The following is a 131602-nucleotide window of genomic DNA, read 5'->3' on the forward strand; positions in this document are numbered from 1 at the left end:
TATTTTTGATGTTAATTTTATTGTAGAATAATCTGGAATAATCATATAATACATGTATACATAATTACATGCATATAATTTGGGAATAGTGATTTGTTTAATTTTATCCCACAGGATTGAAAACAAAAACTTATATTTGGGAAGTTCAAAATAATTTTTATCTAGTTTATGTCATATTATGTATAAGTTTTTAGTTTGTGAAAACTGTCATTATAGATAGCAGTGCGTGAAGGGTTTAAAGTGTGCGTGAAGTAACAATGTATTTTAAATGGAATTTACTTTTTCTCACACTTTCAATGGGTTTTTTGGCACACTTTCATATAATCAAGTAGGTATCCTTAACTTTCGCGTTGTCATGACTTACCTTACAACAAAATTTTTGACAGTTTTGTGGTTTGAAAGTGGTTAGGATTTTTAAATGTCAAAGTTCTAAAAATTGTAGAATAGAAATGAATTACGAGATGTATAGCACTCGCTCCGTTGTCGCTCGTGCTCTAAATATCGCGTGCGTTCGCAAAAAGCATACTTCACGAACTGTTTCATAAATAACTATTTTGCAATAAGATTTTTTTACATCTAGTTTTGGTAACATTTTAGAAAAAGTCACGCTTCGCCACTGGATCTTAATGAAAGTTTTTCAGGGTAAAATATGAAGGTTAAGGGCCGGTTGTTCGAACGCTAATCAACAATGATCATTATTAAATATTTAATTACTGTCACCAAAACTGTCAATGTCAACTTTGTTTGGGTTGCTGAAAACATAATTAATTACAATTATGAGATTTATTATTAATTATGTTAATAATTATTGTTATATTAATTGATTATAGTCTCAGAATTGTAATTAATTATGTTTTAACAATTGACATTGACAGTAATTAATTATTTGATAATGATCATTGTTGATTAGCGTTCGAACAACCGGCCCTTAGTGTAGCATAAATGATTGAAAAGCGTAAAATGCGAATACTTGTTTTTCTATGTTTTTTTCGCAATTATTGCTATTTTGCATGAAGGGTGACAATTTTTAAAATTTTTAACCAATCCTATATTGTAGGAAACTTAATTACGCAACTTTTATGTCAGTGCTACTTTTCTCGGAAGTGAATGCTTTGAAAGTTATAATCAAAAAACCAAGAAAAAAATCGAATTTTTCCTTCATTTTTTGACATTTTGATTATTTAAACAATGTTCCGGACCTTTTTGAGCGAGAGGATAACTTAATTATTATTATATGAGTTAATTCCAAGCAATTTCTGCAAAAAAATATGAGTCACCTCTCAACGTCCATCTCAAAACAAATGCGCCCTGGACTACCTCTACAAGTTATTAAAAGCCTTGTCGAAAATGGGACAGGTTGTATATTAGTGCACCCTGTACCGTACTTAAAATGTGGCATCTGAATATTATCTTTGTGCGTCACAATGATGCCATATTTGTTTCTTTATTTCTCGTATAATTTCAATAAATTTTAAAAATATACCTACAAGAATAAAGAACTACTTTATTGGTGTTTCAAAACTCTTTTTAAATGTAACTTTATGTAATGTGATAGTATGAAAAAATTGAGGATATGGCAACGGTGTTACATGTCAAGCTATTAGGTGCACTAATATACAAGCTTTCCGAGAAATGTATAGAGTACAACAAATTCGTCGTCTGTATATTTGTGGATTATGAGAAAACATTTGACAAAGTGAACCACCAGAAAATGCTAGAAGCTTTAAAAGAATGCCGAATAGATCACCGCTACACCACTGTTATCAAAAATATCTATGATAATACTACGGCACGCCTCAGACACCACCAAGATACACACAAGTTCAACATTCATTGAGGAGTACGCCAGGGTGACACCAGTTCACCAAAACTTGGAATACATGTGTAAGCGTGTAAACCTAGACGAAAAGGGCATAAACATAAATGGAGAGCAACTTAGTCACCTCAGGTTCGCGGACGACAGAGTTCTAATAACAGATCGCATTGATCATGCCATCGAAATGTGCGAAAGGCCGAAAGGCTCTACCATGCCTCTACACAAGTGGGTTTAAAGATCAACCACTCAAAAACACAAGTGACGACAAACCTCTTTCTGACTGAGAACATCAACATAGCTGGAACAAGTATAGAACAAACATCAATATTACGCCAGTCAATTGGAGCAAGAATAGGATATTACCTCCGAATTCTATCCTACTGTATGGATTTTAATGAAATTTTGGGAACAGCCTCTACTTATCTCCTAATTCAAAGTCTACCCTATGTCGATGTGCGCTTTTATCTTGGGGCTGATTCCCACCCCTTCTCGGGGGTGGAAAATTTTTTGGTTAAATTAACCACGGAATTGGCTATAGAACCTAATTCTAAGCAAAAACTGTTTATATTTTTTTTGTACACGCAATACTTTTTGAGTTATTCGTGGTTGAAAATTGGCCATTTTCATTGAAACATAACACCTTTTCGAACGGTTTTTTGCGATTACCTTAAAAACTATGCATCTAACTAAAAAAACTGTATATAACATTTTTGTAGCTTATAAAAAAAACAAAGAGACTCGTTTCTTCATAAATCTTCTAGTTATAATAAAAAAAGAGATATGGTAGGTGAAAAGAGTATGTTTTTTTGGTGCATGCTCAAATTGGTGTATTCAACTTGAAATAAGGAGAAACGGTAGATTTTAGTTGTATAATGCTACCAATTCCTTTTGTAGTACTTGAAAAGACATTTAAAATGAGCAATATTAAAGATCGATTACATTCAAACTAAGCGAGATATGCTGCAAAAAAATTGATGACTAATGTATTTTAAGAAAAAATGAGAAGTATGTTTAACCCTTATCCACCAGAATTTAAATAAATCGTTTTCCTTCTACAATACCTTTTATTATAGTGTTATTTCTATGTTCAAAAACCTGAACGAGTTCAAAATGAATGGTTTTTGAAAAAAATAAAATCAAATTATAAAGGGCATTTTTAAATTTTCTTAAAAATCTTCCTTTTTCTCCATGTAACTGTTAAGAGATACAGTAACGAACAATAAAAACAAATTATTTATTTAAAAAACCCTACATTTTTTGTGGTATCTTTATTACGTATCCCTTTAAGAAAATTTTAAAATGCGCTCTATAAGTTAATCTTATTTTTTTCAAAAACCATTCATTTTAAACTAGTACAATTCAAAAATAGAAATAACACTATAATAAAAAGTATTCTAAAAGGAAAACGATGCATTTAAATAATTATAATTTATGAGGGGTTAAATATACTTCTCAGTTCTTCTTAAAATACATTAGTAATCAATTTTTTTGCAGCAGATCTCGCTTAGTTTGAATATGATCAACATTTAACATTTCTCATTTTAAAGTTTTTTTAAGCACTACAAAAGGTATTAGTATCATTATACACCTAAAGTCGACCGTCTCTCTGTTATTTCAAGTTGAATACACCGATTTGACCATGCACCAAAAAAACAAACTCTTTTCACCTACCATATCTCTTTTTGTGTTATAACTAGATTTGTCAAGGAACGACTCCCTTTGTTTTTTTACTTGTCTTGATCTTGTCTTGATTTCAAGACAAGAAGTAATTTTAGATTTCAAGACAAGACAAGAAATTTTACGTAAATACCAAGATTTCTTGTTTCTTGTCAAGAAAACAAGAAATCTTGAAATATCTTGAGTAATAATAAAAACTAGATTTTATTTTAAATAAACTAGAATTTATTCTAGATTTTATTTTAAATAAATTTAGCACATTTTTAAATCGCAATTCATAAGCCATGAATTAAGGCAGATAACACTTCTTATGGAGTTAACGCCTAGCCGATTTCTTGGCTTTGTTATTGTTAAAGTTGCTCTTGAAAATAGCATTTCCGCATGTACAGATGTTGCTGGCGTTCCGAGAAAATCCTTGGCTATTTTCGATAATGACGAGTAGATATTTTCGTGTCTTCTCCACCAATAAAGTACATATTCTAAGAATCTTCTGACCTTAATAACCTGAATCCACGTAATACGGAAATATCTTCGGTGAGATACAATATAGGTAAAGCAAATTATGAACTATTAAAGTCTGAGTTTCGACCACCTTGTCTGGTACAAAGGGGATCTAATATAAATCAACGATATCAACGATGTGGTATCTATCTTGAGAGGCAAATCCTTCTAGGTGAGTATAGAAGACTAAAACAAGAATATAAACAAGAAATAAAAATAACAAAAGCTAAAAGTTGGGAAACCTTCGTATCAAGACACTTAGAATTAGATATGTGGGGAATACCATATAAAATAGTTTCTAAAAAAATTAGATGTCCAACAATGCTTTCTACTTTAAAAAAAGAAGGAACATTTACAGAATACATTTACTTAATGTATTATTACCTCCAGATAAATTAGAAGGAGAAACATTAGAACAAAGAAATATAAGAGAAGAAATGATACAAGAATACCAAATAGAAGAAGAAAGAGAAATAGAGGAATTCACAGAAGAAGAAGTATATGAAAGTATGAGAGAAATGAAAAGAAAAAAGGCACCTGGACCGGATAATATTCATGTTGAAATACTTCAAGCATTGTCGGAACAAATAATTCCAGTACTAACATCATTATATAATGAACAAAGAAGGTTTCCCAATAATTTTAAACAAGCAGAAGTTATAATAATACATAAAGGGGAAGATAAAGATCCTGCCTTACCGAAATCATATAGACCGGTATGTTTATTGAATACAATGGGAAAATTACAAGAAAAATTACTATGTAAAAAATTAAATCAAATAAGAACAGAAATTGGATTACATCCTGGTCAGTATGGTTTTAGGAAAGGTAGATCAACAGAAGATGCAATAAATAAAGTATTTGAAATAGTAAACGAAAGCATAAAAAAGTATATTTTAATGATCTTTATAGACGTGTCTGGGGCTTTTGACAATCTTTGGTGGCCGTCATTCTTTGAAAGACTTCGAAGAATGAGATGTCCAAAGAATCTGTACGGAAGTCTCAGAAACTACTGTCAAGATCGATATGCAAGCCTAAGCTGTCCAACAGGAAAAAAGACAAAACATATCACAAAAGGATGTCCACAGGATCAGTTTGTGGACCTATGTTCTGGGATGTAATGCTAGAGGAACTGTTGAAACAATTGACTATAGATCCTGAAGTGCTTGGAAGCATAGCATATGCAGATGATTTGTTGTTGATCATAGATGCAAACTCAAGAAGAGAATTAGAAAATAAATCAAATGAAGTATTAATAAGAGTAAATGATTGGATGAATAAAGTAAAATTAACAATATCAGATTCAAAAGCAACATATAGTTTAATAAAAGGAAATTTAGAAAGAGATCCAATTATAAAAATTAGAGGGAAAACAATAAAAAGAAAAATGGAAACAAGATATTTAGGTATTATAATAGACGAACAAAAATTATTTACAAAACACATGAATTGTGTCTGTGAAAAGGCAACAAAGATCATGCATAGCATTGCTAGTCTAGCACAGAAGGAATATAGAATTTCGTTCCGACAGATGAGAATATACCTAAGTACAATACTTGCATCAATTGTAGGGTACGGTTCAAGTGTATGGGCACATAGATTAATAAATAAAAAAAATGCAGAAAAATTAAATAGAGCTCAGAGAGGATTTCTTGTAAGAATGACGGGAGCATTTGGAACAACTGCAACACAGGCACTCACAGTTTTAACTGGAGTAATGCCAATGCATTTAGAAACACAAAAAAGAGCATGTAATTATTGGCTAAAAAAAGAAAAATATGAAAAAATAATACAAATAATAGGATTAGATATAAGAAATAAAAGAGAATTAAAAGAAATAATAAATAGAAAAAGACAAAATGAATGGGAAAATTCAACAAAATCTAGACGTTTATACAATTTTATACCAATATTAGAAAACATTCCAAATTATTTTAATCCAAAACCAGGTTTAATACACTTTTTAACAGGACATGGACCGTACCCAACATATTTGGAAAGATTTAACTTAAAAGATGATGCATATTGTGAATGTGGAGAACTAGGTACACCAGAACATATAGTGTTACATTGTGAAAATACTATAGAAAATGAAGAACATAGAGAAATGAGAAGAATATTAGAAAGAATTGAAATAAGAGATATATTACAAAATGAAGAATATTTTGAAATATTAAACAATCTCACACAAATAATATCTAAAAAACAACAAGAAATCTATAATAATAGAAGAAGACAACCAATAATCCAACCCTGATGAAGTTGAGTAAGATAAAGTTTAAATAAATAAAATAAAATATAAATTCAAAAATAGATATTTACAATTATAATAATAATAATTCAATATAAAATAAATAAATAAAAATAATAATTCAATACATAATTCATGAAATTAAAAAAAAAAAACTACCAACTCTCTTCTGAAAATAGAGTCTTTATAACTTAGAAGGGAGTTGATAGTACCAAAAATATTTTAAATTATTTATTTAAAGTTGTTTGTTGAACATAATTAATAGATTATGGCAAATTGTTAATTGTAAAAATAGATTTAATAGTTGAGTAAAAAATGTAAAAATATAAAAAAAAATATCTGTAATCCCATCAGCAAAAAACGACCTGGATTAGTCACTAGAGGCCAGGTCATATGTATAAATAATAAATAAAAAAAATCTTCTGACCTAGGCGCATTTAAGTATTTTTCAATTTCATATTTCCAAGATTTTAAGTTATCAATATCAGCTTTCTTAAATAGGTAAGTAAGTAATATCTAAATCAAATTCGTTATCTTCTCTTTTCAAACTAAGTACTGGCTCTGGTATTGGGTTCTGTAGATCATTCTGGGATTTATTAAAGTAGTTAGCTTTAAATATTTCTTAAAATTTTTGTACTGCCTCTGATTATAGAAGCTTTCCCCAAGTGGAAGAGGAAAATGCCTCTACTTTATGCCGAAAATTCAAAATAAGAACTACAAAGTATATCCAATTAGTTTTAATATAGTGTTTCAGTATTTTATCTCTCGCAGCTTGAATGCAGTAAAATCATCGGTAGCCTCTCTATCAATTTTATTATTAAGTTCATGACACCATATTTCCAGTTTGTCTAAAAGTAAATTTACTCCAAATACCACCAATGGGAGTGGTGTTTTAAAGCTTCTCAGATACTGACAAAATTTACTGATCAGAACCATTCTGTATCTAACATTTTGCAATTGCAGTAAAACCTCTGTTAACCGAAACCTTTTTAACCAAAACGTCGTTTAACTGAAACAGCTATATTATAATTATACTGCCGTGCTAAGCCCAAAGGCGGAAACTGATTTTTTATCGAAAATGAGATTTTTGTATTTTTAGGTAGAATAGGGTATTTATTATATATTTATAAAGTCTTTGGAGTTGTAGAAGCATTATATTTTAAATAAAATTGCAATTTTGTTAGCGGTATCTACACTTTTCAGTTAAAATACTAATTTGGCGGCAAATGTTAAATACTATGGCGTTTTGACGGTATCTGCTACAGTTGCCGTCCATATACCTTAGCATATGGCACTTACTGCTAATCTACTTTCAAGAATGCTACGCCTACATTTTTAGAAACCGCCAAATCGCCTTAGTATTACAAAGTAAATTCGGCCTAACTTTACAAGGTTAAATTATTGTGTTAGTTAAAAGAGTTGTGTTAGTAAAAGAAATAATTAGCGAGGATGCTAAGAACTTTTCGAGATTATTATATCTATTGAAATGTATTTTCATTTTTGTTTATAGTATTTCAAGAATTAACCAATTATGTTGTCCTAAACAATATGAATCTACGCCAAGTGGGTAATTTATATCATGAATTAGGCGGTAAGATATTTTTATATTTAAAAAATATGCCTTTTTTTAATTAGGTTTTAAAAACTTAATAATATATCCACACGCTGTCCACAAACATTTTTAGAAAAAGAGACTTAAAATATTTTGTTTTTTTAGAAAATCAAGTAGAGTCGAGTAAGAGTTGTGAAACACGAGGTGAAACCACTGAAGACAATATTGTAGAAAGAGAAAAATTTATTGTAAAGCAGTTACAAGAGGTGGAAAAAAATTATGTTCAGCCTGTACAGGCGCAAGGTTTGTTTCATACTTAAAGTTTTCTGTATGTTTAAACCCTTTGTTGGTCGTACATGGGATTAGCAGTCCCATTGATTGCATTTTTTTGTTTAAATACAAGCTATTATCATTTGTTTAACTAGACAAAGTCTAGTAGTCTAGTTATGCAATGCTATTATAGATATGAGATTGTAGATTTGGGATACCTTTACTTAATCTTTTGAGAATCGTTTACCTAAGTTTTATACAAAAATGCTGGTTTTCTTCCTTTATAAATTTTCTAAGAATGCGTCAGGTATCTGGATAATGATCCAAAAATTTGTTTGCATATTATAAAAATTTTATATATCCCATAATTAGGTATTTTTCGGTCTAAAAGACAATTTCATCATATTTTAATCATAACATATAACTAGTTTGTACAATACAACTAATAAAATGTTAAAATTTGCCCTAATTGCTGTAAGTAATGGTATTTACCCGAATATAATATTGTGAAATACCCAATAATATAACAATGCATAATAATATTAGAGTAGGTCTCGGCGATCATAAAAATCTTGAAAGCTCTATAACAACCTGTCGTAAAATAGCAAACCTTTGTCGCTAAGAAACCAAATAAAAATAGCTGAGAAAGTCAAAAGTATGGTTTACAATCACATTCACAGTTTTGAAGAATTCTTTAAAACGCTTAACGTCAGCAGGTGTTTAAACATATATAACAATCTGAACGGATTCTGTTTTTTCCTAGTATAAATACAGTTCTGCCCAAATTATTAGACGCACTATAAAAGATTTTATAAAAAATGTTAATTATGAGGTAATACCATTGTAATACTAAATAGGTGTTGTGTATGTACCGGACACAAGGTATGTTGTTCGGTTGTCTATTAAATTGTCTATATTGAATCACAAATAGAACATAACCTAATATTAATGAACCAATATAATATATTATATATATTATAACATATTATGTATTTATTGACTCTGGAAAGAAAACAAATATAACGACAACTAAATATTGTCAATTTGTTGTTGTCATATTGTGGCTCAACAAAATAATAACATTTAATAGTACTTTAATTCTATCAATTTAATAAACTGTAATACACAGAAAAGCTTTTTATTTCATATCAATCACAACTGTAAACCACATACCGCTAATAGGCTTAGTTTTATAGTAAGTTTTGATAAAACGTTTTAGCGGTATCTACCTCTTTTTATATAAAACTTTGTTTTAAAATATAATTAATGGTTCCCTTAATAAACTGGAGCATATATGCATGCATTAAAACTATTAGCTAGTCCATAAATCCCTAACGGGCCAAAATTTTAGCATTCAATTTTGAAATCGATTTTGCCACCATTTTATCAAATGTTAGTTACCGCCTTTGGGCCTAGCACGGCAGTATAGCTCCAAAACATCGGTGTCAAAGGAAAACACAAAAGAAAACAGAAGATTTCTTTAAAAAATCGCTTTAAACATGTTCATTTTTCTTAATTATATTGCTTTATTCTCTATTTACTTAAAGAAAACATTACAAAATCACCTCATAGTATTTTTTGATACCATAATCAAAATCCTTTTCGATATCTAAACTGTTTCGATTTGGTTCAACAATTTTTATGAAAGGGAGTACGGTCCTGACAATGATAATATACATCACGTTGTAAACCGCTGCGATATTTATCAGTTTTTAAATGATAAAAACACAGTTTAAAATTATTTTGTTAGTTCCTCCACATTGTTATAGTGGAAACACCATGTAAACCCCGCAAACCTGACGTGAGTACCAAAAACCACATCTATTATATTTATATTAATAATAATATAACCTATAAAATATTTAAGAAATATAAATAGGACCAGTTTTGGGCCAAGATCCACACCGGTTTTTGAACCGGCGACAGGGCCGGCCTTGCAACGTCTCCAAAATTAATCAAACATGACTTCGAATAACACCATGAACACTACACAAACTACATCTCACATCTCATATTCCAGTGTTGTTAACACGTTTAAACAACCAACAAAAGACGAAGCCATAGTTCTTTCTAGTATTGAAGGAACCAAAGTTCAAGAGTACATCATAGCCGTCGGTTCAATAGTTGGTCCACGTAACGTATCTTTCGCTTCCAGAATAGCCAATAATAGAATTGTATATATCTCTCTTCTAAAAATATGGTTGATTCATTGCTGCATTCCCACAAATACGTCAATATAAAAGAAACTCAAGTAGAAATAAGAAGACTTATCACTCCAGCTCAAAGACTGATAATATCAAACGCTGGTCCTTCTGTTCCAACCACGTTAATTGAACAAGAACTACGTAAAATGGGTATAAGCGCCGTCTCTAAAATGACTTTTCTTAGGGTAGGAATGCCTGAAAGCGAATACAGCCATGTCTTGAGTTTTAGAAGGCAAACATTTATCACACCTTTAGAAAATATGTCCATTCCCGATTCTTTCATGATCTCTCATGATAATACCACTTACAGACTATACCTTTCTATAGAAGGATTCAACTGTTCAAAATGCAAGACTATTGGTCACCAGGAAACAGAATGTCCTGACAATGCTAATACAATCACTTCTAATGCAACCACTTCTAATACAACCAATCTTGACTCAACCAATTCTAATCCACCCACTTCTAATACAACAAATCCTGACCCAACCAATTCTAATCCAACCACTTCTAAAGCTCTTCCAGAAACCTCCCAAAACACACAATATATAACAAATCTACCTTATAACCAAACAGAACAAAAACCTTCTGACAAAGCCTTAATATCCACCTCTAACGATCACCCAGCATCTTCCCAAAATATATTAGATCAGATCCCAGACGTACAGGTCTCTAATAACCAATTAGAATCTACCATAGAAACTGACGACATGTCAAGACCTACAAATAATACAAATGAAACAAACACTTTAAAAATAACAACATCATCAACTTCCAACAAGATCAGCAATCTTACTCCATTAGAAATAACACAACCTAAAATTATTCCAAACGTCACAAAACATCCAAAAAGGCTCATCTCATCGTCTCCAGAAATCAACGAAAATACCGCACAGACCGATTCTCATATCTTCACTTCTCCAGTAACAAGGAAATCAAAGAAAAAAACAAAAACGTCTAAAAGAAATTCTCGAGATGAACTTTTACTTTCCCTAGAGACAATTAAAGACAAAATCGCAAACAGATCACCACCATTTGTCCTTAACTTCGACGAAATATGTGACTTTCTCGAAAACACATTAAACGCAAAACATCCCGAAATAACCTCAAAAAACTATTCGAACGAAACAGCCGAATTAATTCAGATCCTTAATTTTGTTCACGCTTATACCCACAATTCAAAATTAAAAAATAATATAACTCGATTAAAAAAGAAACTAAGCCCCAATAATTTCTCTTCCACAGAAGAGACCGATGAAACACATTCTCAGTCAGAACTCGAAAATGTCTAATCTAACCCCTATATATTCCAGTGGAATATCAATGGGTTCTACACCCATTTAGAACAATTAAAACTTCTAATAAACGAAACATGCCCTAAGATCTTATGTCTTCAAGAAACCCATTTTAAGCAATACAATATTAATCTTCAAAACTACCAATGTTTTCCAAAAAATAGAATAGCACAACAGGCAAGTGGCGGAGTAGCCATCCTTGTAAGAACAGACCTAGAAGCTAAGCCAATCACATTAAGAGTGTCCTCAATTTCAAAAAGAAAGAAGATCCCATAGAATCACAGACGATGACCTCAAGACAATCCTCACCAAAAAAGTTTCATCAGTGTTAACATATTTAAAAGACATCAAATTGTATAATATTAAATTAAATTGTATTATATATTTAATGTAATACTTTGTATTGTCATATCCACTAATAACCCTGCGCGGTTGATGTGGTTTTGTGTTTTAAATAAAAAAAAAAAAAAAAATTTTATGAAATCCTTGACAGCTAAGTTTTGAATATGTGCGAAACATACAAAATGCTTATGTATTTTAAGCATGCAACTACACATCAATAATTTTGAGTTAGTCAGGAAACAAATTAATGCAGATCGGGGACTCCCCCAGTGACAGTGGAAGCTGTGTTAGCACGCAACGCCATAGAAAGGTCGCCGGGGAATCAATGGACCGGGTAATCAAGAAATTTCAAGATCTTAATATTTCTTGAGTCAAAACAAGATATAAGATGTCAAGAAAACGTCAAAACAAGATTTTTAAAAGTTCTTGATTTTTTCTCAAGACAAGACAAGAAGTTGTTGTCAAGACAAGAATTCTTGTCTTGTCGATCCCTTCGCATAACTCAAAAAGTATTGAGTTAAAAAAAATATGAAACAGCTTTTGCTTAGAATTAGGTTCTCTAGCCACTTTCGTGGCTATTTTAACCAAAAAATTTTCCACCCCTGAGAAGGGGTGGGAACCACTCCCAAGATAAAAGCGCACATCCGCATAAGGTAGATTTTGTTTCTTGAGCTATTCCTCACTGACTGTGAAAAAAGCAAATAAATCGATGTAGTAGGATGGAATTCGGAGGCAAATACCCTCATTGACTGCCCTATATACAAATATCTGGGGCACGAAATTCACTTAATAAGTAGTAGTCCAGAAAGCCACTGCGCATCCGCTAGGAAAAATATTCTGATTCGGATTTTTTGCACAATCTTACTCAAAAAGGACTCCTTTTAACAAATTTGCATGTTGCCAGGACCAAAAGGTGGTCAAAAATTTTTTTAAACGTTTTTTTTGTTTTTTTTTCTAAAATTATTATTTTTTGCATGAAAAAAGTTTTTTTTAGGTTTTTTGGATCATTCCAAACAGAAAAGGTCTTTAGTGACTTTTCTCTAAAAATGATAGTTTTGATAGTTCTTTAAAAATGATAGAAAAACTGAAAATTTGAATGTTGCCAAGGTAGGTAGATATTTTTTAAACATCGATTGATGAAATCCCGAAGAGATTTTTGCAATACAATATTCAAAACTCCTTTGTTTTTTAATTGCCAATCAAGCGTGCGCGACACTATTTTCCACCGACAGTATGGTGCAAATGAAAGGAATAAATTCGTTATTTCGTAAACCGGCGACTTTAAGGAAAAATTCCGAAACAGGTCGATTTTTATTTTTAAGTTCTGATATTGTGGCATATATGGTGTACTAGTGACGTCATCCGTCTGGGCGTGATGACGTAATCGATGATTTTTTTAAATGCGAATAGGGGTCGTGTGGTAGCTCATTTGAAAGTTTCTTCAATTCTGTATTTAGTAATGTAAACATTTACATAATTATTTATACAGGGTCTCCTTCTACTTCTTTTTTTGTCAAATAATTTAATTTAATAAAAATATTTTGGACACGCTGTATAAATAATTATGTAAATGTTTATATTACTCAATAGAGAATTGAAGAACCAAAGTAGCAAAAGTCGATATTTGAACTCGTCAAGCATTTGAAATGACTTCAAAACCGGAACTAAAGATTCAAGCTCGACTTTTCAATGCACTTCGATTGATATGTTACATGTCTATTTCTGGGACTATAATAAATATGACACTTCCGGTTAGAACTTTTTCTCCGGAAATGACATAAAAACCGAAAGTATACATTTTTGTTTTCATCTTGCTAAGGCACGTCGAATAATATATCGCTTATACTATTTCTGGGACTTTAAAACGGTACTTCCGGCTGCTACTCTAAAATCTCAAGTCCGAGGTCAAATTTCTCATCTTTAATACCATCCTTGGGTTATAAGCTTTCATTCGTCACCTCATTTGTCATTCTACCTGGTATAATTACGGAGGAGTTGTGTTTACGGATGGACATACAGACGGACGAGGATAATTCAACGTTTTCACAATTTTACAAAATTGGGTGAAAACAAAAATAAACAAAAATTAATGATTCCAGATAAAATATGCAATATTTTTGTCTGTGAGTATATAATCATTTTTAACGACGCCACTCATCATACTCGTAATTGAAAAATACGTGAGGTAGCCCGCAGATTTTCAACACTGATAATACGGGCGATGATAAGAAATTTCGGAGGAGAAAAAGTCAAAGAATATTTCAAAAATGAATAACCATTTTAAATTTTTTTATTTTTCAAATTTCAAAAAATATGTTTTTTTAGGTCATTCTAAACTTCCCTAAAATTTTATTTCTGTGTCTGTGGTCTTTTACTACATTTAGCAATGTAATTGGCCTATAATTATGACATTCCCTTTTATGTCCATTCTTAATATATTAGCTGTATAAAGCCATCTGCCCATTCCTTTGGCAGTTGCTCCTTGGTCCATATTAATTTAGTGAGATCATGAATTCTTCCCCAGAGTTCGGGTCCTCCATATTCTAATATTGCTACCAAAATTCCGCCCGTTCTTGACGCTTTATTGTTTTTTATATTCTTTATTATTTGAAACACTTCTTCATAACTCAGATTTTCAATGTGCTGCTCCACCGTATTGTTTCGTTTTGATCATTTTCATTGTCTGCATTTAGGTTTTTTCCGAAGTGTTCTTTCCATCTCAATATATCTTTTTGCTTCTCTGTTAATAGTTCTCCGTCTTTATCTTTGCATATCGTCAATTTTGGTTTAAATTACTGTGAGCTTCCTTTTATTATTTTATCTGCTTTCGTGTCTGTTGTAATGGTCTAAGATTTCTTGTACTTGTTTTTTTAAAACATCTCTTGTTTTTTCTTCTGCATATTCTAGTCTGTGATATTCAATTTTACAACGTAGAATGAAGTAAACACTTCTATTGTATTTAGGTATATGAACTTATTAAAAATTCTTAAAATTTATCTACAAGGTAGTGGAAATTGTACAAAACGTTTTCTGTCAAACTGACCACCATCAGTGTGAGCGTCCATTTGTAACTAGTCACTTCAATAGGTGTATAAACCTCTAAATTGCATTACTGCTACATTAGGCATTAAAAAGTAGTCGACATTTTATTGTCTAATGTAGCAGTAATGCAATTTAGAGGTTTTTACACCTATTAAAGTGGCTAGTTTCAAATACTTGTACACTGGACGTTCACACTGATGATGGTCAGTTTGACCGAAAACGTTTTGTACAATTTTCACTACATCGTGGATAAATTTTAAGAATTTTTAATAAATTCATATAGGTACCTAAATACAACAGAAGTGTTTCTTCATTCTACGTTGTTTTATCGAGGGTATACAGCCAACTATAGGGTTTATCCTTTGTAAAGGTTTACCTTCTTTTAAAGATTTTTCCATCCATCCAATGGCACTACAGCCCAAATCGAGCCTTGGCCTCCTTCAATAAGCTTCTCCAATCATTTCAATTTACCGCTGTTCTTTTCCATGAACGCGTTCCCAGAAAGTTCCTGGCATCCTCATCGACTTCGTCTTCCCATCTCTTTTTAGGTCTTCCAACAGGTCTTCTTCCCTGCATTCTTGCATTCAGCAATTTTCTGGGGATTCTACTCTCATGCATGCGGACCACGTGCCCTGCCCACCGTAATCTCTGCAGTTTAGTGTGTTGTGCTAGAGTTGGTTCGCTATATTGCTCGTATATTTCTCTATTATACCTAATTCGCCAGTTGTTATTTTCACTTATTGGGCCCAGTATCCTACGTAATACTTTTCTTTAAAGATTTTTATTCTATTTTAATTATAAATTTTCCTGTTATTTCTAGTCTATTTACTATGTTATCTACAATAGATTGTTAGAATACTCCGAAAATATAATTGGTGATTATCAAAATGGATTCAAACCAAGTAGACTAATATAAGTAGAGCCAGTACAGACAATAATATATTCGAAGAACAACACAAGAAAAAGCTTAGGAATACGCCATAGAACTAGGTATATAATATTTATGTACATAAACTTGAAACAAGCTTGTGATAGGGTGAAGAGAGCCAAACTGCTGGAAGACCTTCGTAATCTAGGTTAGGGATGGCGGTTTTTGACAAAACACCGGTTTTCGATTGTACCGGTTTTTTTTGCTTACGGTTTATCCTGGCGGTTATAACCATTCAAAAAACCGGTTTTTGGAAAAACCGGTTTTCGGTTTTTTTAATCCAATAGGTTACAAAGTTACATTTTACAATACACTTTAGTTTGCGATAATCCATTCGACTCGATATCAGTACGATCAAAATTAGTACTATCGAAAGAACATGTATTACTTTTAACACGTTTGTATATTTGTAGAATAGGTACATTTTAACTCATTTATTACTTCCTGTATGAGTGTATCGTTTTGAAAACGTAGCGAAATTCTTGGTGATTTGTATTCGTAATCAGTAATTCGATATTCATAGTCAGAGCATTATTTTTGGTAATCAGAAAAAGTCATTCACCCACTTTCAATGTCAAGAGTTAAGTGTGAAAAATAGATGATGTTTGCGTCTAATTCAACCAGATCACTTCCTATGTAAATATTATGATTACAATTACCTTTTCAAGGAAATATTATAATAAAACTTAATAGTTGTTTCTGGCTGATGCGAGATTGCACTTTCAGTTTGCTTCTGTATTTTATAAAATAAAATAAAATTTGAATTATGGTTCTGTTTGGAATAATTACTTGAGAATAATAATTATGATTGGTATCCGAAATAATACCTAACCTAATCCTAATCACCGTAAAAACCTAATAACCGGTTTTTGCTTTAAAAAGAAAAAACCGGTTATAACCGGGACAAAAAACAACCGGTAAAACCGGTTTTTGCGAAGTAAAAAAATCGGTTTTAGGTTTAAACCGGTAGGTTTTTCCCATCCATAATCTAGGTATACCTAAAAAATATATCAGCCTTATAAAAATGGCGTTGCAGGGTTTTCAATTCAATAGGGCCATTCCAGAACCCAAACCTGCCAAAACCCACAACCAAAGGCTTTGGTGTTGCCAACCGTCGAGTAAGCTTTTTCCGTCAACTTACCTTAAAAATTCCCTCTTTTACAAAAAAAATTCCCTCCATTTTACAAAATCTGAGAAGATATGTTTAATTATGTTCAAATATTTTGATTTTTTTTTAATAGTTTACAATTTGGACTGGAACAAAAATTTCCTTTTGAGTTAACTTTTTCCCTTTATCATCTTTTATGTTGAAAATTCCCGCAAAAAGGGAAATTTGCCTCCGTTTGGCAACACTAACCACCGATGTTGTTATTCCACAATACATCAATAGACTTGGAGCATGCCCTAAACGTATACTGAACTTACCCGGAGGGAGATCGCCTGCGCATTACGTTTTCGGAGGGAAATATTCGACCTTATTGAACGTCCAATTTTGTAATGCGCAGGCGTTCTCCCTCTGGGTGCGTTAGGGGACATTCGGTGTATACAGCGCGAATAGGCCTAATACATATCCCCCGTCTTATTCTGACCATTTCTTACCTGAATGGATCAGGGATATGAAACAACGGTGAAATATCAAAACGAAAACAGGCAGGATTTGTATCTATGCAGTGTTAAGGATGAAGGCGAATAATAAAGTACTAGGACTAAAGAACGTTCTTAATCTCTTTATTTTGTTTGCGGTGCTTCAAAATATCTATTTTGGTAACTCAATATTACTTAAATAGTAGGTATCTAGGTAAGTACATATAAGTATATACATTTTAGTTACTTATACATATGTAGTTTAGTTTAGCTAAATATTATATAATATTTTATATAAATAACTAAAATTCATAAATATGTACTTACTTTTTAAGTAATATTGTAGAATGTAGGTACTACATTCTCATTTGCAATTAAAATATGTAAATATAATAGGTATTTGGTAGAACCAGTAGAACCTAAGATGAGATTAGGTGATGCTGAAAACATACTTCTGATCAATATATCAGTTGATAGCACTTTCTTAGAATCAGTGGCGTAGCTAGCCCCACGGGGGCCCCATATCAAAGTTTGTCGCGGGGCCCTTTTCCCCGAGACAAAAGAAGCAAAAACGCTTGTATAGAATCAAATAGAAATATGCTTTATTGTCACTGAAAATTTTACAATTTTATGGACAAAGATTACAAAAAGTCGGAAAAAAAAACAAAAACAAATACAGTTTACCGAAATTACATAAATCGTCAATATTAGTACAAAATAAAAGATAATGAAATAAAACAAAACACACAAAACACCCAAATCTAGATAATAATAATAAACCTAATAAATTTTAATTAACCAAAGTCGAAAAATAGATTTGAATTTTCGAGACTCATTGTTTGAAAACTGATTCAGCTTTTTCACTCCAAGGATGAATGGGCTTTGCAAATGAGCTTAAACAAAGAAGCTCTGTTGTTATGGTATAACGGTGAGCAACAGGCAAATACACTTCTCCAAGAAATTAACGTATGTATGTACCACCTAAAAATTGGTCATTTTTGATGTCTCGAATTTCCTGAACCTGTTGTATGATTTAAGTGATTTTTTAATGGGTTATAGCCTTATTCTTTAACAATGTCATTGTAATAATAATATTGCTAGACAGATAAATTGTCATTATATACAGGGTGTGCCAATCAAACTGTGATTTTTTCTCTCAAAGTTCGCGTTACCCTGTAGAATATTTTAGCATTTGTAAAATGCTGAAATTAAAATCCGACTACATAATTATAGTCTAGTAGTAAAATAAAATTACACTACATGTAAATCAAAATGTAAATTCGTACCGGTTGGAACAAATTTTTTATCAAAGTTTAGGTGAGAACAAAAGATATTTTCAAGAAAGTATCCAAATCATATAAGGGGATCATTGTTTAAATAATTAAAAAGGGGTCATTTCTGCACCATATTATTTACTTTTTTAACTGCTGAGGTAATTCACGTTTTAATGAAGGTGTTTAGAATATTTTTCTGCAAAGCTGAAGGGTAAGTCTTTCACCTAACACTTACTAAATTCAATTCGACTCCCTATTTATTTAAAGAATTGTATATTAAACTTTAAAAACAAATTTGCAAAAACTAGTATTTGCGATTTTAATAAGCACTATAAAATATTTTGTTTTATAGGAAAATATGCGCTATTTTCCAGTATTAAGCAAAAAAATTGGTCGAAAAATATTTAATAATTTATGAACTATTCAATTTGTTTATTAAATGTCACTATATTTTCAATTGCAAAAACGCGGTTGTTGCCGCGTTTTTTAACCTTATAAAACCCTTTTAACCCTTTTAAAAGATTTTAAACCTGCAAAAGATCTCATTATTTTTATTTTTATGTATATTTTCAATAAATGTATTGATAAATTCAAATTTTAATTAAACTCCCCTCTAAAATGGCATTTAAAAATTGTTCTAATTTGTTTATTACTTCTTTTTTAAATAACGTCGCTGAGGATAAAAAATTCAATATCTCATAAATTGTTAAATATTTTTCGACATTTCGAAATTTTTTTTCTGCTTTATACTGGTAACATGAACTTCTTGTATAAAACAAAATATTTTATGGTGCATATTTTATTTGTGGTAAGTTTTAAATATAGTTATTTAAATAAATAGGGGTCAAATTTAATTTAGTAAATCTTAAGTGAAAGCTTTATTCTTCAACTTTGTAGAAAAAAAAATCGTATAGACCTTCATAAAAGCGTGAATTACTGCAGAGAAATGAAAAAAGTAAATATTGTGCAAAAATGACCCCTTTTTAATTATTTAAACAGTGATCCTCTTGAAGAATACAAAAGATATTTTCAAGAAAGTATCCAAATCATATTATGATTTGGATACTTTCTTGAAAATATCTTTTGTATTCACCTAAACTTTGATAAAAGGCTGTCCAAAATACGTTTGCAATGAATTCTGCAATTCTTTGGTCACGTGATTCGCAGAGGTGACGACAGTTTGGAGAATTTAATTGTTTCTGGAAACGTTCCGGGAGAAGATCAAGAGGACGATCACCAACTAGATGGTCTGACCCCGACCAAATAAAGAATTCAGCTGGAAACTCATTCTGCGAAGCTCTCAGAGCGGCTGAAGATAGAGACCAATGGAGAAACATTGTTAAAAATATTGGGGTAAATCACGATCCCTCAGTAATGGGGAAACACAAGATAGAGAGAGAGAAACTTTGATAAACATTTAGTTCCAACCTGTATTTAGTACGGAATTACATTTTGATTTTTTTATTTTATTAGGCTATTATAGCCAACATTCTGTTGTTTTATTCATTCGCTTTTGGTTCATTCATTCTTATGTTGGATAATAAAAAGGTTAGGTACTTTAACAACTAGCCTTGTTTTCGTCAATACAGAGTGTTTTTAAATAAATATGGCAAACTCCAAGGGGCAATTCTGTATGAAAAAATAATGACAGTTTGCGTTTGCTTTATAAACCTGCTAGTGTGCAAATGCTTCATCTCCGAGATAGGGTTATTAAAATATTTCTTACAATCTGACGATTTATTTATTGTCCTAAAACCGGTTAAAATATGCAAATAAAATTTGGTGTGTTTTAGGAGGTAGTTATTGTGCGTTTTTGATATCCAATTATGAATTTAATATTCATCATTGGCGCACATACGGTTACTATGACCCATGTGTGCGCTAATGGTAAACATGAAATTCTGTAAAAACCCACCAAATTTCATTTGCATATATCAACCGGTTTTAGAGTAATAAATAAATCGTTAGTTTGTAAGAAAAATGTCAACACCCACTATCTCGCACATACGTTTATAAAGCAAACTATCATTATTTTTTCATGCAGAATTAGCCCTTAAAGTTTGCCATACTTATTTAAAAACACCCTGTATCGATGAAAAATAAGGCGAGTTGTTAAAGTATTACCTAACTTTTTTACTATCCAACATAAGCGAATGAATCGAAAAACAGAATGTTAAGAACACATGAGGCTATAGTTGGGTTTTAATTTCAGTATTTTATAAATGCAAGAGTATTCCACAGGGTGTGGTGACTTTGAGAAAAATTACTTTTTGATTGGTACACCACACCCGGTATACAATAACAATTTACCTGTCTAGCAACAATATTAATAAACGATAATGTTCAAAAATATGACTATAACATTTAAAAAAATCACTTAAATCGGAAAACAGGTTTAGGAAATATGAGACATAAAAAATGACCAATTTTTAAGGTGGTACGTTAATTTCTTGGAGAAATGTAGATATACATAAATACAATTATAGATAAAGAACAGATTAAACGAACATACATAATATTGAACAATATATACTGTTTCAAATATTCAAAGATAAAGCGATTACAAAAATTGCAATTCGGCATTCTTCAATAAACATTATACAATAACTCACACACAGCCAACGGAATTGACAATGAGAGATACCTTGAAAACAATAAAGCTCTGTTGTTATGGGGCAGAGAATAGATAATAGGTAAATATGATTTATATAGGTATATATAAAGAATCCACTACACCAAAATGTTGATATCCAAACAACATACACTGTTTCAAAGCGTTTTAATAGTGAAATATTTGTAGAATATTTAGTTTAATCTTTGCAAATGGAATTTTGTTTCGATATGCCGCGATGGGGCCCTTGAATGTCGGGGGCCCCGTATAATTGATACGGCTGATACGGCGGTAGCTACGCCCCTGCTTAGAATATTCTTAAAAATATATATTCTTCCCATACAAAGATGTGCGGTAGTACGTTCTAAGTATATAAATAGAAGGTTTATAGCACTTCCTTGGAATTTTCTAAAAAGTACGTTCTTGGTATAAACTAAAAAGATGTGCGGTAGTACGTTCTATGTATATAAATAGAAGGTTTACATCACGTCCTTGGAATGTTTTAAAAAGTATATTCTTGGTATATACTGAAAAGAAGTGCGGTAGTACATTCTAAGTATATACATAGAACGTTTAAGTACTGTAATGTAGTATCTGCTCTGCACATTCGCAATGTGGATGATTCTCAGCATATACTTTTTCTGAAAAGTATGTTCTATGTATCTTCTAAGAACATGAAATTGTTATGTGGGGTGAGCATAGACATGCTGATCGCCAATATCCTGAACGGATAGGCACCGTAAGAAGAAGATGTACCTAATCGTCATTACAACCTAACTGTGGCTAATCCCATATGAACATAACATATAACTCAAATATGCCACAAGTCAACAGTTTTAGAACCCTGTTTCTCTGAAGGCAAGTATCCACTAGATTGGCACTCCGCGCTCTCTGCAACTGCTACAATCGATACGGTATGCGCTCTTCTACATAATAAACTGCCAACGATTGTGCGCCGAGGCGAAGCGCGCACTGTTGCATGGTCTGGGAGCGCCAACGCATCCACCAGGTGGAGCAGTTGCAGGAACACGGTGCGCCAACATAGTGGATACGTGCCTTGAGATCTTGACGTGAATCTTAATTTTTACTGAAGTCAATGTTTTTTTATTTTTAAGTTTCGTCGAATTTTATTACTTGAATCTTCAAGTTTTTTCGCTTTTCAAATGGTAGGTTTTATGTTTCAAAATATTATAATATAGGGTAGAGGTATAATATTGAATAATTCCATGTTTTTTTCTTATTTATTAAGTGTATCTACATACATACTAAGATGAAATTTTCACATTTTTGAGAATAGCTACTATTCGAACAATTAAATTATTTAAAATAAATTTTATTATTAATCTATAATAGTTTGTAAAATAATCTAAACTTCAAGCAGTATTTATTTCTTTATTCTTTTTAAGTTGAACCAGAATCCGCCTTCGGCAGTTAAATTAAATTGTTTCTTTGAGATCTCGACGGGAATCTTGGTTTTTTCGGAAGGAACTAACTCGAAGTGTTGTAAAAACTTGAACAATACAATTTTGGTTTCGAGCAGAGCAAATCTGGCACCGATGCAGTTTCTGGGACCAACTCCAAAGGGGATGAAGGAGTAAGGCTTGATTTTCGATTTGTTCTCTTCGCTAAATCGCTCTGGATCGTACCGTTCTGGTTCTGGAAAATTTTCGGGATCACGGTGGATAGCATAGATAGGAATCCAGAGAGGTGCACCCACGTCTATATGGACAGGCACTTCACCAGGTCTTTCTGCTGGGATAGTGTATGGTTTGGTACAAACTCTATCTGCCATTGTTCCTTGGGGCCATTTTCTACCAGTTTCTAGAAATAAAGAAAAAATAATTAAGTGTGTATTTTCTACCGTATATTTCATTTTGGTTATTTCGTTTAGAAGTTACATCTTTAATGCCCTCCTCTATGGAGTAGAAAGCTAGTGTAACAGAAGCAATAAAATGGTTATGTTGGGTCTTATACATATGAGTGTTAGTAAATAAGTATGAAAAAGTTTAAGGGATTATTTCATTCATAGGAGATTCTGACCAATAGAAAGCTACATAAATCTAAATTAAATCGATAATTTTTGATAATTTCCCGTCGTCAAGTATATTACGTCAGATGCCCTTCGTTGCTACGAAAAAATACATTCAGTGAAATTAATAGCAATTAATGTTTTAAAAATTATAAAAGTGATGACTTTCAACCGTCAAATTAATATTTATAACAACTGTTTGTTTAATTGTACTAACTTGTACTTACATAAATAAATTACAATAAAATTTTGGTTTTGAACAGTTTTATTCATGAAATAATCGCAACAAATTGCACTAGATCTCTAAAATGAATATAGAATTTTAGAGCTCTTGTGCAATTACTACTGATAATTCTACATGAAAAAATAATGGCAGCTTGCTCTATAAACGTATGTCCGCAAATGCTTTGTTTCCGAGATACGGGGTGTTGAAATTTTTATTTCAAATTGCCAATTCTTTTATTGCCCAATTATTTTTTTATTCCACGTTTAATTTATGAAAAAGAACCTTTCTTGTATTTTTTCCTATGGTGCACCGTTTTTATGCGAAAAAATAAAATATCTTCGAGCGTATTTTTCATTTCTTAATATATTATCAAGAACTCTCCAATATAACAATAGCAAAGTAGAACAATAACAGAAAATATTACTAAAAATATTTTAACTAGGTGCAAAGCTGCAACAAATGTTCAAAATTACCTTCTTTAAAGGTGACAGAACAATTTTATATTCACCATTTAGTCCAGAGAAATAAGATTTTTCTCGTGACACATCCCCCTCCAGGCCGAAACCAAATTTTTTGAGTAGTCTGGACATCTATATTATTAACCTATATGTTTCCTGCAGCCGATTTTGATGATATACATAGTTATAAACAAATGAAGATCAAAAAACGCTAAATTTTCGCTTTTTTCGTCTATTACCAAAAAGTTAAGCACTTTAAACAAATTTGAGTGTAAGAAACTCATAAATCGTATAAAAAACTTCAATATGGCGTTCGCTGAATATGTCCATCCTTATTGGTTGCTTAGAAAATTGCAAAATAAATCATAAATTTTGAGTTTTTAAAAATATTCATAACTTATGTAAAAATTAACTTAGAACCTTCTTATTACACGGAATGCTAATACTTCTTGTACTTAAATTATATTTTAAATTTCAAAGCAATTGGTCAAATAGTTTAAAAGTTATTTAGTTTGCTTATCCCAAATTCATTTTTTTTGCAACACTACAAGTCAGAAAATTATGAGACTACAATCATACTTCGGACAGTTTATGAAAGAAGAACATTTATACTATTACCATTATTAAAAATAAATGACAAAAAATAATTTTAAACAGTGTAAAATTATTTTGAAAAAACATGTCGATTTTTTGCTTACTTATAAACAATTAGAATAACTTTTTAACCGTTACCTGTAGAAAAATTATTTTTTCACATTTAGAAAGACTGAATTTTTATACACATTTAGAAAGAAAAACAACTGTCCTAGGACAATTAGGGACAAAGTTAGCCCCCCCCATTTATTTAAGTCACATGTTTTTGCAAAATAATTTTGCAATATTTATAATTATTTTTTGTAATTTTTTTTTAATTAAATTAATACTGTAAATTTCCTTCTTCCATAAACTATCCAAAGTATTACTGTAGCTTCATCATTTTCTGACTTACAGTGTTGCAAAAAAAATAAATTTGGGATAAACAAATTAAATAACTTTTAAACTATTTGACCAATTTCTTCGAAATTTAGGGTATGAATTAAGCACCATAAGTCTCAGCATTCCGTGTAATAAGAAGGTTCTAAGTTAATTTTTACATAAGTTATAAATATTTATAAAAACTCAAAATTTATTATTTATTTTGCAATTTTCTAAGCAACCAATAAGGATAGACATATTAAGCAAACGCCATATTGAAGTTTTTTATACCGTTTATAAGTTTCTTACTCTCAAATTTGTTTAAAATGACTATTTTCTTAGTAATAGACGAAAAAAGCGAAAATTTACCGTTTTTGATCTTCATTTGTTTATAACTATGTAGGTATATCATCAAAATCGGCTGCAGGAAATATATAGGTTATTATTATAGATGTCCATATTACTCAAAAAATTTGGTTTCGGCCTGGAGGGGGTTATGTCACCAACAGGCTATTTTTTTTCCTTATTTCTCTGAACTAATTGGCCCCCGTAAAGGTAATGGTCTGAATTTGTTAAAGAAAAAAAATAGTGCGCCACTGAGAAACGTCAAATAAAAATAATTTTTGAATTCCTCGTTCAATTTACGACAAAAATTCATTCTTGTTTTTTTTTCATATGCGGCGATGTTTTTATACAAAAAAAATAAAACCTCTTAACGCTACAAATTATTCGAGGTAGATTCCATATAATATGCATAGAAATTTATATCAAATAATTTGTAAGCGTTAAGATGTTTTATTTTTTGTATAAAAACGTCACCGCATATGAAAAAAAGACAAAAACGATTTTTTGTTGTAAATTGAACGAGGAAATCAAAAATGATTTTTAATTTGACATATCTCAGTGGAGTACTATTTTTTTCTTTAAAAAATTCGGGCCATTACACGTGCTCGCGCCAATGGTGAAGATAAAATTACTCTGTCGTCTTTAAAGGAGGTAATTTTGAACATTTGTTGTAGCCTTGTACAGAGTTAAAATCTTTTTAAAAATATTTTCTGTTATTGTTCTAGGTTGGCATTATTATATTGGAGGGTTCTTGATAATGTATTACGAAATGAAAAATATGCGCGAAGATGTTTTATTTTTTTGCATAAAAACGGTGCACCATATGAAAAAAAGACAAAAAAGTTCTTTATCATAAATTAAATATGAAATACAAAAATAATTTTTAATTTGAAATATCTCAGTAGCGTACTATTTTTTTCTTTAAAAAAATTGAGACCATTACCCGTAGGCGCGCTAATGATGAATATAAGATTGTTATTTGTTTACCAAAAAATGCGCAATAACTACTTCTTGAAACCCACCAAATTTAATTTTCATAGCTTAAAAGGTCTTAGAGCAAAAAAAAAATTCGCAGTTTGAAAAAAAAATTTTAACACCCCGTATCTTGGAAACGAAGCATTTGCGGACATACGTTTATAGAGCAAACTGCCATTATTTTTTCATTTAAAATTACCCTTCAAGTTTTTCATACTTATTTACTAACACCCTGTATATGTCCTATCAAAGGTCGATATGCAGTGTCATCCAAGTATGTCTAGTTTATGCTAGGTTTGACCAAAGCCTTTGGGCAAACCTGGAAATAAATTCCATTTTCCCAAAACCTAGAACTTCTAGTTTGTAGTCAAACCTAGATGTTCCTAACTTTTGAATCAAAAGTCGGAAGAAAAATTATATGTTTTGGGTTTTGCCTAGACAATCCTAGAAGCGACTGACAGACTCGATCAAACGTCGATCTGTTGTGTACTTGTAACGTGTTTAAAAAGGTCCACTTATGGTTTAAACAACTTCATCAAGCAATATGACCAAAACGTCGAGAGAAGCTCTGACGTGGTGCCATTATTTTGCACAACAATCTTCGGCCGTATGTCATCAAAGTAGTGAAAGAAAATCTACAACGAAAGAAATGGAGGATATTAGATTTATCAGTCTGCGATTGTCACATATTTGAGCCGTTGAATATGGTGTTAAAAGATACTCGTTTTCAGTTGCACGAAGAAATACAAAATACGATAAAAGAATTCTTCAAGTCGCAGGCACAAGAATTCTTTAAAGAGAGTAAGCTTCAGTTTACAAAGCAATGGAATATGCGCCTTAAATATAGTGGTAATTATTTGCAGATATGTTTACCAATAAATTTTTTCTGGGACAAAGATGCGTTTCAATCGAACAAGCCTCGTAAATGATCAAATACTCACCAGAAAGAACCATATCCATGTACTTCATTTTCATTATGGCTTCGTATGTTACATTACCATTACATTCCTCTAACGTTTCTTCAATTTCTTTTCTTAGTCTCGTTTGAATGTCGGGATTGACCATCAATTCGTAGCAGGTAAATGACAATAGCGAAGCAACGGAATCAAATCCAGCGAAGAAGAAAATCAACGCTTGAGCAGCTATGTCTACCACCGTCATGTTTTTGGCCGCCTTCCTGACTAAACACAAAAGAAAATATTATTTCCGTTTTATAACAACTTTTTTCAGAGTTAAACTTTTTGTAATTCTGTTACATGCTTTCCGGAATTCAAAGATATGATAAAGATATTTCTATAAATTAAAAGTAAAGATGACTCAGATTTGATTATAAAACATGGCCTGGTCCACTATGTGCTTATACATATTTCGAATTTAATTTATTCTCATCAGAGTTTCTGTGTGGAAGCACTGAACTGAAATCAAAGCTTTTTATCTTTTCGGTATAATTATTAAAATAATTACAAAAGATGCAACTAGCACCATCTATGAATCGTAACTCAAATGGGGCAGGAACTAAAATTCGAATTATTTATCCTCTGCGCTTTTTAAGTCAAGGAGACTCATTGAGCCCGCTGCTGTTTAAACTCATCATGGATGAAATTATTTCTGTAGCCTAGTTTCAAAGATGGCCAACTCCATTTTTTTGAAAATTCAAAGGTTGACTGTTTCTTGTGTAAAATAACACGAGGAATCCAAATTTAAAGAGTTTTGGTGTCAAAAATGGCCAGAACAATTATTTTAAAACTGCATTTGAATAGTACCCTTGGTTACAAAATCGGCCGGCTCTGAAATATGTTGGTGACAAAAGAGCCATCTCCACAAAGCACCAATCAGATGGCTTCATTCTGTCACGTGACTTCACCGCCTTAGGTGAAACGGCAGATAGCAGTAAATTGAGCTATTCTGGTGTGTTGTGACTGGTGTTGTTTTATTGTATAGTATTTTAAAGTTTTACTAATTTAAAGTTAAAGAGTCGTTTTTTCGACACATATTCGTAACTAGGTTCAACATTAGCTTTAAAAGTCCTTCGACAGATGTGTGTTCAACCTGTCTTCAGTACAAAGAAAAAATTAAAGTTGAAAAAAATGAGGCAATATTGCAAACGCTTAAAGCAGAGTATACTGTTCACACTACTCGTGCTAAAGGGTTTTTTAACCTTTTGAAAAAAGATGAACCTGATGTTGCTATAATGTCGTACGATATGCAAAAAATATGCCTCTGCCAAAACTCCCAGATCAGAGTGTGTACTATTCAAGACAGTTATACTGCTATAATCTGACGACAGGTCCTGATGGGTGTCCAGGCCAAAACAAGAATAGTATTGTATTAACGATGTGCATTGCTTGGCTGCACAGGACTAAAACTTCAATCACAACAGTGGAGCTTGTGTTTCCTGTTACGGGTCACTCATATATTCCTAGTGATAGAATTTTTGGTGGCATAGAACGAAGTGTAAAGAAAGGAGATACAATTGTGCAGCTTGAAGAGTATCATTCAGAGTTTAGTAAGCATGGGACAGTCAAACTTTTAGGAAAAGACTGGACTAACCAAGATTGGAAGTCAGAAGCTAAAAACTGTGTTAAAGACCCAGCAAATCTTCATTTCAAAATTTCACAAGTCAAAAAGTTAATTTTGACCAAGAAACAAAAGTCAGTAACTGTCAGTGGCGAACAAAACTACAGTTTCCCAATTAATTCAAGTTTGAGCGACACCATCAGTAATATTTTTGGTTACAAAAACGACTATCTCCACATGTTGGTTACAAAAATGACCAACTCCATATTTCAACGTTAAATATCCCTTTAACTACAGTAAAAAGCATAAATATTATTATTCCAAGATGCTCTGGAAATAATTATTAATCAACAAAAAAAACTCAACAGTACCAATTGTGTGGAAGTAGTTTAAACAGTTTTTTGCCTATACTGAAAATTTTGCTAAATGGAGTTGGCCATATTTGAAATTAGGCTACAGATTTATAAAGTCAAAAACCTTAGTATCGGGTACATAATGGGTGAAGATATTATCACTAGAGAGTGAAGATGACCTTGAGAGACTTTTATATTAATTTAATATAACTGCAAAAAAGTTCAACATGATAATATCACTAAATAAAACAAAAAGTATGGTAATCTCTAAATATCCAGTAAGGTGCAAGCTGGAAGTGGACGGCAAAATAGCCAGCAAGAGAGAAGTATCAGCTACTTAAGAGTGCTAATGCACAGTTATGGAGACACAGAAGCGGAAGTTGCCCAACAAGTAAACAAAGCCAACAGAATAGCAGGATATCTTAAACACACTATTTGGTGCAACACACATCTACGGACAGAAACAAAGGCCAAGATCTACAGGACAGTAGTTAGGCCAATTATGACTTACACTGCGGACACAAGACCTCAAGACCACAAGCACAAAAAGACTGATGGAAACGTGTGAAATGAAAATAGTCCGAGATATTACAGGAAAATCATTATGAGATAGACAACGTAGCAGGCACCTCAGGCAAAGCTGTAATATCTTCTTCTTCTTCTTTAAGTACCGTGCCCAAATTTTTAGGCGTGGGTAGCTTCCATAACAATTTGCCGATATCGTTCTCGATCTTGTGCGGCATGTAACAATTGATCTGCTGATAAGCCAGTCCATTGACGAAGGTTTCGGAGCCATGAATATTTCTTTCGACCAATTCCTCTTTTTCCGTCGATCTTTCCATTGAGTATTAACTGCAGCATCCTGTATCTGCTACCTCTCATTATATGCCCCAGATATTGAAGTTTTCTCTTTTTTATCATCTTCATTAAGTCACCTTCGCCTTGACCTACTCTGTTTAAGACTTCTCTGTTTGAAATGCGTTGAACCCAAGATATTCTGAGCATTCTACGATACGACCACATCTCAAAGGCATCTAATTTGTTCATCATGTTAACCTTCATGATCCAGGTTTCACATCCATATAGTAATACAGGATACATATAAAATTTTAGGAACTTGATTCTTAGTTGTAAATTCAGGTGAGAGTTGCTCAGAATAGATCTAAGTTTCATAAATGCTCCTCTTGCAATTTCTATACGAGTTTTAATTTCTTTATCCGGATTTAGTGTCTCGTTTATCCAACATCCTAGGTATTTAAAATGGTTAACTTTTGTTATTGATTCATCACTGACAATTAGTTGCATAGGGCCGACGTCTTGTTTACTAACCACAAGTAACTTTGTCTTTGTTGCATTTATGTTAAGTCCGTTATTGGAGCATTCTCTAGTGACTCGATCAATAAGGAATTGAAGATCTTCGATATTTTCAGCCATGATCGCGGTGTCGTCCGCATATCTGATATTGTTAATAGTTTCTCCCCCGATTCGAACTCCACATTGTCCTTCCAAGGCTTCATTAAAAATTATTTCTGAGTATACGTTAAACAAAGTTGGGGATAAGACACAACCCTGTCTGACACCTCTCTGAATGCAAATTTTGTCTGTTTCTTTGCCGTCTACCAGAATAGAAGCTTCTTGATTCCAATATAGATGTTGTAAAAGTCTCAGATCTTTATCATCTATTCCAATCATTTCTAGATATTCAAACAACCTATCATGTTGAACTCTATCAAACGCCTTCTCAAAATCTATAAAGCAGACGTAAATTGGTTTATGTACTTCCCATGATCGTTGAAGTAATGTTAACATTGAGAACAAAGCTTCCCTTGTTCCCAATCCTTCTCTGAAACCGAATTGTTTGTTTCCCATTGTCTCTTCACATTTCTGCTTGATTCTATTAAGAATTATCTTAAGAAGTAGCTTGAGAGAGTGGCTCATGAGACTAATTAGTCTAAAGTCTTTACATGATGATGTATTAGGTTTTTTTGGGAGTGGAATAAATGTAGACTCCAACCATATCTGTGGCATCATTCCAATCTCGTATATATGGTTATAAATGTTTGTGAGACATTATCGTTATCCAGAAGTTTGAGCCAGTCTGATGGTATTTGGTCAGGGCCTGGAGATTTCCCATTTTTGCTCTGTTTGATGGCTTTCTCTACTTCCGCTTTTAAAATACTAGGACCAGTATTCGTATACTTTGTGGTGTTAAGTGGTGGCCTCGTATCCAGGAAGAGCTCTGTTCTATAGTTAGTCCATTCTTCCTTTTTTTCATCCAAGTCGAGAATTATGTTACCTTTGGAGTTTCTCATAAAGTGAGGAGTTCTTTTTCTCTGAGTGTAGGTAATTTCTTTAAGCTTTTTATGTATATTAAACTCGTCATGTTTTCTTTGTAGTTCTTCCGAGAATAGTCCGAGATATTACAGGAAAATCATTATGAGATAGACAACGTAGCAGACACCTCAGACAAAGCTGTAATATAGAGAATATAAATGACTGGATACTGAAAAGAAAAAAAGAATGCTATAGCCATATAAGCAGAATGGGAGAAGGAAGACTGGTAAAGATAGCACGAGATAAATCACCAAACGGCCAAAGGAGTATAGGAAGGCCAAGGAAGAGATGGAGTGACAACCTGGATATCCGATTATCCGATAAGGAGACATCCGAAGATATAACAGGCGCGAGTCTATTAACCCTGGAGTAGTCGCGCTCACTTCTGTAACGTGAATAGTCGCGTGTTAGATTCTATCTCAAAATACGAATTTAAATACGAATTTACAACAAATTTTTATTTTATAGTATTTTTATTTACTTGTTATGTTAGAAATATTATTTCTACCAATTATTAAAGCTAATTGGCTCTCCCCAAAGCCATAAATTCCACAAAAAGAAGAAGAAGAAGAAGAAGAAAAAATCCTACGCATTACTACATCCTTCCTCAAGGCACTTACGAAATTTTTTCAAAATTGCAAAATTTTTCATCAAGTTATCGCGAAAAAGTACCACTTTTGTGGATATAAAAGGAACTAGTTCGCTAAAGATTATTATCACGGTGAACGACAGGTCGTGAATGCAATAGGGAACTTGCATATAAAAATATTTTTGCATAAAATTGTTAATTAATGTTTAAAAATGTTATATTCAAAATATTACACCTTAACAATGAATAGTGTAAGTACAACAACTGATAATAGTTCCGCACGAAAAATTTCCGTTTCAAACAGCTTCAAAAGAGCGAGCTGGGTTCTGACGTCACCAACCACAGTGTTCTCGTTCGCCCGTTCGGTGAGCTATTGCATTGAATGCATTTTGCCATTGCTAGTTGTGCGTGTCGAATAACTGTCATGTTTGCTTGGTGTTTATATTATTGTATTTAGTGTATAATGTACTTTATCAAAATGGAAAACAAATTTGTGCAATATAAAAACTATATAGTACCGGAATGACAAAGCACAACTGTCGGAACATCCAACATATTGTTTTACTCTACCAGTAGAACCAAAAACGTCGATTGAAGTGGTTAAAGGCATGCAGGCGACATAAAAAGGATATTTCACAAAGTAGCAAAGGTCTTTATGTCTGTGAGGATCATTTCGATGTGAGTATTTATCTAATAATTAGGTACCTAATACTAATAAGACATTTTCTATTTCAAGAAAAAATATTAGGTAATGGTCGTTTCATGAAATGTGCCTACTTAAACTTGTTTATTTGTTGCAGTTGGAACAAGACATGGATAACTATATAAATTCAAGATTATGGGTGGTCCCAAAATTATTAAGTCAGATGTTGTCCCGCACTGATTTGATTGTCATCCAGACAGAAAACAAACTTTTTCTGAGCCCATGGGGGAAGTAGCTCTTAAAAGGGTTAAACGTCAGCTTCTTGAAGATGCCGCTTCCAAATCTAACTCTGTTCTAGAGGACAATGATGACAAGAGACAGTTTGATGCTAGTTTCACAAACTTAGTTCAACCAGGACCTGAATTAAACCAAGCTGCTTTACCTCATTAACTGAATAACGCATCGACACAGACTCACATCAAAATCAGAAGGAAAGGTATTCAGTGTAAGTTTCAAAGGAGTGTTACAGTCGGGTTGTCGCTATTGAAAATACATAATAAGTATGCATGAACTTCACCTATAAAAGACTTGCAAACATTATTTTAAGATACAAAAGTGAATCAGGACGATCTGTATTTGAAGATAATAGTGAATATAATGGTAGTGATAGTGATGACTATTGGTAAAATGAAAGTGATTCTTCTTGTGATGGAGATGCGAAAGAAGAGGAAGCAAAACAATTTAAAATGTTGTCTCTGAAGTGTACAGTGATGAAGTTACAATACAGACCTAAGATTGTATACCTTTCAATTAATAGAAATATATTGTAAAACACAAACAACGCATCTATTTTTAACTCTAAAAAGAACAGGATACACATTGATGTTTCTTGGAGATGATTTCGGCATAAGCGAAAGTAATACTTCGAGAATATTTGCAAAATCTGTTACATTAATTAGTAAATATTTAAGATCTTGTATTTTTAATCCCAGGAGCGTCATTTGACAGGGCTAGGGGAGGGGGACATTTGCCCCACCTGGTCCTGAAAATGACTGAAATTTACAAAAAAAATACATCAATTTTCATCATTACATCATATATAATGTATTGTATATATAATGCTTGCCCCCTCCAATCAAAATTTCAAATGACGCTCCTGTTTAATCCCCAATAAGTTGGTCAAGTTAAATTAAACTTACCCTTGGCATTTCAATTGAAGACGATTAAAATGTACTATACAATTCCCAGGATAGCCTAATCGCTTTCTTTTGGAAAACCCTCGTGAGTAATAGTATCTACTTATGCGTTTCAAGCACTTTAGAAGGTACCAATTTCTAAAGATTTATTAATTTCACTTTGAAACTAAATAAACTGATTGTAAAACTATGCAAGAATACAAATAATATCTGATAATTTCCAATTAAATACGATTAAAATGTTATATACAATTCCCGTAATACTCTAATCGCGTTTAACCGGGCTCGACTCGTAGCCCGGTTGTGGTCCGTGACGTCAGACCAATAGAAGGACGTTCAAGTGCCTTCTAAGAAATTTGAATTTTATAGCATTTTCAAAGCCTCGTAATAAGCGTATGGGTTAAAAATATTTGTTTTTTTTTTACATGCAAGCGTTTTAAGATCATGTTACCTTATGTTTTTAATATTATTTTAATATTTAAAAATGTATACAAGTTCCCTATTATAGATTCCCTTGTTGAGTATTAAAAAGCGCAGAGGATAAATAATTCTAATTTTAGGTCCTGTCCCATTTTGACTTACGATTTCTATAAATTTGTTGAAATTACTGAATAGTCTAGTTTAGAATACTCACTCAGTTCGTTTGATTCTGCTTCAGCTGTCTCTATTTCTCCATTTTGTGATTTTTCTCCGTTCTCGAGGCCACCATTTCTTGCTTGGATTAGAAGATGCAACATATCTGGTCTCACGATGTTTTTTTCTTCTCGGGTTTTCACAGTATCGCCAATAAGATTAATGAAAAACTTTCGGACATATGTAGCGAAGAAACCGATTTTGAAAAACTGAAAAAAAGAGAGGTATATAAAATGTAAATAAAAGGTAATGACGAAGATAAGAGATTATTTGTTGGGATGATGAATTATATAGAAGCCAGTCTTAAAGTCAGTAATATATTTTTCAGTAAAAAAACTCTCATAACAAGAGACAAGAAAGATGTTGGAATCGAATAAGCAATTACGGGAGAATACAAAGGATCCTACAAGCAGGCGTTAACAATGATAAGGATTGGAATGCTTCGTCAAAATTTTCCAGTAGAGCACTAAAGAAGAACCATAAAAGATAATATTCTGAAAAATTTCAATTAAGTAGGGGAGATATGCCTGAGACGGCATACTTTTTTTTAAATGTTTTGTAATCGATAATCGATAGAGTTAGACATGTAATAAAAATCAAAGTCAGTGCTAGGAACATTTACATAAATATAACATTAATTTTTAACAAGGTACATATTATAGTTTTTTTCTGAGAAAATAAATTGTAAAGTATTACATGTGCCATCTCACCCACATACATGTGGGTAAGATGGCATACCCTTGAAATAAAGGCACTAATCTCGACTCATAAGTCACAAATAATTTTTTTTGTAGTCTTGGGTACACCGGCACATTCGGAATATGACCACTTGCCACAAATTTGGCAAGGTTAGTCATTTGGCACATCTTAGTCAGGTTTTTCGAGAACGAGATAATGAAAAGAGGCCATTACAAAAAATGTAAGCAGCATCTTCCTCGTCACTTGTCTCAATATCGACGGAATCGATTTTGTCGGTTCGAATTCCTCTTAAAACGATCCATAACTGTAATGACAAACTTCAATCATATAACAAAATTAATGCAGTGTAAAAACGCATAAGGGTGAGATGGCATACCATGCCATCTTATCCACCTGCTTACTATGCCATCTCAGGCAACATTGCAATCATACCGTTTTTTTAACCTAATTTTTCTTAAGCACATTTTTAAGATATAAATCGATACAGGCGTGATAGGCATAAGGTAAAGGAACATCATAAAATTTAAAAACTTAACTCAGGTGTAAAGACTCGCGAATTATAATGTGATACAAAAAAAGTCAATAAATATTTTGTCCTACTTAATTAACATTCCAAAGGCTACTGCTGTCAAAATAAAACTAACATGCATAAGTTCAACAATGTTGACAAATTTTAACTTGAGGAACTGAAAACTGTCACACTAGGCACCAAATTTGGAATAGTTTACGAAAAACGCGTGATATGCCATCTCAGCCAGTATGCCGTCTCAGGCATACTTCCCCTACAGCTATCAAAAAAGTATAGATACTTTTAAAAGAAACAGCCAAGCCTAAATTCAACAACTTACAATCCCGTACGTCTAACTGCTTTTGTATTTTGCTGATAAATCCAGGGTTGAGTGACTAAAAAACATAATTTAACCACTGCAGTTAGAGCCTTACCATTCTGATAAGTAGTTTGAACAAACCAACTGATCAAATTCTTCTATTCTTATAGTAGCATGATCCCCTTATCTGTGAAGCCTAGATCCGTAAACGATCTAAAATAAGGCGGTTATGTGATTAATGGTCTTTAGAGATTGCAATTGCTGGATACAGCATCCAGCAATCCAGCTGAATCCAGCGCTTTTTTTACATGCTGGATCCAGCAAACCTTGCTGCATCCAGCAGCACGGATCCGCAAACATGTCAAATTCGAAATAAGTTACTTAATGTCTTCATTAGCCTCTATATTCAAAGCCGTGAGTCGGCAACTTGCCATTATATGATGCTAGCAGTAGCTCAGTACGCTGAAAAGTTTCTACAGCCTAAAAGTTTGCATCGATAAAGCGTTGATAGACATTGATTCTGAGATAAATTCTCTGCTGGCGAATGGTAAATAATCAATGAGTTCATCGCCACTTTTTAACCGGTGACACTGGCTGTAAAAGCTTCTTGCAGATGAGAGTTGACTTTGATAACGGCCGACACAACCATGAAATTTGCCTTAGACAAACTAAATAGCCAGGACTCTAGCCTTAGTGCCGATATATCTGAAGAACTACGCAACAGAATCGCGGAACGGTGCCTCTCTGAAATTACAGGTACATTAGAGGACTTACAAAATCCAAAAAAGTATGGCTAAGGACTAAATAATCCTGGTTATTTCCTCATGCCGAAAAATAATGTAATGCGACAAGAGACGAAAAATTTGTTGAGTCGTATAAATAAACAAGTGATTGTGGAACCAGTGCAAGATGACATAATGGAAGAAGATGGGCCAACTAATCCGGAGCCCGTGAATTTTACTGAAACAAGAACTTAACATTGAATTGAAACGAGAAAGAGAAAACTTTTATAACCAAAAAAACTGATTCTCAAAAATATTACGAAAATATTTTGGAAAAGGAAATGGCCATTTATGAGACCGAAGGAGTGAAAGGCGATCATTTGTCCATGGTCTATGACTATTTAATGATCTTAAAACCGACCAGTATAGAGGCCAAAAGGGCTTTCTCCGCAACCAGCTATATGTGCAGTTCTGTGCGCAGTAGGTTAGGCCTATGTTTTTAAGGTAAAAAACTAAATAATTCATGTTTATTTTGTTTAGAAATTTAGAATACAGACAAAAAAACATTGAAATCGTGTTTTTATTTTAACTCTACATTTTGCTGGATCCAGCTGGATTCAGGCCAATCTTGCAAAAATCCAGCTGGATTGAAAATGCTGCTAGATTGCAATCCCTAATGGTCTTATTTCTATTTCAGTGTTCATCATGTTCAAAGATATTTATCAATGTAACTAGGGACAACTGTCACTCCTTAAGGAATGGGATTACCTTGATATCTCGAGTATTTTTTATGAAGGTCATTATTAAAAATTATAAAAAAGAATGGTCTATTCAAACAATATACAAGAAATTGAATAGGTATGTGTCAAATAATATTATTGTATCCTCCCAGAAATATATGAGTAAAACCTGTCATGAACAGTAACTTCACATATTATATACAGGGCTAAACGACTGTTGTGGAAGTGCAGACGAGTTGTAGGTAAAATCTGGATGAACCAAAGGTAATCTATTGGTTATGGTTATACGCATTAGTAATACGACCGACAGTTATTTATGGTTCAGTACTTTGGTGAAAAATAACGCTCGCAATCTTGTGCGAGCTTTCTCACCACCCTACAAAGACAAGCGCTTCTAAATATAACAGAAGCCCTAAAATATAAGAACGTCATCTTTAGAGGCTATTACAGGTCTCTCTCCGTTGAAATCATATATTTCGGAGGTAGCCTTTATTACCATAGTGAGATTTAAAGCTAATAATACTTGGAGACCCAATTATGTACGGAATACCGAAATCCTACTGGGACTATACTTTTGTTGAGGAATCCATATCACCAAAACTAATATTAACTGATAAGATTAACACAATTATACCATCTACTATCTACAGAACCAAAATTCCCAAAAATTAATGAAGACTTAAAATGGTTCACTAATGGACCTAAAACTACCCAGGGCACTGGATCAGGAGTCTTTGGGCAAACATGTAATAATTATAATATACTTGCAGCCTAGGTCTATATACAACTGTGTTTCAGGCTGAAATTTCTGCTTTGGTAGCTTTTCATTAATGAAATCATTAATGAAGAAGCCAAAGCACATACAAGCAGCATTTATACAGGTAGTCAAATCGCTATTCTGGCAATAAAGAACTTACTCACTAAATTAAAACTGATCAGGCACTGCAAAAATCTCCTCAACAACCTGGCAAAAGATAATAAAGTTTCTTTTATGAGTGCCAGGCCATGAAGAGGTGCATGGCAATGGCAAAAAAGGAGGTTCAGAAGTGGCTGATAGGGAATCATCAAAACAAATAGAGAGCCACTCATTAGTGCAGTCACTGAAGGTGGATATGAGCTATTACCTCCGATTTCGTTGAACCTCCATCGATTTGCATAAAAATTGGTGAGTGGTTAGAGGATATCTCAAGGAACAAAGGTGACATGGTGCCAACTTGCGCTTTTACCCTGGGGGTGAATGCCACCCCTCCTCGGGGGTGAAAATTATTTTATTAAAAATAACCCCACAATTCGATAGAGGGACAAATTATAAGCAAAATTTGTTATATAAATTTATTAAAATAAATCAAAACTTTTTGAGTTATTAAAGATCAAAGATTTTAATTTTTCGTGAGAAATATGCATGTTTTTAACCGATTTTTCATAAATAACTCAAAAATTATAAGTTTTTACAAAAAAGTTCTAATTATCAAAATTGAGGTCAATAAAAAAGCAAATAAACTCCTTACTAGAAAAACTTTTCAATGTTAACTAAAAGTGAGTTATAAGTAAGTGAATGTATATTTCTTTCGTCGAGTATCCAAATCTAAGTATTCAAGCTTAAATACCGGGAAAATGATGCATTTTATAACATAAACTTATTAAACATTTGTCAAAGTTCTTAGAAATATCTATCAAATAAGCCCTCTAACAAGTTGATAGAATTAAAATTTATGCACAAAATTTTTTCAAAATTTATCTTTTAAAAATTCTTCCAAAAAATGTTATTGTTTTTTTATAAATAACTCCGTTAATTTTTAAGATATCAGGTTCACCTAAAAACTAATTAAAATTTAATTCCAAGAGCTATTAAAAAACGTCGAATTTAGTCTTTTAAACCTCTTACTTTTTTAAACATAAAAGGTTAAATGGCCCCGGTTACATGGTTCTCGCAGCAAAATTGAAATTTTAAACTTTTCTATCTCGGTTATTTTTTACTCTAAAGAAATAGTAAAATGGGTAAAGTATTTGGAACAGAAAAAACTAAAATTTAGTTAAATGTCATTTTTTACGTATCTTGAGTATTTTGGAGTTATTATCAAAAGAAAATGAAAAGTACGATAATTTTAAAAATTATGATTTTTTTAAATCATATTTTTTTTCAAAAATATGCATTCTAAAGCGGTCAAAATTGTTGAAATCATTAACTATGTTAACCTAAAGAAATTCTTGTGAGAATTACTACAAATTTTAATTTTTGTGGAAATGGCGTATGTTTTATTTTTCACTTTTTTCTAAAAAAATCAAAAGGGTTCTCTTATTTTCATCATAACTTGCTTAATTTTGATGCTATTAACTTCTACTGGAGCTCATTTGATAGGTATTCGGAAGTAGGTACTTTGGCAAGTGCTTAACCAGTATATTCTATAAAATGCACCGTTTTCCCGTTATGTAAGCATGACGAAAAAAACATACATTCAATTACCCACAACTCACTTTGAAATAACATTAGTTTAGGTCTTTAAGTACGGAGTGTATTAAATTATTTATTATCTTTAATTTTGGTAATAATAACTTTTTTACAAAAGCTTTTGAGTAATACGTGAAAAACAGTTTTAAAACATGCATTTTTTTAAGAAAAAATAAAATCTGTGATATTAATAACTCAAAAAGTATTGATTTGTTAATAACTTTATATAACAAATTTTGCTTAGAAGTTGCCCCTCTATCGATTTCTGGTAATATTTAAAAAAAAAATTCGCCCTCGAGAAGGGGTGGCATCCACCCCCAGGGTAAAAGCGCAAGTTGGCATCATGTCACCTTTGTTCCTTGAAGTATATTCTAACTACTCACCAATTTTCATGAAAATTGATGAAGGTTCAACGAAATCGGAGGTGAAAACCTTCAGTGACTCCACTATACAAGTACAGAGTGTTTATAGAACTTTAAGGGAATTTAAAAATGCAGTATGTATTTACCTACTAAGTTGTTTTATATCAGAGACCTTGCTGCAGTTCTTCAAAGAGGCCTGACTGTTCAAGAAGCTATTGATACCTATAGCCTGTGAAGAATACGACGAGATAGATGACTCTATAGAGGAAGTTTATATAGAGCCACGGGATCCGGCTACTCGACGGAGGATTCCGGAGATGAAGATGAGGGCGGAGATTTGGAAAATTTGAGCAAACTTCAGCTACTTGCCATTGCAGAAGTTAGAATTGCTGATGGAATTATAATAGGAGAAGATATTCTTGTTCAGCAGTCAGAATCGACAGTGTATAACATTTCTTTGACAAATAATACCGATATTACACCTGCTCATATGGTATATCCAAAAGTTTCTGCAGCCCGGGATTGGGTTTCGGGAGATTTCACATATAGACCAGGGCGGATCTGTAAAAATATTAGTACATTTGGACGTTGAGAGGTGACTAAAATTTTTTTACAGAAATTGCTTGAAAATAACTCAAATAATAATACTTGAGTTATCCTCCCTCTCAAAAAGGTCCGGAACATTGTTTAAATAATCAAAATGTCAAACAATTAAGGAAAAATTCGAATTTTTTCTTGGTTTTTTGATTATAATTTTAAAAGTATTCATTTCCGAGAAAAGTTGTACTGACATAAAAGTTGCATAATTAAATTTACTACAATATAGAATTGACTAAAAATTTAAAAAATAGTGACCCTTGTTGCAAAATAGCAATAATTGTGAAAAAAACATACAAAAACAAGTATTCGCATTTTACGTTTTTCAACCATTTATGCTACACTTAGGACCGTCATATTTCACCCTAAAAAACTTTATGATACAATAAAACAATACTGTAAATTTCATTAAGATCGGTTCAATAGATTTTGCAAAATAAATTTTGCAATTCAGCTTTCGTAAAAAAAATTCATTTTTTCAAAATGTTACAGGACTGAAAATAAAGCAAGTTGAAAATTTTTTTTTCCGTATAGAAGTGTACTTTACCTTTCATTTGCAATTTCATTTGCAAAATTAAAATCGATTAACACCACCGGCGTCAGGAATTTTTTTAAATAAACATTAATTATTAGTGCTACGCGCAGGACAGCGGATAGTTTGCTCTGATCGGGCATTCCAATGACCTTTGATAATGATTGATACATTTTAATTTTTATTACATTTCGATGTATATAAATAAATTTGTTTATTGCAAAATAAAAACACATACTCTATCCTTTGAAATAACACTTTTATTAGCAAAAACTTTCTTTGTTCATATATTTTAACTTAAATAATAAAAGTTTATTATTTTTAAACATATGCAATTGTTTAAACAATATTTCACAAACAATTATAAAATTAGTTTGATTTTTGTGGAATTAAAATATTAAAATACAACAAAATATAGAGCAATAAAATAATATATTAGATAAAGATTGGAAGAAATTTTTGTTGGAAATCAACTTGTATGAATCGAACACCGCTGTCCTGCGCGTAGCACCAAAAATTATTGTTTATTTCAAAAATTGTCTGACGCCGTGGTAATTAATCGATTTTAATTTTGAAAATTGCAAATGAAAGGTACAGTACACTTCTATAAGCAAAAAAAATTTCAACTTGCTATCTGCTTTATTTTCAGTCCTGTAACGTTTTGAAAAAATGAATTTTTTGTGCGAAAGCTGGATTGCAAAATTTATTTTGCAAAATCTATTGAACCGATCTTAATGAAATTTACAGTATTGTTTTACTGTATCATAAAGTTTTTCTGAATGAAATATGAAGGTCCTCAGTGTAGTATAAATGGTTGAAAAACGTAAAATGCGAATACTTGTTTTTGTATGGTTTTTTCGCAATTATTGCTATTTTGCAACTAGGGTAAGTATTTTTTAAATTTTTAACCAATTCTATATTGTAGGAAATTTAATTACGCAACTTTTATGTCAGTACAACTTTTCTCGGAAATGAATACTTTTAAAGTTATAAGCAAAAAACGAAGAAAAAAATCGAATTTTTCCTTCAATTTTTGACATTTTGATTATTTAAACAATGTTCCGGACCTTTTTAAGAGGGAGGATAACTCAAATATTATTATTTGATTTATTTTCAAGCAATTTCTGCAAAAAAATTTGAATCACCTCTCAACGTCCATCTCAAAACAGATGCGCCCTGGACTAATATAACGAGAAACAATTTCATGAGTCAGATTATTCACTGTTTGAAAACAAATCAGTTGTTGATATATTCGAAATGTTCATAAATGAAGGAATTATTCTATTCTTGGTACAGGAATCAAACTAATATGCTACTTTCAAGAAGCTACCCGACCCAGGAGTCTCGCCAGAGGAAATGAAATGATAGGATGGAACACCTAGTGTATAAAATTACAAACAACAAAAGAAGGCGTTGCGCTGGAAGATATTGCAAAAGTTCAACACGCACAATGTGTAGAAAATGTAACATTGGTCTCTGTATTGATTTTTTCGTTACCTATCACACAAATCGAAATGTTTAAATTCCATTTGTCTATATTTTCAGTTTTTAATTTAGGTACAGTTATATTTTGTATTTTTTGCACCCGTTAGCTCCTAGCGTTACATATATGTAACATCATATACTGAGTGGTTTATAAATCTGAATGCGTAAATTCATTTATTTTTATGTTTTCTAATAAATCTGATCCAAAAAAATATTAGCATCAAATTAAAAACCTCGAAAAAATAATTTGGGCACTAACGGGTTAAGAGATGTGAGGCAGTAATTCACTGGTTAACTGAGGATTAAACCAGAAGAAATTCCAAAACTACAAATAACGAAATTGTGGGCCTTCGTTGAGCCCTTATAAGAGTTAAATAAAAAACGCTGGACGTAAGGGCCGCCCGAGAACTTTATCGTACCGATCTATTATCGTTATGGTACTAGATACTGGCATTCTATAAAAATAACAAAGTTACTCGTTATTTTGATATTTTAGAAGCACCTACTGTATTTAAAAGTATTTTATGGTTCTGCGCATCATTAATTCCTGCATTTGAGAAAATGTTCGATGCAATATTTCGGGGACACACTATAGATGTGTAGATTATTGCATAAATCAATAGAATATTATAGTCATACTTTCATTTCAAATTAGTTCATTTTTCTGAGAAATTAATAGTTTACAATATTTGCATTTCATTCTCTTTCGATTACGCCAGTCAATGCGCGAGATTAAGAACAAGATATTATCTCCAAATTCTATCCTACTGCATGGATTTTAATGAAATTTTGGGAGTAGCCCAATCTCCTAATTCAAAGTCTATCCTATATACTATGGCGCTTTTATCATGGGGGAAGTTCCCACCACTTCTCAGGGGTGAAATATTTTTATTTTCGAATTACATGGAGAAAAAGCAAGATTTTTAAGAAAATTTAATAATTCATTCTATAATTTGATCACATTTTTTACAAAAACCATTCATTTTAAACCCGTTCAACTTTTCGAAAGTAGAAATAACACTATTATATACTAAAAGGTATTGTAGAAGGAAAACAATGCATTTAAATTATGGTGGATGGGGAGTTAAATGCATATACTTTTCATTTTTCCTTAAAGTACATTAGTCATATATTTTTTTGCACCATATCTCGCTTAGTTTGTAAGTAACCGACATTTAACAGTGCTCGTTTTAAAGGCCTTTTCAAACACTATAAAAGGTGTTGGTAGCATTATACACCTAAAACCTACCGTTCCTCTGTTATTTCAAGTTGAATACACCAATTTGAGCATGCACCAAAAAACAAACTATTTTCACCTACCATATCTCTTTTTGTATAATAAATAGAATATTTACGAAGGAACGAATCTCTTTATTATTTATAATCTAAAAAATGTTTTATATAGTGTTTTTAGTTCGATGCATAGTTTTTAAGGTATTCACAAAAAATCCGTCCGAAAAGGTGTCATTTTTCAATGAAAATGGCCAATTTTCAACTACGCATAACTCAAAAAGTATTGACTTCTCAAAAAAAAGTATAGACTAGTTTTTGCTTAGAAATAGGTTCTTTAGCCACTTCCGTGCTTATTTTGACCAACAAATTTTCCACCCCCTTGAAGAAGTGGGAACCGCCCCAAGATAAAAGCGCCATAGTATATAGGGTAGATTTTGTTTCTTGAGCTATTCCCTACTTACTGTGAAAATATCAAGTACATCAATGTAGTAGGATGAAATTCGGAGCCAAATACCCTCATTGACTGCCCTACAATAATGCTCTGCTATGAACGCGTGAGAGAGGACACACATAAGATTATAGCGAAATTTCTATTTACCGTAACTTTTCGAGTTTTTGAGCTACAGCAATGAATTTTATGTCATTGGAAAGGTAATTTTGCATTCTTTCAAAATATGTTAAAATATACAGGGCAGATCTAAAAAAATAAGATTTTTTATTCATTTCCGGTTCAACCGGAAGCCATATTTTTGGTAAAATTTATTGTGATAATAGACAATAAAGTACCATATATGTCCGCAAAATTTCAAATTTAAGTTTCTATTAAGAAGGAAGTTACGGGCACTCGAATATGTTTTTATAAAAAATTCATAACTCCCCTCCTATGGGGAGTTAAGATATACGACTAATGTCATTCAATTTACTGATAGGATATCAAAAATATTTCAAAAAATAAAAAAATTCCTTGGAGCCATTTTTGAGAAAATCTAGTTCAAATTTATGTCTAAATTTTACCCCTTAAGTATAGGCAACCCGTAACTTTTTCTGAAAAACGATAACATCCTTCTTATAGCCCCATCTTTAGGCTATATAACGACTTTTTCAAATTAAACTTATCTTAAACAATTTTTTAGATATATAGGGAAATGTGTCGGGTGGGCGGTCGGCCATGTTGGCCGCCATTTTGAATTTGGAAATGTCAAATTCCGTATTTTTATTTACCTATCGATGAGCTTACTTTGAGTTGAATTTCATTCATTTCGGTAAAAATTTGCAAAAATGGGCCCTAAATAACCCCCCTATTTCGGCCCCCCTTTGAGAGGTTTTTTTTAAAAGCTTAGTTTCTCGACAAAATTCTCTTAAATTACTCATACCGAATTTCATCAAAATCAGTCCAGTAGTTTTTGCTGGGCGGTGGCGACATACGTACGTACGTACATACGTACGTACGTACGTACGTACATACTTCCGACATGTTTTTTTTATTTGCTTTTTAGACTCAGGGGGAACCAAAACGTCGAAAAAAAGTGAAATCTGAAAAAATTTTTTTGCACTATCCTATAACTTTATCTATTATACTATACTACGTATATAGTACGATAAAGTAAAAAAAGAATGTGTATGTACTTTGTACGCACGTAAGAAGTTATACTTCTATTATATGATTTCAACGAAATAAATATATTTTGAACAGGTTATTTGTATTTTATTTAAAGATTAAACTAATTTTTACTTACTACTTTCCAAAAATTTTTATTAAAACATTACCAAAAATTAAAAAAAAAATAGAAAACACACGGATTCGAACCAGGGACCTCTCGATCTCCGGTCACACGCTCTACCACTGAGCGATATTCCCTTTGCTTTGACAGGTTACAAGATTTCTCATACATACTGACAAATTTAATAGACCAAGTGAAGTATACAAAAATACTTTAAATATACTTACTATTAATATAAAATATCTTATTCCCGAGGAGGACAATTCCAAAGACACAAAAATTATAATAAATATATTTACTAAAAACACTAATAATATATTCTTTTCACGCACACCTTATTTGCGCTACATAAAGATATAGCGACTAATACCATACTGTCGGTGTGCGCATGCGGCAGGGAATGTAAAAATTCATTAATGTATAACTTCAAAAAAGCAAGGTATGAGGGTATCAAACGACCAAGTGCCAGAGATTGACGAGTCTTTTCTGTACTAAGAAGAGGTATATGATCTATATCGTTAAATGCTCGGCTAAGATTAACAAAATTAGGAGTAGTTGCCGACGTTTGACTAAAGTTAAAGGTAGCGCAGCAATAATCAAATGATACGCAGAAAACAATTTTGATAGAAGAGAAAGATACGAAAAGAGCATGACAAACGGTGAAAAATATATTTTTATGAAATACTTACGGTGAAGAATTTTGGAATCATAACAATACCCATAAACTTTAAGGTTTTCTTAAATCCACTAAAGCTGGTAATATCCTGGCCCATCACGAAAAACTCGTTGTTTGGATTTTTCAGGGAGTCGATTTTTATTCCGAACGCGATAGATGCTATGATGTCGTTGGTGAAACGGGTGAATTTGTCCTTCAGCTCGAGCTCAATTGAATCCTTGTTTTGTTCCAAAAAGTAATTAACGAAGTCATCAGCTGTTTCCGATATTAGGAAGAACATGGATTTCATTTTTTTGCTGGTGAATGCTGGGCTGAGGATTGCTCTCATATCGCGCCACTTTTGACCTGCAAAAAAGTAGAATTTCAAAAAAGTAGAAATAAACTGATAGCCAATTAGAAAACAAAGTACATATGAGCAGTTTAGCACTACACGAAATAGTCCTGTCGCTAGGGGGGATATAACGGCCTCCTTTATTCAGATGGACTTACCCAAGTTTTTTATGTATTTTGACCTTTACAACACGAATTTTTTGGGTAACAGTTGATCCGGATATCGATATGATTGTCATAAACAACGAACTTGAGGAATTACATAACAGAGATTTTTCGCAAAACAAAACTTTTTTTGTATTTTTTGGGTCATGCTAAGCAAAAAATGTTCTTACAAGTTTTTTTGTAGCATGCACAGTTTTCGAGATAAACGCAGGACTAAAATGTAAATAGTAGGTCTCATTAATAATAAATCAGTTGTAATATAGACCAGTAAATGAACGAAATATGGCGATACCGTGTAATTTTCAGTGTCACTACCGAATTGTATGAAAATTTGGATTTAGATCCCTCTTACCCTCTACTCATTATTGGACTGCAGCCCACGGTTGTTTTTACTTGAGGGGTGAAAGCCACGAAGCCACCTCTTCTTGCTGGTGAAGAAACATACGTTCAGGATATGTCCGGAAATGGATAAACCAACTAATTCTAAGCCACTTTCGTTCTATAGAGTTTTTTTTTCACTAAGTCAATACTTTTCGAGTTATTTGCGACTGACAATGTTCATTTTTCAACAAAAAGAAACATGTTTTTAGACGGGTTTTCGCAAAGAACTCCAAAAATAAGTATTTTATCGAAAAAAATATTCTTATTAAAAATTTAGCCTATAAAAAAACACACACAATGGCGTATTTATAAAGTCTATAGGACCCAGTAGAAGCAGCGTTGAACCTCATGAAAAGTAGGTGCTCCAGTAGGTATACGCGTTCTTATATTTCCTAAAATATATGTTATTGGTTTCTTACTCATAATTTGGTTAGTTTTTAAACTACCAAATGCTTAAAACCATTTTGTAGGATTTTTTAAAAGCAATAAAATAATTTAATTTTTTTTTTTTTTGAAAGGGTGGTATTCTAAAGAGTTTGAAAAGTCACTAATCACGAGCGTATGAAAACTTTGAACAGATATATCTTAACCAATTTTTATCTTACAGAAAAACAAAAACATCCAAAATATTCAAAAAAGCGTGACTTACATTTCCTTACTCTTTGAGATTTTTCGAGTCGCTAATATTGTTTAAGTTATTTTGAAATAAAAAAATATGAAAAAAAAATTTTAGGAAACGCTTTTCTTTAGTTACGAGTGCCTAAAATTAAAAATATTATGAAAAATCAACTAAAAAGCAAAAAATAAAAAAAATTGGCAAAAACCCAACACATTCGTTAAAGAAAAGCGTGGCGCGTCTTCATCAAATAGACGGTTTTCGCCCCACGCTTTTCTTTAACGAATGTGTTAGGTTTTTGTCAATTTTTTTATTTTTTGCTTTTTAGTTGATTTTTTATAATATTTTTAATTTTAGGCACTCGTAACTAAAGAAAAGCGTTTCCTAAAAAATTTTTTTTCATATTTTTTATTTTTTACTTTTTAGTCTTACACTTTTCAAACATTAAAATATATCGTCATGTTTATTAAAATATGTATAAAACATATATGATGTAGGTACAAACATGAAAAGTAGTCGGAATCGGCAAAAAATTTGAAAGTTTATTGCATAACGTAAACAATTAACGTAAAAAGTGAAATTATGTATAGTTCATATAATTAGCTACACTCTGTAAAAGCTTCAAGTTTCTTCATTGTAAAAACAAGAGATTTTAATCATTTTCCGTTAAAATCGTTTTTTTTATTTAGACAATAATTAATAAACATAAACAATTTTTTTATTGATTATTCGTGTATTGTTTCCGCGAAAGCATGTCTGCAAATTTTTAGTCATTTGCATTGAGCAAAATGCAGTCAAATTAACGTCCAAAGATTTGGCCCAAACGATTGAACTAAAGAAAAGCGTTTAATTAATACGCCAAAATGAATGCGTTAATGTTAATTGTAGCACAAAACCTCTCTACCGGTGGTTTTTCTAAGACTACGATAAAAACAGGAATATTTTTAATTCGAAGTTTGGTTGAACGATGGCTTAGTGTGAAAACCTCGTATCTCATTGTACAGAAAATTTTACATGAGTGACTTTAAACTGAATTTCTGCAGACTCTAACCCAAAATATATATAAAAAATGTATGTGTAATGATCTAAACATATTCAGAATCAAAAATATGTAAACATAGTTTTTTTGTTTTAAGTTATAGTATGCAGAAATTAATTTTAAAGTCTCTCCTGTAAAATTTTCTGTGAAATGAGATACGAAGTTTTCACACTAAGCTATCGTGAAGTTTTGTTTCATATCATATTGAAATTTGACACGAATAATAGGGGAGCAAAGTATGCTAAATTTGCAGTCACTCGAGCGATATGGGGCCTATTGGCTTGTGATTATTAGGTCCTAAAACCAAAAAAAGTTAATTACAATTTTCCATTTTAGTGGGAACTTCCCACTTTTTAATTTAATTTTCCATTTCCAACAATCGTTTTTTTCGATTATAGCGCCATCTATCCATAGCTCGAAAAAATGTCTCGAATAAAAGTTGCCTATTTTTACGTAAAGAATCCAAATCTGCAATAAAAATTTGGGGCTTCTATAAGATTTTAAAGTAACCTCCAACCCCATCTCCGTAGAAGGTCATGTTTGATACCATTCGATAGATTTTTCAAAAACATAATGAAATTGTATTTTGCAGTTTTTCGATCTGATGTTTATTTTGCAAAATATCGCGGGTTTGAATTTAAAATTTTAAATTTACCCCCCAACCCTCTCCGTGGGGGGTCATGTTTGGTACCATTCAATCGATTTTTGAAAAATATTGAAGACATATATTTTAGTTTTTTGATCTGACGTTCATTTCGCGAAATATTCGCTTTTTTTGTGAAAATTTTTGATTCACGCATTTCCTTAAGCCCCGCTCAAATCGTCAGATTTTTGAAATATACACTATTTTGCATGTACTTAACTTACCTTATCTTATGACAATTTCGAGTATTTTTAAGGATAGATTTTTTTTTCGGGTCCCCCATAACGAACTTCCCGGTGTTAAGAGCCAATATATGGCAGATATACATCTGCATGGTACCAGGTTTCTCCCCATATGATAATCTGACGCGCTCAAGTAACTGCAAAAATCCCTGCTTGGGCTCCCCTACCATAAGCGCCGATTTTTATATAAACAAATACGAGCGTTCAAAAAAATTTGAAACTTCATTGTTTATCTATGAAGCATAACGTAAACAATTAACGTAAAAAATGAAATTATGTAGAGTTCATATCATTACAAGCATAGTTTCTACATTGTAAAAAACAAGAGAATTTAAGCATTTTCTCTTAAAATCGTTTTTTTTTATTTAAACAATTAATAAACATAGAAAAAAAAATTTATTGACTATTCGTGTATTGTTCCCGTGAATACATATTATGTCTGCAAATTTTCATTCATTTGCATTGAAGACAAGGCAGTCAAATTAACTCTAAAAATTTGATGCAAACTATTGAACTAAATAAAAGCGTTTAAAAATGACATTTTTTCAAAATAAAAATTCTCGCATATCGCAAATTAAACTTCTATACATTAATTGGAACCTCTTTAGGGTAAAAATTAGCCATTTGGAAATCCTGATATTTATATTAAGTTTTTTCTCAAGGTAATTTCATTGATTACCAGAAAAAAGTTTTCAAATTTTGTATCGATACACCACGCGACATCTATGGGAAATGCTGTATTTAATTGAATGGAAACAACAGAAAACTAGTGGAGTTTTAGATGGGACTAATAGTGCAGTTTTAACCCGGGCAGTCGCGCCGTTAGAAAAAATAATCTAACATTTTATCCTTTTCGGTGATAACTTGATGAAAAATTTTGCAACCTAATTTTCCACTCATAAGTGCCTAGAGAAAAATTGTAGTAATGCGTGGGAATTTTTATTTTATTTTTTTTTTTATTTTTATTTTTTTGTGGAATTTATGGCTTTGGTGAGAACCAATTCGCTTTAAAGTTGTTAGAAATAGATATTTTTAACATAGCAAGTAAATCAAAATATAAAAGAGAAATTTGTTTTAAATTCGTATTTAAATTCGTATTGTGAGATTTTTTCTCTACGCGCGACTGCTTACGTGCCAGAAATGAGCGCGACTGCTCCCGGGTTAAACTAAGTTTGTGTGTGTTTGTGTTTTATTGGCACTTGGTTGTAGCAACCAACTGGCCAGTCAATTTAAACTAAGTTTAAAACTTGACAAAATTATTTACATATTGATGAGGTACATATCTGTAATGTTAAGTATTTTCAGATACCTACGTTCAGGCCCGTGCGCAGGGGGGTTTTGGGGGTTCTAACCCCCCCCCATCGAGAATTTTTCCACATAATTTTCCACTAGCAATAGTCCTTATTCTACGAAAGTCAAACCGACTTGATAATAAATATTTTGTTGTCAATTTTTGTTTCGACATTCTCAACTTTCTCGATCTTGTGCACGTTTTTTTTGAATTTTCCCGCCTTTTTTACCTCCTATTATCAGTGTCATTGTGAATGCAACCATCGATGATAGTATCGATTATGGAGACCTGTAAGAAGGAGTGGAAACGCAAAGCATCGTTTGTGGGCTACTACATTATTTTTTATTAACTTCATAACCTAACATGATACACATATGTCAAACCCCCCCCCCCATAAACGAATTCTGCGCACGGGCCTGCCTACGTTAAAAGTTTTTTCTTACTGTATTCAAAACCACTTATTTTTCTTAGAAAAGAATGGCACAAAGAATTGTAATGGATCCGATATAAGGTCGATCGGCACCGATATCTTTAATGAATAAAAATTATTGGATATGTAATTTATTATGTTAACAATTAGTATAAAGGACAAGGGGTGCCCGATCTAATTTTGATCTGACTATAATTAATTAATAATTAAAAAAATAACTTTCTTTATAAATCAAGAAAAATTCGAACCGTACAGGTATTATTTCAGATTGTTTTGGATCATTCTAAACAAAAGAGATATTTTGTAAATTTTCTCTAAGTTGATCGTTTTCGAGTAAACTGAAATTGACCAAGTATGCCAACAAGCAATAAATAGCAAAAATATAGCTAGACAGAAATGTCTACAAAGGGATTCCCGATTGAATAGAAGAGCATATGAAGAACTGAGAAAAGATGCAAAGAAAATATGTAGAAGGAAAACGAGACAAATGTTGAATAGAAAAATACAACAAATCACAGATTACAATAACAGAAGAGAGACTAGAAAATGTTACAATGAAACCAAGCAAGACACACAAGCATACATTACAAGAACAACAGTTTGCAAGGACAAAAATGGGGCAATTATCAGCGAGAAAGGAAATAATGAAAAGGTGGAAGTAGCATTTTCAATAGCTCCTTAACTTAGAAAAAGAACAAACCCAAGATGAAGAAATAATTCACCACACAGCAGAGCAACTATAGTAGAGCAACCAACATTGAAAGAAACGATAAACGTCATAAAACATCTAAAAAATAACAAAGCACCTGGCACAGATGGAATAACTGCAGAACTGATAAAGAATGGTGGACATGTGCTATGGAAGCGTATCCATAAACTAATCGACCGCATATGGACACTAGAAGTCATCGCAGAAGATTGGAAAGTAGGAATCATACTTCCTATGTATAAAGGAGACAAACGACTCTGCAAAAATTTTATACGGACATAACAGTTTTAAAAGTCGTCTACTAGATACTATCAGGAATTATATACAGCCGCCTGGGATCGTTTTCAGAAATAATTACACTTTTATAAAAAAAGAACTTTTTATAATAAAACGTTCTTATTATTTATAGGACTATAAAATTATTTTGTTGTTTCAATTTCTATGTCATAAAAGAATTTTGTAATCGACTATAAATCAAATAACACGGTGACGATATCTCGCAGTGATAGTTAATACTGTATTATTTTATTAAAGCAGCAGGCTGCGGTTTCTTTCGTTGTAATATGGTCTTTCAACCAATTATGGGATATAATATCAGATTTTATCAACATCCTAAGTGCTCTTAACTTTGTTGCAAACACACGCTAAACACAGTTACTCCAAATAATATAGTGTAGTTTAAACTCCGAGGTCCAGCTTATAATTCCAAAAATTACACTAGTATAAAAAAGTACTTTTTATAATACCACGGTTGTTTAAAATGCCATAATATAATAATTAACTTATAAAGTATGAATTTTAAGTATATTAACTTTTAATTATGTATTAAAAAAATTTAAAAAAAAAGGTAAGCGACAGGCAGGTCTAGAACCCAGGACCTCTCGACCTCCGGCCTAACGTTCTACCACTGAGCTATCAGGTTTCGATGTCTTATCTTACGTTAAAATGGAATTTAAATGTCATAGCATTAGTCAAATTTTTAAAATAGTTTGAAATTAAAAAAAAAATCATTTATCCATACAATAGCAGGTAATGGTTTTTCAACCAATTATGGGATATATCAGATTTTTATTAACATCCTAAGTGCTCTTAACTTTGTTGTAAACACACGCTAAACACAGTTACTCGAAATAACATGTAGTTTTAGTAGTTTACCTCCGAGGTCAAGATTATTTTCCAAAAATTACCCCAGTATAAAAAAGTACTTTTTATAATACCACGGTTGTTTTCAATGGAATATATCATATTTAAATTACAAAATATGAATTTTAAGTATATTAAGTTTTAATTATTTATTAAAATAAATAAAAAAAAAAAAGGTAAGCGACACGCAGGATTTGAACTCAGGACATGTAGATCTCCGGTCTAACACTCTACCACTGAGCTATCGGCTCTCGATGTTTTGACTTACGTTAAAATGGAATTCAAATGTCGAAATGTCATAGTTAATATAAAATGTCATAAAAAATCACATGTTTAAAATAGTTTGAAATTTAAAAAAAATCCATTTATCCATACAATAGCAGTTAAATATTGTATTGTTAGTCAGCTCTGATCTATTCTGAAAGTTTCAAGTACCTAGTTAGCGTAGAACTATTTTTAAAATGGATTACAAAATTTGCGGAGTCCGTGACACCAACCAAGCCAAGTACTTATATAAAAACGTTTTAAAAATGATTATTGAATACCAATGTGGTATAGACCAAATATGTTAAGAGGTATACATGAAAAATGTGTTGAATATAATATCCCAATTTACAACTTGTATATCGATTTCAAACAGGCGTTTGATGGAGTAGATCGAAAAAAGATGTTAAAGCAACTATCTATGCTAGGGATACAAAATAAGTTGGTTAAACTTATAAGAATGACTTTGGAGAGTTCCAAAGCTATGGTGAAAATAGATTAATAGATGGAGATATGGCAGAGGCATTTGATATTGAAAATGGTGTTAGACAAGGTAATGCGTTATCAACAACACTTTAACTTTAGAAGCTGTTGTCAGAAAATTGGATATAAACGGCTGTATTAATACAAGATCTAAGCAAATATGTGCCTATGTGGATGATGTTACCATAATAAGCCGCAACAAAAGGTATTAAGCGAAAAAGCTATAGAGTGGAAACTGGAAGCTGCTACATTTGGTCTATAATATATAAATGAAAGCAAAACAAAATATATGGAGTGCACAAAGTCGAATCAACATGAGAATCTGAAGGTAGACAACCATACCTACAATTATGCCTCCACTTTTCCCACCTAGGCTCAATATTAAATGACAATAACAACATCAGTGAAGATATACAAGCACGGACTCTAATCGGTAATAAGTGCTTTTATGCATAAAAAGACTTAATGAAAAGCAAGTTACTGAATCGTACAAAGACTAAACTGGCTTGGTCACCTAGAAAGCATGCCAGATAATCGAGCTGTAAAAGTAATCCAAAGATGAAAGGCCCAAGAAAATAGAACAAGAGGAAGGCCCCGTAACAGATGGATAGACGATGTAGAGGAAGATCTTAAAACCATTCAGGCAGAATCCAACAGGGCAGAATGGAAGGACATTGTTAAGCAGACCAAGACTCACAAAGGGTTGCAGCGCCAATAGAAGAAGGAGAAGAAGCGTTATAAGGGGAAACATTAAAGAAAATGTTTGCAATTGGTAAAAATAAAAGAAGAAATAATTTGCACGATCAAATATCTACTCGTAGATGCTAATTTACAATAGATATTACAGAACTACAGGAAAATAGATAGAAATATGTGATGGAGATGTAGAAATTGAAGCAAGCGATAGGTAAGTACTATAACACAAAAATTCCAATAAATTAAAAAAAAAAGATTCTATCACACTGCCACGATAAGACAAGGTATGATCAACGACACTGAATTTTTAAAAGTAAAAGGAAAGAAAAACAACTAATGCATGTGCAAAAATAGCAATGCGTTAATAGATGAGTGATGAGTGACCTAACAAAATATTATAAAACTAGAAATTAAAATATTGGAGGAAGACTAGATGAAGCACCAACAGATACCAAAAAAATGCATAATCAGAGTTTAAAATGGTAACGGCATTTTAAACGACGAAATTAATCCAATCAAGAAATAAAAGAGATTGTATGAAAACTGTAGGAAATATGAAAACTAAATAATTGAAGGTATATTAAAGAAAATGGTTCTACAAGTTATGCACTAATCGTTTACCTTAAATTGGTGTTTTGTAGGATTCGGATAACTCGTAGACCCAAATGTGACTACTTAATTCATCACTGATCATTTTTAATGGATTCCTTAGATGAAATTCACGATGGACGCGAGACGGTACCGTCAGATCACGAACGGTTCGGAATTCGGAAGTTCGTCCACCGTTGAAGGCTGGAACCGAAGTCCTCGTTCCTTCTGTGCTAAAGGTACTCATCGGATCATGTCCATTTGGATATATGCGTATAGCGATTTGTACTTGTGGATAAGTAAAATTGATATCGAGCATTTATTTAAATTAGAAGACATACAAGGTTATTTTGCATCATTTTTAAAAGGCGGCAGAGAAAAGCAACTAAATATAATTATTAAATTATCTAAAAACTTATTCTACGCGAAATAAATTAAATATTAGAATGATAGTCAATATAAAATAACGAAATAAGGATTCCCGAATACAGATCACTGAGTCAAATCTATGGAACGAGTAGGAAAGGAAGAACAAAGAAGGCATCATGAGAGACAGATAAAAGATAAAATTGGACAATTCCAGTAAGTACTGGAGAGAAGAAAAAGAGAATGGTGAAAACATAAATTTCAAAATGAATATGAATATAAACTTAATTACTTAACCCTCCGTTACTCGCACACGGTGTGTGAGACCGGCCATGTAAATAACTTCCTGTAACTCTGTAATGGAGATTTTGAATTGCTGCTGCATATACGTCTTCAGCCGTCAGTCCACGTGCAGTGTAAAAAAGAGTATTGTACTTTTATTATTAGGCAACACGGTGTGGTACACCGGGTGCGAATAATTTTGCACAAATTTTTGTGTTCAAATCAGACATCGATAGTTTTAATTAGTAAGGTAATTTAAGATCTGTTTCTTATTTTCAATGTTTATACAGTATGTCCCTTGTCCCTGTAAGTTGTATCCATATGGAAAACTTTTTTATTATTAATTTTACGAAAAAAAGTTATTCTTCATAAAAAGCTCTACATGGTCCAAAACCCAAGATTCAATCATCAGAGATCAAATTTTATGAATATTATACGAGGGGAGTCAAAAAAATATGAATGTTGCTCAAGAGTAAAGAAGCTTTATTTTTCACAATATTGAAAATTGCTATTACGAAAAGTTGTTTGAAATTAAGAACTATGTTCTAATATGCAATTACACCCTTCTATTTGAAAAAAATTGTGGAAAACGAACATTATTTTTAGTTTTTTCATTTCTGATAACTCTTTTATTATTAATTTTACGAAAAAAAGTGATTCCTAATAAAAAGTTCTGCATGGTCTAAAACCTAAAATACAGCCAGCTTAAATCAAATTTGATCAATTTTATGCGAGTTATGTCAAAAATGATAAATTTAGATCAAAAGTAAAGTACCTTTATAGTTAAGAATATTTCAATTAGAAGGATGTAACTACATATTAAAACATAATTTTTAATTCTAAACAGCTTTTCATAATAACAATTTTCGATATTGTGAAAAATAAAGGTATTTTACTCTTGAGCAAAATTCATATTTTCTGACATACCTCCTATAAAACTGATAAAAGATATATTTTAGGTTTTAGACAATGAAGAACACTTTATAAAGAATAACTTTTTTCGTAAAATTAGTAATAAAATACTTATTTTAATTGAAATAACTGAATATAATGTTAGTTATCCATAATAATTTAAGAAAAATTTTCAAAACTTTTTTTTTAATTAGAAGAATGTAGTTGCATACTAGAATATAGTTCTTGATTTCAAACAACTTTTCTTAATAACAATTTTCAATATTTTGAAAAATAAAGCTACTTTACTCTTGAGAGAAATTCATATTTGTTGACACACCTCGTATAATATTCATAAAATTTGATATCTGATGGTTGAATCTTAGGTTTTGGACCATGCAGAGCTTTTTATGAAGAATCAATTTGTGCGTAAAATTTATAATAAAAAAGTTTTCCATATGGATACAACTTACAGGGGCATACTGTATATTCGTTTATTTATATTTAGATATGTGTTACGAGAAGGAGAAGCAAATATTATTAAAATTATTTGAGGAAGTATCGACTGACGAGGAAACGTATGAAGATGATGATGAACAAAGTTACTTTTGATTAAGTTAATATAATGTTAACAAAAACGCATATCTACAAAATTATATGATCATATATATTCATTAGATAAAATAATTGTACACAATTTTGCAAAAAAAAAATTTTTTAATATTGCTGACACATATTTTTGGACCCGGTCTTCAGCACCGTGCGCGAGTATGCAATCACAAAAAATTGGAGCGAGTAACGGAAGGTTAAAAACCAGTACAAACAAATAGACTTACCTGTTAAAAAGAAGAGATTTTTAGCCCATAAGGGGTCAGATTCTTCCGACACGAACTTTGAATGGTCTGTAAAATGGTCGAAATCTTTGACGAACAGCTGTTTTAAAAGTTCTAAATCTTTGATGACGAGTATTGGGGTCATAAATTGATACATTCCAGCATACCTGAAAGATAACATTTTCAATATAGTCCAATCAATAGTCATTTTCTCGCGCAATTTTGAGAATCAAAGTCGATTTCCGAAGCGGGCTTTTACCCTGGGGGTGAAAATAACCCCATCTAGGGGATGAAAATTTTTTCAATCACAATAAATATGGAAGTCTATAGATTAACCAATTCTGAGTAAATTTTGTTTTATAAAATTTCTTTTGCAAAATTGATACTTTCCAAGTTATTAGAGATTGAAACTATGCATTTTTCATTAAAAAACTCACGTTTTATAACCGTTTTGCATGAATACCTTAAAAAATTTTAATTTTAGAGAAAAAATCATTAAAAGCAAAATTGTAGGTTATAAAAAACAAAGAGACTCGCGTCAAAAAGACCTACGTAAACCCAATGACGACCGAGTTATTCCTCTTTAAAGAGTGGTTATTTTCGAAGAACCTCGAAATGGAGAACCTTCAGTCTCAAATAACTCGAATGTGGTGCAATTTTTTGAGAAAATTTAAAATACATCTTTTAAAGCTCATTAAAACACCTTTTTTTGTACCACCTAATAACCACAAGTTTTTTTCTTAAGAATTGACTGACTTATGACGAAAATAAAGTCGCTCCTTGCTTTTTTTTTGAAAGCTTGTGCAAATTTCTTGAGTGCAAAAAATGGCTTAAATTTAAAACGCTGAAAAGAAGACATAACGGCAAGTTCTAAATCATCAGCATCTTCCAACAAACACATTACATTATGTCTATGTATAAATAAATTGGTATCAAAGGTATAAGCACATTATCGATATCTTCAATGAACATAATAGTATATTATGCAACGAACATTTAATGATGGTCCATATAAAGTGAGTATGACGGATACAAAACGAGCCGCATAGCGCCGAGTTTCGTATAGAATACGAGCTTCATAATGACAATTAAATGCAAGTTTTATGCACGATTTTTTTCGATGTTCATTCACAACAAAAAATATATTTAATTTTATTAATTTTGTAACGCAAACAAGTTAAGTAGTTATATGGTTAAATTAATTATTTTGGTAATACATTTATATTTTAAATGTTACAATAATAATTATTAAATGAATTTGAGAATAAATTTTTAAAATCCCTATCGTCTTCAGACATTTTCTTAAAAATATTTAATTTTTAAATTGATCAGTTTGTTTACATACAGCCGAATCCGCTTATTGGAATAGCCTTTGTACCAAGCAAAAGTATTCCAATAACCGGGATATTCTAATAACCGATCATTAGTGGTTAGTAAAAACGATTCGGGACCTCAAATTTTTATTCCTTAAATTTTTGTATTTGGTACGTAGTTTCTGCTCAAATGCTATTCAAATGGGATTCATTTTTTTCGAATCCTGAGAAAACTAATGAAAAATTTAAACGCAGAATGAAAAATTACGTTATTAGCGAGGGCCGAAAGTCCCTAAGAACTTCTATAATGTTAATTTTAATAAGTTACAAGGGTGAAAAACTAAGAGACAATTTAGTGTGATTTTTAATTTCAAATATCTCATTCAAAATAAACTTTTTATTTATTCTAAAGGACTTTCGGCCCTCAGTAATAATTTAGGCTTTCATTCTGGGTTTAAATTTTTCAAAAATATTTATTGGTTTTTCATGATTTAAAAAAAATTAACACAATGTCCGTGGTAATATTTTCCAAATCTATCTTTGTCATTCATACAACGCACTCAGTCGAATAGAATATTGTCAGCATATTGCCAGTCAGAGAGTGACAATTTTAAATATTTGACATGGCATCGGGAATATTTTGAGTTGTTGACTAAATAACATTGATAGTGTATTTTTAATAAATAATTGATTTCAGGAGTAAACTTAATAAAAAGTTATTTATTGTTTATTATTTATGGAGGATCCAAGCAGGATACACCAGGATATATTCAGTGATCCAAGTATTTTGTTGTTAAATATGGTCAAAATTGTAAGCGTTTCATAGTAACAATATATTATTAAAAAATCACTTTATCACTTTTCCTCTTTTCTCGATTGATTATTAGTTTTTGTTGTACAGTAGATAAATTATTACAATCACTGAATACATAGTTAGTGAAAAAATTATCAGTAGTAATTGCACAAGAGCTCTGAAATTATTGAATTTTTCCCGAGTGACACTTTGACAGTTTTAATTTCACGAGCCGAAGGCGAATGAAATTATGTCAAAGTGTCACGAGAGCAAAAATTCTATATTAATTTCAGAGCTCGAGTGCAATTTGTTGCGATTATTTCATGAATAAAACTGTTCAAAACCAAAATTTTATTGTAAATTATTTATGTAAGTACAAATTAGTACCATTAAACACACAGTTTTTATAAATATTTGACGATTGAAAGTCATCACTTTTATAATTTTTAAAACATTAATTGTCATTAATGTCACTGAATGTATTTTTTCGTAGCAACGAAGGGCATCTGACGTAATATACTTAACGACGGGATATATCAAAAATTATCACCTTAATTTGCATTTCTGTAGCTTTCTATTGGTCAGAATCTCCTATGAATGAAATAATCATAATAATTAACTGAATTAATAATTAAGGCATTTAATTATACAAGTAACAGTTATCCAAGAATGTTGTTCTGAAGCTATTTTCTTGTGGCATTTTTATAATCAAGTATATTCAAATGGGAAATAAGCCACAATTTTACCTAAAAATTATTTTATTAACGTTTCGACGCCCAAGTCGGGTGTCGTTGTCAAAATACAAAATAATACTAAATAAACAAAAATGTTGTTGCTTAGTAAAAAATTCTTCTAATAATTTATTTAATCTGACTCATTTATATCGGCAATTCAGACACGTATTATACATTTTAAAGTAGACGACTTTAAAATGATATTGCCAATATTGATGAGTTGCGTTCCTGGGACGACTTTACTAAAAGATAGTTCATTCGATTACATGAAATCAATCCCAACTCAAGAATATCCGCCACAAAAAATCATAGCATGTGATCTGTCTTTAAAAAGACAACCAAATGCAACGGTGGCACTGAAATTCTCACTGTATTTTGACAACGACACCCGACTTGGGCGTCGAAACGTTAATAAAATAATTTTTAGGTAAAATTGTGGCTTATTTCCCATTTGAATATACTTAGTTATCCAAGAACATTCAAAAGCCATCTTTAAAGTTAATGATGACATTGTCAAGTAAAGTTTACATATCCATACCAGTGAGAATTTTACTACACGTAATTTGCCGTGTAAAGACAGAAAAAGTAGGGATAGCCGTAAAATATTTGCGAATTATGTACCGATGGCCTTAACAATTTAAGGAAAAAATGCACCAAATTAGAAACTTTCGTCTACCACTAAAAAGTAAAGCATAATAAAGCATCGTGCGCCAATTTAGAGGTAATTTGATACAACACGTTTAAAGCTTTAAAATGACGATTTAGGTATACTTAATATAGTTAAGTACTTAACTATTTTATGTTTCAAATAATTATTTAACTCGTTAATTTCATACATGTTTCACAGTTTTTGTTTTCTTATCCTAGAGTCTGCAGTATCCATTGTCTACTTCTTCTTCTTGTTCTTCTTCTTCTTCGACTTTTTCTTATTGTAGGGGAGGTCAAGCGGGGATTGTTGCAGTTACTCGAGCGCGTCAGATTATTACATGGGGAGAAACCTTGTACCCTGAAAATGTACCTCTACCATAATTGGCTCTTAATGCAGGGGAGTTAAGGGGGGGGGCGAAAAAAAATCTATCCTTAGAAAAACTCGAAATCGTTAGATTAAGATAAGGTAAGTTAAGTACATGCGAAACAGTGTATGTATATTTCAAAAATCTGACGATTTGAGCGGGGCATAAGGAAATGGGTGGGTCCCAAAGTTTCACAAGAAAAAAGCGAATGTTTCGCGAAATGAATGACAGATCGAAAAACTGAAAAATACGTACTTACTATTTTTCAAAAATCTATCGAATGATACCAAACACGACTTCCCATGGAGAGGGAGGGGGGGAATTTAATATAATACAAATCCTGTGATATTTCGCGAAATGAACATCAGATCCACAAACTGAAAAATACACTTATTCAATATTTTTAAAATATCTATCGAATGGCACCAAACGCGACCCCCACGGAGGTGGGGTGGGTTAAAATCTTAAATCGGAGTCCCCATTTTTTGTTGCAGATTTGGATTCCTTACGGATAAGTAACTTTTATTCGAGACATTTTTTCGAATTATGGATAGATGGCACTATAATCTAAAAAAACCATTATTGAAAATGGAAAATTAAATTAAAAATGGAAAGTCCCACTAAAATGGAAAACTTTACTTAACTTTTTTTGGTTTTAGGACCTACCCTTGACAACCCAAAAGGTCCCCAAAGCGCTCTAGTGACTAAACATTTAGTATACTTTGCTCCCCTAACATTATTACGAGTTCGCCGTTTTCGTCTTCCACAGCACTCTCTTCTTCAAGTTGCCATATCTTAGGTCTCTATCTATCATAGTATTTTCTATGTAAAGTTTTCCATCTCATAGCAGGTCTTACTCTCCGTTTTCTTCCCGGCGAGTCCCAGTGTAGTATTCTTTTCCACCACTTGTGCTCCGGCATTCTTTGTAATGCCGTGCCATTGCAGGGCTTTAGTTACCAACTTTTTTGTAATTTAGCCTTCTACTTAGAGCCGGCGTATCTAAGCGGTAGTGTGCTTGGTTCGCGTGCCCGTGGTCCGGAGTTCAAATCCTACCGCCGGCAAGAACAACTAGATATTTTTAAAAATGTTTATAGGCCCCAGGTCGACTCAGCCTGAATAAAATGAGTACCTTGGGTAAAACCAGGGGTAATAATAGGTGGTTGAAGCGTAGCACTGCTCCTGTTACCTTCCTTGTATACCGTAGGCCCTAGATATATCAGACTACCCTGTTATACTCCCAAAGCCACGTGGGCGGTATAAAACGGGAGACTATTATTATCAGGGCCGGATTTAAGGGGGGCAGGCTGGCCCCACATTCCGGGGGCCCCTACAAAGCCCCAAACTTAAAAAAATCAGCACATTATTCACACAGAGTAATTTTTGTCAATCAATTCACTGTGATATTTCGTTACATGGAAGGTTTCATTCCTGTTGAAATGATTGTCATATTTTTTTCCTAATCACGGCCATAAAACAAAATATATATTTAATTCTCTAATGACATTCTTGCAAAAAGATGCTATTTATCGATTTGAAAAACTGCAGGGGCCAGTCCTACGACAATGCGTCAGTTATGAGTATGAGTGGAAAATACAATGGTGTTCAGGCTAAAATTAGATAACATAATATCTTGGCGTTGTGGATTCTGTGTGCCGCCCACTCTCCAAATTTAGTTGCAAAAGCTGCAGCTGAGTGGTATCCTGCTGCCATAGCATTTTTTGATTTCTCGGAAGGACTATATTATATTATGAATTATATGTATTTTTCACTTCATCTGCATATAGATACAACTTGTTTCGAATGTTTAAAAACTGTAAATACTACTATGGACAGCTAGAAGTGACGCCGCAAAAGCACTAGTTAAAGGTTATAATCAGATGAAATGAGCATTATCCAAAATTTCAGAAGACGATGAGCAAAAATTTGAAACTCTTAGCGATGCAATTGGTTTGTATATTCGAATTTGTTTACTGGATACAGGAACATTTGCAATAATTTGGAATGAAATCTTAGAGAGGACAAACAGCACAAGTGGTATTCTCCAACATCCAAATATTGACCATAATTCAGGAGTGGCGGCACTTAGATCACTTAAAGAATTTATATTCTTTTAAGGAATATTTCAGAGACTAAAACGACACCTTCAGAATCTTAAAATTTTATCGCTATTATAGATCACTTCGTTTCCTCTTTATGTCAGAGGCTTTCGGCATATGAATCCATTCATTCCAATTTTGGATTTTTACATTATTTGGAAAATTTAACTCCCAATGAAATCAACGCTCACTCACTGAACCTTACCGACATTTATAGCAATGATTTAGATGAAAACCTAGGTGTCAAGCTGGTAGATTTTTTCAATTCATTTAAAGAGGGAATCGGCTCATCAAATGAGGCCACGAGAGCTAGAGTGGCCTAACTGATTTTAACATTACTTTACATAATCAAAGAAAATGATCAGAAGCTAACAATGTCCGATTGTTTTAGTAGTTTTATGTTGACCAAGAATCATTATTGGTCAACATACAATTACTAAAACAATCGGACATTGATAGCTTATGATCATTTTCTTTAAATATGTAAAGTAATGTTAAAATCAGTTAGGCCACTCTGACTCTCAAGGCCTCAAATATAAGTAAAGAACTTTAATTGTACTGATTGCTAAAAGAAAACGTTGTGGTGACACTTCGTGTCAATTTAGTTCTGATGCTAACTATTTGCAATGGGGAGAGATCATTCTCAAAGTTTAAGTAAATTACAAATCGACTTCGGTCTATGATGGGCCAAGAGCGTTTTAATCATCTCTCTATAATGAGCATGAGCTTTAATGTCTTAAAGCAACTAGACATGTCCGACATAATCAAGGAATTTTCAATTAAAAAATCTCGAAAAGTAACCGGATTTTAACCCTACATCTTACTATGTTTATTTTTAATATTTTACTGTAACAAGATACAGCTCTTTTATTTTTTATTATTTAAAAATATATTTATAAAGGTAGATCAACATTTCTTTTCAATTTCTAAAAGGGAAAACCCTGTAGTTGGCTCTATATCATAGTTATAACAACAATTTTTTTAATGGTAGGTGGTAGGGCCCCACATTAATTCTGCCCAGGGGCCCCCACTGCCTTAAATCCGGCTCTGATTATTATTATAGAATTCTACTTCCATTCTGTACCATATTTCCTCTGTTCTTATTCTAACCTCTCTGGTGATTTATAGATATCTTCTAATAAACTTCAATTCGACTGTTCGTACTTTATTTCGTATTGTTGTTGTCGTTGTTACAACTCCGCTCCACATAGGGTAATATTCAGCACTATGCTCTGAAAAATCCTTGTTTTTGTTTTCTTTAGGTAGTATTGCGATACTCTTATACCCTGTCACTGCATTGCGAAGTTTCAGTGATTTAGCCCAATAAATGACCGTTTTGGAGTGCTGTTTTCAGGGGCAACTCCAAATTGCATGAAAATTTGGATTTAGGTTCTACTTACCCTCTACTTCAAAGTTTAATTTGTGTTGTTGGTTGCTTTTACTTGGGGGGTGACAGTAACCCCTTCTCGGGGGGTAAAAAACGCATGTTTAAAATAAGCCAGTAAATGGATAAATTGGCAGATTATAAGCAACTTCCGTTTTATAAAGTTTTTTACGTGAGTCAATACTTTTCGAGATATTCGCGATTAAAAATGATGATTTTTCGACAAAAAAACTATGTTTTCAGACCGTTTTTCGCAAATAACTCACAAAGTAAATATTCTATCAAAAAAATATTCTTAGCAAAAGTGTAGCTTATAAAAAAACGAAAAAAATTTTGTATCAGTAAATTCTATAAATTGAGCAAAAGCAAAGTTGTAGCTCATGAAAAATACGTTCTTATTCGTCTAATTCCAAATCGAATAATTTTACGCGAAATCACCGAAAAATTAAGCACTTTTCGGGAAAAGCTTATTAACATTTTTACAGTATCTAAAAAAGCTTTACATTTGTTTTTACAAAAGTTTCTAGCATCAAAAATAAACGAGTTACCTACACTGAAAAAATAGTTGGCCCCTTTTTTTGGTCAAAAAATCGTGAAAACCTCCCTCTATTTAGCACCCTAATTAAAATTAATCGTTATCGCTTTACCATTTATTTTAACGGTAGGTAAGTGCTTATTTTAAAAAAAAAATGGTTTTATATTAAAAAAAATGTTCTAAAAATTTTTGAAAAATTTCCTTTTTTCAAAATAACTTAAAAAGCATTAATGATAAGAAAAATCTTAAAGAGTAAAAAAATGTAGGCTTTGCTATTATAAATATGCTAGTTTCATTTTGTTTTTCCGTAACACAAAAATTGGTTAAAATATGGCTGTTCAAAATTTGCATACACTTGTGATTAGTGACCAGTTCAAGCTTTTTCAACATAAGCCTTTCAAAAACAAGTACTTTAAACCGGTGAGACTGACAGATCATATAAAAAATAGATATGTAAGTAAATTCTTTGTAAAGCGGCAGCGATTAATTTCATTTGGGGAGCTAAACACGGGGAGATTTTAATGATTTTTTTACCAAAAAAAGAGGGCCAACTTTATTTTGAGCGTAACTCGTTTATTTTTAATGATGGAAACTTTTATAAACAATTAAAATAAAGCTTTTTATAAACACTTTAAAAAAGTTTAAATGGGTTTTTCCCAAAAAGTGCTTAATTTTTCGGTGATTTCACCTTGAAATATTCGATTTGAAATTAGACGAATAAGAACGTATTTTTCATGAGCTACAACTTTGTTTTTACTCGATTGATAGACTTTACTGATACACCATTTTTTTGTTTTTCTTTAAAGCTACACTTTTATTAACGATATTTTTTCGATCAAATATTTACTTTTTGAGTTATTTGCGAAAAACCGTCTGAAAACGTAGTTTTTTGTCGAAAAATAAACATTGTCAATCGCAAATAACTCGGAAAGTATCGACTTACATAAAAAACTCTATAGAACAAAAGTTGCTTAGAATAAGTCAATTTATCCATTTCCGGTCTTACCTTAAACGTATGTTTTTTCACCCTCGAGAAGGGGTAACTGTCACCCCCCAAGTAAAAGCAACCAACGGCACAATTTCAATTTTGAAGTGGAGGGTAAGTAGAACCTAAATCCAAATTTTCATGCAATTCGGAGTTGCCCCTGAAAATTACACGGTATCGCTGTGTTTCCTGTTCATTTACTGGGCTAATTGTTTTATTTTGTAGGCTCCCAAACTTACCTCTCCTTGTATTACCAAATGCAAGGGTAGCAACCCTAGTAGATTCTCCATACCTACTGTTCGAATAATACGCATGGTACCAGTTATCTACCAACAAAAATATGTAGAAAATTGGAGGCATTTGAGGTGTGGTTGAATCGGAGCATTTATTACCTGGTCACAGATGAAGAGATCCTCAGAAGAATGGAGAAGAAGTGAGAGGTAATAACCACCATCAAATCTAGAAAATTACAATAGTTCAAACACATTATGTGAAATGAATCCAGATATGCTCTCCTACAAGCCATTCTGCAAGGAAAAATGTTTGGAAAGCGAGGTCCAGGAAGAAGAAGTACATCCTGGTTAAAGAACCTCAGAACCTGGTTGAACAAAACGTCTGTGCAGCTTTTCCGCGGCGTTTCAGATCAGATAAAGATTGCCATGATGATCGCCAACATTCGTCAAGGATAGGCACATCAAGAAGAAGAAAAAGAATTAAGAATGGCGCTCTAGTAAAGAAGGTATATGTTTGCATCTACAAATATTTATAAAATAATAAATCTCTGACGAAGTAGTTTTCAATCCTACTAGTAAATTATTAATATTGAAAATATTAAAAATATTACTAAAAGATTTTTACATTGAAAACTTATTGGTACACTTTCCTGGTGACACCTCCAAGACTTCTACAATTTGCAAGTCAAATGGATGCTGCAGAGAAGACGAGAGGGAAGGAATTCTACACTATGCAATTCACATCCCCCGTCTGCAGCTGGTAAAGTTCCAACGGAAAAATGCACCTAGTTACTCTACGGAGTAATACGACTATAAAATAAAAATGTATACCATTTTTATTCAGTTGCAATGCGAAGGCAAAACAATCTTACTTTTCAATTAGAATACGGAGTGCAGTCCAGTCCCTTGAACCGCGATTTTCGGCTCTTATTGGAGCCTTCGTCGGAAGGAACGTAGGCACTGTTCTCCATATTTTAACTGATTCGTATCGAGAGGTTTTCCCACCCATTGCAACTGAAGTGATGATAGTAGGTGGCAAGCGCCATCTGGCATTGAAAGACGAAGTAGTTTTCAATCCTAATAGTAAATTATTAATATTGAAAATATTAAAAATATTACTAAAAGATTTTTAAATTGAAAACTTATTGGTACACTTTCCTGGTGACACCTCCAAGACTTCTACAATTTGCAAGTCAAATGGATGCTGCAGTGAAGACGAGAGGGAAGGAATTCTACACTATGCAATTCACATCCCCCATCTGCAGCTGGTAAAGTTCCAACGGAAAAATGCACCTAGTTACTCTACGGAGTAATACGACTATAAAATAAAAATGTATACCATTTTTTTTTAAAATAAGCACTTACCTACCGTTAAAATAAATGGTAAAGCGATAACGATTAATTTTAATTAGGGTGCTAAATAGAGGGAGGTTTTCACGATTTTTTGACCAAAAAAAGGGGCCAACTATTTTTTCAGTGTAGGTAACTCGTTTATTTTTGATGCTAGAAACTTTTGTAAAAACAAATGTAAAGCTTTTTTTTAGATACTGTAAAAATGTTAATAAGCTTTTCCCGAAAAGTGCTTAATTTTTCGGTGATTTCGCGTAAAATTATTCGATTTGGAATTAGACGAATAAGAACGTATTTTTCATGAGCTACAACTTTGCTTTTACTCAATTTATAGAATTTACTGATACAAAATTTTTTTCGTTTTTTTATAAGCTACACTTTTGCTAAGAATATTTTTTTTGATAGAATATTTACTTTGTGAGTTATTTGCGAAAAACGGTCTGAAAACGTAGTTTTTTTGTCGAAAAATCATCATTTTTAATCGCGAATATCTCGAAAATTATTGACTCACGTAAAAAACTTTATAGAACGGAAGTTGCTTATAATCTGCCAATTTATCCATTTACTGGCTTATTTTAAACATGCGTTTTTTACCCCCCGAGAAGGGGTTACTGTCACCCCCCAAGTAAAAGCAACCAACAACACAAATTAAACTTTGAAGTGGAGGGTAAGTAGAACCTAAATCCAAATTTTCATGCAATTTGGAGTTGCCCCTGAAAATAGCACTCCAAAACGGTCATTTATTAGGCTAAATCACTGAAACTTCGCAATGCTGTGACAGGGTATGAGTATCGCAACACTACCTAAAGAAAACAAAAACAAGGATTTTTCAGAGCATAGTGCTGAATATTACCCTATGTGGAGCGGAGTTGTAACAACGACAACAACAATACGAAATAAAGTACGAATAGTCGAATTGAAGTTTATTAGAAGATATCTATAAATCACCAGAGAGGTTAGAATAAGAACAGAGGAAATATGGTACAGAATGGAAGTAGAATGCTATAATAATAATCAGAGCCGGATTTAAGGCAGTGGGGGCCCCTGGGCAGAATTAATGTGGGGCCCTACCACCTACCATTAAAAAAATTGTTGTTATAACTATGGTATAGAGCCAACTACAGGGTTTTCCCTTTTAGAAATTAAAAAGAAATGTTGATCTACCTTTATAAATATATTTTTAAATATTAAAAAATAAAAGAGCTGTATCTTGTTACAGTAAAATATTAAAAATAAACATAGTAAGATGTAGGGTTAAAATCCGGTTACTTTTCGAGATTTTTTAATTGAAAATTCCTTGATTATGTCGGACATGTCTAGTTGCTTTAAGACATTAAAGCTCATGCTCATTATAGAGAGATGATTAAAACGCTCTTGGCCCATCATAGACCGAAGTCGATTTGCAATTTACTTAAACTTTGAGAATGATCTCTCCCCATTGCAAATAGTTAGCATCAGAACTAAATTGACACGAAGTGTCACCACAACGTTTTCTTTTAGCAATCAGTACAATTAAAGTTCTTTACTTATATTTGAGGCCTTGAGAGTCAGAGTGGCCTAACTGATTTTAACATTACTTTACATATTTAAAGAAAATGATCATAAGCTATCAATGTCCGATTGTCTTAGTAATTGTATGTTGACCAATAATGATTCTTGGTCAACATAAAACTACTAAATCAATCGGACATTGTTAGCTTCTGATCATTTTCTTGGATTATGTAAAGTAATGTTAAAATCAGTTAGGCCACTCTAGCTCTCGTGGCCTCATTTGATGAGCCGATTCCCTCTTTAAATGAATTGAAAAAATCTACCAGCTTGACACCTAGGTTTTCATCTAAATCATTGCTATAAATGTCGGTAAGGTTCAGTGAGTGAGCGTTGATTTCATTGGGAGTTAAATTTTCCAAATAATGTAAAAATCCAAAATTGGAATGAATGGATTCATATGCCGAAAGCCTCTGACATAAAGAGGAAACGAAGTGATCTATAATAGCGATAAAATTTTAAGACTCTGAAGGTGTCGTTTTAGTCTCTGAAATATTCCTTAAAAGAATATAAATTCTTTAAGTGATCTAAGTGCCGCCACTCCTGAATTATGGTCAATATTTGGATGTTGGAGAATACCACTTGTGCTGTTTGTCCTCTCTAAGATTTCATTCCAAATTATTGCAAATGTTCCTGTATCCAGTAAACAAATTCGAATATACAAACCAATTGCATCGCTACGAGTTTCAAATTTTTGCTCATCGTCTTCTGAAATTTTGGATAATGCTCATTTCATCTGATTATAACCTTTAACTAGTGCTTTTGCGGCGTCACTTCTAGCTGTCCATAGTAGTATTTACTCTTTTAGGAACTCAGTTTTTAAACATTCGAAACAAGTTGTATCTATATGCAGATGAATTGAAAAATACATATAATTCATAATATAGTATAGGCCTTCTGAGAAATCAAAAAATGCTATGGCAGCAGGATACCACTCAGCTGCAGCTTTTGCAACTAAATTTAGAGAGTGGGCGACACACAGAATCCACAACGCCAAGATATTATGTTATCTAATTTTAGCCTGAACACCATTGTATTTTCCACTCATACTCATAACTGACGCATTGTCGTAGGACTGGCCCCTGCAGTTTTTCAAATCGATAAATAGCATCTTCTTGCAAGAATGTCATTAGAGAATTAAATATATATTTTGTTTTATGGCCGTGATTAGGAAAAAAATATGACAATCATTTCAACAGGAATGAAACCTTCCATGTAACGAAATATCAAAGTTAATTCAATGCACTCCGTATTCTAATTGAAAAGTAAGATTGTTTTGCCTTCGCATTGCAACTGAATAAAAATGGTATACATTTTTATTTTATAGTCGTATTACTCCGTAGAGTAACTAGGTGCATTTTTCCGTTGGAACTTTACCAGCTGCAGACGGGGGATGTGAATTGCATAGTGTAGAATTCCTTCCCTCTCGTCTTCACTGCAGCATCCATTTGACTTGCAAATTGTAGAAGTCTTGGAGGTGTCACCAGGAAAGTGTACCAATAAGTTTTCAATTTAAAAATCTTTTAGTAATATTTTTAATATTTTCAATATTAATAATTTACTATTAGGATTGAAAACTACTTCGTCTTTCAATGCCAGATGGCGCTAGCCACCTACTATCATCACTTCAGTTGCAATGGGTGGGAAAACCTCTCGATACGAATCAGTTAAAATATGGAGAACAGTGCCTACGTTCCTTCCGATGAAGGCTCCAATAAGAGCCGAAAATCGCGGTTCAAGGGACTGGACTGCACCCCGTATTCTAATTGAAAAGTAAGATTGTTTTGCCTTCGCATTGCAGCTGAATAAAAATGGTATACATTTTTATTTTAATAAATCTCTCTTAATTGTTGGTGAATACATTATGTCCGCCACTAATGATTATGTGTAGGGGAGACCGGGGCTAGTTGTCACAGTTTTTGGTTCTGGCTCTCTAACTCAGACACACTTTATTTTTCTTAAACCAAACTTTCTCCAAACAATGAGTTGGTATGTAGGCTACCCGTTCATATTTTTTTTTAAATTGTAGGTACCAGCAGTTAAAATGGTAAGATGGTTTAACCTTCGACAGGATTTTTGACACATGCAGGAGCATGTGACAACATGCCCCTAGATGGGGCATGTTGTCACAGTACCTGGGGCAAATTGTCACAGTATTACAGAAATAAAGTAAATAAGAAATAAAACGTTTTTATTCATAGAAGAACTCACAAACTTAGAAAGAACCACATATCGTCCTCCGAGTCATAATTGTGGCACACATAAAATTGGTTTCCATTGGTGCAGTCTGTATGTGCCCACTGTTTTCATGCTGTAGGTATATTGGACCTAACTTTCAATAGAATCACTATAAACTTAAGAAGTAAGAAGAATTTCTTACTTCAATAGATTTAAACCAAAGTACATATCAGAAGCTTTTTTCAAATATTTTTCTAGTTCGATTTCTTCCCTCTCACAGAAAGCGAGTCGAGATTTTTTGTATCCCATTTAGACAGTTCTATTGGTCTCTGGCGTACTTTTGACAAATCTTGCTAAACTCCGATAATGTATACCAAAATCTCGTTGCAGCTTTTATTTTATTTCCTTATAGATATTATATATTCCCCATTTCTTACAGCTTCGGCTGCTCTCAAGAAAAAATCCAAAGTGGAATAACTCGATGGGTTTTTCGCAGAGCCGTAACTACCATTGGGGCAACCGGGGCAGTGCCCCGGGGCCCCGGCCAAGAGGGCCCCCGTTTGGTTGGCCTTGCATAGATTGTAACGAGGTCAAATAAACTTTTTAAGTACTTTCAGTCAAGTTCTACTTCGAGTTGTCCGATTGTAATAAATAGGTACACGGCATATTAACTCTAACAACTTCAAAGATCGATTTTAACCTGTTTCACCTGCACCATTATAAAAAATTTTGTCTCAAAATCTCTTTATAAAGTCACCTTATTTTCTTTGCTTTCAAACCACAAAGCAGATCCGTATTTTAGATGGCTTCTTATAATTTCTTTGCAGTCTTTGAAGTTCAGCATATGTTGGAATTTGTTTTTTAAGATTTTAATGAAAGGTATCGGATATCGTTTTCTAAATTAAATCTCTACCAAATTAAATTCTGCTCTCACTAGAGCTGTATACAATTACTTTCTGACAGTCTCCTCCTTTTTGACATTATCCTATCTTCTTCAATTTTTCTTCCACTTTTTCCATATCGAGTTTTAACGCATTCTAGAATTTTCTTCCACTTTTTCAATTTCCTGTATCTTCTCAGCAATCTGGTTTACCTCTTACTGCATTTTCTCTAAATAAACCTTCATATCTTTCTTTCTTATCTTTCTTCAAACCTTTCGTTGGGAGGCACTGAAGTCCTCATACCAATCTGAAAGATGTTCCTCGAAAGTGACTCTAAAACCTCTCAATTCAACACGCTGGGCTGAAGATTTGATGCAGTCAATACATTGAAATACAGACATGGCGATGTTTTGAAGTGCCTTTCAAGTCTAGTTCTGACAAGTAACAAAAGAAATGAAAGAGACGAAGCAGCACAACTGAAAAATAGAAAATATAACCATTCAAATTTGTTTTGTTACTAGTTGTGCAAAATAAAATCCTTGAAATCCTCAACATAGTCTCGAAAACACTGCAATCAAAATCTTTGGACCTTTTAACAGCTTATAGTTTACTTTAAAGAGAGCCTCTTAAAACTATCTGAAATGAGAGGACAATTTGAAACCTTCTTTGAAGTGGCTTCAAATATGTGTCAACGTTGGGGAATACCATTAGGGTTCGCTCCAAAAAGAATGAAGAAAATGAAAAAATCGGCGGGTGTAATTTCCTCACCAAAATAATCTTATACCTGAGTTTGGAAGGGTAAGTCATAATCCGATAGGTATTTTCCTCACCAAAACTGAAATGGTTGTTTCAGGTAGATTTTACTAAAAGGCATTCAAGGAAATTATTTATCTACTGTAAAATTACAGTAGGTACCTATAATAATTAATTAATTAATTTTACAGTATTTTATTTTTAGTCATAATTGGAATTTTGACAAAAATGGCATGTTTAATACTTTTAATAGAAAGTAATCGCGGTATCTGAAAATTTTATTTTTTATAAGGTGAAAGTTTTAGAAAGTGAAGAAGTGTTCTGGAGGCAATAAAATAATTTTTAGTGCGAAATTGAATACTATTGGGGCAAATTTTACAATAACTAGAAGTAGCCTACAACATAATCATGAACCAGATCTGCAGAAGATAGATCGAAAAATTGTTTCTAACTCTTGTAAACGTAAAGCCGAGGAGAATATACTGGAAAACCGCCAAAAATCATTCGCCAAGAGCTTGCAGCCTATTCCCCCGCCCTATTCCCATTTAAAAAAATCATTGATTACGTGATCACGCACAGTTAGATGACGTTACTACTATGAAAATATAGGCCAAAAAATTGTAATTTAAAAATAAAAATCGACCTGTTTCGGGGTTTTTCTCCAAAATCGTCCGTTTTAGAGAAAATTAATTTATTTCATAATTTTGCCCCTCTCGTATATACAGGGTGTCCCAGACTAATTTAGCCACGCTATATCTCTTAAACGAATAGATATTTTCGAATGGGACAAAAAGTGGTCTATTCTAATTGTAATACACTTTAATATGGCGTAGAAAAAATCATCCCCTAAATATTCATCCCTTAGTTACAACCCCTAACTTTAATTTTTTTAATAGCACCCTGTATATTTTTTTATAATTTTGGATGTGGTCCTCTATCGTCTATTCAACACATTTTTTGAAAATAAAATCGGTTTGTAAATAATCAAGAAAATATCAGTTTAGTTTTGTTAATTATGTGTCCCAGACTAATTTATCCAGGCTATATTTCCTAAACGAATAGAGATTTTCGAATGGGACAAAAACTGATTTATTACATTTGTAATACACTTTAATATGGCGTAGAAAAAAAATGATCCCCTAAATATTCATCCCTTAGTTACAACCCCTAACTTTATTTTTTTTAAATGGCACCCTGTAAGTTAGGGATGAATATTTGGAGGATGAATTTTTTCTACGCCATATGAAAGTGTATTACAAATGGAATAGATCAGTTTTGTCCTATTCGAAAATCTCTATTCGTTTAAGAAATATAGCCTGGAAAAATTAGTCTGGGACACACAATTAACAAAAATAAACTGATAGTTTCTTGGTTATTTACGAATCGATTTTATTTTCAAAAAATGTGTTGAATAGATGATAAAAGACCACATCCAAAACTATAAAAAAATATACAGGGTGCTATTAAAAAAATTAAACTTAGGGGTTGTAACTAAGGGATGAATATTTAGGGGATGATTTTTTTGTACGCCATATTAAAGTGTATTACAAGTAGAATATATCACTTTGTGTCCCATTCGAGAATCTCTATTTGTTTAAGAGATATAGCGTGGCTAAATTAGTCTGGGACACCCTGTATATGTATGGCACAATTACCGTACCACATATTATTTGCAATTATTCACTATTCATGGGCATTATATTTCTTTATTATACTGTTTACTGTCAAACAAAAAAAAACAGAAACTTAAAACAATCTTTTCTATTTGTTAAAATCAGAAATTTTTAAAGCTCTCGAAATTGAGTTTAATCCTAGTAAAGTTTGTGTAGATTTTGAAAAGGCTATATTTATACATAATGCAATCATTCAAATGTGTCCAAACACTGAAATACATTATTGAAGATTTCACCTAAGTACACCAAACTTGGTATAGAAAATTCAGTCTCTTGATTTAACATCAGAATATACAGTTGAGTCTGCGAGTCTTTACACGTGCGTCATCATTTAAAGCATACGAAATAAGTCAGAAATTTCCTAAATGCAATAGCAAGTGACAGAAAGTGGGTATTATATCGATCACGGGTTATAGTATAGAATTTGACGTTATCAAATGAATAGAATGTCAAATTTAAGTTTTGCTTTAAAATTTTGGTGCATAATTTCAGCTACATTCGAAGTAGCTTAATAAATTATTTTATTATCATTGATTAATAAATGAATAAACAATTTGTAAAAAAAATTCAATGACATATTTTCTTTTTGTAATTTTATTCACTTTGACGGAACATTTAACACAAGCATATCTTGTACGTTGTCAAAATTTACCGTAGAACAACATAAACTAATTTATCATAAAATTTCTAATTCCAATATAAAATTAGTTATGAAAAAAACTGATGAAATATTATAAAAAGCTTCAAAATGCAAAAATTCGACAAGATAACAGCAAAAAGTTCAACAAACTGACGGCCACAAAAGTTAACAAACCAAAACGTCTTAAATTGTACTTAAAATAATATGTGAAAACATTCCCAATCGTCTTTCTTTGTATCTGTCTCTTTTCAATGCACTGAGTCTAAATCGTTCATAAAAATAACATGTGTTTTTACTTAATAGCATGCGGCAGCTGGTTTGCCATTAGATTCATGCGTGGAAGAGAATGATGCTAGATAAAAAGTATGTGTTGTATCTCGCCAGATAATAATGACGTACGGGTAAAGACTCGCGAACTCAACTGTACAAATGATTCTGAAGTAGGCTCAAACATACTTTTGACCTTACATTATATAAAACCGGAAGACGTATCAGATTGTTTTGTGTTTGATTTAATGTCATGCAAACTATAAAATGAATTTTTTTTATTACTGCAGTCTGCAAGTAAGCTGAGAAAAATGTAGAAAATTTACGTACGACTGGTCTATTATTTGACAAATAATGACATTATTTCGAAGTCTATTAAGTACAATATAATGCCAAAGGGGGTGTTATAGAAAAATAACGCCCTAGGGCCTATTAAATTTAAATAACGAGTTAAATACTGTCAAGATGACAAATAAAACTCTAAGTAAAACTATGGTTACCACAATTACGTTACTACTATTTCTGGTAAATGAACTTATTCGAAAACTAATTTATTCAAAATTTATTCAAATTTTTTGCATATAAAGAATAATTTAGTCGGACATTAAACGTTGAAGGCATCACGGGTATTATAATAATAAAATAATAACGCTTTCGGTCAACGTATAAGTATACCTCGGGCCGAAGGCCCTCGGTCTATACACTATTGACCTCAAGCGTTATTATCCTTATAATAAATACCCTTGGTATCATAATAAATATAATAAGTTACCAGTCTAATCAAATGACTATAATGGATTTTGTAAAGTGTGTTTCTTATTATAGTAAATAATAAATAATAAGTTATAAGTTTTGCACATTATCTATATTATAAACTATTATTACAAATTACAACGTAAGGAAATGAATGTCTTATTCGGATTTCGGATGCTTTCATAATAATCATTCTTAAATTACATCTATATTTTTTATTTTATTGCCTGAGTGAGTTGGTGAGGAAAATACCTACCGGATTAATACGAACCCTTAAACTTGGTGAGGAAAATACCTGTCGGATTATATGGTTCTACTGGTTGGTGGGGAATTTACCTCCGCCCGAAAAAATATTTCGATGAACTGTGCGAAGATAAAAGACTTCAAGATCCCAAGTCATGCTTTAGAGTAACCGTGTTTTACTCAATGATCGACACATTATGATGCCATCAGCTAGACACTCGCTTTCAAGGAATGAAAGCAGTGTAAGATACGTACCGAATTGTTCAACCTGATTTTATTTATTTTAAATGCCAACGAACAAGACCTTCAAAACAAAGCAATCAACTTCGTAAAACGTTTTCCAGATGATTCCAAATGAAAGATTGGGGTTTACCCTTCCTCTGAGGGGGTAAACCCACGATACCCCCGGTAGGGGGCCCAGATCACGTTTGCCCCAGGGCCCCCAACATCGTAGTTACGGCCCTGGTTTTTCGCTTGTATGTTCTAGCCATCTGAAAGTAATTAGGTATCAAAAGCATTAAAAATTGTTTATTACATTATTTGTGTAATATTAAGTTTTACGGAGCCACTAATAAAAGCAGAGTCTGAGCAATAATTATGTTATTTGTAACACGGATTATAGTCTCAGAACGGCAACACTATCGTTGGGTAGGCAAGTAGGTACCTGTAAAACAATCATTTTAATCCTGTAGATATTAAATCGCTTTTTCACAAATATCCACGTTTACTTTTGAAAAATCCATTAATCCATAAAATGATATCCTGTATTCTGCACAAATCTAACTTGATTTTATTACGTTCTAAAATCATTTGAACAGATTTAAATGCTGCGGGGGAAGTTGTCACAGTGACATCTTACCCCGTGTAAGTTGTGACAACTAGCCCCACATAAGCTTCCGTAACTTAATGTAAAATTAAAAATATTCAAATGAATAAATATATTAAAATATGACTACATTATGTAGTCTACAAAATTGACAGTGCCTTTTAAAATACATTTTGCTTACCTTGGTTTCACAAATTCACTCACAGAACGAGATGATTGAATATTAAAAATTTTACATGAGAAGCCTCAAAACACATTTATACAAATAAAAGACATAATTACTGGTCGATCTCTGTAATATTTTGTGTGGAATTGGTGATAAGACCTTTTGATTGTAGACAGCATAGCGTATTAACTTCATAAATAAGGTGAAAATCGGCATTGTGACAACTTATCCCTGTGACAACTAGCCCCGGTCTCCCCTATACGTTTGTATATTTATTGTCTAATAAAGCTAAACTAAATTCTAGCTAAAGGCTATAGCGGGATAAGATGGTCAAAAATGCCCCGCACCGATCATCCCAACTACTTGTGATTTCGATACAAGATTATGCATTATGCATTCATGCAAATTATGCATTCATGCAAATTTTTAGCTTCCCAGAGGTCCTAGAACCTCTTGAATCGAGAAAAGAATAATTTTTAGGTTTTATTTTTTTTAGCGCAATTTTGCTTTTAAAAACCTGAACAAATTCAAGAAGATGTATCTTTTGAATGCAAAACAACCTGATTTTTTAAGATTTTTATATTAAAAATTGAGCCCAGGAAAAAATTTTTGAAATTTTCACTAGTAATACCACTAGAGGTCAAATTATTTCCGGAAATTTTCTAAAAATATTCATGATCAAAAAAAATTTCCGGATATTAATTTGACTTCGCGTGGTATTCGGTAAGAAAATTCCACACCAAATTTGCATTTGAAAATCCAAAGCTGCATGAACAGATTAATAGCGCGCCATAGCTTTGTCAGCAATTATTTAGGCTTTGAAATTCGTAATTTCTACTCATTGTAGTTGCATGGGAATACCATTTCAAGATAGAAAATAGTATATTCTTCAATTTTACATAAGTTTTGAGTAACTACAAGTGACAGAAAATGAATCAAAACTAAATTATGTAAACAAATAAAAACCAGTCTGTCAAAAATGTTCTGTTATTGTAAACGTCAAAAAATTTCCACTATAATTCGCTGTTGGGAACGCCACGAGCAAAAAATTTCCGATAAAATACCTCCGTTGCCATGGTGATCTGTCAAAATAACGTATTTTGATTGGTTCAAAATTACAGGTGTGGAATTTTCAAAAAAAAAATAGACAGCAAAAAAGTTTTTTCGATTTTTTCGTTCTCTCCGCTTAGATATTAAAAATTCTGCCTCTGCCATTCAAATGATCGACAAAAAATACACAAAAAAATACTGTTTAAAAGTTGGACAAATCATATATTTATTAGCATTACTTAAAATTTTTTGAATATTTCAAAAAAATTTTCTTGGCTCAATTTTCAATATAAAAATAAAAAAAAAGCAGGCTGTTTTTTATTCAATGTATACATCTTCTTGAATTTTTTCAGATTTTTTATAGCAAAATTGCGCTAAAAAAAATAAATCTAAAAATTCTTCTTTTCTCGATTCAAGAGGTTCTACGACCTCTGGGAAGATAAAAATTTGCATGAGGGCATAATTTTATATCCTTTATCGAAAACACAATTAGCGGAGCTGATCGGTGCGGGGGCATTTTTGACAATCTAATCCCGCTATAGCCTTAACAGCGCATCTAATATATATACAGAGAAGATATTTAAAACATGTAATAATTTTGCTAACTATACCTAGCCCCAGGTCCAATATTGTAGACTTTTTGTACCATTTCTGCGAAAGTTTGTTTCTTTGTCATTTGTTCATAACTGTCTCCCAGAAACCATGCTGGATTCCCCTGTTTAACTCCACGTTTCTTCCAGTAGTTGAATGGTTTTATTCCCAGAAAATAGATAAGAGCCAGCACAATAGCTACACCTATTATGAGGTTCAACATCTTGGTATTATTTTCCTGAAACAGGTTCATTATTTAGGCATGATATATAAAATACGTATGGTAAGTATTGAAACTACATTGCCAAACAGTGCCGGATTAACCAGTAGGCAAAGTAAGCATTTGCCTAGGGGTCTCGGCCCCAAAGGGGGCCTCGCAGGGCCCAAAATGAAAAAATAATAATTATATTTAAATAAAAATTATAAATCATATTATGTTGAAAATTTCAAATATCGCGCAATACGTACTATAAAATTGATGGTGGACGTATAAAATTACATTACAATGCATACTTTTGTTCATATAAAAAGCCTATTTTGTGAGAATAAGTCGCTAATGAATGCCGTTTGGTAGAAGGAACAGTACTGCCTATTAGTCTGCACGGTTTCTTAGAAAAGTAGTAAGAGCAAGAGCAACAAATAAGTTAGTGCCCACTCCCTACCCTCTCCTTCATTACCCATGCCTTTCGCTACATGCCAGGCAAATACAATGGTCTCCAGGCTCATTTATCTAAAATTAACAAACTTCTAATCTAAAAGCAATTTACATTTTTTGTGCCGCACAGTCGCTTTAGTCGGTGCTAAAAGTTGCGTTGGACCCGTTGGAGCAATATCGTATTTTGAATTAGTTCAGTCCGTGTACAATGTTTTTTCAGCCTCTACCCACCGTTGGGAAGCTACGATCAAATGCTTAAATGAAACTCAACTACGTGATCCCATTGGCCACGATCTAAACCTTGTCCTTAAAAGAACAAGCAGCACTAAATGGACTGCAGGGGCTAATGCAACCAGAGCTTTGTCTAAAAGGTTACAACGCCTTCAAATCTGCTCTTCATACTCTTACTGAAGACCCTAATCAGAGAGCTGAAATAGTTCGTGAGAAGTGTTTGTTGAAAGAAATGTCAAAATAGAAACATTTTTAGAACTCATCAACACTGTCAGTAAATCATTACAGAGAGAAGAGATTGAACTTGAAACTGCAGTTCAGCTTCTAAAATTACTTTTGGATTTCTTAAAATCCCAAAGAGATAATTTTTCTTACTACGAGCAGAAGATCTACAGTACTCTGAATATACCGACGAGAGTAAACAAAGGCGAGCAAGAAAACTACATTTTGATGATGCTAAATTCCAATGATTTTTTCTACAGGGTGGAGAAAAGTTAAAGATTGAAACGAATCTACCAATTTCGGATAAGCTGATTATTGAGCTGAGTCGTCAGTTGACAGCGCACGAGTCAGTTACTCAGTATTTGGTATTTTGTGTGTTTTTCCAAAACTGAATGATACTCAGACAAAGGAGTGTGCTTCAAAACTACATGAAAGCTATACTGATGATATTGAACCTGATATTTAAGATGAACTACTGTAGTTCAAATATTTTATAGTCCATCTTCAGGATTTGTAGCGAAAACAATTTATTCCTGCTTTATAGTCTCTTTGGGTTATTTTTATGAGAACAAATTCGAATCGAAGTTTCGAAATTTGTCAGTAGCTTATAAGATTTATCTTACGCTAATTATTACAAATGCAACAGACGAACGGTCATTTCCAAAATGAAAATTATTAAAAACTGTCACCGTTAGACAGTGGCACAAAATATACTAGCATTTTCCTCAATTATGGCTATTGAGAATGATGTGCTCGAAAATTTGGAAGTAGAATAATAGTTATATGGCTTTGAAAACTCAAACTATAGTTAATCCAAAATTATATTACATACAGTCGGAAAAATGAAAGAATACCCATGAACGATCACATCAATCACATATTATTCAGATTATTAATATCTATCTCTTAGTTTGTTATTTATGAAAAAGAAACAGCAAATACAAAATAAGTGATTGATGTGATCGTTCATGGGTATTCTTTTATTTTTAGTTATGTAATAAGTAATGGCATATCAATCAACGAGCATGTGATGATGGGTATTACGGTATTACTCACGATGATGAAGTTTGCGATACGAGCCGAAGGCGAGTGTCGTTATTCATCAGAGTGAGTAATAGCCACTACATGTGAGTAGAATACTATGCTTTTTCTACGACCTTCTTTTTATTTCATTATTAGAAAAATTATTATACTTTAAAATGAATCGTTCGTTTATGGATAACTATGACAAAAAAAAAAAGACTAAAATAAATTGTTATTGCAAAATTTAATCAAAATTATATAAATCGTTTCTTGACTATGATGTATTTCTTGTATATTTTTTCTTTAAGCAACACGTTTTACAAAATTAAACAAAAATTTTAAGTTTAAATCTACAAAATGTCCACTAATATTAATATATCAAAGAGATGCCGCTCGGAGATGGAGCGGTTATCAGGGGGTTTTGGAAGGAAAAGATAAAAGTTTCTTGATGGGCCTCCTAGCTTGGGTTGCCTAGGGGCCTCAAGATAGGAGCGCCTAAAAGGAGGACTTCGCAGATCGTGCCGTGACGTCACACGTAACAGATGAGGAGTGACGTCAAACGTCACCAATTATGTCAAAGTCAAATGTTGCAATGTTGGTGATTTAATTAAACTGATTTTTGTGTTTATTTTTATTGCAACTTCTAATAAATTATAAAATATCGATTCACATAATAATAATCAACATGATTTTATTTTCATTGTGGAAGAAGGAAATGTAAGTATGTAAATCAGAATTAATAAAAATAATTATATAAAATCATGAAGTAGACACACAATAATCAGAAAACAATATTGTTTTAAAAAGAAAACATTCAAAAATATGAATTGGTGAAGAAGTAAAAACAAAATAATGCTAAGTTTACTGAAGAGTTTGAACAAGAGGTTAATCAGTTTTAAATAAATATATATAAATATATCTATTATATTACCTATGTAGTTGAAAACTTTTTATATATGTAAGTAAACAAGACCCCCAAAACATCAATCAATAACAAGACACAGAAAAGTTAAATAAACACATGATAGGATCATAGCTAATGAAACAGAAAAAGTGGACTATTATTCAATTATGTAAAAATTTGTTAATGTTGGGAAAACTTTGAAAGCCTTACAATACTGCAGTAGTAAAAATGAAAGATTACCCATGAACGAACATATAAAACACGCTGTATTTTTCTGTCACCCTGTCACAAAAAAAAATGGCCAAAGTAAGTACATGTAATACTTATAAGCAGTCCTTACAGTATTGGTACTAGTTCATTATTTTCTGGAACATAGAAAAGATGTGTTTATGATCGATCGCTCATGGGTAATCTTTCATTTTTCGTACTATATTATATAAATATAATCCAATCCAATTATTGGTACCTATATTGAATAGTAGGCTAGGACTAAACCAATTAGTTATATCAAAAGACAATAATTTTTTAATATTGTACAGGGTGTAACAAAAATACAGGTCATAAATTTAATATGAACCTAACTTATCTTACTATAAATGTGCACATAAAAAAAGTTACAGCCATTTGAAGTTACAAAATGAAAATCAATTTTTTCCAATATATCGAAAACTATTAGAGATTTTTTATTGAAAATGGATATGTGGCATTCTTATGGCAGTAGTATCTTAAGGGCACCCAAAGTCCCATTTAACGACAATGATAACATTATGTCACATATATCTGTAACCAAAGCACTTAGAGACCTAATTCTTTTTTTTATTTTGAAACTACATTTTAGTGCGACGTAAATTTTTGTAAAGTTGGGGTGAAAGAAACTTTTATTTTAAAATTTTTTAAAATACTCCTACAAAACAACCCAAAAAAGTTTAGATTTTATTTTTTATTTTACTTGTTTTTGCACATTTTGCAATAAAACTTTACGCGGCACTTGATATTGTCCATCTACAACTACTGTAAAAATTTGGACCTTCTATCATCTAAGGATCCAGAGATATTTGACATCAAAAGTGAAAAACCTAGTAATTTGGGAAATCGCAAAAACATAAAACACTCTAATAGGCTATAAAGCTACCGGTACACAGTAAGTTGAGTGCAGACGTTCAGAAAACAAATAATTTTGACATATTTGTATATGGGTAAGTACGATTATGGAGACTTGGTAATAATATGAAAATTTATTTATGATTTACATTTTTAGGTATATTTTGAACCATATTAAAAACGAAGCCATATCTCGATAAAAGGTGCCTTATTGAAAAAATACAAAGAGGCAAACAAGTTTTAAAAACACTGTGTTCAACTAATGGTACCGCAGTAATAGTTTAATTGGAACATACAGTCGGAAAAATGAAAGAACACCCATGAACTAACATAAAACACGCTGTATTTTCCTGTCACCCTGTCACAAAGAAAATTGTCCAATGCAAGTACATGTAACAATAATTATTACAAGTACTTGCGCTGGCCAATTTTTTGTGTGACACGGTGACAGGAAAATACAGCGTGTTTTACATGTTCGTTAATGGGTATTCTTTAATTTTTCCTACTGTACACAAACATTTGGGGGGGGTTTAAAGGAATCAAACCCCCATAAAGTTTTTATGTAAACATATTAAAAAAGAAGCCGCAACTCGATAAAAACTGCTTTATCGAAAAAAGAAAACTTTAAAAATATTGAATTTAACTAATATGGTACCACAATAATTTAATTGGAACATACATAAAAGTTTGGGGGAGTTTAAGGGAACAAAACCCCCATAAAATTTTTATGGGGTGCACAAATTTCACTATAATTTGAGATTTTAAGATTTTCCTGCCATAAGAATGTCACATGTCCATTGTCAATAAAAAATCTCTAATAGTTTTCGATATATTCGAAAAAATCGATTTTCGTTTTGTAACTTCAAAGGGCCGTAACTGTTTTTATGTACATATTTGTACTAAGCTAAGTTAGTTACATTCAAACTATTTTTGGTCCTAGAATATGCGATTTAATTTATGACCTGTATTTTCGTTACACTCTGTATAATTAATATGGCAAAATTGAAGAATCCAATAACGGGAATAAAATCTAATTTTAATATTTGTTATTACCTACCTTTCTCATATACCTATGTCTGAATTTATTCTAAATAAAAAATGTAATTACAGATATTGCAATCATGTAGATGGAATCCCGCATTCTTTAAGAAAAAAAAGCAATTTCCAGAAGGAAACTACCAATAATAAAATAAAGTAGATAATGCAAGAAAGAACAAAGCCATTATTTAACATAGCTCAACAACTTCACATAGAAAAAGATGAGGAAAGGGCACAACAGAAGTATGCCAGATAAAAGGGTAGAAGGGAGACACAGATAGGAAGTGGATCTATTCAATTTAAAAATTAAACTGCAAATGACAAATAAATAAATAATAAAAAAAATCATAGGTGTATATTAATCATTTTTCTATTTCCCCATGTCCCATAACACAAAAATATTCTATAAGATTAGAAAACATCTCCAAAATTATCTTCATTTTGATCTCTCCCTCTCTCTCTGTGTGTATGATATGGATTATTTCTGTGCGATATAACAATTGAATCAGTTCAAGTGTGTTCCACTTACATTGGCTAAAATACAAAACCTCTTCTTCCATATACAAAAAGGATGTATTTGTGGATAGTTTGGATGGTTTAGTGAACTCATTAAAAATAGCGTCAGTAGATAATCAGACTGTACAAGTAACAGATATTTGTTACCATTACTACCATTTGCCCATTACTACGATTTGAATTTAAACAGCAATAATACAGAATTATTTATATTTCGCACAAAAAATATGTATAAAAGTATTATTTTAAAGTATATAAAACATATCCAGGAAGCATCACGAAATTGTCAGTCTTCCCATATCCTATATATTTATTGAAAATTTTGAGAATTTTATTATACATCCAGTACATGTTTTAGATGTTTATTGTTTTATAACTTTGTATTTTTTTGTATCCTTTTTTTACAAGGTACATTTTTGAGAATCATGAGCATCTATAATCTGACATTCTAGCTACATACTATAGGTTTGTATTCTCAAATTATGATCCAACATCTAATTTAATATTTGATAACTCTGCTCAAAAAATTACATTTAATAAAAACAAAATAACATAATTTATGCTTAAGAATTTTTAGAAAGGCCAAGATAAACAGTTTACACAAATTGAAGATATTTTAAGTAATCTTAGTATTACTCTATAGAAACAAATATTCTTTTTATTTATTTTAGGCTGCAACCACAAGGGATATTAGCGACATAAAAACATAATACAGGTAAAATTACAATAGCTGACAATATAATCTAGTGTCTTTTATATAACTTACATTCATGTTTACTCCTAAGGCTTCCTTTATATACTTTGGGATATTGTGCTTTTTATTGTAGCTTCTATATTTTGCACTGAATTAATATATGCTTCACAGAGAGCTTTGTTTGGCAATTTTCGCATATTGGTGGCACAGTTCGCGTAAAGAAGTGCTTATGGGTTAAGTTACTGTGTCCCAGCCGCAAATGTGTTATTTTCACTTGGTCAGGTCTATCCGCTGTTGGCCGAAGCCACGGTTTCACTAATTGTTTAATTTCTTTGAGTTTGTTTTATGATGTACTCCACTTATTTTGCCACACACTTAACCCATTACATTTTATTTCTGACTTCAAATCATAAGCAGAAACCTCGTTAATATGAATGGAGTCCTGGCAGAAGGATGTCGAGCAGGCTAGTTGATCATCATCATCTTGGTGTTACAGCCCTTAAAGAGCCTCGATCTTCTCAAGCGTTCTACGCCATTCTGTTCTGTCCCTTGCTTGCACTTTCCAGTAAACAGCTAGTTGATCTGCTTCTTTTATTTCCTTGTATACCCGAATGCGATGGGACAAACATAAAGTCGAAAGTGACCTTATTTTCAGTTAGGGTCGCTATTTCTGATTGAATAGATTGAAAAGCGACATTTGAATTTGTCGAAAAAATATTTTTTTCAAATTATCATGAAGAAATTTTGCAGAGTTACATTAACGAGAGATTATGTAGAATAAAACAAAAACGTGAAAGAAAATAATTTATTATAGAATAGAATTGAAATGTGCTTTATTGTTACTGAAAATTTTATAATTTTCTAGACAAAGCTTACATAGAGTCAGAAAAATAGTAAATTGTAATCTTGTTATTGTTATTTAATAACAATAACAAATACAATTTACTGAGTTTAGCTAAAACTAAGTCTTTAAACTGGAAGATTCACTAATTCTGTAACTAGACAAGGCGGAAACGGCGGGTTCGTTGGGAAAAATATTCCCATGAGATATTTTTGCATAATCACATTCGTGAGACATCCCAGAATAAGGTTCAAGAAGTCGCCCACGAGAAAAGTGGGCCAATTTTTTTTAACAATTTTTTTAATCAAATTGCAAAAATCAATATTTTGGCCCGGACTAATTTTTTTTTAGGTTTTTTGGACCATTCTGGACAAAAAAGGTCTCTAATAATTTTGCTCTAAAGTTGATCTTTTTCGAGTTATAAGCAAGTTAAAATTTGAAAAACGCGAAAATGGCCATTTTTAAGGCTTAATAACTCAGTCAAAAATTATTATTTTGAAAGTCAGAAAGTGACTAAATCAAAGTTTAAAGTCGCCGTTACATGATCCTGAAGAAATCTGTGTCATTAATTTACTACTAAGCTGTTATTTTTAATTAATAACAATGAGTGGTTGTATCGTATTGACGCTGCTGTAAATGTGAGTGCGACTAAGATGCACAATTGGACTGCTGGAATAGCTTCTCTCTCGCACTCAGCATTTACAGCCCCGCACACGCGCATGGCGCTTATTATTATTACTTAAAAATAACAGCTTAGTAATAAAATAATGCCAAAAATTTCTTCAGGATCTTGTAGGGGGGACTTCAAACTTTGATTTAGCCATATATTGACTTTCATAATAATAACTTTTAACCGAGTTATTAAGCCTTGAAAATCGCCATTTTTCGTTTTTTTCAATTTTAAATTGCTTATAAGTCGAAAACGATCAACTTTAGAGAAAAATTATAAGAGACCTTTTTTGTCCAGAATGGTCCAAAAAATTAAGGAAAAAATTATTCGGGCCAAAAATATTGATTTTTGCCATTTGATTAAAAAAAATAAAAAAAAAATTGGCCCACTTTTCACTTGGGCGACTTCTTGACCCTTATTCTGGGATGTCTCACGAATGTGATTATGTAAAAAAATCTCATGGGAATATTTTTCCCTTCGAACCCGCCGTTTTCGCCTTGTCTAAACATGGTCGTGTTTCTCCAATAAATGAGCACATAAAGGCCCCGTCTCACCATCAAATAATTGACAGTTATTTGATCAAACTTGACAGTTAGTGACACAAACTATACATACTAACTGTCACTTTGTGTCACTAACTGTCAAGTTTGATCAAATAACTGTCAATTATTTGATGGTGAGACGGGGCCTTAAGTCTTTATTAAAATTGAAAAAAAGTTACACTCCTTGCAGCAATATCTTTGAGGAGTTTCATATTCTATATAGTTTGCATACTTTGTATGCACGTTTCTATTGTGCCGATTGAGTCTGAAACTCCTTATTACACTCACGGCAAAACACTCCCATTTTCCTTTATTTTTTAAGAAAGAAACCCACAACAATTATTAAAATACGAATCAACAGCAGACCGCCAAAAAATAATTTCTTAGGTTATGTTATGTTATACCAAAACAATCAAGCAGCAACAGCACAAATCACATGTGGGTGGTGACGTCACGGCACGATCTGCGAAGTCCTCCTTTTAGGCGGTCCTCTCAAGATTCTTAATCCGGCACTGTTGCCAAATTATAAGAATATTCATAACACTAAGAAAATTTCTTTTTCACTAATTAATAATTATATAAGTATGTATTAGAAATAATATAGGTAAGTACTACCGAAAGAACGACAACCAACAACAATATACAAAGATTACAAGAGAATAAGAAATTACACAAAGGCACTTATAGAATAATTAACAGTGAGCACTGGAGCAAAAGAACTGGAGCATATTTTTTTGATTTACAAAAATAAAGATGGCGCTTTATAAAAGGTCAAAAGATTTAGGTGAAGGAATTAATATACTTGAAACACATCGGATGCATGGATGGACTATCTAAAAAATTTGGCGGCAACTATCAACTGACAACATTAATTAACAATATTGTAAGACACAATAGAATACCGGAAGAATGGAGAACAAGCGAAATAATCTTATTATTCAAAAAGAGCGATAAGGAACAACCAGAAAATTAAAGGGTATCAATTTGCTAAACACTATCTTGAAACTAATAACAAAAATCTTTTAAGGACGAATAAATCAGCTCATAAACTTATAAGATCAGCAACAAGGGTTTCGTATGGGAAGGTCGTGTACATATGCAATATTGGTCATAAAAAGATTATAGAGTAAGGATAAGAATAAAATAGACCCGCATTCCTAAGTTTAATCGACTTGAAGAAGGCATTTGATAGAGTAGGCTTAACAGTGGCGACGCGTGAGTTTTTCTAAAGTGTTACCAAAACCAGATGTAAAAAAAATCTTATTTAAAAAAATATTTTGAACCGCCCAAATATAAGTTTTTGTTTTCAATCCTGTGGGATAAAATTAAACAAATCACTATTCCCAAATTATATGTATGTAATTATGTATATGTAACAGGTATAACAATAAATAATAAACAAACTAAACATATTATTCTACCATAAAATTAACATAAAAAAATGAACAAGTAGGAAAAAGAACAGATTTTGAAAAATATTGTTTATATTTTAATTCTTCCATTTTCAATAATATCATTTTTTTCTTTAAAATAATATATAAAAAAATATACAAGTAGAATGACTTTTCAAGTAGTTGATCAATTACGCAATACGTAGCAACACTCTTCCATGTTTGAATGCACGCACACTGTAATCTGTAATAGGTACTAAACATACTAAACCAACATTTTACCATTCTTCAAAATGGTAACAATACCATAACAATACGATATGCACCGCATGCCCGCGCGCCGTCTCTAGACCCGTCGGTCCTTCAAAATTTTCAGAGCTAGTCCCGACCGATAGCGAGGTTTCTCCTGCGTACCGTTTACCAGTGCCAGTCATAGAAAAAAGTGTTGTGTGATTTGGTAGAATGCGATCTTACCCTTCAAAAAATATGTCACGTATTTCAGCACCTGGAAAATTGGAAGGATACTACAAATCTGGCCTCCACATAAGTGGTCTGTAGCTTCGACATGATAGGTGTGAAATTTTAAACGTTCTTGCTGTTGATTGGATAGGAAGGGTAGCGTTATCTAGCCTCCACGCTAGGTACATCATAGCCTCCATACGGTACTTCGAATATTTAATATTATTTTATTCAAGTGGACAATAAAGGTAAAACACAAAAAACTTTTGTTTCTTAATTATTTATTTATACAATAATGTGACATTTTACAAAGAAATATGAGTATTTAATTTCTATTAAATATATGTTTACTTGTTGAATTTATCGGCTGCACACAACAGCTGATCAGCCATTAGACCCAACAACAAAACGCGAAATAAAATGTGTATTTTAAAACTGTTGGATAAACAGTACCTACAATCAGAAAAACTTACCTTTAAAAAGGTACTCGATTATGAAATAACAAAAATATCAAAAAACACGACTGAATATCAGCTTTTTATGGTGCCACAAAATAAACACAAACACCAAACACATCACCTAACCGACCATCGACCATATAAAATAAGTGAACGACAACGAACGAACGAACACGAACACAGATTACAGATTCACAGATAGCGCAGGATTTGTCAAAAGTCATGTTCCACCAATCACAATGCCGACATCAGCGCCTCTGACTAAACGGAAGGAAAATAAATACGATTACATGTTTTTTATTAGAGTTAGCGGGGCATGGTGCCAGTATTGGTAACAGCATAATAATATTATGATAACGTGCCATGGATTCACATATCTCGCCAATATTTTCGTGCGTCTAGTTGGCTATTTACTGAATTAGGTACTATTAACAAGTATTTCTGTTGGTAAAAAATATAAATGGAATTATTTCGTAGTAGTCATAAAATATTTATTTGTAAGATTTGTAACTGTTACCAATGGTAACAGTGGTTACATGGACGCTTCGCCACTGAGGCTTAAAGATGTAATAAATCTGTTGTATAATAAAGAGATTCCACTGGAAAGAAATACCGCTAAAAACAACTGAAAACGTCGATCAAAACATTAAGATCAGAATAGACGGACAACTTACGTAACCTATAGATACACCAATGGAATAAGATTCACTAAGCCTTATGCAAATGACTAATCTAATCATGGATGAAAGGAAGGCACTAATTAAAAAAAGAATGAAGCAATCACATCACATGAGTAGAATGGAGGACACAAGGAGTTATTCAAATAGCAAGGGGCAAATCACCAATTGCTTGAATAAGTATCGGCCCAGTGCGCAAAAGATGAGTGACAGTCTTCCATAAAGGCAACAACCTACCAATAAACAGGTAAAATTGCTTGCGTAAAGGAAGAAGAAGAAGATGTTAAAGAAGGAGAACGTTGAGCTCGTGAGTCTGTGGTCGATGCCAAATTCGTCTCCCTTCTTTTTACTCTTGTATATTTTAAACAAACTGGAACATGAAGTAAAAACCACTTCTATGTAAAAGGTATATTTACTAAAAATTTTTAGAATCCCAATGGATTCAATAAAATGAGTTCATCAGAACGTTTTCAAACCTATCGGTCCATCATCAGTGATCTAAAATCAAATAAGTAATCCCACTATTAAAATTAAAAAGATGGTTGAAATTGTGAAAGTTAAAAAATGTGGTTATGATTACTTACTTGAATACTTGCAAAATAGCCCCAGAACCAAACAATGGTTGTGATTATAAATAAATCTACATTATGTTGAAATAAATTTAAAATGGCTAAACGCCGATGTTAAAGGATTAAACCTCTGGGAACATGGTGAAACTCTACCCGAGGACCCAATCAACCATCTTCAGTCAACGATGACTACTAAGTGTCAAAGCTATGTAAGGAAATGCTTGATGTGACATTGACAGTTAAGGAAGAAGGTAGTCGATTTTCTAGGAATTTTAAAAACAAAGTCATGATCCAGAAGAAGATATGTTAAAGCTTTTAATATCTGAAATTGTCTGTTAATTAAATCTATTGTTGTTTAAAATTAAAAGATAATGTGTTTTACAAAATAAAATTATTTTAACTGTAGGTAACTACAAATTGACTGTATCAAATAAAATTAACCTGATCAAAAAATTACAATATGATAAAGTGAGCTGATTAGTAGTAATAACAGAAATAAAATTAAATAAGTGGTGTTATAGAAGAAGTTTTAAATTTTGAAAAGGGATATTATTATATCAAGAAATTTATATGTCCACAGCATGTGTATTGATGGTTGTATAGGTAGTAGGGAAATTATTGTTTGGATGTAGGTGAAAATTAAAAAATTTTATATAGATTGGAGTTAGGATAAAGTCAATCTGATAGTAGAAAATGTGATTCAGGAATGCAATTATTAACTGTCAATGTCACATCAAGCATTTCCTTACATAGCTTTGACAGTTAGTAGTCATCGTTGACTGAAGATGGTTGACTGGGTCCTCGGGTAGAGTTTCACCATGTTCCCAGAGGTTTAATCCTTTAACATCGGCGTTTAGCCATTTTAAATTTATTTCAACATAATGTAGATTTATTTATAATCACAACCATTGTTTGGTTCTGGGGCTATTTTGCAAGTATTCAAGTAAGTAATCATAACCACATTTTTTAACTTTCACAATTTCAACCATCTTTTTAATTTTAATAGTGGGATTACTTATTTGATTTTAGATCACTGATGATGGACCGATAGGTTTGAAAACGTTCTGATGAACTCATTTTATTGAATCCATTGGGATTCCAAAAATTTTTAGTAAATATACCTTTTACATAGAAGTGGTTTTTACTTCATGTTCCAGTTTGTTTAACTATAAGGTATACAGCCAATCCAGGGAACTACCCCTTTTTAGTTTGTATATTTTAGTTTAATTTGATGCTATTGTGTTTCTTATCAATATAGTCTATAATAGTCACTATCAGTGACTGCTCGTGCTCGTCCATTTGAATTTTCAAATTAAGGCCATGTGTGAACAATTTATGATAAAAAGACTAACTTTTCACTCTAATGGCACATAAAACAACATAATGCTATTCTACATCCCACCAGAATGAAAACAATGGGAACCTTCTCTCTCAGAATCTCTCATTGAAATTGAAAATGGTTATTCATTTTTAATTTATGATAAATTTACAATAGGCAAATATTAGAAAAAAATAGTGCGTATAGAAAACACAGGGTGTCCCCGAAAATAGTGCGTTCCTTAAAGGTATAGATAGAAGGCACAATGTAGAGCAAAAAAGTCATAAAACATTTTTTTCTAAATTTAGCCGTTTGGCCAAAAAAGAAAATACATTTGGATATGCAAATTGAAGTCTGGCAACACCGTTGACACATTTTAAAATAGTAGGTTTGTAGGTCATTTGTATCTGGTAGGTAGTAGAGTAAAAATTTAAATATCAACCAAATGGCTAGTGTTTACATTTTTTCACCCCTTGGTTTGTTTGATGTTATTAACATTAAATATTTGGGGTAATTTAGTTTTATTCCAAAAGAACCGGTATTTCTTAACAATGAGGAATTTGTAAAGGATACAGAAAGGGTGCAATATTTTATGAATTACCCAGAACACTAAATAAATGTAGAGGCATAGAAATTGTTTGCAAAATGTTTTGCCGGTACTTCTTGAAGACGTGCCTTCGCAAACACTACGCGACGTCAAAAGTGGTTTCTTCACGACGGAGCCCCAGCACATTTTACCAAAGCTCTGAAAAATCTTCTGGATACTACTTATCCCCGTCGTGGAATTGGTAGGAATGGACTCATTCTGTGACCACCGTGAGTCCTGAATTCAATGTATTGGATTTTTATTTTTGGGGACATTTGAAATCGTTAGTGTATGATAACCGACATGAAATCCAAACAGAAGCTGAATTACAGAAACGCATTTTTGGTGCTGCAGAAACTATCCGACATAATTAATTATTTAACTATGGCATTACTAACAACCGGATTCCTCGTATCGATGCATGGTAGAGCTCTCACTTTGAACATTTAGGTGTTATAAAAATTATTGTCAATTAAGCTCAAACTTTTAATTTAATTTTTAGACCACAAGTAAAAAATTAATGATAGTCGGAGCATAATGTAACAAACTAAATTAGAATCATTAAACGTTGTCTGATGTGTTTAATTTCCACTGTAAACTATGTAATTCAGGTAAAACCCTTGCATTCAAGACCTTTAAAGCTTAATAAATACATAATACTAGTTTAGTTAAAATAGTCCAGAAAGCCACTTCGCATCCGCTAGGAAAAATATTCTAATTCGGATTTTTTGCACAATCTTACTCAAAAACGACCCCTTTTAACAAATTTGCATGTTGCCAGGACCAAAAGTTGGTAAAAAAATGTTTAAAGGTTTTTTGTTTGTTTTTTTCCTAAAATTATTTTTTTTGCATGGAACAAATTTTTTTTAGGTTTTTTGGATCATTCCAAACAGAAAAGATCTTTGGTGACTTTTCTCTAAAGTTGATAGTTTTTGACATATAAGCGATAAAAATTGAAAAATTGTGAAATCCGCCATTTTTAACCCTCAAAAACTATGTGAAAAACTGAAAATTTGAATGTTGCCAAGGTAGGTAGATATTCTTAAAAACATCGATTGAAATCACGAAGAGTTTTTTGCAATACAATATTCAAAACTCCTTTGTTTTTTAATTGCTAATCAAGCGTGCGCGACACTATTTTCCACCGTTGCATGTGTATGCAGTATGGTGCAAATGAAAGGAATAAATTCGTTATTTCGTAAACCAGCGACTTTAAGGAAAAATCCCGAAACAGGTCGATTTTTATTTTTAAGTTATGATATTGTGCCATATATGGTATACTAGTGACGTTATTCATCTGGGCGTGATGACGCAATCGATGATTTTTTTAAATGAGAATAGGGGTCGTGTGTTAGCTCATTTGAAAGGTTCTTCAATTCTCTATTCAGTAATATAAACATTTACATAATTATTTATACAGGGTGTCCAATAATTTAATTTTTTTGTCAATTTGCCAAATGATTTAATTTAATAAAAAATTTTTGGACACCCTGTATAAATAATTATGTACATGTTTATATTACTGAATAGAGAATTGAAGAAGCTTTCAAATGAGTCATCACACGACCCGTATTCTCATTTAAAAAAATCATCGATTACGTCATCACGCCCAGATGGACGACGTCACTAGTATACTATATATGCCACAATATCATAACTTAAAAATAAAAAACGGCCTGTTTTTTGATTTTTCCTTAAAGTTACCGGTTTACGAAATAACGAATGTATTCCTTTCATTTGCACCATACTGTATACACATGTAACGGTGGAAAATAGTGTCACGCGCGCTTGATTGGCAATTAAAAAACAAAGGGGTTTTTGATATTGTATTGCAAAAAGCTCTCAGGGATTTCATCAATCAATGTTTAAAGAATATCTACCTACCTTGGCAACATTCAAATTTTCAGTTTTTCACATAGTTTTTGAGGGTTAAAAATGGCCGATTTCGCAATTTTTCAATTTTTAATCGCTTATATGTCAAAACTATCAACTTTAGAGAAAAGTCACTAAAGATCTTTTCTGTTTGGAATGATCCAAAAAAACCTAAAAAAAATTTGTTCCATGCTAAAAAAAATAATTTTAGGAAAAAACAATCAAAAAACGTTTAAAAAATGTTTTACCAACTTTTGGTCCTGGCAACATGCAAATTTGTTAAAAGGGGTCCTTTTTGAGTAAGATTGTGCAAAAAATCCGAATTAGAATATTTTTCCTAGCGGATGCGCAGTGGCTTTCTGGACTAAAAGATAAAGTGTTTTTTATTGTAAATGATTGACATTTTATCAATTCGTTCAAAATTATTATATTTCAATAGATTTCGGAAAAACATTACATTTTTTTTTATTTAAACACTATAAATACACCTAATCTACAAGATTAATCAGTATTTTTTCTTTAACCTAATTTCCCTAAAAATGTTTGTAAACTAGATGTCACCTGGTCCATACTAGCTTTTTTTTACATGAAATGCCCACTTTTTTGTTGTGGCTACACAGCCCAGCACTGACTCTGCTTTTCACTCACGTCTTTATTGTGGCTACAATACAATGCACAACACTAACTAAGTCCGGCACAACTTCACACATTACACGAGCTCGAACGGTTTAGTCCTCTTGAGCCTTCGCATCTGGGGTTCGTTGACAAGAAGCTGAAGTGCTTCATGGTTGGGATGCTTATGGAGCCTCTCTTCATGTCTCCTGGCGACTTTCTTAATTTCATTTGGAATAGATTCGATTTTAAGATCTCTACGCAAATCGTCATTCCGAACATACCAAGGAGCACATACAATATTCCTTAATATTCGGTTCTGGAGCGTTTCTAAATTTCGGTAATTGCTTTTTTTGGTACAGCCCCATAATTGTAGGCCATAGGTCCACACCGGTCTCAATATCTGTTGGTAAATTAGTACTTTGTTCTGGATGGAAAGTTGAGAGTACCTACCTATTAGCCAATACATATTTTTGTACTTTATCTTCAACTGTTCAGTTTTCTTTTTAAGCTCCTTCCATTTTATTTTGACGTCGAGATTTAAACAACGTTGTTGTTTAGGATAATTGGAAGATTATTGATTTTCTTGTTAGTGAAGTTAATATGAACTGACTTATGTTCATTAAACTTTATACGCCATTTTTTGGACCAGCCTTCTATGCCATTAATTGCATTTTGTAAGTTAATCGTAGATTCCTCTATAGTTACTCCTATTGTATGGACTGCGGTATCATCAGCAAATGTGGCCAGTTGGATGTTTTCCCTCTCCGGAATGTCAGATGTGTACAAAAGGTATAGTATTAGTCCAAGGACGGTACCTTGCGGAACCCCTGCATTTATTTGCTTTAACTCAGAGTAATCGTTTTCCATTTTAACTCTAAATGTTCGCTGGTGTAGGTATGACTGCAATATTTCAACGAGTTGCATAGGAAATATTTTCTTTGGCTTCATTAACAGACCGTCGCGCCACACTTTGTCAAATGCTTTTGCGATATCCAAGAATACTGCTGAACAAATTTTGTCCCCTTCTAATGCTTTCTCTATTTCAGTTATTATTCGATGGATCTGGTAAATTGTGGAGTGTTTATCACAAAATCCAAATTGGTGTGTTGGAATAATATTTTTTTGTTCAATTATATGGTTCATTCTTCGTAGTAGTAATTTTTCAAACACCTTTGAGATTATGGATAGTAAGGAGATTGGCCTGTATGGTGTTAATTCATGGTTATCTTGTCCTACTTTGGGTATCATTATAACCTCTGCAGTTTTCCAAAGAATGGGAACATATATTATCTAAGCCTAATAGATGCATTTATTAGTGTAGTAAGCTTTACTATGGCTTTTCTAGGTAATTTTTTTAGTATCTCACCATTGATCAGGTCAAATCCAGGCGCTTTTTTTGTATGGATGTTCTTGATTCATTTTTGAACTTCTTTTGTAGTAGTCAGTTGTATGTTAACAGAATCAATAGCTATTCGTTCATCATCTACATGAGTTTCCCCAGCGTTTGGTTGAAATATGTTTTCTAAATAATCAGCGAACGCATCCACTTTCTTTTTGGGATTTCTTGTCCATGTTCTGTTTTCTTTTCGTAAAGGAGGTACATATATGCTGAACTGGCTTATTTACCTTTTTGGCAGCCTTCCAGAGGGAGTAATCGGTGCATTCATCATCAGTTAGTTCTCTCAGGTACTTATTGATTGATTCGTTTTTAATTTTCGATATTTCTCTTTGCAGCTGTTGTGTGAGCCTATTTAGCTTATTTTTATTTTCTGTAATTCGAGTTCTTTGCCATACCTTCCGAACCTTTCTTTTTTCCTGTATCAAGACTCTAACTTCTTTGGGGTAATTGTTTCCTACTGTTTTTCTTTGGATTATAGGTGTGTTGTTACACGCTGCCTGCTGGATGTTTATCATAAATAGCTTGGTTTCTTGTTCCAATTGTTCTATCGTTTGAATAAATCCACTGAACTCAATTTTCTCATTCATTTCTGATTGGAAGTTTACCAGTCCGTAAACTTATTGGTTAACGCGGGTTTCATTTCAGCGATAACAATTTGCTCAGTAATTGTTAGTAGAATTGGAGAGTGGTCAGATATAAGCTCCTCTACATCCTCTACTTTTATAAAATTTGTTGCTACACCTCTGGATATGAAAAAATCTAGGAGGTCCGGGATTCTGTTTGCATCACTTGGCCAGTAAGTGGGTTTCCCAGTAGAGTGCCATCTACAATTGTGTCCAGTCACAACATGCTGCAATTCTTTACCTTTAGGTGTTGAGAGTCTGGAGCCCCAACAGGTATTTTTTGCATTAAAGTCTGCGCCAATTATGTATTTTTCACCCAAGGTTGACAAGAAGTTAGCATAGTCTTCTCTTTTGAGGTTATGTCTTGGAGGAAAATATGCAGCTGCAATGTTAAGTGTGTATTTCTTAGTTTTAACACTGATAGAGGCACATTGTATTTCTTCAGTTTCAATTTTTTCACGTTCCCAGTGGAGAATACTATTTTTAACAGCGGCAGCAGCTCCGCCTCTGGCTGAATTTTGTGGATGTATGGCATGATAGATTTGATAACCTTGCAGCTTAATAAATGATTGTCTAGTTAGATGTGTTTCTGCAATTAGGCATATGTCTATTTTTTGTGTTTGTATGGTTACTAATAACTCTTGCTGGTGTTGTAAGAGTCCATTTGTATTCCATTGGAGTATCCTAAGGTCCAGGGGCATTATAGACTGATTATGATCGGCCTCTGATATTTTCAAATCTCTCCAGCGTTTCAAGTACTTTTTTGTTAAATTCTTCTTGTTTTCTCATTTTCTCCATTATTTTTTGCAGCATTTCAGTTACTGTGTCTGTATTATTTTCTGTTTCTGGTTGTGTTACTTGAGCATAAGATACTCCAGCTCTTCTTAAAGTTCGGTGTCTATTTTCCATATTTTCTATATTTAATCTACTCTCAGGAGCCTTGTTATTTATATTTTTATTTCTTAGTGTTTGCAGAGCTTTTGCAGTGCTCCATCCTCTATAATTAGCTGGATGGTCATTGCCGCAGTGAACACATTTTGGAGCTATATTTTTGGGTTTTTTACAGTCTTGGGTTAGATGTTTTCCAATGCATTTGACACATCTTGGTTCCCCTTTGCAGTAATTCTGTGTGTGCCCATATTCCTGGCATCGCTTGCATTGTGGCAGCGATTTTGGTTTTCTGAAAGTCTCTATTTGTACTCTCATATTTAATATTTCATTAATGGCATAGATTTTTTTTATATCTTCATCTTTATCAAAGGATAACGTAAAAAGCGGAAGTGGCGTTTTATCTTTCCCGGTTAGTATTTTATTTACCTCCAGTATATTGAAGCCTTTGTTCTTTAGGTCTTTTAAAATTTGTTCAACTTTGCATGACTGGTGTAAGTTTCTTGCAACTACCTTGACAGGTCTTGACTGTTTGTTTTCAAATGAAAACCATTCCATTTCCGTATTGTTTAAAACTTCAGTTAGACTCCTGTATGCATCTGAGTCAGTGACATTGATTTTATATTCCCTCCAGCCAACATGGTTGCCTGGAATTGTATCTTGTTTTTATGTAGATAATCTGATAATTCGTCATATTTTTGTACTTTATTAATTATAATTGGTGGAGGTTTTATATTAACCGGTTGCAGTTTGTTACTTTTGGTATTCGTTTCAGGGGATTGTACCTGCGGCGAGTTGCTAGCTTTTCTTTTTTTGAGTTTCTAACCCTAATCCATTCTGTGTCTCTGCTTAGTTCTTCTTCATCTGTACGATATTCAGTTTGGTCTTTTTTAGTATTATCTCAACTTGTATTTGAAGCTGTTTAATAGTGACTTCTAATTTTTCTCTTAATTGTTTTTCACTCATCCAAGCATTATACAACGCCTGCTCATTTTGACTGCGGGCTTGATTTTCGTTGAACAAAGCTTGGTTTTGTTGAACTAGCAGCGCCTCGTTCGAGGTAGACTGCTGCATGTACCCATCCATTTGAATATTCTGATTATCATTCTCAGTAGAATAAATAATGATTTAACAAATATTTATTAAATAAAAATTACCTACTTACTCAGTTTATCACTAATCACTTTCGATATTATTAATTACACGATAAAAAAACATCCTTCACTTCAGCCGTTCGGCAAAGATGTCTTTTTAATTGTTTATAATTGTTTATTAATAGCATTAATTATATTTTAGGAATTAAACCATAGTTACTAAAGTAAAAGTTATAATTTATGTAAAATTTCGAGCCTTAATCCAAAACATTAATTCAGATATTAATAGCAAAAATGCCACATTATTAAAGCAAGAAATAATTATTTTGCAGGTAGGTACCTATGTACATCTAGGGTCATCAACTCTAGAAATCACACCTCAAATAGTAAATAAACAAGGGGTTCCATTAGATGAAATTTCTACAATCACAGGTTCTTCTACGCAATGTTGCCAGGTCATTAAAATTTATGAAAATAAAAATTCGCTCGTATGGAGAACAATGTAATTTTTTTTGGAAACGGTTAACTTTACGAAAAAATGTTATAGGACTTTTTTGTTCTAAATTGTGTATTATATCCACACCTTAAAGAAACGCACTATTTTCGGGGACACCCTGTATATGGCTCAAAATATAAGCAAATACTTTTCGAAGTTATTTGCGATTGAAAATGTTTATTTTTCTACAAGAAATTTTATGGAAGAAGAATTTTAGTAAGAAGAAGAAAAAGTAAGAATTTTATGGAAAAAATATTCTTAGCAAAAATGCAGCTTACAAAAAAAACCAAAAATTTGTGTGTTCAGAAAGTTTATAAACCCAGTAAAACCAAAGTTGTGGGTTCATGAAAAATACATTCTTATTCGTCAAATTGCTAATCGAATATTTCAACGCAAAATAATCAAAAAATGAAGCAATTTTCGAAAAGAACTTATTGAAATTAAGACAAAAATTGGTTAAGATATGACTGTTTATATTTTGCATACATTCGTGATTCGTTCAGGCCCTTTCAACCATAATCCTTTCAAAAATAAGCCCTTTAATCCGGTGAAACATAGAGATCATATAAAAAATACTTAAGTAAAGTAAATTGTTTGTAAAGCGGTAACCATTAATTTCATTTGGGTTGCTAAATAGGGGGAGATTTTCACGATTTTTTTGCCAAAATAAGTGGTTAAATGAATGTTGAGCGCAACTCGCTTAGTTTTAATGCTATAACCCATTCCACGAACATACGACTGTTGTGGATTATCTCGACAACGAATATTTTACTGTGCAAATTATGAAGAACGAAAATAAATTGCAAAATACATTGTTGTTTATTGGAACAATTATTAGAGCCATTTACTTTCGCACTTCTTACGTTGCACACTAAAATATTCGTTGTAGCGATAATAATATTCATGGAATAGCCCATAGAAACTTTTTTAAAAAATAAAAAATATAGTTATTTTCCTAACAAGTGCAGAAAGTTATTCTTTTCCGCACGCGACTGCAGTTTGCCGAACGACGTGAAGCGGGAGTTCGGCAAGCAGTCGAGTGCGGAAAAGAGACTTTCTGCAAGAGTCAGGAACAATATTTTTTCTAAGAGTCTTTAAAAAATTACCAAATCTTAATCAATTAATTTAATTAATATGAAAATTCCACACCTGTACTTTTGAACCAATCAAAATACGTTATTTTGACAGATCACCATGGCAACGGAGGTATTTTATCGGAAATTTTTTGCTCGTGGGGTACCCAACAGCGAATTATAGTAGACATTTTTTGACGTTTACAATCACAGAACCTTTTTGACAGACTGGTTTTTATTTGTTTACATAATTTAAAATAAAACGCCAAAAAATAATTTTCTATCACTTGTAGTTACTCAAAACTTATGTAAAATTGAAGAATATACTATTTTCTATCTTGAAATGGTATTCCCATGCAACTACAATGAGTAGAAATTATGAATTTGAAAGCCTAAATAATTGCTGACAAAGCTATGGCGCGCTATTAATCTGTTCATGCAGCTTTGGATTTTCAAATGCAAATTTGGTGTGGAATTTTCTTACCGAATACCACGCGAAGTCAAATTAATATCCGGAAATTTTTTTTTTGATCATGAATATTTTTAGAAAATTTCCCTCGTCTGCGACTCGGGAAATTTTCAAAATATTCATGATCTCAAAAAAATTTCCGGAAATAATTTGACCTCTAGTTGTATTACTAGTGAAAATACATACACAAATTAATTCTTTGACAAGGTTGTCAAAACCAAACTTTCAATATAATTAGTTAGCATGACGGCGATCTTGGTTTCCATGACGATGATTCAAAACGACTGTTATTGTCTACCGATTTGACTTTCGAACATTATGTCAAAATAATTTTATTTCATCGAATTGTCGCGTTAATTTCATTAAAACAGGAACACAATAAGATATATTTGAAATAAATTAGTAAATAATATCTAAATATTAGTTTATTGCATGTATTATAATTACTTTAAGGCTATATTAACATATCTAAATTAACACGCGTGCGGAAAAGTAAAAACCGCGTGCGGAAAAGTAACACGCGTGCGGAAAAAGAAACACGCGTGCGGAAAAGTGAAACATCCTAAACTAAAATGCGTGCACGAAAGTAGACTTTTTGCACGCTCGTACGAAAAAGCTTTTTTAAACACTTTAAAAATGTTTTAATGAGATTTTCCCGAAAAGTGCTTCATTTTTCGATCATTTTACGTTGAAATATTCGATTTGGATTTTGACGAATAAGAACGTATTTTTCATGAGCTACAACTTTGCTTTTGCTGGGTCTATAGATTTCAAGAATTAAAAGTTTTTGAAGTTATACTTCTTTAGGCGCGATTGAGATTGAGGGTGAATTTATATTGATCTGCGCGCATGCGCACACCGACAGTATGGTATTAGTCTTTATACGGGCTCTGATTGGGTGTTGAAATTATCTGTCAATAATTGTTCAATATGGAGGTTATCGGTAAACAAAAATGTTGTATAATATCTAAGTTTTTATTGTTGTGAGGACAGAAATAAAATCAAATTTATAATTATAGTGACTTTTTAAATAGTTTTGAAAAGCTACAGGTACGTAATTCTAAATGTTTCAGTTTTATTCCAATAAAAAATTATCTTCATACCTATTTGGAAAATGTAAAAAAATAATGTACTTACCTAGTAATTAGTAGGCAATGCTTCAATTTACATAATCTGATTACGAACAAACTTTCTACAAATTTTCATCTAATGTATCGTTTTCTTACTCTATATATTGATGTATTTTAATTCGACAAAAATCAAACTAATAAAAATTCATATAAACAAAATGTCAAAAAGTTGTTTAGTTTGTGTATATTCCCACATGACGTATAGGCGAAGGTGGTGCAGTTTGAAATCTCTTCGACTCTCGTACGGCATGATGGACAGGAAGTAGGTTCAAGCCCAATGCAAGTTATATCATTTTTTTATTTTTTTTTTATAGATTTTATGATTGTAAATATATTATTATATAATTTTTTTCAGAAAATACGTATTTAATTAAAATTTTTGGCAACAATTATTGTTCAGAAATCATTCGTGGCATTTTTCAATGTGTTTGTGTGTGTTTTATTCTTTTATTTTTTTAATTTTTGGTATTGTTTTAATAAAAATTTTTGGAAAGTAGTAGAGAAACTGTTTAAAGTATATTGATTTCGTTGAAATCATCTAATAGAAGTATAACTTCTTACGTGCGTATAAAGTACACACATTCTTTTTTTTTAATTTTTTATATGCTACATTTTTGCTAAAAATATTTTTTTCGATAAAATACTTATTACTATTTGAGTTATGTGTGAAAAACCGCCTAAAAAGGTGGTGTTTTTGTCGAAAAATAAACATTTTTATCGCAAATAACTAGAAAAGTGTTGACTAAGTTAAAAAATCCTATTGAACGAAAATTGCTTAGAGTTAGTCAATTTTTCCATTTCGGGACTTATTTTAAACGCGTGGTTTTTACCCCCGACTAGGGGTAACTGTCATCCCCAAGTAAAAGGAACCAACGGCACAAGTTCAACTTTGAAGCGGACGGTAAGTAGAACCTAAATCCAAATTTTCATGCAATTCGAAGTTGACCCTGAAAATTATACGGTATCGCCGTATCATTCGCCGTTCCCGTTCATTTACTGGGCTAAAAGAATTTCTTGAGAATTTAATTAAACGTATATTTGTTTCTAAAAGTAGAAATAAAGACTTTGGAATAGTAAATAGACCTGATTATCATTAAATTATTTTTTATGCGATTATGTAAATAAAGTCTTATCGATAACTGTGACAATATTTGAGAATGAAAATAAGATATGATAAAAATTGTAGAAAACATATACAATGACAACAAAGTGATTACTAGGATATGGAGTTGAGAATATTATTACCGACAGGGCCGGCGATAACGGGCCTGCAAGGGATGCACTGCAGGCGGGCGCCCGCCCCCGTTTGGGGGGCGCCAAAATTAGCTTTTTGTTGCTGGTGTTATACAAAATCCTTATTTAAAAAAACCGAAGGGCGCCTATGCTAGTTTTGCAGACGGGCACCTTATACCCTAGCTTCGGGACTGATTACCGATTTCATTCGAAAAAACCCACAGATAAAGGGATTCCCTCTAATTACTTTTTTGTTCAATTTAATCATAGACGAAAATTAGGTAGGTATGCATATTGGCAATTGAATACAAACTAATTGACCGAATAATGAAGGTTGAATATTTAAAAATAAAATTATCTATTGATTGTAAAACAACAGATAGTAGTAAAATAACAAATAATTAATAAACTGTGAAGTTCATTCACAATATAATATATTGTGAACTTTGAACAACAGTGAAATAATGGGAAAGATATATATCAGTGACCTTTTTGACGATGTTCAAATATGCTCCACATACTACCTGTGGCAACCAGTTCGACAGAGGTCCCAGTACTTATACTGAAATCGAAAGTCAGAAAAGCAATACAGCAAGCCAAAACAATAAAGCACCTGGATCAGATCATATTCCTGCTAGTTCAGAAAGCCACTGCGCATCCGCTAGGAAAAATATTCTGATTCGGATTTTTTGCACAATCTTACTCAAAAAGGACTCCTTTTAACAAATTTGCATGTTGCCAGGACCAAAAGGTGGTCAAAAATTTTTTAAACGTTTTTTTTGTTGTTTTTTTCCTAAAATTATTTTTTTTGCATGGAAAAAAGTTTTTTAGGTTTTTTGGATCATTCCAAACAGAAAAGGTCTTTAGTGACTTTTCTCTATAAAGAATAGTTTTTGACATATTCTAAGCGATTAAAAATTGCTAAATCGGCCATTTTTAACCCTCAAAAACTATGTGAAAAACTGAAATTTTGAATGTTGCCAAGGTAGATAGATATTCTTTAACACATCGATTGATGAAATCCCGAAGAGTTTTTTGCAATACAATATTCAAAACTCCTTTGTTTTTTAATTGCTAATCAAGCGTGCGCGACACTATTTTCCACCGACAGTATGGTGCAAATGAAAGGAATAAATTCGTTATTTCGTAAACCGGCGACTTTAAGGAAAAATCCCGAAACAGGTCGATTTTTATTTTTAAGTTATGATATTGTGGCATATATTGTATACTAGTGACGTCATCCGTCTGGGCGTGATGACGTAATCGATGATTTTTTTAAATGAGAATAGGGGTCGTGTGGTAGCTCATTTGAAAGGTTCTTCAATTCTCTATTCAGTAATGTAAACATTTACATAATTATTTATACAGGGTGTCCTTCTACTTCTTTTTTTGTCAAATAATTTAATTTAATAAAAATTTGTTGGAGACCCTGTATAAATAATTATGTAAATGTTTATATTACTGAATAGAGAATTGAAGAACCTTTCAAATGAGCTAGCACACGACCCCCTATTCTCATTTAAAAAAATCATCGATTACGTCATCACGTCCAGATGGATGACGTCACTAGTATACCATATATGCCACAATATCATAACTTAAAAATAAAAATCGACCTGTTTCGGGATTTTTCCTTAAAGTCGCCGGTTTACGAAATAACGAATTTATTCCTTTCCTTTCCTTTATTAGCAATTAAAAAACAAAGCAGTTTTGAATATTGTATTGCAAAAAGCTCTTCGGGATTTCATCAATCGATGTTTAAAAAATATCTACCTACCTTGACAATATTCAAATTTTCAGTTTTTCACATAGTTTTTGAGGGTTAAAAATGGCCGATTTCGCAATTTTTCAATTTTTAATCGCTTATATGTCAAAAACTATCATTTTTAGAGAAAAGACACTAAAGACCTTTTCTGTTTGGAATGATACAAAAAACCTAAAAAAAACTTTTTTCCATGCAAAAAAAATAATTTCAGGAAAAAAACAAAAAAAATGTTTCAAAAATTTTTGACCACCTTTTGGTACTGGCAACATGAAAATTTGTTAAAAGGAGTCCTTTTTGAGTAAGATTGTGCAAAAAATCCGAATCAGAATATTTTTCCTTTCGGATGCGCAGTGGCTTTCTGGACTATGCTAAGCTACTTAAAATTTTAAATGAGGAAAATATTACCTACTTAACCACTTTTTTTAACAAAATTTATAACGAAGGAGAAATACCAGATGATTATTATACTATGATAATAAGACGGTAGGTGAATTCACTAGCCCCTATCCTATTTAATCTAACCATGGATGAAGTCATAATGAGCATCAATAAATAAAGAGAATACAGAAGAAGGAACAACGAACTTAAAATTCTCTGTTCCGCAGATAATGCAATTTTGATAGCCCAAAATTAAGGTAGCTAGTTCTTAGATTTAATACAAGAGCAAAAGAATTTAACATGGCAATTTCAACCCAAAAAGCTAGAACAATGGTAATCAGCGAAGAACCAATTAGATGTAAACTTTAAGTCGATGGACTTAGCATTGAACAATGAACAAGTAATGGAAGTAAGGTATTGTCCTTTTCATGAGCATTTTTCAGGGCTTAACAAATGATAGGAAAAAGGGTAAGTCCGTGATAATACACATTTATGACATTTATTCTAATATGAAATTTTAGTTAAATCTGACAGTTGTCACATTTTATTTTCAATTTGGAATAAAAACAAATCAAATGTGTTTCTTGCATTTATAAAATGGCATTTTCTTTGATTTGTATAGTCTTATAAATTATACAGATTATATTTGTAATATTATTATCTAATTAAAAAAACATTATTTTTTTTATTTTGGCGCCATCTATCGACAACTAGAATAACTAGAATAGATGTTGTAAATGTCTGTAATCAAGGATGTGCCTTTTTTTCTGTCACATACAATTTAATGCGTTAGAAAGAAATCGAAAAACTGTGACGCACTGAAAGATGATCATGAGAAAAAGAATACCTACAGATTACACTGTCCAGCCACAGATTAACCCAACAATTGTTGGGTTAATCTGTGGTCCAGCTATGGAGACGTAACAAAAGAAGTAACAGATCAACTACAAAGATCAAAATAGGTTAGAAGGATGTTATAATAACACTATATGGCGTAACTGACACATTAACGGTGAGATGAAATCAAGAATCTTTAAGGTAGGTAATAGACCAATAATGACGTACGCATCAGAAACAAGACCCGACACTGCCACAACGTAGAGAGTGCTGGAAACAGCAGAAAGATTACGAGAGGACACTAAATAGAAAAAAAGAATAGAAGAATTGCATCAGTAGAATTACGGACACAAGGGTCGTTAAAATGTCAAGGAACAAATTACCAAGTGGTATAAGAAGTATCGGCCGACTGCGCAAGAAATGAAGTTGCAATCTTCTACAAAGGCATCAACCCGCCAATGAAAAAGCAAAAGTGCTTTTATAAAGGAAGAAGTAGAAGAGAATTTCTTCTTTAAGCATTCAAACTATCTCTTCTTCAAGCATTAAATAATTGAAACGCACCAGAGGAAGAAGAAAATGAAGAGAAAAAGTCTAAGTAATCGCGAAGAGTGAGTGTTTGACTTTTCACAGTCTTCATCTTTTTCAATCAATTTGAAGAAAACCAACTTAAACTAAACACAATGTAAAATCAAATCAGTAATATAAAAATTTACCTTACTCTGACGAATCAACAGCTCAAAAAATAATATAATAATTCATATTACACTGTGGAAATGTGAATATTGAGCTCTTGTAACGTCTATCGAGACGACCTACGATAATATCGAACTATGGTAAGCCAGACCTAGAAATTGCAAGTAGGACAAATAAAGTTACGAGAATATAATATTATACGATTAATAATAGGGAAAAAGGGAAATCAGCCAGGAAACAAAAATACATATACATAATACAATCACAGTACCAACTCTTCTATACACAAGCGAGACATGGGTTACAAATAAAAGACATAAAAGTGCCATAAATGAAGCAGAAATAAAGCAGCTGAGAAAAATAGCTGCAAAGACGAAGATGGGCAGGTAAAAAAACAAAAACATCAGAAACGTGTTAAGACAGGAACTAATAGAGAAACAAACTGAAAAAAGAAATCTGAATTGGTTTGGACATATAACTAGAATGAACGAGAACAGACTAGTTAAGAAGGTGAAAGATGCCAAAAGACAGGGAAAAAGCAGAATGGGCAGACCTAGAAAGAAGTGGATGGAACAAATCCAGGAAATCGGGACCAAGAAAGGGAAAACAGTACAACAGATGGAGGAAATGGCAGGAGACCGGAAGGCGTGGAAAAAATGGGTAAAAGATGGATAGATGATAGCAAAGTCCGACGCTTTCATAGATAGGGCATAAGGACAACGAGAAGAATAAAAGTAAAGTCTAACAATAAAGTACAGAAAAAAATGAATAATATCCATTTAAGTAAAACACAAGCAAATTTTCTATTAACCAGGTCGCACTAAAAAACAATTTCTCCAAAAAGACACTTACCAATTTTAGTTTGCCAAGCTAAGGAATATTATCGGCAGTGTTAATAGACCATTCCACCAGCGCGATGTTCGTACCCAAAAGACCAAATTATGTATGGAAATAGGAAATTTATTGTTACACACCGAAAATATGCTGACTAACGTGAATAACTTTATATTATATTTATCAGAAATGTCGTTCATTAAATATCACTTTATTTATTTAAAATAATTAGTTTCAGCTGCGTTCCTGTAATGTCGGAAGGTAGTTATAGAGTGAGCAAAAAAAGTCAGATTGAAGTGAAACTTTTTTTATTTAAATTCTACTGAAGAATTTTCAGCGTCAATTTGTTTCATTTATTAAAATGGGACTTTTTCTCAAAGTATGTTATTGTTTTCAATTATTTTACAACATTATATGTATATTGTAGCTTTTTTACAGGCCTCTTAGGCCCAAAACTTTGTTGTTCTTTTCCATAGGTTTCTGTTCCTTGTCAACTCTTCCAGTCTGTTATTCCCTTTTCTTTTAGGTCTTCTACTACCGTCTCTCTCCATCGCTTTCGTGGTCTTCCTCTCTTTCTTTTATAATCAGGTACCCTCCATGCTATTTTCTTGACCACTCTTGAGCAACCACTCTTGATTTTATTATGCTATCTATTTGTGGTCCTTTAATTATTATTAATTAATTATTAAACATAAGCAAGGGCAGAGGGACAAGTCCCTATTATGCCCAAAAACAAAGAAATTACATAACTAACCTACTAGTAGATACAATATAAAACAAAAAAAAGATATAATTTTGGTTTACATAAAAAAATGGTTCAGCTATAATAAAAAACGGTCAAGTCTGTTTTTAAACGTGTTGGTAGAGGGGGCCGAGACAATGTTATCATTAAGGTTATTCCAACTCTCGAACACTCTATTTGGTAGAAAGTTCTGCCTTGGTCTCGTAGAAAAGTTCTCTTTTTTAAGTTTAAACTGGTGACCTCTGAGGCGTTCATCTTGGTTTATGGTAGGGATGGGGAAAACCTACCGGTTTTAACCGAAAACCGGTTTTTTTACTTCGCAATAACCGGTTTTACCGGATGTTTTTTGTCCCGGTTATAACCGGTTTTTCTTTTTAAAGTAAAAACCGGTTATTAGGTTTTTACGGTGATTAGGATTAGGTTAGGTATTATTTTGGATCCCAATCATAATTATTATTCTCAAGTAATTATTCCAAACAAAACCATAATTCAAATTTTATTTTATAAATACAGAAGCAAACTGAAAGTGCAAACTCACATCAGCCAGGAACAATTTAGTTTTATTATAATATTTCGTTGAAAAGGTATTTGTAATCATAATATTTACATAAGAAGTGATCTGGTGAAGTAGACGCAAACATCATCTATTTTTCACACTTGACTCTTGACATTGAAAGTGGGTGAATGACTTTTTCTGATTACCAAAAATAATGTCTGACTATGAATATCAAATTACCGATTACAAATACGAATCTCCAAGGATTTCCTTACGTTTTCAAAATGATACACCCATACAGGAAGTATTAAATGAGTTAAAATGTACCTATTATACAAAAATATACAAACGTGTTAAAAAATACATGATAAATTTTTTTTGATGGTAGTAAAAATAAAAGATAAATTGCATTGTCCAATTTATTTTTAAGTAAAATATTTATGTTGATATTATTTTTTGTAAATCCCATTTGAAAGAGTCTGGGAAATTTTGTATAAATAAGTTGAAATGGTTGGGTTAAATTGTAAATTATTGCAATATGTATATATTAATCTTACGCTATATTATATTTAATAATAATCAATAAATATATAACATTAATAAAATAATAAATAAATATAATAATTAACAGAATAACATGGTTTTATTAAAAATTGTGTTTTATTTATATTGATATTGTGTTCTTTCGATAGTACTAATTTTGATCATATTATTGATATCGACCCTAATAACACAAAACATTCCAGGAATGTTCCTAGAACGTACACACAGGACATTGAAAACATTCCTGGAATGTCCCCAAAAGCACACGAACGTCCCTGGAAAGTCCCAGGAAAGTGCTATGTCAGCATTTTAAACATTCCTTGAATGTCTTGTTGGAACATTCCATGAATGTCTACGAATGTTCTTTGAACATTCACAGTATATTGTTTAGACTAAATGTCTTGTTGAAACATTCCATGAATGTTCTTAGGACATTCAAAGTATATTTTTTAGACATTCTCTGAAATATATCGTCAGTGATGTGACAATACCTCCTATATGTTTTTTTCATGAGTTTTGCAGGAGACTAAAAACATTTTTTACGGTCACCTCCTGTTTTCATACGTAAGTTTTGACTTGTTTTGTAGTAAATAGATAGTTGAATTTACTACAAAACAAATCAAAAAATATATGAAAACGCGAGGTGGCCCAAACAAGTTTTTCATCTCCTACAAAATTCATGAAAAAGCAGATAGGAGGTATTGTCACATCACCGACGATATACCAGAAGTACAGTAGGAAAAATGAAAGAATACCAATGAACGAACATATAAAACACGCTGTATTTTCCTGTCACCGTGTGACACAAAAAACTGGTCAGCACAAGTACATGTAATAATTATTGTTACTTGCACTGGACAATTTTCTTTGTGACACGGTGACAGGAAAATACAGCGTGTTTTATATGTTCATTCATGGGTATTCTTTCATTTTTCCGACTGTATATGTAGCCATACCAAATAATACATCCTTGATAAATATAAACATTTTTATTGCACAAAATCTTGTCATATATTTTTTTCCATAATCATCACTACGATGACGATTCATTGTATTGAATTGTTCATTAGAATTACAATCTGGTCATAACTGACCAATGAGCAATTTTAATTTAACCTAAATTACTACTGTTCCTTAAAATGAAGAGCTTACCAATAGCGTCTCTTATCTAATCTAACAGGCACACAAGCACTATGCTCTGCTTTTCTAACCGCACTATTCTAACATACACATGCACACAAGCATTATGCTCTGCTTTTCACTATCACTCAAACTAGTTCAAAAGGCTTTGTCCTCTTCAATCTTCTAGTTTGCCCAGTAGTATCCAGGAGCTGGATTTCCTCAATATTCTTGTAGGTACTTACGAAGTTGTTGCTTGTGACTTCCAACTTTATTCCAACTTTAAAAACAAATCCAGCTGTAAAATATCTATGTGCCTGAAGGCTTTTGTATGCTTTCATCTATAATATCTATAATAGTAATTTGGTGGAATGCACTTTATAGTAAAATCCAATTCTGACTGAATTGTATATGGATCTAAATCCTCAATTACTTTCAGCTTCAATAAATATCTAAAACAATAAAAGAAATAATGTTATTGCTTGCAAAATTCATCAATATTGATAAATATCAGAGAAAAATGAACATTGATAAAAATTGTTTGCCCTACCTTTCTCCAAACATCTGGCGTTTCCAATAATAATTTCCTTAAATAATCACTTTGCAGTGTGGTAAAGTTTATAAAGTTCACAAAATACAGCAAACGAAATCCAAATGAATCCAAAATATGACGATAAACAGTGAAATGATGAAATGAAATTATATTACAAACATAACCTCTGTAACCTGTGTGCCATGCCAACCAGAACCAGAAGTCACGTGGGTTGGATTGCCTAAATACATATACACGCGCAGCAAATTTGAAAATGAATGCAAATTGAATAGTAAATGGCCTCTCTTAAAATATAGGACATTGGTAGTATGTTCATAGAATGTCTTGTGGTAACATTCCACGAATAACTTAATCAGATATTCACCGAATGTTCCTTGAATGTCCAGTACATTCAAACATTAATAGAACTTTGATAGTACATTCCTTGAATGTTTTGTGTTGTTAGGGGAGTATCGAGTCGAGTGGAGTATCGCAAACTAAAGTGCATTGTAAATGTAACATTGTAACCTATTGGATTAAAAAACCTAAAACCGGTTTTTGGAAAAACCGGTTTTTTGGCCGGTTATAACCGCCAGGTTAAACCGTAAGGAAAAAAACGGTATAACCGAAAACCGGTGTTTTGTCGAAAACCGCCATCCCTAGTTTATGGTAAACATTTCGTCGAGATTTTCGAAATTGAATTTTAATAGTTTAAAAGTGGTTATTAAGTCTCCCCCGTGTGGGATGCGGGCCGCTGAAAAGAATACACCCACAGTATCTCCTACTGGTCGTAAGAGACGAACGCAGGAGCAGCTGACCGCTGTCCTTACCCAATATTCCATCTCGTCCCATACCCATTTATTTACCAAGAACCTATCTCAGCCACACCCCGAGTGTCGGATGAGTCCTCTTGACCGTGTTTGAGTGGAAGAGGTCCTTTTTGCGCGGGGGGTGTGTGGCATATACATCTCGCGCACCCTACATACAAACTGCGTAACTTGCGCCTCTCCCCATTCACACACTCCTAATTTCCTCAGGATAGCGGGTAGAGACTCGTCTATAAACCCAATAGGTGATAGTCCTACTTCAGGTATGCGACCCTGCAAACGCGAGCCTTGGTATATCTACTAAGTCCAAACAGTAGATACCATTGTCCTTTCCTACTAACTCTGTTTAAACAAATTTCCTTATTAGCACTCCCAACCAAAGGGGAAGGCAACGGGAAACCACCCCTTTATTTCACCCACGAAAGTTCATGATATGAGCAATAGCTGCGAGGCCTCGGATGATGAGCTTCGCGATCCGGATGGCACCCGGCGCATCTTCTCGTCCGGGGAGGAATGTGTGAAATCAGTTACCGGGCATGTAGACGTGACTCATCAGGTTTTACATGCGAAATGTGCTACTGGTGAAAAACAAAAACTTAATAACCGCAAACCATACAACATAGCTACATGGAATGTCCGTGGCCTTTTACAACCGGGCAAACAAGCTATTCTGGAGAAGGAACTGGAACGAACAAATATCTCTGTGGCCGGGCTCTCTGAACTTCACTTCCGTAACGAGGGGCACTACATAACTAATTTGGGACATTTCATGTGCTTTTCAGGCAACACTAACAAAAGTATCAATGGTGTTGGCTTTTGGGTTTCAAAATCTCTTTGTCCTTATATACTGGGATATCAAGCTATCAGTGATCGTATAATTTCCTTAAAACTAATTGGATCTCCCTCTATCGTCCATTTGATTCAGGTATATGCGCCTACCTCAACTGCTGATGATGATACAACTGAATCTTTTTTCAACGAACTGGAATCATATCTGCAAAATATCCCAAATAAAGAAATCGCTATCATCATGGGTGATTTAAACTCAAAAATCGGTGTTACTATGGATGACGAACATATACGAGATATTGTGGGTAGATATGGAATAGGTGAACGTAATTCAAGGGGAGACCGCCTTATCCAGTTCTGCGTTGACAATGACTTGACAATAATGAACTCTATGTATAAGCACCACCCCAGAAGATTGTACACTTGGATCTCACCTGGCGGACGACACCGAAATCAAATCGATTACATAATGATTAAACATCGCTGGAAAACATCTATTAGCCAATGTAAAACACGACCTAGCGCTGACTGCGGCTCTGACCACCAACTTCTTTTTGCAACGCTAAAGCAAAAATTCAAGGCATGTGCTAGGATCCGAAACAATAGGATATCAAAAATAAAAGATACACAACAATTTAAAAGCCAATGTAATGAAAGATTCGAAAATATTTTACCAACTATCGCCACTCATGATTCCGAAAAGATTTGGTTATCTTTTAAAAATACCTTGATACAGACCTTGGCTGACTGCGAGGCACAGTCTAATGCCGTCTCAACCGGACCAAAAAAAGTGTGGATGTCTGCAGATACTTTTGACCTCGTTGAAGAACGTAGAAAACTTAAAATTGCTGGAATCGAGAACCCTCTCAGGAATTCCCAGTACCGACAGCTATCTAGAGATATTCAGGCTGCTTGTAGACGAGACAAAAACAAGCATATAGAGAAAATCTGCAGAGAAATTCAACTACATGCCGACACAAATAACACCAAAGAACTCTTTGGTAAAGTCAGACTACTCACACGTAAATTCAAACAGAAATCTTGGTCTACCAAAGATGATGAAGGTAATGTACAGACGGATTTGGACAAGGTTATTGATGTTTGGAGGGCGTATTGTAAGTCTTTATACGCCAATACGGACCAGATGCCAGCGGACACCCCGTTTGTACCTGACTGCCAGACCTCCACTTTCCATTCTCCTTCAACAGAGACACACCACACTAGTTTTGAATCTGAACCTGACATACTTTTTTCCGAGGTGGAATTCGCTTTAAAAAGACTTAAGTTAAACAAAGCAGCAGGATATGATCTCATTACTGCAGACGTCTTGAAGCATCTTCCGGAATGTGGAGTGAAAATATTACATCGATTGTGTAATGAAATATGGCACACAGGCGTTTGGCCTGAGGATTGGAGAAAGACCATAATTATACCTCTTCATAAGAAAGGTTCAACAAATAATTTTAACAACTACAGGCTATTAGCTCTAATATCACACGCCAGTAAGGTGATCCTCTACATACTGCAACGGCGTCTAGAAAACTTCATAAGTTGGCAAATAGCACCTGAGCAGGCTGGATTTGTAAAGGGCAGAGGTACTAGAGAACAAATCCTTAATGTAAGAAACATCATAGAAAAAGCCAGAGAATACCAGATCCCGATATTTATATGTTTCGTCGATTATACAAAGGCCTTTGATAATGTTAGATGGGACAAACTATGGAACATATTGACGACAATGGGTGTACCTAAACACTTGACTCACCTTATTAGCAAACTGTACCAAGATAACCTGGCATATATTCGAATGGACGGATACCTGTCTGACAAATGCACTTTGGAGAAGGGAGTACGCCAAGGATGCGTTTTATCTCCCTTATTATTTAACATCTATTCGGAGTTCATAATGCGCAGAGTCTTGGATGGTTGGGAGGGAGGAGTAAACCTAGGTGGTGTTAAGATATCTAACTTGCGTTTCGCAGACGACACTACACTTCTAGCCTCTACTCCAGAAGAAATTATTGAATTATTAAAAAAACTCGAGGAAGAAAGTGCTAAATTTGGACTCATGGTTAACTACAACAAAACCAAAATCATGGTTATTGATCGCCAACAACAGTTTCCTGAAACCCAAACTATTGCGGGATGCGAGGTAGTCTCATCTATGATATACCTTGGAGCTCTAGTTAACAACACAGGCAGTTGTGAACCCGAAATTAGAAGACGCATTCAACTAGCAAGAGCAGCAATGAGTGAACTAAACGGAGTCTGGCGTGATCGTTACATTACTATGACAAACAAAAAGAGACTCGTTTCAACTCTGGTCTTTTCCATATTTTACTATGCATGCGAGACATGGACAGTCAAAGAATCAGATAGACGACGTATAGACGCCTTTGAAATGTGGACATGGAGACGCCTGCTTCGAATTCCATGGACGGCTCGCCGTACAAATGTCTCGGTTCTGGATGAAATTAAACCGGATCAGCGTCTCTCCAGTACCGTTTACTCTAGAATTTTAAAGTTCTTTGGTCATATCCATCGGAGTGATCACAAAATGGAGCGGTTGGTGGTCCAAGGAAGGCCTCAGACTCAACGCCAACGCGGAAGATCTCCACAGCGATGGGCGGACATTACTAAAAAGCTTCTCAACAAACAGTATACTGAGGCAATACATGTAACTGATGACCGCGACCAGTGGAGAAATATTATCAATCAAACTGTCCGAGCTGCTGAAGCCCAATTATGAACCACAACACATCTACTAAGATGATAATGACTATGATGATGATGATTAAGTCTCCACGTTGTCGGCGAAGTTCGAAGGAAGTTAGGTTGGCCATATTAAGTCTCTCTGCATAGGAGAGTCTTCTCAGTCCCAATGGAATTCGAGTGGCTTTTCTTTGGACGTTTTCCAACAATGTTTTGTCTCGAACCAAATCAGGATACCACGTTGGACCAGCATATTCAAGAATCGGTCTTACGTAAATAGTGTAAAGTTTACAGAAAGACTGCATTGAAACTCTCGAAAAACACCTCCGAATAAGATATAGTCTGGAGTTCGCACGTTTACAAATAGAAGTAGGTAATATGGTCGGACCACGTTAGACTGCTGTTTACGATAAAACCGAGGTCGTTATACGAGAACACTGAATCTAATGGTCGCCCGTTAACAAAATACGGCACAAGTGGGTTGTTTTTACCAATTCTAAGCACTACATATTTTTCCGCATTTAAGGGTAGTAAACACTGGGAACACCAAGTAAAGATAGAGTCCAAGTCCCTTTGGAGGGTTAACTGGTTTGTCATAGGATTGGCATATATTTTTGTCTCATCAGCATAGAACGATACTTTACTTGAAACATAATAAGGAACATCGCTGGTATAAACCGTAAAAAGCAGAGGTCCGAGGACAGAACCCTGGGGCACTCCACTTTCCACTAACCTGTCCTGTGAGAAAGATTCGCCAACTCTAACTTTGTAATGCCGATCTGTCAGGAAATCTTCTATCCAACGAAGTAAATACCGCGAACTCCGAAATGTTCTAGCTTATGTAGAAGTCTGCGATTAGGAACACGGTTAAAAGCTTTAGAGAAGTCTAGATAAACAACGTCGACCGGCTGCGAACTGTTAAGGGATAGCGTCCAGTCGTTAACACAATGGAGGAGATTGGTTAGAGTAGAGCGGCCAGACACAAATCCATGTTGTTGTGTTGGAATGGCTTGTTCCTGGAGAAGGAATTTAGTCATTTCCTCGGAAATAATGGCTTCCATGACTTTACCAACTACTGACAGCAAGCCAATCGGACGATAATTGTTGGGATCGAGTTTGTTGCCTTTTTTAAAAATAGGGGTGACGGATGCTAATTTCCAACTAGGGGGTAAGGAATTCTAGATAAAAGAAGTCTGCATAATTAACGTTAAAGTTATTGCAAGCGTGTCTGCTCATCTTTTTAACAGTTTTGGTGTTAAACCATCTAAACCAGGTGAAGCGACTGTGCGTAGTTTCATTAAATGTTGTTTGACATTTAATAATCCACTGTAAATTCGACTTGCTCTAAGGATGCGCCGACACGGTTACACCTAATAGGAGGTAGATTGCCATCATTCGATTCTTTAGTAAAAACCTGTGAAAATGCTAAGGAGAGAGTTTCGGAATAATCTTTGTCAGAAGAGCATATAAAACCTGATTAGGTTTTTGTAGTAAAGGTATGGACACTTTAGATGTCAATGAGGATCTTATGTATTTGTAGACTTTTTTAATGTTACCACTTTCAATAACACTTGTTTTAAAATTACGTCTTACAGTTTTTAGAAATGTTTGTAAGTTATTTGAAAATCTGCGGTGGTTTTGAAAATCACTGAGAAGCCCGGTCTGTTTAAATTTCCGCCAGAGATGTCGTTTGTGATTAACTTTTTCTGTTACCACTATTGTTTCATCGTCACTAGTTTCTTTAGCTTCGTAGGTATTTCGAATTCTTCCATAACTTCAGCAATTTTTTCTCTTTTGACAGAGTCGTACGCCTTTTTAAAATCTATGAATAATACTATTTCCGGGATTTTGTATTCATAGCAGCTAGTCAGTACCTCCTTCATTATGAATATCTGATCGGTTGTTCCTCTGCCTTTCCTAAACTCTGCCTGATATTCCCCTATCTGTGGTTCATTTAATACCTCCAGCCTGATTTTAATGATTGTCGCTGTTATTTTACAACATTAAAACGAGAAAACTTTGAATTTTCCATATATGTCTGTCACAGTCTATCACAAACACAACTCCTCCGTTATTAGAACAGATAGAATGACAAATGATATATCGAATGAGAACCTATAACCCAAAGATGACATTAAAGGTGATAAATTTGACTTCAGACTTCCGGATCCAGTATTGCCACCGGAAGTACTGTTTTAAATTCGCCAAAATAATACAAGCGGTCTATTATTCAACGCTCCTTAGGAAGGCAAGAATATACGTGTGGTTTTTATATTACTCCTGGTTAAAAAGTTGTAACCGGAAGTTCCACATTATAGTCGCAAAAATAGTACATATGATATATCAATTGACGCGTAATAAAAATCAAGCTCGAATATGTAGTTCCTGTTTTGATGTCATTTCCGATTAAAAAGTTATGACCGGAAGTTTAGCAAAAATTATTCAAAATTAGTCAAATCGTTCATCAATCGACGCGAAGTTACACGAAGAATTCAATCGAATTTCAGTTCTACTTTCGATGACGTTGGATAAAAACCTACACTTTACGAAGTCCAATTTCTTTTTGTCTTCTTCTTCTTCTTCCTGCTCTTTTGATATGTTACCACCTGTTTCATCTTCGGATCACTTTTTGTCGGATGCTCGAGTTGTCAATCCGTCTTAGCTTTTTATATTTCTTCGGTCCTTTGGTGACTTATCTAGTACTAGTTTTACTAGAATAAGTTCACCCATTCTAATTATGTTACAGCTCTAGTCTTTTATTGTCTAAAATCGAATCGATTACATTTTCTTTATTACAATTTTGCATGATATCTAGGTGTCGCCAAGTTCTTGAAAATTTCAAGATCTTGTCTTGATTTCAAGACAAGATCAAGACAAGATCAAGACAAGAAGTAATTTTCGATTTCAAGACAAGACAAGAAATTTTAAGTCAATACCGAGATTTCTTGTCAAGAAAACCAGAAATCTTGAAATATCCACTGTTCTACAAAAAAAAAACTTTTTCTTTTTTTCTGACTATCTGGCACTTGATTATCAATGATTTTGGTCTCCTAAATTCAGATTTACTTTCAAAATTTCTCTATCAGGCACCGTTTTTGAGTAATTTGAATTTTTGTTTGATCCATTATTTTACAAAATACGCCAGTGGAATGAAAGACTTTTTAAGGCAGGACCAACTATACGTGGGTTAACTGATGCCAGCTATTATATATTACGAAAATATATTTAAAAAAAAATTTAAAAAAATATTTGTGTCCCCTACACCTTTCCTCCTTAGATACCCCACGTGAGAATAATACAAATTTTACGTATGTTTTTAACTACTGTATATTTAACATGAAAACTAAAAAGTTTTTACAAAATATATTTTTTTAATACTAATAGAATATATACAAAGATCGAAAAACATAATTTCACAACATTTTATTTTTTTCTTTTGTATTTATCGTCGCAATCTCTTTTAAGATTCCAGCAGTAGTCTGCAAGCATTGACGGTTGCCATTTTCCCTCATACCTTTTTTCCATTGCCGCTATCTCTTGATGAAAGCGTTCTCCATGCTCATCTGATATTTTGCTGCAATCATCTGGAAAGTAGTCTAAATGGGGCATTCCCATGAAATGAACTTTCAAAGACATATTACATCCCATATCTTTATATGCATTTAACATTTCCTTAACTACATCTTTATAGTCTTCAGAACGATGTCTTCCCAAAAACTGCTTACATACTTTCTTGAACGCAATCCAGGAACGCTTTTCTTTTCTAGACAAAAGTGTGTCGAAACTATCGTCTTTCATCAGATACCTTATTTGTGGTCCCACAAATACACCCTCTTTAATTTTTGCATCAGACAGGCGGGGGAACTTGGTAATGAGGTAAGCAAATCCTTGGCAATTTCTATCCATTGCTTTCACAAATTGTTTCATTAAACCCAGTTTAATGTGAAGCGGTGGTAAAATTACATCTTTAGGGGCAACAAGAGATTCATTCGTCACATTTTTCTCTCCAACTATTAATTTTCTGGTTGGCCATACTGTTCTTACAAAATGTTCTTTTCGAGCACGACTATCCCACTCATATAAAAAACAACAGTACTTCGTATATCCTCCTTGCATGCCGAGTATCATTGCGATTATTTTAAAGTCTCCGCAAATTTTCCATTTGTGATCTTGATATTTAATTTTTGTTAATACATGTTGAAGCACACCATATGATTCTTTCGTCAAACTTGCATAACTAACGGGAACCGAAGATATTAAGTTACCGTTATGAAGTAAAACAGCTTTTAAGCTTGTTTTAGATGCATCTATGAATAGGCGCCAATCAGAAGCTTTATATGGTCTATCCAGGGCTGTCATTAGGCCTCTGATGTCCTTATAAAAGGTCATGATGTCATCTTTCCCAAAAAAACTTGACAAAATCAAGCTCTCTGTCTCTATAAACTGTTACACGTGTGTTTGGCTGTAAAAGCTTCCATTCTTGCAAACATGAACTCAGAAGCTCTGCCTTACTCTTACTTAGACCTAAATCTCTGACTAAGTAATTCAATTCACCTTGAGACAAAAGATGCGGTACTACGTGTTTAGAAGGCTCATATGTTGGGTCTGATGCAGACAAGGGCTCTTCATTCTTTGAGTTATTTCCCCCCTTCCCACCCCCCCCCGAAGTGTCCAAAGGTGTTTCTTCTTCTGTTTCTGGTATATTCTCAATTACACCACGGATTTTATCTTCATCACGGGGGAGGTACTGGTCGTATAGCAGAAGGTACGTTTATGGGGTATCCTATGTGTTGTTTAGACTTCCTGCTAGTAAAACCCCGTACATTTGTTAGACAAAAGTAGCAATCTGTAACATGATCCTTGGGCTCGCACCATACCATTGGAACACCAAAGCCCATCGAAACAGGTTTTCCATTCCACCACTGTATAAACTTCACATAACAGTTCGCACAACAAAAGTGTGGCGCCCATTTTTTATCCTGATCACCAATGGCACAACCAAAATATAGTTTGTAGGCTTTATGTACAACTGGAGACATTTGTTTTCTGTGTCTTTCAAAAATGTATTCACCACAAATATAGCAGAAACTGTCTGGGTTATTGCGGCACTTATAACGTGTCGACATTTTCTCGGATACTTAACACATTTCACAACTTTCTATAAGAACGAATTAGATGAAACTAACCCCACCCATATTGTTATATTAGGTTTTATAAACTGCCATGCGCTCATGCGCACTGGGTTAGAGGTACCGCCTCCGCCTTGTCGAAAGTTCGTGCTATTATTATTAGATCCCTCTCTTTTGTCTGTCCTATTGTGTTGTGAGGATTATAATAATCCCGAAAATATAGTTTTAGGTATATTTTTGCCCTTGGTTACTAATTTGGTAGAAATTACCAGGTATATATTATCCTACATAATTGTATTTTAATTAGGGTAATTTTTACCTGAATTTTATCATAAAATACTAAATATCCCAAAATCTGTGCCTGATAGAGCAATTTAAATTACAGATTCTGATTTAGAACGAAAAGGCCATTTAGGATCAATCATCAGTACCCCAGAAAAAAATATTTTGTAGAACAGATAATGAAAACTCCAGAACGTATCTCGGAATTGATAAGCCATGAATAAGAAGGCAGATAACACTTCTTATGGTTCTTATGGAGTCAACGTCTAGCCGATTTTTGGCTTTGTTATTGTTAAAGCTGCTCTTGAAAATAGCTAACCATTTTTAATGGGAAATAAGCCAAAATTTTACTAAAAAAATGATTTTATTAACGTTTCGACGTTAAAAAATATTAACGTTTTATTTTATAATAAAATAATTTTTTTAGTAAAATTGTGGCTTATTTCTTATTAAAAAGAGTTAATTACAAAAATGCCACAAGAAAATAGCTTCGGAACAACTTGAAAATAGCCTTTCTACAGGCACATATGTTGCTCTCGTTCCGAGAAAATCCGTTTCAATACTAATACAATATAGACCAATCAAGTTAGTAAAAAATAAGCCGTTTTTCGACATAATTGAAAAGACGAGGTTTGACAGGTGAAATGTTAATATGAGATATTACAAAAAGGCTACCATCTTGGGATTCATCAATTTTTTAGTGGAACATTTTTTAAAAAAACAATCAAAACGTCAAACTTAGTTTTTTGCTCATAACTTAAAAACTTGTTTATTTAGAAATTTGACGTCCACAGGTAACTTTTTCAGAAAAAAAAGATACATCGAATGAGATACACCAAATTAAAATCGGTTAATAAACAAAAAAGTTATTGCAAAATGGACGACAAAATCACTGTTTTTGAATATTGTTAATAACAATTTTATTGTTTATTAAAATATGTTTAAATATACCTAAACTTGAGGGCATTATGGTGTTTGAATAGTGTGCAAAAAATGGTCCAGATCTGTTAAACAGCTTTTGCAAAATTTAATTAGTTTATAAAATTTTTTGAAAAACGAGCCAAGTTCTGAGGCTGGTCCAGTTAATATGGCTGAATGTATCTCAATAATTAGGGACTTATTTCCTTCGTTAAGATGTATACTAATACCCTATGAAAAAAAAAGTAAAAAAAATTACATGTACGTACACAAAATTATTTGTTAATAAATAGCAGTTTTTAAGCTTATAAACAATTACAATAATTTCGTAGAAATTAGATCAAATTAAATGGCAATAAAAATACTGAAAGCTGGTTAAAATACACAACTTCTAAAAAAAATTTTTAGGTTCTACGACCCTTGGGATCTGAGATAGCCCCTTTTTTTTGAAAAAATCACTGTTACGTTAATTAACAACACTAAGATCTGAAATTAACCAATCTTTTATAAGAAAAGTCAAACTTTTTAACAAAGTTTTTTGCAAGAAAAAATGTTAAAAATTGTTTAAACAGTATTGTTATAAAGAAAGAGTATTTTGCGTTCCGACTAAAGTAAAAAAAAATGATGGGCGCAGCCGAATGAGAATAAATTCGCGGACTAGCATTCGCTAGCGCTAGACCGTTGCAGCCCATTTTTAACATTGACAGTATACCGGATTTGAAGCTTAATATTATATTTATATATTTTGGTAGAAACTTGAATTTTATGAATATTATTATGTTGCGCATTTATTTAGTAAAATTATATTTTAAATAAATCAATTTAAAAAATAACAATAAAAAGGCCACAAAGTCAAAATATGCAACAGGAAAAAAGTTACGCGACCTAATAGACGAGTGGTACGTGGTACTCCCCAAAAAAAACGCTCATTTCTCGAGATATCAACCACGGTGTGGTGAATGGCTAATTTTGGTCTTACTTTATACTTTTTGTGGTGCTGAAAACGAAAATGAGTTTTATTTTGAATTTTAGATGGGGAAACATTGTCAAAATCGCAATTTTACCCTAAAAATAAAAAAAAATGAAATCACGTTTTTCTTAAAATTAAAAGTTCCACCACTTTTTTTCTATAAAACATTTTGTTCTCTGTACTCTAGATTTTAACTTAAAATTAATTAAACAGCTAAATTTCAAATTTTGTTACTCAACTTTTGCGATTAAACTTTGCAATTCAAGAATCTGCACCTTTTACTTCAAACAATTTATAACTTTCTTTATGGCAAGACAGAAATATTGAAGCAGGTCCCATTGTCTTCAGAAAGGTGAGAAATATATACTATAAAAATATCAGAAAAAAATATTACAATGGAACAGAGTTGTAGCAAATTAAACTCAAAAAAACGTGATTTTTTTTATTTTTAGTTTAAAATTGCGATTTTGATAATGTTCCCCCACGTAAAATTCAAAACAACCCTAATTTTAGTTTTGAGCACCATCAAAAATATAAAGTATGACCAAAATTAGTATCAGTATCTCGAGAAATAAGCTTTTTTTGTGGTGTGCCGCTCGTCTATAAAGTCACATAACATTTTTCCTATTGCATATTTTAAATTAAATTTTTTTGGAAAACTTCTTCATAAATTATATTTTATTTCTGTGTTAATTAAAATTATAAAATAAAAAGTTTGTCACTCAACTTTTTTAAGTAAACATGAAACTAACGAAATCTGACGACAAAATGTTTAAAAGTTAACAAATTCTCTTTTAACGTGTTGAGTCATTTTGGACAAATCTCATTGTTATCAATGTTATCAATGCTTCAAAGATAACACAGTAAAATTTTCAAAAGGAAATATCTACAGCGACCAAAAATACAGTGAGTTAAAATTGAAAAATCATCAAAATTGATTTTACGCATTTTTGCATAAAATTTGATTTTTGAACATGTTCCACTAATTCTAGAAAATAATTAACTCCATATTTGGATTCAGAGACCTCGAAAACATAAGGAATGACGAAAATTTGTCATTCACCTTAAAGTGGATTTTTGTGGTCGGGATAACTTAATTTTAATAGTTGCTGCCGCATGCAGGTCGCCAACCGCGCCCACTATTCAGTCAGTCGACTACGCCCGCTATTTTTTACTTTAGTCGGAACGCAAAATACTCTGTGTTTATAACACTCCTATTTAAACAATTTTTAACATTTTTTCTTACTAAAAACTTTGTTAAAAACTTTGACTTTTCTTATAAAAGATTGGTTAATTTCAGCTCTTAGTGTTGTTAATTAACGTAACAGTGATTTTTTCAAAAAAAAGGGGCTATCTCAGACACCAAGGGTCGTAGGACCTAAAAATTTTTTTTGAAAGTTGTGTATTTTAACCAGCTTTCCGTATTTTTTATTGCCATTTAATTTGATCTAATTTCTACGAAATTATTGTAATTGTTTATAAGCTTAAAAACTGCTATTTATTAACAAATAATTTTGTGTACGTATATGTAATTTTTTTTTACTTTTTTTTTCATAAGCTGTTAGTATACATCTTAACGAAGGAAATGAGCCCTGGATTATTGAGATACATTCAGCCATATTAACTGGACCAGCCTCAGAAATTAGCTCGTTTTTCAAAAAATTTTATAAACGAGTTCAATTTTACGAAAACTATTTAACAGATCTAGACCATTTTTTGCACACCATTCAAACACCATAGTGCCCTCAGTTTTGGGTATATTAAAACGTATTTTAACAAACAATAAAATTGTTATTAACTATATTTGCTAATTGTTCAAAATAAATATTTGCTTCAGATTGTACCGTGCACGTGCTAGTTTTGTGAGGAAGCCGAAACCACCTTTGGTTTCCTCACAAAACTAGCACGTAAACGCAATCTGAAGCAAAGATGACGCACATTTGATAAATGTTAATCTTTTAACATCGACTTGTTGTCGCATCAGATTAAGTCAATATGGTTTAAAATTTGTTATTCAAAGTAGGGATGGGAAAAACCTACCGGTTTAAACCTACAACCGGTTTTTTTACTTCGAAATAACCGGTTGTACCGGTTGTTTTTTTGTCCCGGTTATAATCGGTTTTTTCTTTTTAAAGTAAAACCGGTTATTAGGTTTTTACGGTGATTAGGATTAGGTTAGGTATTATTTTGGATCCCAATCATAATTATTATTCTCAAGTAATTATTCCAAACCAAACCATAATTCAAATTTTATTTTATTTTATAAAATACAGAAGCAAACTGAAAGTGCAATCTCCCATCAGCCAGAAAAAATTATTAAGTTTTATTATACAGGGTGTCTAGAAACTCTACCGACAAATGAAAACAGGAGATTCCTCAGATAATTTTAAGGCAATTTAACCCAATTCACCTAGTCCGAAAATGCTTCTTAAGGGAGCTAAAGCTCTTTGAAAATGGCGTCATGAAATTAGTTTTTCTTAAATACCTACAGAACGCTTCTATTTAGAAAAACGAAAATTGGTATGCATATTTACTTTTCAGAGATCAATCGATTTCATCCATTGCAAATTTCTTGGCAACATTGCAACGGGTATTTTATCGCATAACTTTTTTGTCCTTAACTTTTATGCATTTTTGATACCGGATTATTAAATTGTGAGGTATGCTAGTGCTAAAAGATACTCTTGCTTTAAGTCGGTAGGACACACCGTTTTCTAGAAAAATCGATTTGAAAGTTTTTCGTTTTTGGAATTTGAAAAAAAATTGAAAGAACTTGTCAACAAAAATCGAAGTATTTTGCCAACATATAGTAAGAGTAACTCTTAGTACTCGAATACCTCATAATTTAATAATCTAGTGTCAAAAATGCTCAAAAATTGAAGACAAAAAATTTATACTATAAAATAACTGTTCACCTACCCAAAACGGACGCCTATGACCAGTACTAGAAATTCGCAATTAATGAAATCGATTTATCTCTGGAATATAAATAAATGTACCAGTTTTCGTCTTTCTAAACAGTTTTTTCTTTAATTTTTTTTTTAATTCAAAAAGCGGCAAATTTTCAAATCGATTTTTCTAGAAAACGGTGTATCCTACCGATTTAAAATAAGAGTACCTTTTAGTACTAGAATACTTCACAATTTAATAATCCAGTATCAGAAATGCATAAAAGTTAAAGATAAAAAAGTTATGCAATAAAATAACCGTTGCCCTACCCAAAACGGACGCCTATGATCGGTACTAGAAATTTGCAATAGATGGATTAGATTTATATTTTGAAGATAAATAGGCGTACCAATTTTTGTTTTTCTAAATAGAAGCGTTCTGGAGGTATTTAAGAAAAACAAATTACAAGACGCCATCTTCAAAGAGCTCTAGCTCCCTTAGGAAGCATTTTCGGACTAAGTGAATTCTGTTAAATTATCTTAAAATTATCTGAAGAATCTCCTGTCTTCGTTTGTCGGTAGAGTTTCTGGACACCCTGTATTTCCTTGAAAAGGTATTTGTAATCATAATGTTGTTCTGAAGCTATTTCCTTGTGGCATTTTTATAATTAAGTATTTTCTATGGGAAATAAGTATACTTTAAAATGTATAATATACGTCTGAATTGCCAATATAAATGAGTCAGATTAAATAAATTATTAGAAGAATTTTTTTACTTAGCAACAACATTTTTGTTTATTTTAATAATATTTTGTATTTTGACAACGAAACCCGAGTTGGGCTTCGAAACGTTAATAAATTCATTTTTTAGTAAAATTGTGGCTTACTTCCCATAGAAAATACTTAATTGTAATCATAATATTTACATAAGAAGCGATCTGGTTGAATTAGACGCAAACATCATCTATTTTTCACTCTTAACTCTTGACATTGAAAGTGGGTGAATGACTTTTTCTGATTACCAAAAATAATGCTCCTGCTATGAATATCGAATTACTGATTACGAATACGAATCTCCAAGAATTTCGCTACGTTTTTGAAACTATACACTCATACAGGAAGTATTAAATGAGTTAAAATGAGTTAAAATGTACCTATTCTACAAATATACAAACGTTAAAAGTAATACATGTTCTTTCGATACTACTAATTTTGATCATATTGATATCGAGTTGAATGGACTATCGCAAACTAAAGTGTATTGCAAATGTAACTTTGTAACCTATTGGATTAAAAAAACCAAAAACCGGTTTTTTCAAAAACCGGTTTTTTGGCCGGTTATAACCGCCAGGTTAAACCGTAAGCAAAAAAACCGGTATAACCGAAAACCGGTGTTTTGTCAAAAACCGCCATCCCTAATTCAAAGGTCATGTGACCAATTTCTTTGGCTAGTTTCAAATACAACTATCTAGTCTGATGATGGTCTGCTAAGACCGAAAACGCTCGTTAATCTGTGATGTAAAATTTTTGAATAACTTGGATGTTTTTAAGAAAATTTTTTAATAAAATTTATATATATCAGCTACAAAAGGAAGTATTTTTTATTTCTACAGTATTTTTGCTATGGTATAAAGCCAATTAGAGGGATTTTCCTTCAATCAATGTGTGGATTTGCGTGAATGATTTGGTATGCTTTGTTGAAATGCTTACATTGAGTGTCCCTGTTTAGGATTTTGTCCTCTTCAGGGTTTGTAGTGAATGTGATATGTAGTCAAACATCAGACAATGGCCGCAAAAGCAAATAGTCCGAAAACACACTGGGGCAAGTGTGGTGGTCCTGGTGTTCCTGGGTTATGCCGGACGGTGGTGGTCCAGAAGACTATCAGACAACAGAGAAGAAAGAATGATGGAGTTGGTGTTGGTTCCATTGACATATGTGTGTACTGTCCGTGCTTTGCCCTCGACCAAGCTCCCTAGAAACCATTGTACGCCAACTGGCAAACCAGCGGCCCTCGTCGGCGATCAGGAGGTGGCTTTTGAGCGCGGCGTGGACAGTGTGAGTTCGAATGTTGAAAATAGTTGCGGCTATTTTCTTGGGACGAACAGGTATAATTGTGCAATGAAGTTGGGAAACCGCAAAAAACCAACTTCTCCCTGTTCGGGGTAAGGATGAGGATTAGATGTGGAGGGTGCGGAAGGCTAGCGGGGTAGCCTCGAGGATATCTTCGTACTAAGCCGGGAGATCGTCAATGCATGATTGCATTAGAATGGACGGTGGATGTAGTTTTTTCCGTTTGGGCTTTCGGCTGCGTACGTGGCCAGAAGAAGAACAGGAACATTTTAGAGTGTTTTGGGTGTCGGATTGGGGACCGTTGATAATTTTTGTTGTGAAGTTCCTGTTCAGTGAGAGTATCCTCTCAGTTATTTTGGGGACGTTTGAAATGTTATGGATTTCGTTGCTGGGATATCTCCAGGGCTTGTAGTTCGCTGCACGCAGGATTCTACGTTCCGCTCGCAACAACATGCGACTTTGGTTACGATTGAATAGGCAGTAAAGGGCTGATTTGTATTCGATGACGGGTCGAATATAGGTTTTATAAGTGTGTATGAGAGTCTTTCTGTGTGTCTTGCCAATTGCCCCAGCGAGAGGATTAAGGAGTCTGGCTCTATTTCTTACCCTATCTAAAGTTGCCTTTAGGTCTGCATCCCAGATGAGAGTCTTGGTAAACAGGACTCCCAAGTAGTTAGCAGTCGGGCTGAGCAAGAGCCTTTCTCCCATCAAACTCAGTGGGTATTGGTTGTCTTCATTTCTGATGATTTTGTGTGACAGAGGGAGCGCGAAACACAATGGTTGTTGTTTTATTCGCGTTTAGTGTGACTCTCCACTTATTGCACCATTATTCGACCACGTTCAACAGAGTCTGTGCTCTTCTATGAATAAGTGGTGGGTTATATCGCGTGGTTGTTGTGAGCAGAGCCGTGTCGTCAGAGTACAGGAACAGACGAGTACCTGGGATATTTTGGTTTGAGAGGCCACTGTTGTAGATGATGTACAACAGTGGTGCTGGACTGAACCCTGGGGGACTCCAGCTTGTGGAGTAAAGGGGGTAGACTTGTGATCGCTTACTTTTACTCTGACAGTTCGGTCGTGAAGGTATGAGTGTACAATTTTGGTAAATTGTAATGGTGGGATTTTCCTATTTATGTTTTTATTTTATACTTGCGTAGTCACATGTTGCACATTTGATGTATCTGTTTGTACCAATCACAGTATAATTCTGATACAATATTTAGGTAGAATTCACTTCTAGTTGAATTATTTTGGTATACATTTCTAGTTTACATCTTGCGGGATTTTTGGAGATTGCCATTATTTTTTTTTTTTGTTGATAATATCTTATTTTTTGCTGCTTGTCCTCAGGTTTCCAAATAATGATGAAGCTTACCATTGTATACTAAACTGTAAAACTGTAAAACTGTAGAAAATTCTTTGTTTTTATAATAATCATTAGTTCATTTATTTTATCTGCAGTGGTCGACCAGTCTCACTAAAATAAAAGTTTTCGTAATCACAACTTATTTCTCAAAACCAATTTTTGTTATTATTTATTAGATAAAACAGAATTTAAGATATATTTTTTATATATTTATAAAATAAACATATTGCAGATAAATATGTCATTTATATATACTCACCGGCAGGCGCGGATACAGAGGGGGGTCAACGGGGCTTTAGACCCCCCTATTGTACTTAGTCTCTAAATATTATTTTTTTACAGTTTTACAATAATTGTCCCGACGTAAGCAAAGGAACATTACTGCTATAAATTATCATTTTGTGTAACTTTTTTACGCAGAATGTTTGATTTGAATTATTAGTTTATGCAACAATATGTTTTCCACATTTTTAACAATGGACATGGACAGTATGTCCGCATGCATTTACACAACGGTCGAGCCTATGTGGCAACATTGGAACATTCAATACAGTTGATTCACTGTTATAATTCGGTTTGGGTGTAGCAAAACTAGCGGTATTTAAAGACAATCAGATCCAAAACGACAATTTCTGATATGGATGTCAATCCCAAGAAACCATCCAATATCTTACCGGGGGATGCCAGGCGTTTGCTGCAACTGAATGAGGAACGGCATGACTCAGTGGGAAAGATCCTTCATTAAGAGATCAGTAGATCAGGTATATAAAATCAGATATATCAGGTATATCAGATAAGGTATCAAAGTGGGACTTCTCCAAACCAACCATCTCCCATATTATAATCTTGTTCTGAAGCTATTTTCTTGTGGCATTTTTGCAATTA

General features: G+C 32.7%; 1 protein-coding gene and 1 long non-coding RNA gene across 2 annotated transcripts; one reads left to right on the top strand and one right to left on the bottom strand.

The window, feature by feature from the left end:
- Positions 1-22725: 22725 nt before the first annotated feature.
- On the bottom strand, positions 22726-109511 carry LOC126879083 (cytochrome P450 9e2-like). Its single transcript, XM_050641999.1, has 7 exons — positions 109352-109511; positions 80060-80277; positions 58038-58201; positions 46656-46987; positions 34601-34808; positions 27276-27515; positions 22726-23168 (listed from the first exon to the last, which is right to left on the bottom strand). The coding sequence occupies exons 2-7, from the start codon at positions 80260-80262 to the stop codon at positions 22732-22734; spliced, it is 1584 nt and encodes a 527-aa protein (XP_050497956.1). The 5' UTR covers positions 80263-80277; positions 109352-109511; the 3' UTR covers positions 22726-22731.
- Positions 82718-85456, top strand: LOC126879089 (uncharacterized). The gene is made up of 2 exons (XR_007695967.1): positions 82718-82887; positions 85286-85456. It is a non-coding gene; the product is annotated as an uncharacterized LOC126879089 (long non-coding RNA).
- Positions 109512-131602: the final 22091 nt, after the last annotated feature.

The sequence above is a fragment of the Diabrotica virgifera genome, chromosome 1, assembly GCF_917563875.1.
Source record: "Diabrotica virgifera virgifera chromosome 1, PGI_DIABVI_V3a".
In the NCBI taxonomy this organism is placed as follows: Eukaryota; Metazoa; Arthropoda; class Insecta; order Coleoptera; family Chrysomelidae; genus Diabrotica; species Diabrotica virgifera.

Bases quoted from the DNA above. Each gene is read 5' to 3' on its own strand.
- LOC126879083 (XM_050641999.1), bottom strand. From the start codon at position 80,262: ATGTTGAACCTCATAATAGGTGTAGCTATTGTGCTGGCTCTTATCTAT. The intron at 58,202-80,059 runs GTATAGTTAGCA...GTTATCTTTCAG, and splicing joins AATATTGGACCTGGGGCTAG to GTATGCTGGAATGTATCAAT. The intron at 23,169-27,275 runs GTGAGTATTTGA...CTTTATTTCTAG, and splicing joins CATGGATATGGTTCTTTCTG to AAACTGGTAGAAAATGGCCC.